Source organism: Indicator indicator, chromosome 1, assembly GCF_027791375.1.
Source record: "Indicator indicator isolate 239-I01 chromosome 1, UM_Iind_1.1, whole genome shotgun sequence".
Taxonomy (NCBI): Eukaryota; Metazoa; Chordata; class Aves; order Piciformes; family Indicatoridae; genus Indicator; species Indicator indicator.
The window spans coordinates 73,584,507-73,728,685 of NC_072010.1; the positions used below are offsets into that span (position 1 = coordinate 73,584,507).

The following is a 144,179-nucleotide window of genomic DNA, read 5'->3' on the forward strand; positions in this document are numbered from 1 at the left end:
TTTTCTGCTGGATGGTCTGTGCCTCCTGGTCAAGTTTTATCTTCCTTTGCTTCTAATCTCAGCAGGTCATGAGTTCAGTATTTTGGAAAGGAAAACTCCCTGCTGATGCATCTGTAAGTTCTCTGGTTTCTCCTTGAAAAGGGTCCTCCCCCTGCATTTTAAAGAAAAGCACATGAAGTTGAGGCTTCTGAATACTCAAATTCCATTCCCACACTTGTGCAGAAGCAGAGACCATGTCTGCCAAGGCTGATGTCTAGCATGTTATTCCTACAGAACCAAAAGGAACACCAAACCTTTCTTTGAAAAACTTGTGAAGCATATTAGTTTCCAGGGGTTTACTGTTAACAAATTAAACTCAAAGAATCTCCTCTGACCAATACTGTCTGAAGAAAGGCTGCACTTCAAGTCCAATTGAGCTTACATGAGAAGGACCATGCTTTCCATGCTGATCTACAAATTGTCTCTGATTATAAGGATTAAAAATCACAACATCTGGCCTCCTAGTTATTGTAAGTTGCTCATACTATCTCTTAATGTTGTGAGAGTTCCTACTATGAGGTCTTTCCCTCCCCCCAGGAGTAAAACACAGCAGCTATCAGATCAGTAGGAGACATCATTTTAACCTTTGCTATGTACTGGCTTCAGATCAGCTCTTCAGAACTTCAGCCAAAAAAGCTTAGGTTTCTTTCCCTTCAGTTACAATTTGTGCAGTCCTTTCCCCAAAGGCAATTCCTTCAGCGTAAGGAAAAAACAAAACCAAAACTAAACAGTTTTTGCTGTTTTATAGGCAAAAAACCCTTGTATCTTGGAATAGGACTAGACTTGGCCAAGTACCAAATATGTGATACTTCACTCTTGTTCAGTCTTTATCAGAAAAGGTAGTTTACACCACACCCTTCCTCCGCATAGCAGACACATAACATACAGCAGAAGCACACTTGCTGTAGTATTCCTCCTTCCTGATAACCGAAGCCAGTGTAAGCAGGGTTTGAACACCTCCCACAAAAAGCACCCTGAACAATCCAGTCTAATGCCCGGGGTTGTAGTGAGGCTGCTACAGTGTTGCTCTTAGCAGCCACAGAATCTGCTCATAGTTACTCATCTTTAACTTATCAGCTGCCTACAGTCCCATGGAAGTTTGGAGAACTTGCTCTTTTACACAAAACGTGCAATGGTGCATAGGTGATTCAAAGCACAGTTAATTTCTCACAGTCACTGAATTAACTCCAGAGCAAAGCAAATGCGAGCATTCTAGATACTTTTTGTATTCTAAAATCCTTATGTGAAAACCTAATTCCCCCCTCCAACATTATAGAAAAACACAGAATAGTGTTAACTTTTTCATGTCTTTAGATAAAATGTTAGTGTAGTGCATGTGGATTCCTGTGGCCTTCCACAGAAGTAAAACAAAGATTCGTTTGCATGGGAATTCAAGCAACTGTAACACTGTCTTGCCCTACTGTCAGTTTCTGTGAAGCACTTAAATAAGATTAGAGACCTCGTTTTGCTCCTCTCCAGGGACTGAAGTTAGCAAATTCCTTGTTACCTTCAGGTGACAATTTTCAGCAGTAAGTTGACAATGCAGCAAGCAAAAAAAACCCAAACCAAAGCAAACCCCCGCCCCCAACCACCAAGAACCAAACAAGAAACCACTCAGTTCCAAACACAAGGGCAGCCACATAAGGTGCAATGTCCTATGCTAGTGTAGCAGCACTTTTTTCAAAGACCACCATCATCCTACAGGTTTTCTTTTTCAGTTTGAAGAGGGTGCAAGTATGTGTCAATTACTGATCAGTACAATCTTAAACTATGCTCTCTTTTCAAAACCTCACACCAAGTTTCTGGTATAGTTTGCTCAAGTTCTTGCCAGCTCAAGATCTTCCTAGAAAGGAACTGAAAGTATTAAACTGTTCTTTCAAAAAGATATTGGCAGTAAAAGAAAGGATCTATCAGAGTTCGTGAAATACGTACTGTAGCAGAACAAGGAGGGTTTCTTTGGTGTTTTTTCCCCCCACTTTTCCAGTAAAGAAGTCCCCTGGGAATTTGCTACAAGGATCAGTGTCAGTAGTAAGGAGAGGCTAGATGTTTTAGTTTACATTTGTTGGCAGCAAAGTCCAGTTTTGAAAGAAGACTTAAAACAAAAAACAGATAAAAATTAAGAAATAGAATTCATTGTTGTAATACAGGAATAAAAGTCAAATTTGTATATACGAGCCTCTTCTCACTACGTTGGATAAACCTTTTGAGTAGCTTTTGAATGTGAAGTCAGACTATTACATTCATCACCTCTTGCCAATGATCCATCTGTTTTAGTTGCTCTTCTTCAGCCACATTTTGGGCTTACTGGTGTATTTGATTAAATTGCCCTTTTTTTTTTTTTTTTTTTTTTTTGGAGGGAGGGGCTATGGGAATTAAACACACAGACAGAGAAGTATCTACACTGAGATGTTTTATTGACGCTTTCCAGGTATTCAGCCTTCGGGAGAAAGCTAACGAAACAGAATTTCTAGTTCCAGAAGCTTTACCTGATCTTTCTTCTAAACAGATCTCTCTCTTTGTAAGGCTCTGTTTTTTGGCCAAAGTGATTTGGTAAGCTTCAAGCTGCATTAAGTTGTATCAAGTGCATTTATTTAGGGTAAGTTTCATTGTTTGAACCCAAATCTGATTCATATGACTCAGCTACAACTCTAATGGTTGTAGCAGTCTCAAGTCCACACTCGGCTTTGTCAGCATATGTCCCAAAGACTTGTTCAAAATGAATGCAGTTGTTTTTGTAATTTAGGAGGAAACTACTTTTCCTACTGCCAGAGCACTTTTAAAAAGAAAAGCCAAGCCCTCTAAACAGCATAAAATTACACAGATCACAGCTATCTGCTTTGTATTCCTCGAAAGCAGATGAGAACTGAAAATGAGTTGTTCTGCTCAGAGATCTCCATCAGGTTATGTTACTCCTCACCATTTAAGAACAGAGCTCAGACTATTGTTCTTCCAGCTTTACCACAAAAAAAGCTTCTGGTTTCCTTGTGTCTCTTCTTAATAATGTCAGACAGTCATTACAGATCAATGCCCTTTAAAAATTTACCTTGGAGGGACAGACAAGGAGGTAGATCACTCATTAGAGATCACATTGAAAAGAAAGCAGACTAGACAAAATAACTTCAATGTTCTCTGCAGCAGTAAGTTGTCGTACCAAAATTAGCCTGTTTAAGTTTAATAGGTAAGGAAAAACAGATTGGGTATTTACTCACACAATTTTATGAGAGAAACAATTGAAATGGCAGCAAGAAAAACACACTTTTTAGACAAACTGATATTACATCACATTAGTGAGCCACAGAACTCTTTAAAAAAATAAACTTTTGAGATATGAGAAAGAAATCACATTTCAGCATGCTCTAAATAGCTGAGCTGCTTTTCAAAGCATAAGCTTCAGCTAGAGGCAGACAATGATACCTCATTTGGAAATGAAAAAGCATTTAGCAATAAGTTAACGCTAGCCTACGTGTAAGTGGGCTAAATACTAGGCAAAGATTTTTTTCCCTTTTCACCTTGAAGATGGTACTACAGTTCATCACTTCTGTAGCTTATATATTGTGCAATGCCCCACTGCAGTTTCACATCTACTCTGTGAAAGAGAACAAGAGTAAAACACCTTTCTTTTAGGATAGTCACAAATGGTAAAGCCAGTAGGATTGGTTTGTCTGTTTAATTAGATGTTTGCTGTTTATCACACACAAGAGCAGTAAGCAGAGTCCATGAATTCTTCTGAGCAATATGAAACCTCATGGTTCCATGCAAGAATATTGCCCCTCACTCTCTCTATTTTTTTACTTTCCCCTCCTCTTATGCGCTGCTTTACCCAGCTTAGGATATGTTCCCAACTATCTTAATGTGATTTTAAGAACCTTAAGGGAGAGAAAGTTTTACCTCAGGATTTCTATCAGAGGGAGCCTGGCTCCAAGCTTATGTTGGGTCAGGTACATCTTTAGACCACAGGAAGCAGACGTTTTTCTTTTGAGGCACTAGAAGTTAGACTAATAGTAATAGTCAATTTGCCCAAAGCTAAAGGAACAAGTAACTCTCACTGTCTTCCTATTTAAATACGTGGTCAGTAAAGAAATCATCTTTTCTCCTTTTTCTCCCCCTGTAATACATTAAGTACAGCTTGCAGTAACAGATTCCTCACGGACTCGTGCATTTCTGCACCTGTAGTCTTAATGTATAATATCCTGTTTTACTGTATGTTTCCCTCAGCCTCACAAAATAAGTTAACAATGGATCTCTCCACATTCAGATACACACACATCCTTTTTCATCTCATAATAATTGTATTTCTTCTTCTACATTCCCAAGCTAGGCCAAGACAAGCTCAGTTCTGTGACAAAGTTTTCATGTACCTCTCTTCAGAGAGAGCTGCTGCAGCTGAACAAGACAATTGCAGCATGCTAGCTATGCTTGGATTCAATATGCAGTTGAGAAGGGGAGAATGACCAGTTTTATCATTTGTCTCTTTTTCAGACAATTAGAAAAACCCACTGTCAGCATTTTGAATAAAAAATAGGTGACATCTCCAGACCCTAGTAAAACCACTTACGCATGTTAACTTGTTCAAATAAACATCCCCACCTCAAGTGTCACAGTGGCCTGAAGTCTTCCTTGATCCATCCACAGGGCAAGAATTTTTGTTACTGAGTCAGTAATCATGCATTGTCTTCCAGAGGAAATACTAATCGGGTACCCCTGCTTGTAACTTCATGATCTGCTGCTCCCAAATCACGTTCCAGTGCTTCCTCTGAACTACTTTTTGTTCTCCTGCCATCAAGGCTAGTGGTAGCTGTATGGGGGCCAGAAGAACCGTTTGCAGTTATTGTTGTATCACCATATGTGACAGTAAGGTCACCATCATTGAGAATAAAATCCGAATCCTCTTCTCTAAGCTGTTCTTGATTCTGGAAATGAAGAAGAAGGAAAAAAAAAAATCTCTGTACAACGTATGTCATCTAGTCTTTGCCAAGACAGTAACTGAAAACAGGAAAGTTTACCCCAGTGTTAATACAGAAGCAGTAAGCAGTAAAATTCCACTTTAAGAAATGTTAAAAATAACCTCGAACACAGTGTTTGCAAATCAGCTTACCGCTCCCTGTATAACTACTGCTACTGTGGAGAGATGAGGGGGAGCTGAATCCAAGAACTAGATTACGAAACTGGTAACTAGAGATTTAATAGCACTGGAAGTTTACCAGAAAGTATAGGAGAGATGAGCACTATACATGGGGCTTTGCATGACAAGTTTGAAGGCAGTTCAGAAAAAAGACCAGAGACCAAGCACAATTAAGTCACTCCAGATACAAAGTCAGAATTGCATCTGTAGATAATTAGTTACTAGTTCATTAGTAAAAGACTCATGACAACTGATAAGAACTCATTGGGCCCTAACTCTTTATATTCAAGGTTTCCTCAAGAAACTTTTGTTACAGTTCAGAAGACTGTGGTTAGTTTTCAATCTCCTTGTTTATTCTTACCTGGTATTAAATAGAAAATTAGTTGACCTAATTCTTAGCAATGCTCCTGAGCCATAAAAGTATGAAAGTCTGATACAAAGAAGTGCTTGCTTCGTAGTTTTGTAACTAGCTGTGACATGTTCTCTTTTCAAAATCATTTAAGAAAGTGGTTCCTGAAGCCCTGTAAATTTATTTTGGCAAAGATGAGGATGAAATACGTGGTCAGAGACTAGAAATTGCTGAAATGTAACATAACAATTTCTCTACACGGCATAATGCAACAGTAAGCAGCTGTACCATCTTTCACTTCTGCTTAACAAAGTCGTGGTAAATGGCAAAACATCTAAATTAGACAGGAAATGGAGCTTCCTCGTATTTGAGGAAAATTCATCAGTACTATAAGCTCCATTCTGTGCAACTGAAAGAAATTATTTCCTCATAGTGTGTAGCAAGAACTGAAATTTCAAGTGTGCATATTGCTGTTCTCCTCAGTAGGCTGGACACCAATCAGGCTGCATTCTCAAAAGACATCATTTTCTTGTACTTTGGCAAAGGAAGGAGAGCACAGGCTATGTGAGATAGGATGCCTGTCAGCAGCCTGACCAGAGAGCCCTACCTGTATTCCAGAACAGAAGTTCAGAGCACTGGAGATTTAAAATGCTGATTAACCTGTCCACAAAGAAAAATGCATTGCCTAGTTAAATAAAACTTCTTAAGAAAGCCTTTTGTCATGATTTCAAAATGATAAATCAGCTAAACCAAAGCAGAGGTCTCTAGATGAGACAGAATATTTAAATAGTGAAGACTGGAGAAGGCATCAGGAGACCACCAAAACCAATGAAAGAAATGATGCAGTTCAGCATCAGGAGCAAGACAAGCCCTACTTAGAATGAATGCTAATTTCTCTGAACCTTTGTGGCATCCAAATTTATCATTGCTTATTAGAGACTGGGTTACTGTGATAGAGAACACAGTTCTCAATGAGGAAATGCAGTTTAGGACACTTGTTTTCTTTAACTGCAAAGAGAACACTGAACTACTGTCACTATCTTAAAAAGAAAAAGAAGCAGAAATCAGAGTTCAGCTCCAGTTGGCAGAAACAGCCTTTACAAGCTTTCCATTGCAAAAAAACCCACAGAAGTCTAAGGGACAAAACCAAAATGATTTAAAAAGGAACACAAAATAATTTGCTATTTAAGAAAACCCGATAACCCTATATATTCTGTTTTTGAGGAAGAGACATTCAAATAAGGATGAAAAGCAGAAAAAACAGTAAGAAGCACGCAGTCTGTGACCATTGGCTGGTTATACTTTAAAGAAGTCTGAGAAGCTGTATCACAAGTTGCCTTTAATGGTGTTTGCCCTGAGAAAACTGCCAAAGAAGGTGAGGCAGGGACAGTGTACCTGGAGATACTGTGATACCAGGGCCATATGTGAAGCAGCTGCGGCAAGCTCCCAAAGCATCTCCTGTCTCCACAATGCTATTTAACAGGGAAACCTTACAGCCAGCTATTAGCTGCAGAAAGCAGCTCTGCAGAGGATGTGCAGGTACTGGTGAATGAAAGGCTGAAAACAAGCTGGCAATGTTCACTGGCAGCCTGACAGGCCAGCCATATTCTGGGCTGCATCAAAAGAAGTGTGGCCAGCAGGTCAAAGGAGGCAATTCTGCTGGTCTGCTCTGGTGAGACCTCACCTGGAGGACTGTGCTCAGTTCTGGAACCCTCAGCACAAGTCATGGATCTGTTGGAGCAAGTCCAGAAGAAGGCCACAAAAATTAGAGGGCTGGAACACCCTTCCCATGAAGAAAGGCTGAGAAAGTTAGAGTTCTTCAGTCCGGAGAAGAGAAAGCTCCAGGGAAATCTTATTGCTGCCTTTCAATACTTAAAGGGAGCCTAAAAGAAAGATAGGGACAGCCTTTCTTGCAGGACCTGTTGCTACAAGACATGAGGGACTGGTTTTAAACTACAGACAGTAAATTTAGGCTAGATGTAAGAAAGACATTTCTTACAATGAGGGTGATAACACTGGAACGAGTTGCCCAGATTGCTGGTAGAAGTCCCATCCCTAGAAACATTCAAGGTCAGGTTGGATGAGACTGAGGTACTTGATCTAGTTAAAGATGTCCAACACCCATGCAGTAAGCAAGGACTAGATGACCTTTGAAGATCACTTCCAACCCACAACATTCTATGAGTGTATGATAAGAAACTGGTAAGAACACATACGTTTGAGCTTCCCTGAAAAGCTAAAAAGTTCTTGGAAACACAACACTGAAAGGCCACAGGTTTTATACTATATGGCAAGTCCTAACTCAGTTTTTGCTGGTTTTTCTCCAGCTATACTTACATGTATGTAAACATCACAGGTTCCAGAGAAAACACTGAGCTTTCTCTCAACATAGTGAACAACTATTGCCCTGGACATGCCAAGTTCCACTTACTTGTTTCACTCCTGAAAACACTGAAAACAGCAGGCAATTTATTTCATATATTTCCTCAGAGTAACATCCATGAACAATCACATATAGCATACAGATTTGCTATGTTTGCAAGCAAAGAGGATGAGTGAATAAACCTATTGTGTTCCATGCAGTATGAACAATCCTTTCAAGAGAGACAGGAAATGTATCCAAGTAGATCCCTAGAGACTTGAAATTCTTCCAAGAATAACCCTAAACTGGCCTCTGCAATCCACTACGGTTCTGTAGGAAGAGTTTCAAGTCACTCAAAACGCATAGGTCTGAACTACTTAAAGGGACAAACCAGTATGGCTGAGTACCCAAAACCCTGCAAAAGGTTGAATTTTGCTTTGATGTATTGACCATTACCCTGAGGGACTTCACAGCATTCTGTCCCATTTGTGGTAAAAATCACTCATTTTCCTAAGAATGCATCCTGGAGATGTGAAAATGGCTAAAGCTTATTTAGTTACTGCTTACAAAGCCAGTCTTTATTCTCTCCTAAGGAAATGCAAAGAGAAGCACATGCGAAGTACACTGCACATACTAAGCACCAGTAGGCACCATGTACACTGCTGGTGCTGAGTACAGCAGAGGCATCATGGATGACAAAGCTTGCATCTTGTAACTTCAAAAAAAAAAAAACCATTAAGTGGCTTGCTTGCATGCAAAATATATTACAGCTTAAATCTGATGCTCTGCTTCGCGGTTTATCACCTCTCTCTCAGTTATGTTCAAATTCATCACGGAAACTAAACAATTTTTGCTATGAAACACTAAGAAAGGGGATGAGGGAGACATAGCTAAACAGATTTCTTACCAATTTTGAAAGTTACCTCCTCCAAGCCCTGCAGAGACTGCAAATTAAGTTTCTTCACTGGGCTTGCATGTTTAGAAAAAAATTCAATTCTGTCTACTTTCCTAGCAAGCTGTCATGCTGTGTAAGGAGCAAGAACTAAGCACTTTCCAAAAAGATGGGTAGGAGAGTGTGCAGGACAAAACACACCCGAACAAAGAACCAAGCCAAAAAAAAAATAATTCCCAGGAGTGCTTCATCACAAAGAGCAAGTGGTAACACAGATGCTTCTTCCAAATGGGATAAATAGTTGATGAAAGAATTACCAGAATTTTCAAAGGATATGTCAAACAGGAAGAAAAAAGAAAAATACATCAGTTTGAGATAAATTGGAAAGCCCTGCAAATTGTGTGTGCTGAAGGTAACACCAGGAGAGAAAAATAGGAGTGCATTTTTGAAAATGATAACTTCAAACACTAACTGCAGCAACTCTTCATGCTTTTAAAGTTCCAACTTGGATTCTGTTTGGGTGGGAAATGCTTAATGGCAAGCCTAATGGCAGTCTTAAAGCAGTGAGAGAACATCAGCAAGGAACAGCAATGACAGCTCTGGAAAAAATATCCACTGTACCTCACCCCTCTGGGCTGACTCAGAACCTAACATTTATGCCATGCAAATTCAAGCTTACAGGACATGACCTCATACTTAAGAATAAATTGTAGGTGGACTACGTAATAAGATTATCTGACATTCAGACTTTAAAACCCTTTTGTGGCATCTAAATTGGAAGATGTACTGCCACTCACACAAGTGAAAATTAATTCTAAATAAGGTTGTAATAAAGCCAATATAGAATTAATAAAGAAGTAATAAAAACAAATACACAAAAAGCAAAGTACCCAAACAACAGCTGAAAATAAAACACAGAGATTGACTGTAGTCACATACTTATATGCTTTCTTCTCTCTGTAGATGTCATAACTGCTCAGACAGGCACCTGAAATCTAGGATTTACTACTTTTTGAAACACATTTTCCATCTGTGCCACATACTGTTTATTAATTATAGACTTTCTGCTTGTTTAATTCAAAGTCTTGAGTCTTCAATTCTCTCAGATACACCATTCAGCCTTTCCTGGAAACACCTCACAAAAGCACAACTACTTCAAGCAGTTCCTATCTCCCCAAAGACATAGCTCTTTCAGTTGCTTCACCTGCACTTTACAGGAAGGCAAAAAGATTCCACAGCTTTTTAGCCAGTAATAAAATGGTATAGTCAAGTGCTGTAGCAAAATCAGGCATGCAAAAAAGCCGCTATATAGCAACTGCAGAGTTCAGACATCTTGAAAAGAAGCCAGAAATAAAATCTCCAGATTTTATTCTTTCCTAAGACTAATGCAGCAATGCACTGAAATAGGAACAAAAAGAGAGAACACAAATGTGAAAGTTCTACATTACACACTGTAACAAAGTATGCAGCCTTATAAACATCTTTAATCATAGAATGCTAGGGGTTTTAAGGGACCTCCACAGATCATTGGATCCAACACCCCTGCAAAGCAGGACCACTTAGGGTGAGTTTGAAGATCTCTAGAGAAGGAGACTTGACACTCTCTCTGGGCAGTCTGTTCCAGTGTTCTGTCACCCTCACAGGGGGGGAAAAGAAAAAAAGTTTTTCTCATGTTGAAATGGAATTTTCTGTGATTGAGTTTACATCCACTGCCATGGTGAAGTTAACATCCCAAATGTATGTGTGTGACAGAACCAGTCCAATTAAAGAATACGTTTCCACACACAGGAATGAGGAAAAGAAAGAGCCTAGCTGTTAGAGATAAAAAATGCCAAAGCTTGCATGTTCATTCTGGCCTCAGTTACTGGGTAATCAGTCTTGTAAGATCATACAGAGACACACAGGCAAAACACAAGTAGGTTAATTGGTACAATGGATGCCTTCCGGCCTCAATCTGTTTTAAGATCTCTAGTGGCATTGCACAAATATGAACAGAGCTGATTTCTTGCATCACTAATAGCTCCAAGTAGGCAGCAGACATTTCAGATTCCTTTGAAATTTTACTATCAGGTAAAGTAAGGTGCTAATGGTATGAGAAAGAAATGCAGGGAAGTATTTCAAAGTTGCAAGTGAAATTTTTAAGTCTAGGAAAAAATTAAAACAAACCTGGTCCAAGACTACTTAAAAACATAGCAGAGCTGTTCCCATTCCACAGAACTTGATCATTTGAGTATGTTATAGCTCTTGAGTATAAGGGCCATAGTACTATGGTTTGGTTTACAAGAGGCTTATAGAAACTGGTAAATTTCAGAAGCACTGCAAGGATAGGAATTGCACTTACCAGAACCCTGCAAGAGTAATAGGAGAATGAAACATTAATTATTGCAAGACATGGCTGTAAAGACAGTATAGTGACCTGCTAGACTAAGATAAGTTAACTGATTAACAGTTTCTGAAGTGAGTTCTCAAATTTCACAGTGGAAACAATGAAGGGAAGCTCTACAGGATTTCTTTCCGGCATGGGTAAATGTGTCAGCATCTTCTCTGAAGGAGACCTCAACATAACCTTAGAAGTAACGGGAAAATAATCTTGTTCAAAAGAGTTGAGAAAGGACTGAATATATTGGAGTGATTCCCTCAGCTGGTTTATTGACTAGGCCTAGTTTTTCAATATCCTTAGATGTTATTATTCAAATACTACATTAAAAAAAAAAAATAAGACCACCTCTGATTTCTACCAACAGAAGCTGTTGCCTCAGGGGAAAGTATCTTAAATCTTTTCTGCCTAGGACAGCCCAGCAGTTTTGTGCAGTATGTATATCATACCAACCTTTTGCCTGCTTTGTTGAAGTTAAATAAATAAAAAAAAACAAAACAGAGAAGTATTGAGTCATTCTACTTACATCATAAACCTGGGGACTTGTCAGGCAGCGGGCTATCAGGCCACACCAGCTGGGCAGAGTTGTGGTTAACGGAGGGCCACTGTGAGTGAGAATTGGCTTTAAATAACTTGAAGTAGTTAAGGAAAACACATCAGTGCTTTAAAACCACTATGGAAAATAAAAAGACAATTGCATGTCAAATTGCATGCAAAAAGATAATTGCATGACAAATGTGGTTCTGCTCAATAATTGTATGTAAAACAACTGCTCACTGGAAAAAAAAAACACCTGCATTTGTAAATAAAAAAAATTAAAATATTTAAAAATACATAAAATAAATAAAATAGAAAATAAAAAAAATTGAAAAATATTTTTAAAAAAATTTTACATTTGTAAATTTAAAAACATCTTCCCCCAGTATTTTTCATTTCATCCTTTTAAGCATAGTTTCTTTACCCACGCATTTACTGCAAGGGGAACTTCTTAAAGTTTCAAGCAGTTGCAAACTTTCCAGCTCTCTGGAGCCAAAAGGAGGAAGAAGAGGTCAAAGTGCTTTAATAGTAATAGGTCCAAGAGCATTTCTCCTTTGCAAATGGGAACAAGGTGTCAGCTTGTAAGCCAGAGGTAACAAGGTGACATACCTATATGGCTCAACACAGTGCAATAAAGAAATACTGCCCATCCAAGGCCCTCAAAGCAATGCAGCCACTTTAACTGCTAGACGGTGGCTGAGCTACAGAGGTGCAACCAGAGATCTTTCCCAGGCTCACAGACATCTCAGCACTGTACATATACGTGCCACACAAAGTGTCTGAAAGGAAAACTGTATGGCAAAGAACCATGTAAGACAGCACAGAAGGAAAGTAATGCTACCTACATCAAGGAGGCATGGGGGTTGGAAAGAAAGGTGCCTTTACATCTCTTTTCATAGGTCTGCCCCCACATAAATCCATATTTGTTCACACTGGTGCTTCGGACTGATAATATGCCTGAGGAACTGCTCAGGAGTCAAAAAAAGGTGTCCTGGCTACAGAGCAACATGCTGATCTTAACTGGCAAAAAAACAGAGCTCAGGAGAGGAGTGCTAAGAACTCCAAACATTCTCTGAAATCAGAAATACAGGATTTTGGGTTGTTGATGGTTTGTTTGGTTGGGGTTTTTTCTTTTTTCTTTTTTTTCAGTCAGTTTATGTTGAGTGTAAACTTACATTGCAAATATTCTAATTACTTTCTTAATCCTCTAAGCACATACAGAATCAAGTCCATTTGTGAATATAACAGTTTCCCTGACCCTTTTGACGGATCAAGGTGGTTAGGTGAAAGAGTAGGTTAAAAAAAAAAAAAAAAGGGGCTGTTTTAGCAGAATTATATCCTCTGCTTTAGCAGAGTCTGGCACTAGCATGTTTACTTGAGCATATAACAGCATGATTATGCCACTGCAGAGTTATGTTTCCTTCTTCCCTCCGCCAGTGTAGTTACACCCAGTCCTAGAAAGAAAGAAACTCTTTGCCCTTACACTAACCTACCAGCCTCCACACTGATCTGTATAGAGGCATGCAGTGACTCAGTCATAGTAAAAGAAAACCAGTAAAAGACATCTGGTACTTCAATGTTGCAGTTTTCCTCGTGTTTAACAATTGTGGGTGAATCCAGGGAACAGCCCATGACATTAAATGAACTCTGTGTTCCACAGCAATGCAGTTCTTGGCTGTCCATCCACAGAGAGCTCTGCAGCCAGTAGCCAGCACTAGATGAACTTGGCTGTGTGCTCCATTTGCATCTTTTCCAAGTAGGGTTCCCTTACAAAGAGTGAATTTTGAGATAATCTGCCTTTCTACCTATAAACCAAGTGAATGCAACAGCAAAATATATTTTGACATTCAGCCATGGGTATAGAGATGGCAATTCTAAAGATCGTTCCTTCTGTGAAGTTTAAGCCCATCCAGCCAAGGCTTATCTAAATACCTCCTGTGAGAGGAAGAGCACAATGTTACCTCTAAGGTACAGTAAAACAGTTCTGCCTCTGGATGTCATTTTCCTTGGCACAAACTTCACATGAACCTTCCCTAAAAATTGCTAGTCACCACTCAAAAAGCAAAGCTATGATCAGCACCCTTAAATTTCCATGAAACAGCCAGTGAAGCTGTAATTTTCACCTAGAACACTCTCCACCCCACTCCTCCTGCCCTTACTACAGCTGCTGGGGACTGCACTTGTGCTAGCTCAGCTGAGGGGAAGGCAGCACTGCCAGCCCCTCCTTTTTTCATCAGTCACATCCCTTTTGTAAAAGCAGGGGAAGAGGGTAAGTCTGCTTCCTTCTTAACAAGACAAAAAGCAGCAGTTAGCCACAGACAGAACTTTGTGCTCTTACCACAGAAGTTTTTGATGTTTGGTTTTGGTGGGGTTTTTTTGTTTGGTTGGTTGGTTTTGGGGTGTATTTTTTGCTTTGTTGGGGTTTTTGTTTTATTAACAAAAATTTACCCCAATATACTTTGACACCAGCCACTACAACTCAAAAGGTTAACTTGAAACCACTAAAATACATGAACATTTAACATACACTTCCTTCTGGGCTTTTGCCCAATACTACTGTATCTGAAAGCATCAGTCACAGATTTTGTTCTGAAGAGGCAAGTGCTACTAAGATCTGAATGCTTTCAACACTACACCGAGGTTTTGCTGGGTGGGAGACAGTGGTGCACAAGGCACAAAAGGAGACTACTCCAATCAGACCAGCAATCTCTCATCAGCCAGTGGCTAAGACCCCAGTGGAAAGACTTCTCAGATGCAAGCTGCAACAAGACTAAAACACTGTCACAGGTATTTACATATGTTCACATACTACTAGGAATCAAGAACTGGAATTTCTTTGAATATCTGGAAACAGGCAACTTGCCATGGCCACAGGATTATCTCTGTCATTTGCCCCTAAAAGAATGTACATTATTAATGCAGGACACTCATATGACCATTTATATGATTAAGAATATATTAAATCTATTTTTAAAAAGTGAAGATTGGATAGCTACACAAAAATTGCTCAGAAGTTTAAACAAAGCTATCTAAATAGTATGATAGCTTCATAAAGGTTGCATACTTCTATATATGTATGCAAGGATACTCTCTGCTTCAACACTCAAAGGAAATTCTGGATATACTGAGGAGAATAAGCTGGATCACATGTAGATTTTTACTTCCAGAGCTTCCTATATCAGCAATAGTTTTCCAAAGAGAGCTTCATCTCAGAAGCAGAAGGCTCTTCAACAGCAGTAAGTTGGGGCTTAGACATACACAATGAACTGGAAAACTCGTTTGTGCTATGAACATTAGTGAGGCTTAATGGAACAAATCAGAGGATTTGAATCGGTTAATTGGCTGTCGTACTGTTTAGGAAGGAACTCTGGCTCCCAGAATTGACTAGCTTCCGTCCTCCAGCAAGTGTGACATAGAATGCATCAGAGAAAGGGAAAGGTCCATCTTCTGAATCAGTAAGTTTACACTTCCACTTCTGTGCTTTGAACCTGTCAAATATTTGATCTTTCTCCCGTTTGACTCTCTCAAGTGCTCAAGGCTACACACAGGTACATAGAAAAGAAAACCGTGAATATGTCCTGCCTTAAAGCCAAGCTTTGTTTTCAAAAGGATACTTATGGTCAAAGCTATACCATAGCCTGAACAGCCAAGCACTTTCCTGCTTTGTCCTGTTCCTTCTTTCAGAATCTAGGCCATCCTAAAAATAAGACAAAACATATTCAGTTATATCATACAGAAAAAAAAAAAAACCCGAAATCATACATTCCAATCATTCAAGTTGTAACATCCTGTCCAAAAAAAGCCAAATTACTTGAATACTGTACTTGAACTGCAGATGAAAGCTATTTAAAGACATGCTTATAATGAGAAGGTTACTTTCCCAAGAAATTACTGCAGAGAAGTAGGCCCTCTTCATTGCCCTCAAGTTACCTTAACAAGAGATCTAATACCAATTTCCCCTGAGTCTAAAACCCTATCACACAGTTAATGCAATAATGGATATAGAAATAAGTCCGAAACTGACAACAAGCCTCAAAGATGTCTCATCCCCATCTCCCTTCCCAAATAAATGAAGTGGAATAATCTAGACTGATCACTATTCATTGCTTAGTTGGCTGCCTTCATTCTAGCTCTGTTTGATGTTCTTTCCTTAAGCCTTTACATTTTGCTTCCCTGGAAGAACAAAGGAAGTTAGTACACCTGACAGACCCTCAGGAACTTTATGAAATGTATCACACTTAAAAGAAACATGCTTAACAGGGAATCCATATGAAAATCACATTTGTGGAATGTCATGCAGATTTTGTAAGTACTAGATCAACCTCAGAAGTGCTAACAGTGTTAAATATAATCCCTTCACTAGCTGTGCTGCAAGTCATTGCACCAGCTGGTCTGCAGCTGCATTTGTTTTTACTTTTGTTCCTGTTTTGATTTATTTTTTATTTGTTTTGGCCAGAGGCCAAAGTTAAAAACAGTTCAACAGATGAAGCAAAAATCGTCTTCCAAATTACTGGAAAACATTGAAACAGGACTGCCCCATGTACTTCTGATCTGCAAAAGATCCATGATCCACCAAGAGTTAAAAATTTAATACATTTTCACACCCTCCCCATCCCAAATGATGTATTTTCTTTAATTGTGACATGCTGCTAATTTCAGCTTTGTGAAAGAAAGAGGAACCCAAAGGGAACCAACTAACGGACTAAATTAGGAATGCTGTGCACAGCTAAAGAGGGTAACAAAGGAGTAAGTGCTTTATGTTTACAAGGGAAAACAGCAAACAAGATATTTCCACCCATACACTGAATAAGAACAGAATACCCATGCTCTGCGTCCTGTTAAAGCAGCTCCCCCAATACTGACAAGTTCAGACTGAACTGGCCAAAGCCATCTTACCACAATACCACTTCCTAGCCTTAATTTTATGCAATAACTGTATAGCAATATGTGCTTTGAGGCTTGGCTTTCTGATTGCTTCCAGGCACATACAAAACCAAGTTCACCCTTTGGTACCCAAACCTACAGCTTAAGAATCTATTTTGTGGCTTCTACAAAAAAAACATGGAGATGCCCAATGCCATTTCAGCAACGAAAGAGATGCTTCCTGAGCAAGTAACTTATCTGTACAACTTGTGACCAAAGAAAACAAAAGAAGTAAAAAAAAAAAAAAAGGAAAAAAAAAAGCAGTAGAAACTGTTAATAAGAAAGCTGCTCTCAAATACAGTAAGTATCCCATGCATGTATCCGTTACCAGTCTGAACATCAGCATCATACAAGCTGAAGTTTACAAAGCAGAGTTCACAGAGTTGCACCCTAAGCAGCCTCTGGATCCCAAGTCCTCTGTCTTTCCTGTCATTCAACTTCCTCTGGCAGGTTCCTCCATAAGCAACCAGTTATGCTGCTCAACAATTATTGTCAAGCAGTACTCTGGGAGAGTGGAAACTAAGGTCTAGACAGAGGAAGTGCCCAGGAAATATTGGGTTGTTGATTTTTTTCCCCAAAACTTTTCACTTCCGTAAATTCACTCAGTTTTAAAATGGAGAAAGCTAAAATTACTGCTTTGAACAGCATTCTTTCAATAGTCCTGTTTGCCAATAACATATTGTAGGGGAAAAAGTCAGTTGTTATGTTGTTACTGATGCACAGAAAGAATTGTGCTGAATATAAATAACAATTTTCTATTGCCCCTTTTGCTTCATACAGCAAAGACCCAGCTGGCTTGTGGTACAGTGTACAGGAGCTGAGATCAAACTTAGTTTTGGTTTTAGGTTTATGCTGTAGCATGTTAAAAGCAAGCATGGAGGGGGCAGTCAGAGAGGAAAGCAGATTGTTAACAGTGTATTAGCAGATCTGGGGACAGTTTTGATGCCTTATACGTACTTATACACAATCATTTTAATACTGCAGCATTACACTCAATGCCACAGAATGTTTTCTAGTGGGCATTACTTGAATACTATACAGTAAAAAGCATTACTGACTTGCCAGCTGAGAGAGAAAGGTTTTATCCATGCACACAGCTTCTACAGTTCTTTATTGTCTTAGTTTTAAAATAAGATTATTTTAAAATAATAGACAAGTTATGTAATTACTTACTCCTTGTAAGACTTGAAAGCTGTCATTAGTAGGTGGAGGATCCTGATCTGGGTCAACCCCAACCCTACAGAAACATTAGGAAAACAAAGCAAATGGTATTACTGAGGGCTACAAATGCTGTTAAGTTTGGCAGAATGCATTTTTAAAGCACTTTAAGCACCCAGCAAAGCTGCATTCAGAGAAGTTATAAGAATAGTTTGAGGAAGAGCTGTCTGTTATTGCCCTGCAGTTAAACAGCCATGAACAGAATACTTTTACACTCAAGCAGGAGCTGCCTGTAGATAACAGCTTTAATTCCATCTCAACATAAACATCAACTGCTTACCTTTGTTGTCAGTTTCTAGGACACTAGCAAATACTATTTTGGGCTTAAAAGATGAACTGTGGGTGACATCCTCTTCAGTGGAGAATATCCCTCATGTCCAGCAGCAAGAAACCAGAGACTGAGCATAAGCCCAATCTAAATATTTGACATGGCAAATAACTTTTGCTACTAGAGAGGCCTGAGAATGGCTCAAATACATGACTTCAAAAAGTCACACATTCTGCAAGTTCTAATGCATTGTGTGAAGAAACAATATTTTTTTAACAAGAACCCAGTCTTAATTGCTGCAAGTTTTATTCACCAAACACAACATGGCCACAGTGAATTTACAACAGGCCTGTCTAGTCCAGCCACCCACCTGAGAGAGGGTCTGTATAATGAGATGGTAGATGATAATAGAATGTTAATAAGAGACTGACTGCTCACTTTTGCATAGTTAGTGAGTATCTGATTACTGAACCATCCTTTCAGTGCTCCTGTCCAAGAGGAGTATATAACCCTTGCAATTATATTCTGTTTTTTCTGATCTGTTTCAGGGGTAACTATGTGTTAAGATCAGACTTTTCTAGTTTTAAACCCTGTTCGTGCCTGAATCTCTGTACTTTGTAATAGTGCTTCAAATATTAGGTAAGATTGTCAGTCTCAAATGCGTTATGTTTCAGTTCTGCCACACTGCATAACGAGTATGGGAAAACGCATACATCAGCAAAAAACCATTGTCTGAAATGGCTAACTTCTTCATTTTCCCTCTCTTGGAAGAGGCTGAGATAGTTTAGTGCAATTTCTTTGTTACTTAGACTGTGTCAGCTATTTCTAAACATGTGTTTATGCAACATCCCTGAGGGTCACCAGAAACAAACAGAACCTTGCTGGTAAGACCATACCATTTGTGTGTCCCAGGGACACATGCTTGCATAAGGCAAGCAGTGATCCAGACACAGAGGATGGCATGGACTAAACTAAAAGGGAACACCTTCAAACAACTTCCAGCACAGTGCTTTCTAATAGAACACAGAGAGTCATCTTAACCCCTAGGCACATTTCACCTGGCAATTCATTGGCACTGAGCAGGCTTAAGCCTAAGAACCTTCACCAGAGCACTGGACTGACAGACTGGGTACTGGATTGTAACATATGTTAAAATAGACCACCACACACAAAAGCTCTGAAAGGTTACAAGGTACTGCTTAGGTTGTCACAAGCAGTGAAGATACGGCAAGAAGGGTTTCCTGCAATCAAACTAGCTACCTGCTGAAGCCTCATGCAGAAAGCTGGGAAGCAACATCAGGAAACTCACTAGGTATGGCAATATATATATATATAAGATTGCACATTCCTTTATAAGTACACATAAAAGAAAAAAAAAATATTTGTGGCTTTCCAAACTTCAGCTGGGGAGGTTCATTACACCACATGGCAATGATTGCTCATGTTAACCCTGCAGTTGGCAATGTGAACAGGGAGTTCAAGAAGGTTGTTTCAGAAGATGAACATAGCTTGCATTCCTGAAATAGTTTTAGCTCACTGGACTAGCCGTTCACTTCACAGTACATTAGAAAATCAAACAGTTCAAAATACCTCCACTTTTACTTGACTTACAAGATTGTGTATTTGCTTTGGGGAGTTTAACTGCCCTTAGGCATGGGAAGGGGGCTTAGTGGAATACCAAAGCTGGATGACTCTACTGTTCAGTGAAAAGTCATGGTACACCACAGGTCTGGTGTTTGGGGTTCACTGTTGTGCTGAAGAGGAAAAGCGAGTTTTTCTATATTAACATGGTTCAGCTTTTAGAAAAAGAAAGTTTTCTTACTACAGACATTTCTTTCAATATTGAAATGGTACACTGACAAAGGCTTGTCCTTTTAAATTTTTTTTTTCCAAAGTTATTCTTCAGGTAAATTTATATTTTGGGTATTTCTAATTGATTGTTTTCTATAATTATTTTTTTTAAGTTCATGTTTCAAAGTATGTTCCTCAGTTCATAGATTAATACAAAATATTTTGAATTCTCACAACTACTTTTGGTATCTTTCAGCTGGCACACTGTCTCTCTTACCTTTTACTCTAGCATGAAATGCATTGGAAGAGTTGTTTTTTTTGTATCAAGTCTGACTGTTTAAATTTCAAAGTACATAAACCCTTGTATCATGACAAGCATTGCAATTTTGCAGGCCCTGCCCCCAAATTTCTAAGTCTCATCTTCATCACCTGAAACAAAATACCACCAAAAATCATTCAAGGCTCTCCTAATCTCCTTTACTGTAAAAAGAACCACAGAAAACATTTAATAACTTCATCCTTAGTTAACTACTTACATAATTAAAAGTATAAGTAAAGCTGGTATGTGTATGTGTATCTTCAATATAGATTTCTTTTGTTTTCTGGTGGTGTAAAAAAAGTCCATCTCACATCCTTAAGTACACTTTAAAAGCTCCCTGTCATTTAAATGTTCTGTAAAGACTGCTATCAGTTCTCATTTATATAACCAGATTTTTAAATTAGAATAAATTGTTACAGAATTGATTTATAGAGATCCTCTCTCAGAGATCAGTGGCACAAAGCTGGTAGCCTTGATAATGACTGTGTTTTGTTCAAATCCCCTAGCAGAAAGGCAGGTGAGCAAGCTCTGGTTGGAAACAATGTTCTGCTGGAGGCACAGCCTGTGACCGGGAGGTGAGGGGCATGTCAGCTGCAGGACAGCCAACACCAGGGGAGTGCTGGTGCCAGCAAGTATCTTCGTTTTTCCCAGCACCTTTTCTGAAAGCCCACTACAGCAGCGGTGTGTGAGAGTATTGCCTGAGCGTGTACAGCAGCAATTCAAATAGGCAGATAATCAGATCACAGAATCCAGTCAGGGTTGGAAGGGACCACAAGGATCATCTAGTTCCAACCCCCCTGCCATGGGCAGGGACACCTCACACTACATCAGGCTGGCCAGAACCTCATCCAGCCTGGCCTTAAACACCTCCAGGGATGGGGCCTCAACCACCACCCTGGGCAACCCATTCCAGGCTCTCACCACTCTCATGGTGAAGAGCTTCCTTACGTGAACATGAGCAGTCTTTCAGCTGTAACAATGCATACGTATCCCAAAACTGGTAAAAAATTGCATCTATCCCCCCCCATTGGCCTAAGTTTGGTATTTGATAGATACCTTAATAGTACACAGAATTACTACACAGTTCAATCACATTTATTTCTGCCTTGGAAAGTTTACTACAGTCTGTAGGCATATGCATTACTACAGTAAAAATCAACCCAATTTAAGTATATTTCTTCACCCCTCCATTTTTTTCTTTCACTTTAAGGCATAAAAGGCTTGTCACACTTCAAGAGCCCTGTAATAGCAAAAGGGCTCCTAATGCCACTACTGCATTTCTGCTTTTAACTGACTCCTGAATTTCTTGGTCCTTCTACAGCTAGAACTCCAGCAGAAGAGCAGTCACTCAGATTTGATCCCTCAAATGCTAAACCTATGTACAATTAAGTAATTTAAAAAGTGTGGTAGAAAATGGTTGACACAAAATGTGGAATGCGAAGTAGAAACAAAATGCATGGAAAGGAATAGTGAAGGGGGGGAGGGGGGGAGAATTACTTCAAGTTCTCCACTACGTAATTTTAAAGTGGGTAGAACCGTTTCCTTCTGATACTTCAAAAGCATTTCCAAGGCCCTGCAACACAGATGACAAGTTACCAAAATACCAGGCTTTATTACATTTTAGCATGTGTAATTACCCTGGCAACAGCCAAGAATGCCTGTAATAGATAACAGTTCTCAGACTCTCTGTACAAGCTAATGCACTGCATCTCTGGCAAATGTACAACCTCACTGGGAACTTTCAAGTGTGACAGAATACTTGGAAAACGTAACATTGACCCATGCCAAAGAATTTTATTTACATAAATATGCTGTGTATACACACACACACATATATACACATACATACAACAACCTATTTCCCTATACATTCTATTCAGTGATTTGTTTTGTTATTTTGGTTTTTTGGTGAGCTTTTTTTTTTTTCTTCTCTCTGTATCCATGTGTCAGTTCTAGAAACCATTAACCAGAGAATACTACAAGACTGTTTTTTCTCCACTTGTCTTAACATCTTCCTGTAAAGCAATGTGGTAGCCCTATTTTTTTAAAACCACATCCCCAAGGAGGCTGAACTAAATCATCTATGCAGTCCATTCCAACCTTAACAGTTGTACAAAATAACCCTAAGAAATGCTTAGGAATACCTGTGTGATTAAGGATCATAGGATCACATCCATGATTTTTCAGCTGTGAAGTCTTTCCAGGCCAGTGGTGCTAGTTTGCTTCATTCATTACCCATACACAAAGTTAAAGGTTGTAGGGTTTTGGGGGAGTTTTTTTTCAAGCTAAAGATGTGAAGTGTGATCCACACTCTCCCAGCTCAGAACAAACACCGAATATTCCCATTACATGCATCTAAGTAGCCTATTCTCTCATTCCTCTTAAAGCAATAAATCCACACTATTTTAACACCTAATCTCCTCATACTTTACCAAATTACACCTACTCCTATACCATCCCACCTCTCTTAAAATACAAAACATCATTCCCATTACCCCAATTACCTACTCCTTCCAATATCACACCCTAAATCTCATTATAAACCTTCACAATCCCCCCATCTCCCCCCCCCCCCCCTCCCCCCTCCCCCCCTCCCCCCCCCCCTCCCATCTCCTCCACCTCCATTCCCCCCCATACCCCTATCCCCAATATCAACCCCCACACCTTCACTCCCCTAAAACCCCAACTCAACTTATTACACTTTACAAATCCCTTACAATCAACCAACCACCCCCAACAATCCCAATAACCTTCTCATACTCTCATCTTATCCCCCCCCCCCCCTTTTTTTTTTTGTTTTTTTCTTTGTTTTGCCCCCCCCCTTGCCCGGGTGTGTATGCCTATAAATTTCCCACCCCCCTCAACCCCCGGGGGCCCCCCTAAGACAATTCCTACCACTTTGGACCTGCACATGGTGTAAAAGAGAAAAAGTCATTAGAGGAAATAACCCCAGGAAGCTACACATACATGAAAGAAGCCACCAATCTTGCCCAGTTTCAGAGCAGTCCAAAACAACTGGCAACACATACTAAATCATCCCATGAGTTTAACAAATGATTGACTACCTATCTTTAACATCATTAAGCTCTAGTCACAGAAGTGTTTGTACTCCTCGCTTTGCTTTTTCAGTCGTAGTTAAAAAAGAAAAAACACAAGGGAAAGCATGTTTTGTTTCTAGTACTTTCTGTGGATCGGAAATCCACAGAGGCCTCACTTTTCAAAGAGCAGGTGTATGTGCCTTGACCGCAGGCTGACATCTTAACAAACCAAATACTTCAGGCCATAGCTTGTGATACAAAGAACAGGCACTCATATAATCCTTGAAGGCTGAGACAAATACCAGACTTCGGATAGATCTGGTTTGGATTCCTGATTCAACAGCTCTTCTCCCATACTGACACTCCAGGTCAGAGCACTCTGCTCTGAAAGGGCAACACTGGGATGGCTCTGCATATGCAGCAAAAACTAAAATTAAGAACTGCCCAATAGCTTCCCTTCTATGACTTCTTTCTCTTTGCTGTATCATTGCCAAGTTAATATATTGAAGTTTTCCCAGATGTCTATAATGAGTACAGCATTTTTGGAAAATTTTAGCTATTTTGGAAGAGTTCAACTGTTTCTCAGAAGATGGCTGAGAAAGAAGAGATTTCCCACCACCACGTTTTTTAATAAAATAATAGCTAATTGCTAAAAAAAGTTGAAAAGTTGTTTCAGGTTGGTTTTAGGGTGCCTTTGAGTATTTCTTTACTTAACCAAGATAATGATTCCTGAAACTGCCTGCCAAGGCTTGTGAGAGCTTGGCAGTTAAACCCATAGCATCCATGTGGTCTAGATATATCTCCACCCAGGGTCAGGGCCTTCCCAACGTTTTTTCTCTCTAGTGTGAATCACTATGTTTCAGAGCACAACAATAGAGATAATGAAGCATCTCCCATGCTTACTTCCAGACATCCAAAAGAGGAGGAGGCAATCTTTCCTACCATGGGAAAGACCCAGAAGGGTGAGGCTGGAGGTTCAGAGTCTGCATTAAGAGATATTTACAGCTGATGATGAGAAACTACAGACTGGAAAAGGAGAAGTAAGAAGACAGATGAAACTAGACAGGGAAAGATGACTGGAAATGCAGAAAAAGATGGTGAAAGGAAAAAGCCCACAACTGAGGGAAAAGGACAGCACTCGTGTCTATGCATCTGTCCTTCAAGGGCAGCAGCTAGAAGGCAGTGAAGTGAAGGATTGTAGAATAATGGAAAGAGACTGAAAACCAGAAGGATGTTACCTCCTATCAGATCTCCCTCACTCCAGACCAGAATGTTACACAAGACTGGATTACCAGTATCGACACTTGCCTCTGCCCTTCACAGCACACTGATGCATGGCATTCAAGAAATGCACATTTTATAGTTGGACCACCCTGGATAAGATAGAGTATAACCTGAGGCTGCCACTAAGCTGTCAGTTTTGTGACCACCCCAGATAGTTAGGTAGCACACATAGCAGCTGTGTGAGAATGAGTGTTTCCCAGTATCTTGTTCAGTTTGCTCACTTAAAGAAAAAAAAAACAAACAAAAACCAACCAACCAAAACAAACAAAACCCCCACAAACAAGAGCCCCACAAACCCAACTAACACAAACAACACCCACTTAAAAAGATTGCATTTGCAAAGTCAGACAAAAGGCAGTAAGTATCTAAACTGACATTAGCTGTGCAACCTTTTGTTTTTATGGTAGAAAGATACTGAAATATTTTAAATTGAATGATGAAATGCTTTAACATTTACAAAAACGTTGCTAAGTGTAACTGAAATTACTTAGTGAAAATAACCATGAACTTCCTTAGTTGAAGCAGATTATGAAGGAGAGGAAGGCATTAATCTCTGTGTTGCTTAATTGAACATGAAACAAACCAGGTCAATAACCTCTAATGAAAAAAATGGAAAAAACATTTTGAAATATGAATGTTAGGAGTTCCCTTTTTTCCTGTGACAGATAATTGAAGTCAGTCAGCTACTTTTCTGAAAAGAGGAACTTTGCCAGTAGTTTTGTTTTATAGGGCTCTCAGCTGAAACTTAAAGCAAAAAATTGTTTCTTTGGTTTAGTCTCAAAGAATGACTCTCTATTTTTAATATCTGAGTCTAAGAAAAGAGGGGGGGAAAAAAGCCAACAACAAAAAATAAGTCAATCTACTTTTAGAAAAGTATAACTGTTTACCACTTACATGCTTGGATAACGTGTCACTGATAGATAGCCAAGAAATTCAAACACATGACATCATGGCTTTAACTCCATTTCCTGATGTTATTTTTAACTTGCTCAGCATCAAGTGGCAGAAACCAAAAGCATCTAAAGATTGCATTATTTTTTACTCAGACTTTGCTGTCACACCCTCACTTTCCCAACCAATCAAGCAGTAAACTAAATTAAGTCTGCCACAAACCATAGGTCCTCTGCTTGGATGTACATTTAAGCCTGATCAGTAGACCTGGGTACACTGGTACCATATCCTATCTGGAAAGATACCTGCTCTTCTGAATACTTGAGACATTCAGAACAAAGCAAGGGGAAAGAGAGCGAACATTTTTGCTTATTTTCCTCCTTGCACTGCTTTTCATTTTACTAAAAATGACCTTTCATGTTAGCCTATGTTAAGTACGTTCCACATCATGGGAGAGAAGGGACTACTAGAAGGAACAAAAACAAAGCACACACCACAATTGCCATGCAATTAATGGTGCAACCAGAAGTATGTGCCTCTGCCTCTGAGACACAGCAAAACAACTCTGAATCCTTATGTAGGCACTGCATGAGGAGGCATGCAACTGTATTGGTGTGTATTGGTATGAAGCCAGGCTGGAAGTCTAGACTGGAATTAGCTCTCTGATACTGTTCTATGGAAATTGTGCAGGTACAACCTTAAGTAAGACCTTCTGGTGTTGACATCTGTCTTAGCTCCTCTCACTTGAGAAGTTCAGTTCCTACGGAAGAAGTTCAGCCCATCACAGATCATGGGAATTACTGAAGGGGGAATCCTGTGGGGATGAGGAAACCCTACTGATGGGCAGACCAGTACCCACAGGACTACAGTAACACCACCCAAGGACCAGGCAAGCTAAATCAGCCTGAAGGGTCAGTCAGCTTGGTTCACTCTTTGTTAAAGCAGGTTCTTCTCTTGTTCTCACCTGCACACTGCAGAAAGGCCAACTACTTCATGAGGACTTGGTAATGGCTAAATAGATTTCCATCCTTTCTTCAACAAAAGCCAACATCCACTAGGATACAACTACTGTGAGCCATGAGAGCTGGACAAAGTCCACACAAATCCTGGCATTTAAATCCAATACATAAACAGCATTAGTTTCCTATGTGCCTCCACTTAATCTAGGAAGTAAATAAAAGAGGTTAAAAGATAAAAAGTTATGTTAAATAATCCTGTAGAAGAGCACTATGTATTTCCAGCCTTTTGCAAACTAACCTAATGGGCAAGTGCCAAGGTTCAGCAAGCCTCCCAGGTGACCCCAAAGACAAGTTGCCTACTGCACAGCCTCAAGACTGAATCAGCACTACACACTGCTGCTGAGCAAAGGCATTGAAACACTACATCATCTTCATGTCCTCCTGCCTACCCCTTCCACTGGGGAGAAAAGGATGGAAAAGAGAAAAGCAGCATATTTCTAAAATTCGGCTGGAAATTAATTTGTTTCATTCTTAAATCTGTAAGGTCTGACAGGATTTCTTGCTTTTCAGCAGCAAGGGCTGTGTCACAGAGGATACCTTACCACCACCAAGTTTCTCATTCTCCATCAGCTGAACACGGCTGCCACCTCCTGGCACTAATCTTATTTCATGTGGTCACTAAAAGCACAGTCTCCATCATTACTAGATCAGCACCTATCCAGGCAGCTGTAGGCAGGCCCATGGAGTTCTCTAGATCCTTCCTATGTAGAGTTCCTTTGTTTACATGATATTTTCCCCTTAATACGGAAGTTAACTGTGTATTCACTATGACAATTAAAATTACTACTTAATAGCAAGAGTGGGTAAATCTCACCAAAAACCTGCAGCTAAACACCAAAACTGTGGTTCAGCCAACTGCCTTTTGGCAGCTACTGCTCTAGGAATAGTATCAGAGCCTTTCCAGCTGTTCTGCCTTGCTGGCCACATAAATGATTTTTAGCAATATAGCCTACTTGAAGGACAAGCCTGTTATGGACACAGTATTAGCCCTTTCTCCCTTCAGAAACAATTCAACAGCCAAATTCATAGAGTCTCTTTACTATACCAGATTACTCCTTTAGCAGGACTAAGTGCTTATTTTTGAATGCTTCCACAAACTGCTTCCTGAGCAGGGGAAAATTAAAAACAACAAAACAACCAAACAAACCAAAAGCCACACCCCCAAAAAAACCTCACCACAAAAACCAAGACACCCCCCTTGCAAAAAAAAAAAAAAAACCAAACAAGCAAACAACAAAAAAGCCAAACAAAACAAAAAAAAGCCAGAGTGCTACCTCACAGCTATTTTCCAGTTGGCCAGGAGCTAGGTCATGTGTTACAGTCCAGTCCTGATACAGGTAGACTGAACACACAGAGCTCCCTTTCACTTAGCTGATCTTCAGCACATGCTAGGTGACAAGGTTTGAAGGAAACACCCAGCTATGCTCTCTGAACAAGAAGAGGTGAAGGCAGCAAGGCAGAAGACTCTGGATGCCAGCACCTACAATGAGAGCTCTTAAGAGACAGTTTTGTTGACCTGGTTGCATCCACACTTCAGAGGATTCTTTGAAATCCACTCAAGTGGAGGTCAGACAAGGGATACCCTCACATCAACCATCACAGAGGCTGCAGGCAAATCTCAGCAGACTTCCCTTGGCCATTGCAAGTAGATTGCAAGCAGCCTTCTTACCTGTGTACAGCTGGCTAGAACTCATCTCCTGCTCCCTTAGCCCCTGCACCTCAGACAGTCTGCTTGCACTGCTGGTTATACAACCCACTGTGCCTGCTCTACTTGCAGAGGTGTATCAGTGGAGTTGTTCCTTATACACCACATTTGCACAGAAATCTTCTGTTGTCAGAAGTGCCAAATGGAAAGCTGCACACGACGTCTATTCCAGATATCTTTATAGAGTCATTATGTAGCTTTCACATGAGAACAGACACCAGTCAGGCTGAGATTAGAAATGTATGTGGTATCTCATTGTCATGAACAGCACAACTGCACTGGAATTGGCTTTGTTGATGACTTCACACCAGATGTTGCATGGCCTGTTAGTGACATGACAGTCAAAGAGCCTGACCACATGGTGGTGACACTTGTTTCTAGCCAAACATCTGGAACTTGCATTTAAAGATAGTTTTAAAGGACAGAAATGGATTCATTTGGCACCAAACTCAGGAAATCACCATTTCCCAATGTTTGCTGTAAGTCAGAGCTGAGATACTGTAAATCACTGCTGAAACGTCTGTCTTTCGCTACCTTCAGTAAGAAGAGTTCACAAGCATTTCTAGGTGTCCTTTTTTCTTTTTCTTTTCTGTTGTCTACCCAGAAAGCATCTGCTGCCAATTGCCACAAGCACTCCACTCACGCCTTCCAAAAGCAACATCAGCCCCTAAGAATCATCAGTTCTTCCAAAGACTGAAACTGGTTTTACATTTGTTTTTCCTATCACACCACAAGTTATTGGGACAGAAATTCTGGTTAGTACAATTAGAAAGACAAAGCTTTCAAGTGTCAGAGAGCACAAATTATTCATATAGCAAAAATACACTGAAGTGTTTGTACAACATGTACTCTTTCAATTCCACTCTCTCTACCTTTGCCCCTCCCAACTGCCAAACCCTTCACAGGATGATAAGATGTGGTCTTTAACAATGATTGATTCACGATTCTCTAGCTTTTCTGTGGATAAGTATCCTCGAACATGACTGTACTTGCAGCCCACAAGTACTAAGTTTTGGCCAGGATTTGCAAACACCTATAAACATGGTACTTACCATTTTCACAGGTCTCCTCAAAATAGGAGGAAACACACCCAGATGACTAGCAAGATCTCAGTTATCCCAGTTGTTTAGGTAACATCAGGTTTGCTTGGAGAGATGTGTGAAGTGCATGCAGTTGAGTGTAACCCACTAGAGACACCGTTTAACTTAAAAACCATAACAGGACCATTATCAAGAGCCAAAGAACAGAAAAATGTTTTTGTATAATAGGAAGAGAGGTTTATGTGGCATTAGACAGTTTAAGTCTTTCTTTTCAATATGCAGGCACTATTTAATATCCTAACTGGGCTGACAAGGACCATTAGAAAGCTGTAGGCTGATTCCTAGCAGCATCAGTATACTTTCTTCCCCAGCCTGCACTAGCACCTTCCTCCATAAAACATCTTTAGCAAGCAACAAGAAGTTCTGTAGGACTGTGCTTGATCAGCAGAACTGCCACTTGAAAAGTGACATTTCTGCAGCATACAGCTGCACACTGACCTGATGTTCAGCCATGACAGCATGGGAGTTGTACCTCCACCGACAATCCACACAGTGAAAAAGACAATGAGGAGAGTTGTTGAGAACATCATTTGATGTGAGTAGGTAGCAGTATCTCGTATAGCCAGAGCAAACGCCATGGCCCCCCTGAGACCTATGCAAAAAAAATGAAATAGCAGAGCTTCAGAAGTGAAACTGCACTTAATTTTACAACACAGCATGTTTCCTTGCTCCCTCCCTGCCACACAGGCACGAACTGACAGACAAAGTACTGGGCTTCAGCAAATTCTTATTTCCTCAGTTTTCCTGCTCTCGAATATAAAGCTCCACTACCAAGGACAAGCCAAGGTGTCTGGCCATCTGCAGGTGGAGGAATCACAAAAATCACAGAAAGACCAAGGTTGGAAGGGAGCTCTTGAGAACATCTCATCCAAGCCTCCTACTAACACAGGTACACTTAGATCAGGTTGCCAAGAACACAGTTGGAACTCAGGAACCTACTCAAGCAGGGTAACCTCAATAAATTGCCCAAGATAGCATCAGATGGATTTTGAATAACCCTAAGGAATGCGATGACACAACCTCTCTAGGCACCCTCTGCCAGTGCTTGAACACAGTAAAAAAGTGTTCCTGAAGTTTGGAGGAAATCTCCTGTGTTTCAATTTGTGCCCACTGTCTCTGGTCTTGTCACTGGACTCTTCTGGAAACAGTCTGTCTTCCTCTTATTTACATCCCCTTGTGTATAGAGGTATCCTTGGCACTTCTTGAGGATGCACACATTTAGACACAGATAGATTCCATGATTTGCTTTAAACGACAAACACTTATCTGTGTGACAAAAATTATAAGGGAGTTTAAGTCAAACACTTTCTCCATCTAAGTGGGAGAGGGTACCCATGAATACACCTCAATGTTCCCAACAGGTATCTGTGTCTGAACAGCACATACACCAACTCAGCTAGAAATAACCTTCTGGGAGGGATACATCCCAACTTCCCCATCCCCTTCAGACACACTTCAAATAAAAATGCTCTATTCCCAGCATGAGGTGACTGAATGCTGCCAGAAGCTGGCATTCCAAGACATGACTCTTCCCACATGTGACACTTTCTGTAAAGGTTGAAAGACACACAATGACATGTTGCAACAATCACTAAATCTTCTGTTCAGGAAGCGTGGATGTGGGTTATAAAAACAGAAAGCAGTACAATAGTTTGCTTATGGGTTTAAAAAAAAAAAATTTTTTTTGCTTTATGAAACATCTTTGATTTTACCTGAAAACATCATCATGTGTTGAAAGTTCCAGCTGATCTTATGCCTTCTGCCCAGATTCAATAAGAAGGACAGAGGGTAGATGTGTGCAGCTCTACCCAAAAAGATAGCAATCTGTTCATAGCTGAGGGTTAAGGATTTTGCTTTCCTGAGGTAAGGAAGGTAACTGCCTCTAATACGAAGTTTTGATTCAAGTGAGATCAAGTGTTCTAGTGATCTCTGTCTATAAAGAACACTTTCACCAATTACGTGCATGCAGGACTCACTGCAACAATGCAAATATTAACTGATATAACTATTTTTAATGCACAGTGAAATTATACCTAGTATTAAAATTGCCAGTTGTACAAATGATAAAAATTCAGACTTTAAATAACTATCACCACCATCACCCAATTATATGTTTCAGATCAACAGAAATGCAGATGTATGTACAGAAGGAAAACCAACGAAAGACCAGCAAGTGCCCACTCCATTAAAGCTCCTTCAGAGGCAAAATCACCTACTAGCTGGCAAGCACTTAAGAGTACAGAGTTACTAAGATGAAAATAAGAAAAAAAATTCTCAGTAATAGAATGAAATTAAAAAATATTAGTAAGAGATGCTCATGACAGTAGGTGGCAAGCTTCTTCTTGCCATTACTGTGGTGCAAAACATCCAGGGTTCCAGTGAAGAAGCAGAAAGCTAAATACACCTTCCACCGTCTAATGAACACTTTGGGACAAGCGAGAGTCATGTGTTGAAATCCTATAAATCACCAACACAACCAGAAGTCCACCAAACATGGATCATTTACTGCTGAGATGACAACATTAGAGGTATGAAACTGTTCTCTTATGGAAAAGAGATTAAACTATATAATACCCCTAAACACCACTGGGTTATTGCCATAGCTAACGTAAAGCAATACTGTCTGCAGGAAATGACGTTTCTAGGAAAATAAGATTTTAAGAGATTTAACAAGGTCAAGTGCCAGGTCCTGCACTTTGGTCACAACTCCATGAAATGCTACAGGCTTGGGGCAGAGCTGCTGGAAAACTGCCCAGCACAAAAGGACCTGAGGGTGCTGTTTGACATCTGGCTGAACAAGCCAGCAGGGTGCCCAAGTGGCCAAGGCCAACAGCATCCTGGGCTGTATCAGGAACAGCGTGGTCAGCAGGAATAGGAAAGTGATCATGCCCTTGTATTCAGCACTGGTGAGGTTGTACCTTGAGTCCTGTGTCAAATTTTGGGCCCCTCACTACAAGTAGGGCATAGAGTTGCCAGATCATATCTAGAGAAGGTCAACAAAGCTGGTGAAAGGTCTGGAGAACAAGTGTTATGCAGACAGGCTGACGGAACTGAGATTGTTTACTCTGGAGAAAAGGCTGAGGGGAGACCTCATTGCTCCCTAGAATTACCTGAAAGAAGGTTGAAGCAAGGTGGGTGTTGGCCTCTTCTCCCTTCTATCAAGTGACAGAACAAGAGGAAATGGCCCCAGGCTGCACATAGGGAGGTTTAGATTGGATACTGGAAAAAAATTTCTTTCTTGAAAGAGTAGTCAGGCATTGAAATGGGCTGCCCAGGGAAGTGGTGGAGTCACCATTCCTAGAGGTCTTCAAACAATGTGTAGAGATGGCACTTGGAGACACAGTTTAATGGCCATGGTTAGGTCAATGGTTGGCCTCGAAGATCTTAGAGGTCTTATCCAACAAAAGAAAAACTATGATTCTATGATAAAAGAAGTATGTTCTGCATTAGGACATATTTTATATGTTTTATCTCCATTGCCAAAAGCACTACCCCTGCAGCAGGCAGAGAGAAACCCAGATTGGAATTCTAGTTCCCACTTATTTTCAAGCAGCTGGGAGCAAGGTGAAGAAACGGTTATATAAGCCAGTTCAGTAAGGATGGGCTGCAGAGAGGAATCTAGGCATTCCAAGCTTACATGAGTATGACTACAATGAAACTGCTCAGTTCTGGGTAATTCAAGAGCCAGGCACCTGGTCAGCCAGGGCACTGGAAACCCACCTCCAACACCTTTCGGCAGTGTGTACCCTTCATGTCATGGCCTTCCTCCCATCACCTGTGATCCTGACCTCTACCTTTAGGGCATTGCTCAGACAATCTGTTCACTCAATCTTTTTCATCTGTTTGAAGTTAGCTTTCTTTCTTAAAGGGACCATTGGAAGTGAAGAGAACAATGAATCTTTTTTCTAGGCCTCCAAAGTTCAAATACAAGAGCAACACAAGCACTGCTAGTTGTCAATAGCCAAGTCACGCAGTAAGGTATATTAATTTATAATTTATATGGCTTCTTACACAGGTATAGAGCCAACAACAGTGGGCCACAGAGGCTTTAGTGCTATGATGTAAGGGCTGACCTAAGGTTGTTCTCAACGTTATTGTGCCTGCAAGGCATCAGGGAAACTTAGGTCAGCCATCATCCTCTATTTGGTAAAGCCAACAGACACTACAGATTTTCAGGCATTTAAGACAACACAGAAACTTCACACAAAGCAAAAAAGGATACAAAAGCTCCAATGATGAAGACTGGGCTGAAAATGTGTTTCTGGAAAGTAAACAGTGCTAAGCCCATATAAGAAAATATGAAGTTCTCAGCCAAGAAGTGCAATACCTCAAAGAGCTAGGGAGAAAACAGTCACATGTTAAAGGCCAAGCAAAACAGATGCTTTTAAAAAAATCAAGATTACATGGACTGCTACTATCAGTAGCAATCTACTCTATAAAAGGTGAAAGACACTCTTGCCTGCTTAGTGCGACTTCTTGATTCGACGGACAAGTTATTGTACGTATAATGCGCCTGGGTAATGCCGCAGAAGAGGACGGCCACCACGCCTGTGAACAGAATCACACACAGAAAAATCAGCCTTCTTACTATCAGAGCTCAACACATTTTCCCTTCCCAAGTTCTATTGAATTTATACATCACCCTTAACCTTGAGATTTTATGAACTTTATTTTCAAGCAAGTTAGACTCCAGGTTATAGGGAAATCTTATTTGAACCAAACCAACTGCTCTTAAATGCAGTGGAGTTGCAGTGAGCTGCACTGTCAACAGTACTATATATTAACAACACAAACCAAAACACAAACCAAAACACAAACCAAAACACAAACCAAAACACAAACCAAAACACAAACCAACCCCCTTTTAAGTACCAACTTCACATTTCTCACAGGAAAGTTTCAATAAGAGGTAGAAAAATGCCTGATAAGATGGACAACAATTCTGCTGCTGTGTGGTTCAATCCCAACAACTCACCAGTAAATCCACAAGCTTCTGCAAGCAAGAAAGTGCTCCAGGACATCAAGAAGAATAGTGCAGTTTCCAGCAGGGGGAAGCAGTGCAACTTGGTAAACTTTGTCACGTTAAGTCATTTGTTAAGGAATCAAAAACTAAATCCTTTGGCTTCTCTATACATGGTATTTATGGAAAACATAGTTATGCACTAACAATCAACACTAACTGAAAGAAACCAACCCAAAACACTTTTAATGCTCCAGAATCAAGGTCTCCCCTTGCAACAGTCTTGGATATTTTTGCTGCATACCCATGGCATTAACTGCAGCTCCACCTCTGAGGCAGTATCTTAGTCTATGCCACATTTCCCTGCAAAGCACCAGCAAGGAAGGGGTATATACCTGGCATTCCATTTCGATTGTGTTTTTCAGGGTAAGCAGGGGTTGTTTTGGGTTTGGGCAACAAAGCCAGTGAAGGGTTTAGAGAACAAGTATTATGAGGAGTAGCTAAGGGAACTGGGGTTGTTTGTTCTGGAGGAGGCTGAGGAGTGAGGAGGAGGAGGTTGGTCTCTTCTCCCCTGTATCAGGTGACAGGTTGAGAGGAAATGGCCTGAAATTGTGCCAGGGGAGGTTGAGATTCGATATTAGGAAAAAAATTCTTTCCTGAAAGAGCAGTCAGGCATGGGAATAGGTTGCTCAGGGAGGTGGTGGAATCACCATCCCTGGAGGTGTTCAAGAAACCTGGGGATTTCTGGAATCTGGGCACTCTGGGACACAGTTTAATGGCTATGGTGGTAGTAGGTTGACGGTTGGACCCGATGGTCTTAAGAGGTCTTTTGTAACCAAAACAATTCCATGATTGGTTCCCCTACAAATAAAGATCTTCCATCACTTTAAATGAACCACAAAATACATTCAGGAGCATTTAATTCACAGGGCTGTTCTGGACTACAGCACCCTAAGATGAAGCAGATATATCAGAACTTTTCTGCTCAGATTTGTTAACATGTCTTTTTTAGCAAGTGTGGCTAGTGATGTACTTTTGAGGCAAAACAGAAATCCTGTCTACAAGAAATTGTATTTCATGTATTTGTATTGATGTGTTCTAGAGTAAAAGCCAACTCAATCTGAGCAACTTAATCCTTTAACGGGGAAAAAAGTTCATTTTCCAGAGGAGCACAAAACTCGGGCAACATCAAACCATGGTAAACGAACAGTACGTGCAGTTACTGAAAACATATTTCAGTAGTGTTGAATACAGCTCTTTACATACTACAAAGCAGTTCTTCACAAATTTATAGAGTTTTTGAGTTTTGTCCTCATCACTCCTCTGGCAGCACTGAACAGCTCACTGTACCTAAGGTACAAACAGCTATGTGCTACGAGAAGACACAGGAGAAAACCCATGTTCTAAGAGTGGGTGATAAGAAAGATCCCAAGTCTTTCTGAAAGCCCAGTCTTCTCTGAAACTCCGATGAGAGGACAGCAGGAGCACAACAAGAACACTCAAAACAGTAAGGTCATATAAGCAGTCTCCCCTGCTTATATGAAGGCAATCAACACTTCAATGGATACATTAAGGCTGCACCATAATGCACCACTGCTCTCCACACATAATACAGCTATGTCCTGGGCTCTCTGCAGCACTACACAATCTAATGCATTGTAAAGGCAGCATGACTGCTTGGGGACTCATGGCTCCATGTGAAACAGAAATGCTAAAAGCAATGAACAACACTGCTTTTCACAGGGCATTCACAGGTCCTGGGAGGTCTGAGGCTCACAGCACTCTTGACTGACTCCTGCAAGCCCAGCTAACAAAAGTCAGGTAGCCCAGCACATTCAGGGGAAACAGTTTCCTGTGGGCTTTAGCACAGAAGACAGCATTCACAACAAGCCACAAGTGATTAACACCAGAGGCAAACAACTGACAGCATTTCAATGGAAGCCCAGTTGGAATGAAGCAATACTGAGGCCAACCACCAGCTCCCCACCCACACCTATTTCTGCTAACCTGGGGGAGGGCAAAGGCTCCAAAACACATACTTCAGAAAATCGCCCTCAAAAAAAAAAAAAAAATCAAACTATCATTAAAAAATAATATTATTATTCTCAATGACAGTTGGCATCACACTAAATACAAAACTCAGCACTTTTGTTTCAACACCTGTTAATTCTCCACACAGTCACTTCTCCACACAAACTATCTTTCTAAAACATGAGAATGCTCTATTACACTCAGCTGAATTCTATCCTCACTGCCCCCTGTCCCAAACAGACCTATCTGCTATGGTTATGCTTCCAAAGCAGCAACCCCCACCACAGCAATAATTAGAACCCATCTTCCCATAGAGTGCTCAGATAACCCCATCACAAGTTCATCCCAGTGCATTAATGGGCGTTCAGGAAACTGAATAGCTGCAGTCACTTCATGGAAGCGGAAAGGTTGAACCTCGTTCCCCTTAAGTTTGGCAAGGGCCCTTGTCAGAACCAATTCCTAATTTCCCATCTTTTCTGGCAGCTTTGCGAATCTTATAAGAAATCATACCAAATCTGTTCGTGAAATCTGAACTGAAAACCTGTGCTCATCATTTGGAGGAAGATAGAGGCAAGAAATATAAAGTGAAAAAAAAATTATGTCAAACTAAGGCATTAATTCAAACTATTTCTGTTTTCTTAACTAACTTTCTTTATTCCTTAGGTATGCCCTTCTGTTCCACTTCATTTCTACCAGGGAGATTTTGAAATTTAGAAAGAAAACATGAAGTAAGGCAACACCTTAAATGTTATAAAATAACCAGGCAGTGAGGTTGAGTCAGCTTGCTGAAAGCCAGAACAAGTCCTTGTATATCATCCGTGTCCTGTTTGCAAACTAAATAGTCTGCCTGTTTTCAAAGGACAATGCATGAATGCATGAACTCCCTCACTTAGAGAGGTAGGGTTAGAGGCAGCTACGAGAATAAGTCTGTTAACTTCCTTCATTACTTGAGTTCAACTAAGAAGAGTAAACCCCAAAATTACAGTTATTTTCTATGGTATTGCATGACATTAGAAATTTTTCCAAGAGAAAATAGTTAAGAGTTCTGAAAGTAAGCAACCCAACCAAAAACCAACATTACAAAAAACACACACACAAAAACCCACCAGAGGCTGTCCTCTGAGCAGCCTCCCCACTCCCAGTCTCTCATATTACCCTCCTGAGCACAAACATTAGAAACAGCAAGAACTAATTGCTGCTTCAGAAGCATGATTTTACAAAACAGATGTGAATGCACTTCAGCTGTAATTAGTAGCCAACCAGCAAGCCAAAAACCACAGCACCAGCATTTGAGCAGCTAGAGCTATGGATGACCAGTAGCCTAAAAACCAGACAAATGGTTATGGTTCTGGGTCAGTTTGACTGCGGATCAGTAGAACTGGAAGCCTGACCATGGAAGTATTAACAGCACATCTTCCCTCTTACACCTGAAAGGTTTCCATTGTGCAAACGCATCAGACATCTGCACAGTGCACATACCACAAGATATGGTTCAGATCTTATTGCTTAAGATGACGAGCCACAGGTTCATGATTACTGTATAAAACATCACATTTTACCCCATTTACATCAGTTTTCAGAAGTTTGGGCAGATAAAAAGAAAAAAAATCTGTGGTATGTACCAATATGGTTATACTAACCAGTTGGAAAGCTAAGGTGTTTAATTTTTTTCTGAAGAAGCACCATGATTTCTGGTGCAGGCCTGTCTTAAGATCTGCTGCCTGAGCCTAAACCAAAACCCACACAGATTGCTTGCTGAGCACTTTAGAGCTCTATTCAAACAGCAGCAGCAAACCTCAAGAGAATAGGACAGATCATACCAAGCACATGACATTATAATGTTCACTCTGGTAATTACGAACTTTTCCAAGACAGATGACATGAAATTTCCAGCTCAAGTTTAAACACAGGACTCAAAGAGCCCTGTAAGGGCCTTTTTTAATTTCATATATAGAAACTGAACATGAGAACATGCCTACTTAGAGCCTCCCCTTGGTTTCCAGCATGCAGCAACATCACTAAAACTTCTAGTGTTACTGCAGTCATACCAGGGAAAGTTGATTTCTGTGGGTACCTATAATGCCTGTCTCCAGACAAAAGTCACATGAATACTGATCATGTCTTCACACACAGATTCAAACAAACTATAGTCAATTTTGGTATAGCTGGAAACAGGAGAACCCTGTTAATACCTGAATGTGGCATCTAATCTGAAAGGGCTAAGCATGAGAAAGGATATCAGAGCTGTCACAACCCCTGTCACAGCTCCCATCATGAAAGAACCACTGAATATTCCCAGGAACACACCAACAGACTTGAAAAATGCTGCAGCATCAAAAGCGTGGGTATTTTCACCTGTTGGCTGGTAGGCAACTATAGATCTAGAAAAACAGAGTAACACAATGAGAAGTTAGAAGTTTCATCAGAGAAGTTTTCTTCTATAAAAGCAACACCTGAGCAACAGAAGAGACAGTCCCGTACTGAAGACAAATCTGCCATTCTGGTGTACACATGTATGAGGGATCTTGGCAAATGTTTGCAGTGTTTATTAATGCAGTTCAAGGCAATCCATTTAAATTTGAAATAACATTTCTCAACAAAAGCATTTCTTTTAGACAAATACCAAAAGCAATTGAGTAATTTCAGAGTAGAAATTCAGGTAGTTACTTACGAAGATAACACAATGGCAACAGCATCGTTCAACACGCTCTCCCCGAACAGAAGGGCATAGAGATCGACATCAGCATGCAGCTCATTAAATATTGCTAGCACAGTAACTACAGAAAGAGAAAAGAAGACCATACTGGATGACTTCAGGCATAACTGTGTGAGCTGACAAAGCAGACTTCCCACTTGGCCTAAAGCAAAAAAACCCAGGAATCAAACTATAGAATTAAAACTAAACCTGGAAGCAGACTTGTCCATTTTACCTATAGGCAAGCAATTCCACCATCAGTTTTAAGGAGGTCTGTTAGGAGATGGGTCTGTAGTCCTTCTGTCCTCCATGATCATAGGGTACTTCTACCCCAGACCTGGTATTTGTACACGGTATCTGGAATATTGTGTACAGTTCTGGGCTCCTCAGTTCAAGAGGAATGGGGAGCTACTGGAGAGAGTTCAATTGAGAGCTACAAGAATGATTAAGGGACTGGAGCATCTCTCTTAAAAGATAAAACTGAGAAACCTAAGGCTGTTTAGTCTGGAGAAGAGAAGGCTGAGACAGGGACCTTATCAATGTCTACAAATATCTGAAGGGTGGCTGTCAGGAGAATGGGTCCAGTTTCTTTTCAGTGATAGGACAAGGAGCAATGGATGTAAACTCAATAGCAGGAAACTCCATCTCAATGAGAAAAAAAACCTTTTTACCATAATGGTGACAAAGCACTGGAACAGGCTACCCAGACAGGTCGTGGAGTCTCCTCTAGAGATCTTCAAAACCTGTCTGGAGGCATTCCTGCGTGACCTGCTCTAAGTGGTCTTGCTCCGCAGAGGGGTTGGGCTCAATGGTCTATGGAGGTCCTTTCCAACTCCTAATACTCCATGATTTTTTTTGTGGAACACATTCCATATAAGGTAATCAACAAAAAGCTGTACATCTCTTGCTGCTTTTAAAAGCTGTATGGATTGTTGACATAGCTTTATTATTTTGGACACTGTAAAATAGTGCTAATAATCCAAAGTGATCCCCAAAGTACATTGTACCACAGGGGCAGGCATTCATGCAGAATTTGAAAAGACCAAGACTGCTTTATATTTACAGCCATTATTTCAAGTAACTTCAGTCTAAGATAAAAAGACTACTGTCTTGAAGATGTTCCCATATATAAGCTCCAAAAAAATCACACAGTGATTATATGGCATAAATTGTGTCCAACCATCAGCTGTTGAGAGCTCAACTCAGTCACAAGGAGCTACTTCCCATATTTGCACAAATCATTACTGAGCATCTCAAATAAGCTGTTTTGAATGTCAGGCTTCATACTTCACCACTCCCTACCCCAGATCAAAACATACTATCTCTCAAGACTGATCTGTCAAACAGAGACACCTAAGTGAGTCTTCTGTGCTTCAAGGGATGATCATATTTTGACAAAAGCTCAAATTACTTTGCCAGAAAAGCATTCTTCTGCTTAAACTTGTAGAACATGTAGAACAAGGACAAGTGCAGAGTCCTCCACCTGGGAAAGAATAATAAATTGGACCAGTACAGGTTAGGAGGTGATCTGCTAGAGAGCAGCCACATGGAGAAGGACCTGGGAGTCTTGGTGAACAAGAAATATCCATGGAACAGAAATGTGCCCTTGCAGCCAAGAGGGATCCTGGGTGCATTAAGAAGAGTGTGTCCAGGAGATCAAGAGAGGTTCTCCTCCCCTCTACTCTTCCCTAGTGAGGCCCCACCTAGAATATTCCGTTCGGTTCTGGGCTTTCCCAGTTCAAGAGGGACAGGGACCTACTTGGGAGAGTCTAATAGAGGGCTACAAGGATGATTAAGGGACTGGAGCACGAGCCCTGTGAGGAAAGGCTGAGAGACCTGGGGCTATTTAGTCTGGAGAGGATAAGACTGAGAGGGGATCTAATAAACGTATATCAATAGATTAGGGCTGGGTGTCAGGAAGCCTCTTCTCACTCACGCCCTGTGATAGGACAAGGGGCAATGAAGCAAACTACAGAACAGGAAGTGCCACCTCAGCATAAGGAAGAGCTTCTTTACTATAAGGGACACAGAGCACTGGAACATTCTTCCCCACAGAGGTTGTGGAGTCTCCTTCTCTGGAGACTTTCAAGACCCACCTTGAAAGTCTCCCCGTCTTGAAAGATGCATTCCTGTGTGACCTGCACTAGATTATATGGTCCTGCTGTGGCAGGGGGGTTGGACCCAAAGATCTCCAGAGGTCCCTTCCAACCCCTAACATTCTGTGATCCTGTGAACATGAAGTTCATCTAAAAGAAAAACAAATATTGCCTGCACTTAAAGAGCCTAAAAGCCTCAAATACTGCTTTTAAATTACAATCATAGAAGTGTTTCTGTTGGACTTGATCTTAGAGGTCTTTTCCAACTGTTGACCTAACACCACCATGGGCATTAAACCATGTCCCAAAGTGCCATGTCTATGACATCGTTTGAAGACCTCTAGGAATGGTGACTCCACTACCTCCCTGGGCAGCCTATTCCAATGCCTGACCACTCTTTCATGGAAGAATTTTTTCCTAATATCTAATTTAAACCTCCCTTGGCACAATTTCAGGCCATTTCCTCTTGTTCTATTACCTGATACAAGGGAGAAGAGACCAACGCCTACCTCACTACAACCTTCTTTCAGTTGTAGACGGCAACGAGTGTCCCCCCTTTGGCCTCCTCTTCCTCCAGACAAAACTATCCCAGTTCCCTCAGCCACTCCACATAAGGCTTGTTCTCTAGACCTTTCACCAGCTTTGCTGCCCTTCTCTGGACATGCTCCAACAACTCTGCGTCCTTCTTGTGAGGGGTCCAAATCACAGCCCAGTATTCAGAGTGTGGTCTCACCAGTGCTGAGTACAGGGACACTGTCACTTTGCTACTCCTGCTGGCTGCACTGTTCCTGATACAGGCCAGGATGCTGTTGGTCTTCTGGGCCAGCTGAGAACATCATTGATTCGAATTATACAACATCCTAAACAATATAGCTAAAGAAGGAAGTCCTGCTATCCAGGTAATATAACAACTTCATCAACTTGCAGCCTTAAACTAAATCAAAAAACTACTGGGGGGAAAAATAAATAAAATAATCAATCTATTTTAAAGCATTTGATCAGGAAAATTAGATTTATCCCCAAACATACCATCACCTCATACCAATCCAACATTAAGCCAACAGAGAACAGCTTTCAAGACACTCAGAGTATGTATTTATTTTGAAGAGAAGGATCGGAGATACTAGCACAACATAACTGAAAATAAAGCACTGTTAATATCTTTGTGCTATGCAACTAAAAAAATCTTAGCAATAAGATTATTTTGGAAGGTCATTAAAAAACGTTCAGCAAGCTACCTGGATCAGTGGCAGAAATTATTGCTCCAAAGAGGAGACAGTCTGTATAGTAGAATTTACCAGAGAGCTGACCCACCAACTTCATTAGTTTCACAACCCCATACATCAGATTCCTGAAGAGAAAGAGGATAAAAAACAGTCCAAGTCAAACAAGTTGGTGCATTTCAGACCGGCAAAGAAAAAGCAGAAGCAACAACATTTGGACAGGCTTAGTCATGATACAGCTCTGTGGGACACTGCCACAGTTTAACGCTAAGCTCTCGAAAGTAATTTTCCTCCTTCCCCTATTATCTGAGTCAAACGATACATGATCCAGAAGACAGCATTTAAAACCAGTAAGTGAAGGATGAAATCTCTTTGCACTAGTATACAAAACCTACAGGTTACTTCCTTTTTCCACTGAAGGCAACGTTTCTGTGCTCAAAATTCCCCTCAGTATCACTTCTCCCAACACAGTACATAGGACAAAAGCTTTGAGCCAATAATAGCCTTCAAAGTATTTCTCTAGTGAAATAGAGATAAACTAAGGTCACCTATGCAGTTCAGGATTTCTGTATTTCAGAATGTCAATACATCATACTGAGTAACATTAAGAGTGTAAGAGATTGTGTACAAGTACACTCACATGACTAGCTGTCTTGAAGCGTGTGCACAGAGACGCATAAAACTATACATATACACATATGCAGACAGAGTACTGAAAGGGATTAGTCTAAAAGTTTGATAGCTAAAATTCAGATTATAAGTAACATCCAGAATTCAAGCTAAAGTCAATTCCAGTAAGAATCTAACAAGGTTTTGCCTTGGACTGAACCATTACATCAAAAACTTAAGTTCACTGTACTAAAAAGTGATGTTATGTAGTGATTCAAACTTGACAATATAATTTCAAGGACTGTTTCTTGAAATTATATTGTTCAGAAATGACATAATGCTCAGCAAAAGTTAATTTACATTACCCTCCAGACAAAAAGTCCTCAAACCAACAAACTACAAAACTGAGGCAATTTGGAAGGCTCAGCATGCACTTTATTAACTTGAACTTTAGTATAGAAAGGAACTGATATCATGGAGTTCACTTACCCAATAATAAAGCAGGAGACTGCTGTTCCTAAAAAGGCATAAGCCAAAATAGACCCCAAATTCCTAAAAAAGTGTCTCTGCATAGGAAAAAAATGTATATGCTTATTTAAAACTATATATACCACCTGTTCAAAAACACATAGAACGTTAAACTTCTATTAATACACAGAAACACTCCTCCCATTTCAGAAAAATGCTTACATTGCTGCAAAGTAGAGTCTGTCAGACTTCAATAAATTGAATAAGCCAAATCTGAATTATGTATTAAATCCTACATGTAAGCTTATTCATAGGAGGTTTCCACACAGGTATTTTCATAAGAGATGTAAGGGTTAGCTGCAAAACTGAAAACCATTGCCAATTCATAGTATCTTCAAACAAAAGCAGAATCCAGGCCTTTCTGACATTCAGGGTCTGGCACATCCCCACTAGGATTCAGGTTTGAGTCCATTTCTCAGCATAGTTTACTACATTTTGGATATTTGAGAAGGACCAAAACAATTCATAGCTGGACATCTTTTATTTTAAATGAAACAGACTTTAACTTCTGGCAAAGTTCAAAGGAAAACAAACTAGCAAGACTGAATAGGGTTTAATATGTTTATAGAAAAAAAACTATATGTATTTTGTTTTAAAACAAAGACTTAACCATCTATGAAGGAAATGAGATTTTTCTTATTGCCATTAAAGAAGAAAAGAAAAAACACCAAAAAACCAAACCACAACCAATCCAAAAAACACTCAGAAGCAGCTTAAAATGGAAAGTGCAATTCTGAAACACTTCTGCAGTCTCATGGTGGGGGAAAGGGAAGGAAAGAGGCTATTCTCATAAAAAATTATTATACTTACTTTCTTCAAGCTATAACCAGCATGAAAAATAATGGGAGGCAACAGAATGTTGAAAAAAACTTCTGGGTCAAATGTTACCTAAAATATAAAACATGAAATTTCAATTAGAAACAGACATACACAAATTGTCAGGCCTTTTTCCTTTTTCATTTTCTGACAACTACTATTTTTGGCTATTCAAAGAGCTAAGCTGGTCCTGAAAATACTGGCCAGCTCTATAGACACAGCAGTAAAAAGCTGCAGCTCTTCTTGGTAAACATCACCTAGTAAAAAAAACAGGCATTACCCATCCAGCACTAACGATAATGTTGCAGTGATTCCAAACATAGTTCTCTTTCTGAACTAAAAAATTGTAACAAAAATCACCCTGGACAAAAATCTTTTATCATGGTACATGATAGTCATATATCTGCAGATGAAATGCTACTTTAGTTTGGTTTTGGGTTTGTTTTTTGCAAGTTTATTCGCAGTTAGCATAAGTCAGTTAAGCCACATACAAGACTGGTACTCCGGAATTGCAATTGTACATCACTTCCATATACTGCAGCAGGAGCTCCAGACTTCCATGAAAAACTACACTACAGTAAAGGACAAACCCTGGTGTTGGCCTTAAATCCAAACAGAAGACCTGCACATATGTGAGACTACGTTCTCTTCACCCCCTAAGCACAGGTTAGAAGACAAACAGAAGCATGGACTCCCAGAATAGGATTAATTTCAGATCACTTTAGACATCTATAGTAGACTGATACACCTAAACAGACACTTCTACTGTCTCCGTAGTCAGCAGAAAGAACTATTTTTAGGTTACAAACTCAAACATCTCAATCCTTGACTGTAAAGTCTACCTTTGATACACACAAAAGGTGGCTAATTCCTGACACTGAATAGAATAAGAATCCAAATACCAGGTCTGAGTAATAGTCAGTAGCTGAATTTCACTTCAAATACCAGACTGTCTCATTTGGTGGATTATAAGGAGGTAAGCAATAACTATTTCCTGGCAATAAACAGATTTAAAAAGCCTAGGGGAAAAAAACAACAACAACAACAACCACCAAAACCAACAAAATCAAGCAAACAGCCACACACACCAAAAAAACCCCAAGCCCAAACACACATGCCCTAAAAAAAAAAAACAAACCCCGCACACTAAAAAAAAACCCACACTAAAAAAACAACAAAAAACCCACACCACACAACCAGAAAAAAAACCAACAAAGAAAAAAAACATTTTTTAAAACCCACCATAAACAAAGACAATTTTTCAGTGGAAATTTTAATTTCCCTTATATTATACAAGGCAGCATCAAACTTTTTTTGTTCAGCTAGTCTTTGTAAATTCTACAGATGTTGGAAAATGTACATCAAGTCCTCAAGCAGCACTTTGGGAAAGCACTACATGCATGCAACAGAGTTCTGCTGGCAGCAATGTGATACAGAAGGTGCTTTTGCATTGCGCATTGAAGTGCTGTTACCTCTGGGAAAACAGACACTTGATACTACCTAACATTCAAATAGGACAGGGTGGGAAGGGAAGCATAGATAAAGGAGAAATACTCAGACAAGTACAAGGAAAGGCACCTCTCACCTTTCGCAACATGTCATTTTGCTCCACGTTATGGATCTTCCCAGGGCTTATTTCCCCTTTGAGTGTATACTCAAAGAACTTCCCACTGACGTTAACCAGCAAGGTTGTAAATGGCCTGTTCTCCTGTGAGCAGCTGAATGGCTTGTCATGGCCACTGGTGGAGGGAGTCCCGTATCTCAAGATCACCCCAACTATGAGTCCTGGAAGAGAGTTAAAAAATCATGAGGCTGATTTGCTACTCCTGAACCTAATCTTCTAGTTTCAAATAACATCCAGGGTATAATGCATGAGCCTTACAACATATATGTATCATAAACATCTTGGAGTGAATTATTACTATCAGTTTCCTGCAAAGGAAGAGAGGTCCTGAGTGACATATAAAATACCCCATATCCTGTTTCATCTTCCTCACCCTCATTTACACCTCCAATGAGTAAACTGTGAGTTGCACAAAAGGCTGAACACTGAGCACATCAAATACATGTCACCTGCCTGAGAACAGAACTGAGTAGATGCAGCATCACTGGCAACTAACACTGACCATATCTGAGCTGAAACAGTGATGTTTACCATATACTTTTATGGCTGCAGTAAGGACACAGCTCCCCCCCCCCTTCCCTGGAAATTCTAACATATGCAAAGAAGCAGCTACACATCTTTTGCAAGTGTTTTCCACCCTTCATGAAACAAACAAAAAACACAGTAAGGTAAAAAATGAACAATCATAAGAGACCTGAGATTAAAGAATGTAAGGAAAAATACTCAGCCAGCCAACACTAAGGGATGCATCAAGCAGTGACAAAAATAATTGGTAACCTATTGGAAAGGCCATGTCAGGAGGCAGGAGAAGCACAAGATTTTAACTGAGTGTTGTTCCTTTTACAATGTAGTAAGAAAAGAGCAAGACTCCAGTTGTGCAGAGAGAATATAAAAGAACAATCAAAGTGGTTTTGGTCTGGTAAGCAAACAAATTGATACCCACTTACTAAAAGTTTCCCTGTTGCCTTAGGTTGATCTGTGATCTAACCTTCATTCCAGACAATTGCAAGGTGAAGATGGACGTTTGATACTTTTGTTGACAAATTAGTAGTCAGTGTTGGCTTTGCTCCCTGTGACCCTCACTCTGCATCCATAGAACTGTTTCCCCAGATGGTATATAAATTTGCCAGGTAATAACCAGAGAATAAATGAGGTAGAAGACATTTTTAAAATCCTCACACACACACAGACTTACGTTTATGGCACAGTGTAAAGAATATCCAAACTGTATCCCAAAAGACAACAACTGAAAGAACATGCTTAATTCTCTTCAGGTTTAGAGTGAAGAAATAGTTTTATTGCAAGAGAAGAAGGCATGGCAGGTAATAGCTGTGACACTATCAGGCAGCTTGACTCTGGCCCCCTCTCTCTATGATTAAGATAACGTAGCAGCCACAGGATTGTTAAAAAGTAACTGGAAAATTAAGAGGTACTTTATTTAGAAAAGAGAAGTATGTACTGAAAGAGAACCCAGGAGAAGAAACCCTCTCAGCAAGAAAAATCTACTTACTGAGATTTCAAATTGCTGACAACTTAAATTTGGAGGTTAATACAAGCATGTTCCTAACAACTCCAGAGCATTTTACAGCTATGCGTAACAGATACATTGGAAATGCAGGTCTGCACAACGCGACAGTTTACAACCAAGTCACTTCAAAGCCAGCTGTGCTACCAGTTATTGCTGCAGATATCTTCATCAAGCCAGCCAGGCAAGCAGCCAAAGATTTCTGCTGCTCTCATCCCCCTCTCACCTAGGAAGAGCTAGGCTCACATAATAGATCAGGCAGACTGTCAGCGTTAAAAAGTGATCTAACCCACATCAGCCTGAAATCCTGCAGTAAATAGAAGCCAGAATGAAAACTCCGCAGATGAGCTTATACATAGTACTGGCACAAAGATAGGTCCACACTGCTATTAAGCTGAGAGTACTGAGGGAGACACCAATAGAGGTAATAGCTTTTTGGACTCGAGAGACTGTCCCTTAGTGCAAAAGCAGATAGAAAACCTCCTTGCTACTGCATTAGCAAGAGCAACTGGAGAGCTGGGTGTGATTGCATTATACTACTGGATAGAATCCACTCACACATTTCCCCCCCGTAGTAAGATACACCAGTTATTTTAAAACCAGTTCTGAAGATATGCCAATTATATCTATAATTGATACATAGTGTTCAAAGTGAAACATCCTTCAACCTTCAGTGTCCTATGGCCCAGCTAACACAGCTACAGGGAAATACTCTGTTTTCATACATTTTCTACTGATAATAAAGTAAACTGAATGACCTGAACACTGAGTTCCATACGTGATCCCTGTAGCCAGGATGCTGTCTTGCAGCAGGGTGCAGGTGAGACCAATGTCAAGGTAAGCAGCTAGCAGAAGCAGTCAAGTGGCTAAAGCTACTGATGGCCCAATCATTAGAGGAAACAGGTCGGAAAGCAGAAGATATTCAATGAGACAAGACAAACTGCATGACCAGCTTCATTAGCAAAAAATTCTAGGCATGTGGCAGTTCAAGAGATGAGTTAGAAGAAGGAAAAGTTTCCTGACCTTACAAAGGTATAGGTAGTATATTTATCATATAGTCCCAAAAAAACAGGTTTTGAACATTAAACAGAAATGCATCAACTGGGCACATTTGACAGACATAAGCTGCAGAAATCCTTAACTCATTAATGCCTTTTTTTTTAAATTGTCTTTATGGAAGTATTTTTCATTTCCCAATTAACATGAAGCCTTTTATACACTAAAAAGTTACTGGACTTGTTAGATGATTCTACATCACATCTCACCTGACAAAACATCAACAAAGCTTATATGGTCAGGTCCTAAGGTCTCAGAAAACCTAAACACTCAAGTGCTTTTCAGGCAGACTGAACAGCCTGATATACAGGATGCCCTTTGAAGATGCCTTCCATTAGGTGTTATACAGAAGACAAGGGCATCCTCTACAAATTCTCCCTGGAGACTTGATTTCAGTCACTTCTGGAACATCAGAGTTGCAGCTGCAGAACAAAACAGCAACAAAGGAGACAGCTGGTACTGCTCAATGTACAAACCTATTTGGATACTTTAGACTTAATTCTAGGCTATTAAGCACAAACTCAGTACAGCTCTGCTACTCATTTGGAAGCAAGGGGAAGGATGGATGCTAGATGCTACAAATAGATACAGAAGATTCAGTAAACTGTGTTACTTCTGCACCACGGGGTCTCACTGCTGAAGAGTTTAAGGGGAACCTGGATCAACAGAGCAAGTATTATTCCCACTATTCAACAACATTTTGTCTCTTCAAAAAAATGCTTCAAGGGCCACTAATCCAGGGCCACTGTCTTTTACTGCAAGATTGTCACAAGAGAAAAGCCTAGAAACAGGCTACAAACACTTCCAAATTTAAGACAAACCTTATTTTCAAAGGTTTGGTTTACAACGACTGTTGCAACATCAAGTTATACAACTTGCATTCCCACTTTTAACAGAGAAAGCCTGTATCTTGCCTGTACAATGCTGATCACACAGCTGATACACACAGAGAACATTTTACTGGAAATGAAGCATTAAAAAGCTAGGAATTTTTTATTCTGATGTAAAACAAATCAATACTGATAATAAAAAACATTAGACTTCAGGGACAGTCAACAACACTCTAACAATACGCCACTTTAAATGGCATATTTACTTTTAGTTTTGTTTGCATACAGAGTCACTGAAGTGAACACATGAATTCAGATAGGCACACACAACCACAAGCCACGCTCTGTTCTCTGCTGAAGAGGTATCTCTGAGGTTTCCAGGAGCTTCAGCAGTCAGCAGCCTGCAGGAACCAAAGGTATTTGCACTCCACAAAGTCCATTCAGTTAACCTGAGCTGTGCATCAGTGAACAAAATCAATTTGTGAACTCAGCCTTGTACAGGTACAGCTCCTTCCGTACGCTCCTGGTGAAGGGCCAAGCACCATACAGTGATGATCTTTCACTATGCAGTGCAGTTTGTATTAGCCATGTTTTAACTCGAAGAAAACTTGTCAGAGACCTTAATGCTGTTTGCAGCTATCTCCTAGGAAGACAGGGAAGGATAAGAACAGACTCCTCTGAGAAGCACACAGTAGTTATAAGTAAAGACAACAAAATTGTTGAAATGCAGGGAGGCGAGAGGAAAAAAAAAAAAAGTCAGGTTAAGTTTTGTTTGGTTTCTTGGTTTTCAAACAGTGCAATGGCTAAGCACCAGAATAGGGTGCCCACAAAGGTTGTGCTCTCTCTACTCTTGCATGTAGCAAATACTCTTGTGAGTATGGCTCCCAAGCTGTGGGGGCCTGCTGTGAGCAGAGGGCTGGACAAGACTGCCTTCAGAGGTCCTTTCCAGTTTAGCTAATGCTTTAATTTGTACGCTTTCCTGTGAATATTTGGGACCCCTCAGACAAGCACTTCATGCTGCAAAGGTTTCTTCAAAAGCAACTTTTAGTGATTCCTGTGTCATTCTTGGGGATTTCTCTTACTTTGGAGTTGTTTTGGCTTTAACTAATAGAATGCACTGCTGATTCTAAAACTAAGTCAGAGAAAAAGAAATAGCAATCTAAGACTCTGATCATAATAGCCAAAGTCATCCAGCAGACCAAGAAGGGGTCACTTTTACTTTTTGTGTTCACCCTGACTTGCCCACTGCCCCAGGCCACAACTTGCCCTCTGGAAAGCACGCAGAGGGTGATCAGGAAATGTTCTACTGCTGCTAATGCCACAAATACGCAGAAGTGGATACTGTGATACAACAGATAAAGCACTTGATAATAGTTCTTCCTTGTTTTCTTTAATGTAAACCCAGAAAATTTTGGAAATGATACAGTAACAGATCTTGACTAGTTTGTCAAGCTGGGGAGCACTGTCAGCAGTAAGACTCAGTCTCACCCTTACACAAAACCTGTCTCCCTTTAGCATAGCCCACACAGAGAGGCAGAGCAGCACATTCTGGGTACTTAGACACCAGCTTCCTTGTAGTGCAAGGCGACGGTGAGTAAAGTGCCTGTTTTGCTTTTGAAAAAATACAAAGAATACATTAAAATGATTTCTTTTTACCAGCTTGAAGTCAAAGAAACAAAGATGAAGACAAATTTTGCTAGAAGGATGAAAGGAAGCCCTGTAAGTATTTTCAAGGCAAAAGACTAATAATAATATTAAATTATAATAATTATTATAAACTATATTATAGTATTTACCACACATCTTGTTTTACTATAGAGCGTTTGTGTGCATCCAGATATCACAGTTGTACAGTTTTACCTAAAACAGCGTGAAACACCAAGGGAGAAAGTGTTGCTCCTAACACAGAGTCAACCTTTGAACCTCACAGTCCACTCCTACAAATTTGACACCAATTTATAAGGAAGTTTCAACCCTTCTTACAAAGTAAGCACTGTGTCTGATCCAGAACTGACCTGGCAGTGTTGCACATTTAAAAAAAAAAAAAAAAAAATCAGATCAAACATTATGTAGCACTTCTGAAAGTGCTAGCAACCCATGCTCTATACCATTTGTTTGCCATTCACTACTATGCTGTACAGTGAAGAGGAACATCACTACACAGCCCCTTGAAGAAGGGTCAGGGAAGTGACTGCAAAGCTCCAGACCTCCATTAGTGCCTCTTAGCACTGCTGATCTATTTAGCTATTTTCCTAATGGTGCAATGCTGCCAAGCACGGCACTCATCAGCCTGTCACAGAGCTGCAGAAGATGCGAGACTTGAAAAATGGGAAGCCTGTTTTGAAATTAACCCTTCTCTTTGGCAGTTTATGCTCAGCAGCGTAAACACAAAACAAATCTTCACTGCATCTCAGTAACACACACACAAAAATGGTGTCATTTTTCAACAGGGAATGGAGGCAGGTGATGCCAATTCTTGAAGTCCGAAGGAAATTTTGGGGATATCCAAGGCCTGACACACTGAATAGCAGATTCAAAGTCATGCTTTGCCATCGCCTCAGGGGTATTTTAGATAAGGAAGTTAAAAGACAGTGAACAAGCTGGTGATTCTTCCTTGTAGGCAAAAACAACAGTGTGTAAAACAGCAGTTTTAGTAACTTTTAAAATAAGCCAAACTGAGCATAGTTTTGAATTTAAATAAACAGATTATTCAAAAACACTGTGCAAAACCAAATGTCAAATTAACTTGTTGGGTCTGCACTGCTGGACAGGTGTACTGCGTGCACCCTCACCTTCTCACAAGCCTTGGGTTTCAAAAAACCCACAGGATGTCTGTGATGGTGGAAAATGCCTTCTGACTAACTGTTGCTCTTGTTTATTCTAGGGGAACTAATTTTCTTTCAGGTGGTGTCATGTTAGTGTGATCTAAATAGTCGTATGTAAAATAAAAGGTCAAATAAAGACATGTTCTTACTGATGAGGAAGCTAAAGAATAGGTTTAAGGTAGAAAAAAAGTAATTTAAAAATATAACTGTGAAGAGATTTAAACAGAAGACTGCTTTAGAATTTCAATAGTTAATTTCTGAAGAACTTACATTTCACATACAGATTCAGATTTGTACAGGAGAGTTATAACTCAAAGAAAATTAGTTTGTCCAAATAAATTGGAGGGATGAATAGACACTATTAGCAAGATGACAACCTCATGACCATACATGATCATACAGACATGGCAAAATGATAACCAGTAAGAAAAATTACTCCCTGTATTATCCCCTAGAATCTAAAATCCAGGAAAAATAGTTAAACAACCAACAAAAACCCAACTCAAAACAACAATAAAACCCTCAGGCTATAAAAACAAACAAACAAGCAACAAAACCCCAAACAAACAAAACCCAACAACCCCTCACACCACACTATATATTGAAGAGCCTAAACTGAAGGTTCAGCCCTGGAAGAAACTGCTGTTCTGTGGCAGGAATATGTGACCTCTGGTCCAAGCACAGGACTGTAAGTCAAGGCTCCTGAGCCAATTCCAGGCTTCAGTAGTGACTCAGAGAAAGAACTGAGAGAAGGCATAGAAGACAGTTTAAAGAGACACTCCCAACTTAGAAATAACCAGTTATAAAAGGCACACGTATTTGTCAGAGATTACAGAAAAGTTGGGTGTCTGCATCTAATCTCAAGTTACATGTTTTCAAATTCATTTACTGCATCACCACTTTTTCATGCAACACAGATTCAAAGCATTTTAAAAAAATATATAAATAATATTTTTAAAAGATTCTTTATACTTTCAAAAATGTAAGTATTCCTCCTTAGCTACATAAGCCAAAGCAGTGAAAGCCATACACATACCAACACCACACACACTCTGAGAGGTGAGAGCAGCAATGGGCAGCCACCGAGACATTAACCTCCACCCCACTGTGGCTCACTTTCCTTGCCCCACAGAGCCTCCCCAACAGGGTACCCACTGCAGCTGGTCCCAGTCCTCTTGCAGCAGGAGCAGACCTGAAACTTCTTTCCACACAGACTTCTAAGCCAGATGAGGAAAAACCCCAAACACTGAGACTCTTTTCCCCAGGAAGAACCCCAAACACTGAGACTCTTTTCCCCAGGAAGAACCCCAAACACTGAGACTCTTTTCCCCAGGAACATTGCTGACCACAGTGGCAGGCACTGAGAAGAACAGCAGGAGCAGCAGCAGCTCTGCAATAGACAACAGAAAACTTCCCATTTAATTGTTGTGTTTTGTAACTGCTTTTCTCCCTATTTTCACATGCATGCTAGAGATGCTCAACATATCTCCAACAAGGAGCCACAAGCTCCTCAGAGTCCAAAGAAGTGTTACATTATGCTGCTTGTTACAAAAACACTTAGATTAATATCACCTAGCTCCGGCATTAGCAAGAAATGAAGCTCTCCAATTTAAAAGAAAAAAGCCCAGACAACAATTATCCCTCCACTAAAACGTGCTGTAAAGCTTCAGCAGCAGGAGTTATTAATCTGTCATTGCAAAGATCAGCCTTCAATCTGCAACCCAATTGAAATTCATTAAGCAGCAGCAAGCTCCTCACTGACACTGTCATTTAATTTTGAAGGTTTGACATCAGGAGAGGATAAAGGGGGAAGGGGCAGGAAATACATCATGGCTTTGTGTTCAGAGACCCCACAATACCTACAAGGAGAGCTGCCAGCTATAGATAAGCCTGTTTCCTTGCTTTGAGGAGTTCTCATTTGCTCATTTGAAGGAAATTTTAAGTCATGAATGTGTGTGGGGGCCTTCATAGAATCATAGAATTGTTAGGGTTGGAAAAAACATCTCTGTGAGCTTCTGATTAGAACATGGTTTCAGGCAAAGTCTTAGGAAGCGAAGAACAGGAAGAACTTTGAACAAAGTGAAGGAACTAAAATTTGTACCAGAACAGTTTTTAGCTGTCTCAAGAAGAATGTCCCAGTACTTCTCTCTTACTAGAGGTCTTTTTGTGCCAAGCCTCATCTACTTACTAACAACACAGCCTCCTACCTGTAGAACACACAGGGATTTTCAAGGAAATCTTTCACTGAGGCAAGCCCCACACTCTGTAGCTATGGGCAGAAGACTTAGGCACTTGTAAGCAGGATGGTTTGTAGCTGTCAGGGAAATAAGCCAATACAAAAGACAGAAATAGCAGCAAGATGACAACCCTGGCTTTCTACGAGCAACACGTTTGACCGTTTTTGCAAAATCCAAAACACATACAATCTCAACAGAAGAGCTATCTTGTCTTGTAGGGACAACCAGCCACTTCCAGATGCCTCCCAAAGCAGAGCTGAGAAGCCATGTGCTCCCTGTGTTTTGCCTTTCTGGGTTACTGCTCTGAGCAGATGCACTTCAGTGGCCATGGCCTTTCCACAATCACACCACAATTCTCAATCCCCATCTAAAGCTGTTTAACCTGCTGACCCAGTCACTCGCACATCCATCCCACTTTACATGCAACAACAACAAAAAGCAGCCAGAAATAGATTATTACGTGCCCAAGACTGCCTTTTCTGTTCCCGTATATAAGATTTAAGCAGCTGTTTTAGCACTAAGTGCAGAACCCACGCAAATTGCTGCTGCAGCAGCCTGCAGTAGCTGTGCAGTTTTGTGACACTTGTCTTCCTGACTGACTCCCCTGGATTAGAGAGGAAGAAGAAAGATTGCACTTCAAGCTGCCAAAAACTCAGCCTGCTCACAACCAGCATATTGTCCAGAGTCCCATGGCTGCAATTCTCACCCTCCTTCCTTCCTCCTAAACTGGTACAAACTTTAGTCCAGACAAAGCCATCCTGTGGTTCCCAGTCACAACCTTCTTGCTCTGCCTCCACTACAGACTGACACCTTCTTGCTGACAGATCTCGGGTGCTGCTCTGGCCTGACATTTTTGCCATCCCTTGCAGCCTCTTCAGCATTAGTGGTATCAAGCATGATGCCCTCGCAATCATATCCCCTTTGCATCCCACCTCAACTCTAACCCCAGCATGTCTCACTGTGGGCACAGACATGGTTGGGAACCTATGATTCCATGTGTCCCCCCACGAGTCCAAAGGTTTCAGGGGAGTACTAGTATTAAGATCAGATTTGCTATAAAGAGCAGACAGTTCCTTTTAACATGGAATAATCTGACTCACTAACATCCAGGACAGCTACTGACACCACAGGGGCTTGCTTGCAAGATACCATGGCAGGGCAGAAAAAGGAGTAAAATGTCCTTGGCAAAGGCTGATCTCACTGACATGAGCAGAACCACTGCATGTCCCATGAGCATGTTCTTGTCCTAGGCATTTTAAGTGCACACTGTCATTTATTTACACTGTCTTCTGGCCACTTACTCTTCTCCCCTGCATTTTCTCCTAAACAAATATAACCTCAAGAATAAGTAGGAGATCCTCAGATTGAACCAGCAGGTTTTACCACACGAACTATTTCAACACATCACCCAGTCCCATACTAAAATTTTGGGTTTTGACATATGTAAAACAATCACTGTAAAGCAATTCTTGCATTCCAAAGCGGATGAGTACCCCTTCCAAGAAGATACCAAGCCAAAAAAAGGATCTATTTCACTTGCTTCACGTCACTGCACTTTCAGGGCTGTTTCAGATAAGCGTCACCAAAATAACCTCTAAACTTCCGTAAGTTGTTTCTCATTACATTATTTTTATCAATACAAAAAGTAAACTATGTGCAACTAGTTCAGTTCAAAATTGCTTGCTTTTAAAAGGATTAACTGCATATAATATGTATGAAAACCTGGGAACCTGCACATTTTCCAGCAGAAGCATGAACAACTCCCACTTGGCATAAAACTAGAGGACAGGGGACAGACTCAAACCCACAAGATAGCACAAAGAATAAGCAGGCCATGAAACCAAGCACTGCTGCTCACCATGCAAAGCCTTTACCACTTTTACATATATGAGTTAATCAGCCATACTACTGCTCAGATGTAACCTTCATTACCTTTTCTTTCACTTAAAATCTAAATGGAAAAACTTAAATACAGCATCAGTTCATTCTGACTTCACTTTAACTTCTCCAAATACACTCTTTTCTTAAACTAAGAAAATGTTTGACAGAGTAATACAAATTCCAGTGACAACAACATGCAATACACACATTGTGTGGCTTACAACTGCCATCCTGAACCACAGAAAGTACCTCATTTAATAGCAATGTGGTTGTTAGGGACTCTGGTATCAGATAAATAATTTAAACCAACACAAAAACTCTCAAAACATCGATTTATGTAGATAACAAATTACAACACCACATATGTAAGTGCCAAGACAACCTATGTCTGTCAACAGAGCGAGCTACCCTTGGAGAATACACAACTCTTTACAACAAGTTTTGTATTTTTAAAATTGCACACTAGTACTGTTGGTTTTGGACAACGTAGCTAAGAGATGGATGATTATCTAGACACTTGGAAAAACACCCCTCAAAACTTTAGGAAGTACTTATTCCATGATTTGTCACTATTTCAATTTGCAGGTTAAATGGCAGTGCATGTACACTTATTAATACCCTCACAGCACAAAAGCTGGGTCAGTAGGTAATAACACAAAGACTGCAGATTTACTCCAGTGGAGTTAAAGTATCTAGAGTAACTCATTGAAACCTTCAAATTTGCTTCCACTAAGCTTACTTTTGGTACTATCATCCTGTATACCTTGACATTTAGGAATGCCATTAGGATAACGGAATGGCTCTTGCCCAGAGCCAGAAGGAAACACAGCTGTCATCTCACCTACTTCCAAGCAGCCAAGCTTACAAAATAGAAAGAGAAACCAGTTAGAGCCTATGCTTGCCTGCTCTTCCCATGACTGCCTTCAAGCTGCAATTCAGAAGATAACTTTTCATCATACTGCTTGAGGCTTCCACCCAATCAGAGCATTGTTGCCCAAATGTGATACTTCCTACATGCCAGAAACTACATTTGAACACGTCTCAGAGTATTAGAGTTGAGTTAATTTACATCCCACAGGCAGACACTGAATCTCTTTTCTGCAATTCATGTTGAACAAGTCACAGAAGTGCTATAAATGAAGTTCATTTTCTGCAAGCACTTAAAGTCCCTGGTGTACTTGAAGAAGAGAGTTCTGATTTAATGATTTGCCTTTTAAAAGCCATCCATTAGCAGTTTGCAAGAGCTCCAACACATTCATCTTTCAGGTTGCTCATCAAGATAGGTGGGGAGGGGGAAAAGCAAGAATCAACTTCAAACAAAATAAATTATGGTGCTGAAGTATAAGCACTGACTTCAGACTGACAACCAACTAATACTCAAGTTGAAGCTCAAGTTCAAAATCCAAAGACATTTTAGGACAAAAATAAGATGTTCTTAAAAAGCATTTGCAGCTTGCATATGTAACTAAGAAGAAACAGAAAATATCAAAATTTGATTCAAGCCTCAGGGGGAAAAATAATTTTAAATTTATTATTTTTTTCCCCCTTTAGATGTCAGGTGAAAGTTACTGGCTAAAACCACTGACTAAAAAAACCCACTTCTTTCAGTTTAAAATTGAAAAGTTTCTTGGGAGAGTTCTGGAAAAATCCCAAACCACAACACTTAGAGCAGTGGTTTTAAACTTCAGTTACATAGCTTCTTACACAAGAACAATTCAAAGTGTTAGCATGTTTGGCAGGAATTTCCTTAATAAGACAACACCAATGTCATGGCAAACACTTTAAATAAATCGTGCATGGCTTTTCTGCTGTTTAAGGGTTTGCAGAAAGAAGTTAGATTCTTGACCAAGGCTGACTGAAAACCAAAATACGTAGCTGTGAAGCAGCAGCTTCCAATTCAAGATAGCAAATTTGGTACATAAAGGTGCAGAGGGTGAATACTTTCTGCTATCACAAATGAGTCCAATGGGTGGGAACCTGCAGACAGTCAGCAATCCTGGAAGTTGACTCCTCTGTATCCAAAGATAAAACCAGAACTCAAATCAGAAGTTTGAAAATTAAAGAGAGATTCACAGATGCTGCCTAAACAATCTTACTCAGTCTGTATCTCCCTGTGATTCCCCACGGCTCCTGTCAGGAGACCAAAAAACAAGAACAGTTTGTCTTCATGGAGCAGCCCCAACTGCTCTTTTCTAGCACATTGGCAGATCTTTACCTGCAACTTCAACTGCTGCCATTTCACTGGAAGCAAGTTGCACCTCTTGTGCATCTCCTGCTCATGCAATGATCAGCTCCCTCTGGAAAAGCCTAGGTCCCACTGAGCCACTCAGCATCAAATGGACAACGAAAATACGCAAGCTGCAGCACTGCCTGCACAAACAGCTTCTGCCAAGTTACTTACCTCTTAATACTCACCCTGCTGAAAAGGCAACCTGAGACTTGCAGTAACTCCCACTGATTAAGACCAAAACCAAGGTCCTGCTGTGCTATATAAGGTATTCTTTCCATAAACTGCTTAAACATTTAATACAACAAGAGCATGGAGCCATAAAATTGATGATTATTGCTTTACCCTCCAGATACGGTGTTGCAAGCACACCCCTGAATTTAAAGAGCCTGCACAAAGGTACAAAGCAGATTTTAAAACAACTCCTCTCACTCTGGAGATTGTGAAGTATCAAGCCAATTAAATACTAAGGCCAGACAACTTGCAGAGATGTTAACAAGACTCCAGACTCTGCAATCCAACACTGACAGACCGAGTGGTCTCTGGTACCCTCACCTAATGCTGCAGATTTTGCAAAAGGCATACTTTGGATGCCTTGTTTTTCTGCAGACAAGAAGCAGACAGTATTTCTATGAGTTCTGTCCTAACTCAGACCAGGACACAATCTTAAGTAAATCCAAGTGATATGGTGGAATGAGGCTGCACCACGTTTGAACTGTCTAATGTGGTGCAATGGTCTCATGGCCTACCTGCTGATTTCTGGGAACTGAGAGCAATTAGGGTCAGACTTTGTTAATAGATTTTCTGTGCCAGAAGTAGCATGGAAGCTGCTTTGTACTAATGTACTACACAGACCAGTTGCTTCAGTGCAACCTATCAAAATTATCCAATATGAATACGGAAAAAGTAAATAAATCTATGACATGACTGTAGCACTGCAAATACTTCCTGACAGATAACAGCTGGGCAACTGATACATACGGAAGTGCAAATTTTAGAATAACAACTTCTATCAGCAATAATCATAGGCATCCTGGTGTCAGGAGACACACTCAGATCAATTCCCATCAAACCAAGAAACATTAGCAGAGATCTGCAAAAAAAAGCACATTATTGGATCCTAAAGATAGAAAGTTCATGCAAAATAACTCACTGAAAACCTGAAGAAAGCAATATGCACAAAAATATGCACCTAGTAGCTTATATGGTAATATGTCTTCAAAGGAAATCTCACTTTCTTCCCTCAATATATATATGCAAAATAACTACTATTTTCAAACTCTTAGTTTGCTATTCAAAGGCTCTATGGACCACTTCTGTGAAATGTCTGCAAAATTTCCCTAAGTGTCCACAACTGTTGACAAAACATTTAGTCTATGACTTCAGGTTCCATCAGTTATGGTGGACACTCAGGACAGGAAAAGTGGTGGGTTACATGAAGTTATTGGGCACAAAAGCCAGCTCAGGTTGGGTCACTGTTCTCCAGTGGTTCAGGTGGTTCCTGCTACAGTAACTCCCATAACATGCAACTTGAATCCCTGGCTACAACATTACAGATCTCCACACCTGGTCCCTTTGGATCAGGTCATCCGGTTTAACATTGAAATGAAGTCCTCCTCTTGTCCATGCTCTGTCTTGAACATATCCACAGACTGCAGTTCCATAGCAGTACACCTGCTCCAAGTGGAGCTTTAACTATGAAGCATAGTCTCTTCAGGGTATATCTGCTGCAGTGTAGACTTTTCCACAGCCACACTCACTTTGAGGTGCATCAGCTCCCTTGTGGCCTTATCCACAGCCACAGTCACTTCAGAAGTAAACCCCCTCCAATACAGCCTTATCCGTGGTTGCAGTCTCACCATTATGGGCTTATCCACGGCCACACACTTTTGAGGTGCTCCAGCACGACCTCATGCACAGCCACAGATGCTTCAAGGTGTATCTTCTCCAGTGTGGACTCATCCACGGACACAGACACTTTAGGGTGTTCTGCTCCTGTGTGGACTCATCCACAGGTTACAGTGCCTTCAACACGAGTTCACGCTGGAGTTCCAGCCTGTACTACTGTACAGAAACAGCTGCACTGAAACAGCAGCGATGTCCCAGACATCTGCCAGCCCAGGCACATCTCCACTGCTATCAGTATTTTGTTAGCAAAACGTTCCAGGCATAGCAGAGGATAAGCAGTACAGCCATAGAGCAGTGGCATCAAGAAGTGGCCACTAATGAGCACAGGACTCTAACATTAGATCTAGTCTAACATAAGGCAAGCAAGCCCCATGGCACAGCAGTCTGTCCATTAAAAGCTAAACAGCAGTACAGCTATAAATTAAATCTGGCACATTCCAGTCAAATCTGCTGTTATCTCAAACCCTTCATGTCAGGCACCAAAAAGGACTGTCATGGCTTAAGCCAGCCAACAGCTAAGCCTCACCCAGCCGCTCACTCACTTCCCCCTATGGGATGGGGGAGAGAATTGGAATGGTAGAAGTGTGAAAACTTGCAGCTTGAGATAAAGGCTATTTCATAGGCAAAGCAAACCAAGGAATTCATTCACTGCTTCCCAACAGCTAGCAGGTGTTTGGCCATCTCCAGGAAAGTCTGAAGGTCCCCTCCTTCCTTCTCCCAGCTATATATGCTGGGACATCTCATTGGTCAGTTGGGGTCAGCCATCATAGCTGTGTCCCTCCAGCTTTTTGTGCACTCCCAGCCTTCTTGCTGATGGGGTGGTGTAAGAAGCAGTAAAAGCCTTAAGCTGTGGAGCATTATGCAGTAGCAACTAAAACATCCCTGTGCTATCAGCACTGTTTCCAGCACAAATTTAAGCCACAGCCCCATACCAGCTACTGTGAAGAAAATTAACACTATCCCAGTCAAAACCAGCACAGTAATAACTGTCACTAACAAAACATTGTTCAGAAAGCTTCTCTCTTTAACTATAAATGTCTTCAGAAAGTGCATTTGACACTTCAGTAGCTGTATGAAAGTCCCTGAGTTTGGTTGTTGACTCAACCAAAACAGATTCCATAATTAAAACTGTAAGGCAAGAAAGTCTTCTTCAAACTAGAATATTAATAGTATGCAATACAAATAAGTGTTATATTTCTTATACAGTATTAACAGGTGTTATATTTGGTTTGTGCAGCTGCTAAACCAGATGGTACCAATGGCACCAGAAGCCCCAGTCAGTCACAAGAGACACATCCATTCTGATCTGATCTGTGTGGTCAGTGCCAGGCACGTTAGGTACCCATACCTTGAAAAGCGCTTTAACAATTTCATTCCAAGTAATTATTTTAAATGACATTTTATTAACTTTCTAATGTTTTATCTGTTCAAAGGGCTGGCCATAGCTGAACCAGACTGTTCTATCAAGAGCAAACTAGGAACCTGAGATGCTATTTACTTGCTGTGCTACTGGCACACTGCCAAGTGCTGCATGCTACAGGAGTACAGCAACTATCCAGTGACCATTCACACCTGATTAACAATGTATTTAGAAGCAACTAGTCTCACCAAGGGCAGAACTAGTTAAGTGCTTTATCAGAACATCATGGATAAAACTTACTTTAATATCACCCACCACAACACCCACAAGGTAGAATCTGAAGGCATGCAACTCCTTGTCACAGTACTATTTATATTTACAAACCTAGGGAACATTTCACACTCCAGAATCAACTCTGATGTTCAGCCAGCACAGCAAGGTGTTCCTTCTTCAGTACTCCTGGCATAACGCAATACAGCATCCCACTTGGGATTGCAAGTACTTTTTTTAATAAGGCTTGTCTTACCAGACAAGTGCAACTACCAATGGTAAATAGAATTAAAACGTAAAGTTATAAGCTTTTAATGAAAACAAAATAAACCAACCAAAAAGTCAACCACATATAAGGACAGATAGACTGGTACATCACATGCTGTACTGGAATACAGGCTGAGTACTGTGCTTTTAATAAAACAAGTACATTACTCAAAGCTAACATTTTATGCCAGCCCAAATACTTCACAATATACTGACAACTGAAAAAACACCCAGGACAATCTGTCCATTCATGATCACTGGAGTTCATCATTTCTACTTATTCTTCATCCTTCGTAGATGCAGTAATCCTCATGAATGCAGGCTTTCTTTAGATTGTAAGAGACAGCAATAAGGCCATAATGAAAACCACCCAAAGAAAATCCAAGCTTTCAGAGAATACACTGAAGATTTGCTGATCTGTACAAAGGTCAGACAGAAAATGTACACACTCTTCAAAACAAAATGGCGCAAACACTGGCAAAAAGGGTTTATGAAGCACTACATAATTCAGATACTGTATTTCAAAAGCCAAAAATGTACAAATAAAGTTGTTTCACAACACCATCCCTCCCAAATTCACAGGAAGACTACCTTGCCCTGCCCCTTTGGGTCTAGAGATCAGGAAGTCATAAAAAAAAAAAAAGAATGATAAAAGTAAAACGCAGCTATGGCTATGTTGAAACACTGGTTTAGGCACTGTGGAATACTCTGCTGCTTCTGTACTGAAAGTATGTTCACATCATCTCCTGACAATTATACGTTCTGAAGCTGTAGCAATTAAAGTAGTTCTTGAGAAAAATTACTGCTGTGATGCCTATTCATGCCAAGGATTGCAAGACAATTACTGCTTCAGTGAGCCTTTCCTCAGTAGCAGGCAAACCAGCTACACAGTGCTTTTGCTATAACCCAATGTGAATAATAATAAAAAAAATAAATAAAAAATCCCCAACACTCCTCCCAGATTCTAAAAATAGATTACACAATAGGTAATGCAACCCAGTAAATACACATTCATTGCCTTTTTTATTCTTGTTCTTTTTTTGTTGTTGTTGGGTTTTTTGGTTTTGTTTGTTTGTGTGGTTTGGGGGTTTTGTGTTTTTTTGCAAAGCTTTTACAAGCTATATCAATTTAAGCAAGAATACTTGTTATGAACAGGTTAAGCAACAATAAATGGAAGCTCAAACTGGGTAATTCTCCTTACAGTAACGTGTTGCCTAGCTATTAGGTCCACAGGTATGCAGAATCTGTTTTAGGATCAGAGCTAATTATCATAATGGAGCAAGTAGACTATTTAGCCTATCATTTTCTTCTGGCATAAATACTTGTATATTCAGAAGGAACAACAGAACCTGGAGGATGAGTAGAGTATTATCATTGTTACCATAAAGTTTCAGGTTACGAGATCCAGGAGAAAGTCACCACCTAAATTGTTATAATAGCAGAGCACAGACAAAAGATGTGCCTGGTTACTCATGCTAACTAGTGCCAGACTGAACTGACAGATTATTGGGAAATACTCAGACTAACAGTAAATTGCAAAAAACCCCAACCAAACCAACCAAACAAACAAAAAACCCACCCCCTACATAAACATCATTAAATTTATAAAACCACTAAGTTCATCTTTGGTTACAGTCCAAGCAAAAGATCCTCTTTTCAGCAGTCAAAGTGAAAGATTTATTGTTAAACTCACATGAAAGTTGACAATTTTATGCTGCAATTCTCCTTTCACAACCATTAAGTAAAAATCTTGCATCAAATCAAACAGGAATAAAGGACTGAGGAGATCTTTTGTGATGAGCAATGCATACAGTGCCCGTACCAAGACACTCATGGCAAATACCAAAAAACTCACCCCCAAAAAAAAAAAAAAAAATCACAAACCCCTCCTGTTTTACCTGTACTTGGACACCCATAAACGAAAAGTAAAAATCACCTCCCAAAAAAAGGCACAAGTCCCTCACACACTTCCATGCCAGGCTGCCTGCCTGCTTTGCACAGCTGCTGTAAAGCAAAAAAAAAAAAATCAGACATGTTACAGGCACAGCTACGGTAGGCAAAGTCAGATTGTGATAACTGGGGCCCTGTATGGTCCTTACAGGAGCAAAGAGCATGCTCAGCACTGACTGAATCAGACTGGCTGGTTCTGCTTTTCATTGAGCAGAAGTGACAGTGCTGGTGGAAATCACTGAGTAAGGACAGAATCACAACTCATGATCCAAATTCAGCAGCAAGCCTTGAGCAAGTCTTTCCTGTTGCATAATTCAGACCTAGTACCATTTTCCATCTTTAAGTGGCAAAAATCATGAAGGGCTTTACAATGTTTGGATGCCAATACAGTATTTCATGGATCTGTAAATACATACACAGTTTTTTGTCTGTTTGTTTTTCATTCCATATAAACAGGTACAAAGCATGGTAACTGAATCCTCCTTTCAGGCTAATAAGTGGCTGTGACCCAATCAGTCACTGGCTCCCTGCTATCACACCATTCCTTCAGGTGTGTTAGGTGTGCAAAGCAGGTAGGAGTACAAAGGCAAATGTAACAGCGTAAACACACGACAAACTTTGTTATGTTTTGTTTTTAACAGGATGAGCAATATAGTTGTGAGGTTAACAGACAGTGTAACTCTCCTTGATTTCTGAGAACATTTATCACACAGTTCAACAGCCTAACTCCAGCTGCAGCCAGAAGCTATCTTCCCAAAAGCTCCTGAGGGAAAGTGTTGTTTTGTAGGATTTCCTATTTATCAGCTCAAAGACTCGAAGTTATTGGACTGCAAGTCACAAACTATGTAGAAAGGTCTGCCAAACAGCACAGGAATATAGCAATGAAAAGCCTAGATCAGTAATCAGAATATTTTTCTTCTCTGAAAAAAAAACTTCCACTTTCTCCAGACATGTTTTTGTCATCTCTTAGAAAAAAAAGATTAAACAATCATACCCCCTCAGAATACTTGTCTTCCCATAATCAGTTTTTCAGTCTGTATCAATAAGCCTACCTGAATCTGATGCCTTGGTTAAATCTCCTTCTGCAGATGAAGTTCAGCCAAGCATTTCTCCTTGAGGTACCTATTTCCACAGCAATTCGCTCTGCACCTTCTTCCAGACAGGGTAGGTGACTTTTTTCAGTACTGGATGATCTGCTCACTGAAGCTTACAATGAAACTGCTTGATCCTCAAGCACAACAAACTCAAGTCATAGATAAATTTTCCTTGTCAATACAGCCACTTGCCTAGCAGAACTGAAAACACAATATCCCAGTAGTAATCCCAAGTGCATGGAACTAATTAGTTTATGCTACGGTATAAAAGTGAGCTTTTTCCATACATTTTAAAATGTATGGAAGTGTAACATTCCGTAGATTTGACTCCCAGCATTACAGAACAGACCTCTGGCAAACAGGTGCTAATGGGAATTAGTGAGATCTTTCACTAGCCCCACCACTTCTGAACCTCTGAACCACGTAAAACCTCTATCTGCCTAGGAGTTCCCCATAAATTTATATTTGTCAACAAGCTGCTATTTCAAGTTTTTCAACCACTAAGGTAAATACAATGTAACAGGAAAATCACCTACAGTAAGAATTATTACATTTAGGAGTATACACAACAGATGCTTAAGGTGCATCAGATTGCCACTGATCATATATTTATTTCAATATACGACTTGTAGACTTTTTACATTCTGTATACTATATACACTCAGTTCATGTTTCAGGACAATAAACCTAAATACCCATAGTTGACAAGTTTTTCTGGTGTTATTAGGAAAACAACAAAATGGGGGTTAGACTCAATGATCTCTGGAGGTCCCTTCCAACCTCTACCATTCTGTGATACCAAACAAAACAAAGTGGTGTATTTTATATATCAAATCAAATGCAAAAAAATACTGTTGCCAATCAAATGAAGCATCAGGAAACTGTCTCCATGCTCAGATAGTGAGTATTACACAAGAACAGGCTATTCTGGATAGTGAGTAATTTAACTCTGAGGCATGCATGTTGTATGTGGGCACACACACGTGGGTCAGAAATGTGACCAGCTCAAGGATTAAATTGTCCAAAAAATGTCATGCAGATACTGCATCACTCAGATTCTGGCACTTTGCCTTCACTGCAAAAGCCGCCAACTTTTATTCTTAAGCATTGCCCTTTTCTGCAATTAAGGGTTCCAAAGATCTCAGATTAGATTTGTTAAAATACCATTTTTCACAAATTCATTATAATCAAGTCTTACAAACCAAATAAAGTTCTCACCACTTGCCATTCCAAGAACATTCTGTAACACAACCCTGGTCATAAAGAGTCATCAGTGGTCCAAATTCTTTCTTCTTATAGCTGAGTAATCTCTACATAGCCCACAAATCAAACATTAAGCTGTGTTTTGAAGTCCAAGAACTGAAATGTAGGTCTTGTTTTTGACACATCCGATTTACAAGTTAGATGTTAGTTTAATTCTTGTTATGATTAAATAATTCTAGAAACAGTGGCATCTTTACTTTTCACTTCACCAAAACATTGGTTCATATAACATTAATTGAAAAACCTAAAACATTACCAAGAGCCAGGAGATACAGCTGAGAACACAGCAAGAGAGGGATGAAGGAAAAAAACCCAAAAACCTACTTATAGCACAAACAGCAAAACTGTAGTCTGAATTATTCTCCCGTGCCTTGAGAAGCAGAACACTGAAGGAGACAATGTTGTAACGAAAGCCTCAACTGCAGCTGTGTAGAGAGACATAAAAATTAGTTACATACATGTTACCTAGAAAAACCCTATACAGCTTAAACAGCCTACAGCTGAAGACAAGGTATGGATAATCTCAGCAGTGCTTGGGAATCAGCCTGACAGGTGGATAAGACTGTGGTAGCAAGAGTGAGAAGAAAAAAAAAACAAAAACACCAACCCAAACCAACAAACCAACCAAAAAAAAAAAAAAGAACACCACCAAAACATAAGAAGTCTATTCAGCCATTCTGAGCTTGAGCCAATTCCTACAAACTCCAAAGATGCAGGAAAGTAAGCAAAGCTATCTAGTTTAGATTGGAATAAAAGAAAAAGTAGTTCTGATAAATAGAAAGGAATCCAGGTTGTCAGCATTCAAGTAAGGTATTGGATGTGTGTGGGGGAGAAGTGGAGACAACAAGGAAAGTTCTAGTCAATTCCCACTAAAATGTGGGCAGTCAGAATAAGCATAACAAGACCAGGACTTCAGGAATTGGTTTAAATGGCCATGGTGATGTTAGGTGGACAGTTGGACTCAATGATCTTGGAGGTCTTTGCCAACCAAAACAATTCTATGATTCCTTCAGGAGGGCTAGAAGACAAGACCAGAAAAGAATAGTCCAAGCTACAGGAACCACTAGAGGACAAGATTTATCTGTATGTTTTGGCACATCATATATGAAGAAAGAAGAAAAAGGCTACTAAAATTTCTGGGAGCCCCTAGTTTTTCTTGGAGCTGTGGTAGAGGTAGCACCCAATGCAGAAAAACAGCTTGTGATCTGGTAACAGAGTAGGACTTCTGCCAGTGAGTGTGTAGTCCCAGAAAAGAGGTACTTTACACCGTATACAAAGCCAATCAAGACAAAGTCAAGGTACTTCTTCATTTCAGTTCTGTAGAATCAGATACTGGGCAATAACTGCAAACCCAGTGCAGTTTTACAGTATGATTGGTTATATGATTTTTCACCACAAATTTTTATGCATACTCCATCAATTACCTAACTAATTATACTAAGGTGGTCCTACATTTACATATAAATTTTTGTTCTAGAGATGTGGGGTTTAGCATTAAAATCACCACAAGATATATAGGGGATACTGTTGTTTTGATCTTTGTCCAAATCTGTTTCTGGTTTATGGAAAGAAGCCACAATGAAGCATTATCTACAAAATTTAACAGAATTTTACTGTCTTTAGATACTACTGTTAGGTACTGTGCCTTGTTTCTGATTCTTTTACCTTGAAGGTCATCCCAACCTTTAGTCTTAAGGGCCTTCCATTTTTGGTATCCTGGTTTCAAAGCAGTTCATTATGAGGTTATTCAGCCTAAAGTTTTTTAACTCTATCCTTCTGACATCAAGTGTAGCAAACCAAACGTTTCAGATAGCTGTTTTTCTTTTGTTTGCCAGTTTTTTTGTTTTTAAGAACACAATTGTAAATTTTAGCAGTACTTAAAAAATTAAGACCCTGAGCACAAGCTGGTGTGTGCACTCAGCTTCAACAGAGTATGAAAAAAGTGTTCATAAACATGATTAAATTGGAAGATGGGCAGGAGCTGTAAGCACAACCTTTATGAGAAGGGCTTTGCCATACACACATAACACAAAATCTCCTCTATCCCTAATTACAGTTGACAAAACACTTATGTATTTCACATCAAAAGCAATGAGAAAAATAGGTATTTGTGTCTTAAGTATAGAGAAAAAGAAACATAACTGTTCTGTGTTTTATATTTTGAAAGAGATGCCAAAACCATTAGAGTCAAAACCTGAAAGTGTTTAAATACATACTCAAGCATTTGCCAGCAAGAGCAATAAACTCCTTTAATAGTTCCCGGAGGCTAATATATGGAGAAGGGGACATAATCAAGTACTAGATATTACCAAGGTATCTATGTTGACATTTCTCTGTTTCATGTAGGCACACATAAAACCTGAGTATGCTGCAATTATATTTAGTTACTGCAGTTCAACAAGCAGGTCACCAGTAGGAAATCACTCATTAGCTCTTCAGTCATGCAGTGCTGAAGAGAAAATTAATCTTATGTTCATGAATCTCTGCAAAAGACCATCAGAATTTTTGGGGAGCTCAAGAAATCTCTACGTGGTCTAAGGAGACTCCACCTTTCAGAATGGGAGATTGGGAACAGCAAACTCCCCAAGAACTTGGTACATCAGAACTTCAGAGACAAATTAAACTGGATACAGAAGCATAATCTCTCCATTCAGGTTCCTGAAATCTGAAGAATGTGCCTTGGGCTGAGCAGATAGACCCACTGCTCTAACATGTGAATGTGGTTGAAAAAAATGTTAAAAGTTTCTAGAGGTAAAAATCAACATCACAAAATATCTGCCAACTTGGATATACTGCTGTGCAGAGATGAAAATAAGAATAGTTAGGCTGAAATGTTGTACTGACACTCAGCTGCCCGTATAAAATCATATTCCAGAGTTAAGGCTAGTTCACTCACACCATCATGCCTTCAGAATATCTCCTTATGAGAACAATTCACTTGTAAATGGTGTCTGGTGAGAATATGCTCCCTGCAAGACACTAGTATTGCAAATAGGTATGACAAAACTGTACCCTTTTTGCTGTGCAGCAGTCATAACTGTCAAAGCATAAAGTTTCAAGACAAGCTGAATGAGCCAAGTGCCTAATTCAATACTGTGAGCCAGGAAAAGATGCTACAGCCAACCTTGCCAGACACGTCTGTGGAAGGTCACATACAGCCAGCCTCCTCTGTGCTTAACATACAATATTACATAATACTCAGCTAAAATATCAAAAATAACCCAGCAGGAATAAGCTTTTACATTGAGTTTTCCTCCTCTCTGCCTATACCTGTGCTGTCCAGCTGTGGCAGAACTGCAGCAGCACCAGTGATGCCAACTCCACACACTGCTTTGCCTCTTGGGTGAATGGCCCCTTCACACCTCAGATGGCATATCCCTCCCAACTAGCCAAGGAGTTCTCTGTTTGCCCATTCAAACTTCTCTAGTAAGTTCAATTTCTAAAGGATATTCGGAAAAAGTCTATTACATAGCAAAGCTGAAAGTCAGCTGGAACAAGTTGGTATTTCAGGCCAAGAATAACGAGTCTGAATATGGCATTCTACTAGCAAACACAAATAAAGCATGAATTGTATTCTCTCTCACCCATTTTAGGTTATCAACCTCATTACTCATATGCAGACAAACACATACAGTAGAACCTAGCTAAATCTTTGATAATTGCTGTTACATGAAAAAGTCAACTCAAAGCACTTTCCAACATGCCCAGATGAGGCCTCTACTTCCCCAAATTTTACTTTTCAAAAATACTTGGCAGTGTATAAAAGTAGAGTTGCAATTCACCTACAAAACCAGCTAAATTCTAAGCTAGCAAACACCAGTGCTGGGTGTACAGGGAATGTAAACACATGATCTCCAGCCTCAGTGGAATTATACATGCTTGAAGACTGGACAGTAAAGGCTGTAAAGCAAGTTCTTTAGCTACAGGAGACAGTGGATTCTGAGGCTAAATATTAGCAATTCACTCACTCACTAAGAAGGCAGTTTAAGGGAGAACAGTCAAACTGTGTAACAGATAAGGCAACTATTCCCAGGTGAAAGGCCATTACACAGTCAGTAAGCACAATGAAGACTGACGTGAAGGAAAGAGCAAATAGGAAGGATCATGCAGCAACAAAACAATAGCAGAGAGATGTATGACACTGCAAATGCAGGTCTCCTTTCAATAGCGAAGGACTTGTTACCAAGTGCTAAGAAGTGTGAGAGGGAAAAAATAACAATGTCTTGGAATTAGCATGGAAATAGATGGCATTCCTTCTAATGGATTCAATGAGTACAAATCAAAAGCTAGTCATATCCTTGTGGGACACTTGATATTTTAAAACTATCAGCAGCTATAACATCTTTCTATTAGTATCTCATATTCAAAGCAATGGCAAAGATTAACAACAGTTTTCATATTTAATCCGATTCTTGAATTCATGCGACAGCATCTGAACCTCAGAAGCAATGACCACACTTCCAGTGGGTGGGCACTGATCATGCGTGCCCTGCTACAGAGCTGACGCTGGGAAGAACCTCACATGCAAGGGATACCAAGCCACATCAGCAGCTTCAGCTAGCTACCGATGGTAAGACTTGCAGGTGCATCCACCACACATCCGCACAGTCAGCACACAGAAGACTTGTCATCTTAAGCACAGACAAGTTAATTGCATTTTAAGAATGCATTTGTACTGTGTTTCTTTGTTTCCACTCTTTTCTGTTAAAGACAGTCCCCCATCTTCATAACAAGAGAACAGGAGAACAAGTCAAAGAGCACCCACTGAAAAAAAAAAGAAAATCTAGTCAGTACTAATTATTTTAAGCATAAGTTGGAGATAGCTATGGAGAGGCATGGCATTCAGAATAAGCATATCACCTTATTTAAACATTTCCACAAAGGTGGTAGACTAAGGTGTGCATCAGATACACAGCTCTGTTGTTCAGACTGCCCTCTCCAGTGGGCTTACAAAACAACAAAGGAGGAACCAGTAATACACTCATTGCATGCACTTACAAGTTTGCATCAGGTATTTCAGTGGTCCCACACTGCCTTTAAAAACTCTTTCAGTAGAGTGGGGGTAGTCTGAAAACCCTTCAAGCAGAGAGAAGAGCGGATAAGGAGAAGTATCCAGACTACAGCAGACCCGCAAGTCCCACCAGCACAGCTTCACAGGCAGGACCCTCCTGAGGTGACAGAGCTATCCCACCGCTAGGTCATCTGGGAGAGCAGCTACAACTAAACTCACAAATGCCTTCTGGTCATAGGGCTGCACCTGCAAGTGACTTGCCAGGACAGATCTACCAGGTAAGGGAAGGTTTTTCCATGCATCATTGAAACATACAGCTTCACCAAGAGAAATACAGAGCTTAAAGCCTTTGAAACTGAACATGAAATATGGGAGCCAGGAAGAAAGCATAGACACTAACGACATGCACCAGTACAGGTTCGGGGCTGCCCTGCAGAAAGCAGCTCCACAGAGAAAGACCTTGGAGTGCTGGTGGACAGCAAGTTCTCCATGGAACAACAATGTGCTCTTGTGATCAAGATAGCCAATGGGATCCTGAGATGCATCAAGAAGGATGTGTCCAGCAGGTCTAGGGAACTTCTGCTACCTCTCTACTCTGACCTGGTGACACCACACCTGGAATACTGTGTCCAGTTTTGGGCTCCCCAGTTCAAGAGAGACAGAGACCTGCTGGAGAGAGTCCAACGGAGAGCCATGAGGATAATTAGGGGACTTGAGCATCTCCCCTATGACGGGAGATTGAGAGCCCTGGGGCTGTTTAGTCTTGAGAAGACTGAGAGGGGATCTGATCGATGTCTATAAATATCTGAGGGGTGGGTGTCAAGTGGAGGGGGCCAGGCTCTTTTTGGTGGTTCACAGTGATAAGACAAGGAACAATGGGTTCAAACTAGAACACAGAAGATTTCACCTCAACAGGAGGAGAAACTGCTTCACAGTGAGGGTGACAGAGCACTGGAACAGGCTGCCCAGGGGGATTGTAGAGTCCCCTTCTCTGGAGACTTTCAAAACCCCCCTGGATGCATTCCTGTGCAGACTACCCTAAGTGATTCTGCTTTGACAGGAGGGCTGGACCCGATGATCTCTTGAGGTCCCTTCCAACTTCTAATATACTGTGATACTACATTTCTCTTCTGGCTAGGAGCACTGTTCACCTCCTCTGCTCCGAGGAAGAGCCTTCAAATATTTATCCCTGATAAAAAAAAGCCAAAAAAACCCCACACACCAAAACCAGCTTCTTCTACTATAGCTTTCAAGAGCCTTTAAGTGTTTCTGAAGTAAAGTGAATTGTCTGACTTAAAGGCATGGGTTTAAAAAAAATAGAATAAAAAGCAGTTTTATATCATTTTCTTTTCTGTTTTTTAATGGAGAGGGAATAAAAAAAGCAGTGCATTTGAGCTAAATTACCCATTTCTGTTAGACACAGAAAAGATCTGATCTGCTGAAAACAACTGTGTATTTTTTATAACACTAGTAAAAATCCCTTGAAGATAAATGCCTTTCTTTAAAAATAATTGCTTGTATTACATCCTTTCAGTATAGGCACCACTTAGTCTACAGCAGGAGGAGAAAGGCTACATTCAGTATTACATGGTGATAAAGCATTAAGTCTGAATCACAAATAAGGACTCTGCTGGGAAGAAAGACAGGGGGAAAGCGAGGGAAATCAAGTCTACAAACTGGTATTTCTGGCTGTCAGAGTGGAATCAACAGCCTTGAGTTAAAATACTGAGGCTATCTCCTGGATGCACAGGGACAGCTCAGCAGTCAGCATGAGAGCAAGAAATAGCATCCATGATACACAGCATCTGTTAAAGGGGCTAATAGGAATGACAAACCAGGCCCGAAGAGGCCAATATCTATAGTGGGGACCGCAGGAGATGTCCTATAACGTACTGCACCATAGTTCTGAGGATTACCTTTTCTCTCTCTTTTTTTTTTTTTTTTTTAATGACAGCTGACCTGTGGTTCCTGATTCAGATTTCTGGTGTCTAGAAAACGAAATGCTAATGTGAGTGATACTATTGGATCTGCTGGGACACATCTACATATTCAGACAGCTGCTCCTTAAAATTCAGAGTGCTGGGGAGCCACCATTACTTTTCATCCTTAAACTCTGCCCTGGGCTCTCAATATGCCCGGTCCATATCCTGTGGCTCCCTACCACATGGGAATGTTCCTCAGCAGAGAGTGAAGTAGCCTGCCAAACACAGAGCTGAACTTCTTCAGGAAAAACACAGCTCAAATTTCTTTATCCTTTGGACTCAGATCAGCACAAAGAAGAGCAAGCATTATGATCACTATCACAAGTTGGCATGCATGTGTCAGCAAAGTTTCAATTTCTTAACCGCTCTGTTGTGAGTTGGTTGGTTTTGTATTGGGGTTTGGGTTTGGGTTTTTTTTGCTGTTTGTTTTTTTGTTGTTTGTTTTGTTGTTGTTGTTGGTTGGTTGGTTTTTTTTAAATTGCTCCATGATGATTTGCATTAGTAATACTGTTGCTGGGGCAACTGCAGAACATTTGCCCCATGCAAGTATTTAACTTTCACAGAGCAACACCCTTGTTACAATTTCAAGACCAGAATTCAGTTGTATTTAGCACTTTCTAAGCCAAATTAATCTTGTGGAATAATATCTTGCAGATAATCCCAGTGCGATGGCATGGTGCATAATTAATTCAAGTCAGCATTGTGCATGAACCTGCAGCTTTAGCAAAGCATTTCAGGAAATTAAAAACCAAAACAAACAAAATAAACAGAAAGCCCAAACAACAACAACTTTCATGTACACAATTATCAGATCTAGCATGTGTAGCTGAGGTCTGTGACTTCCATGTAGCTTCATCAAAACCCAAGATTTTAAGGTGGACATCGCAAGAAAAAGCATCAGTACAACTAATTAAACACTCATGTAAACTTCACATTATTTCTCTTAACAGGTACTTCCAGAGAAAGATATTTAGCATGTCAGAACAACACAGACAGACATGGAAAGACTACATAATGATTTTAATGACTTTTTAATCTTCCATCAAAGCAGCTAGCACGATGAAGTTATATAAAACGCAGCAAATCTGGATGTGACAGTAGTCTTTGTTCTATTGAGGACAGGGTAATTAGACCACTTAAAACTGTCAGGCATGACAGATGCCTCTCATTCAATGGGCAGGAGAAAACATACTCAAAGTCTGGAAGACATGCAGACTTTGGCAGAACCAGCAGTACCTGGGCCACAGGTCTTTTTAGCTGGGTAAACCACATACTGCTCTCAACACAAACATCACCAAACCAACAGCAGAAACAGTGAAAGGAGAACAGGATGTGCTCATATCTAGATTCTCAGAAAAGGTGATATGTGTTAGTTAAAGCTCTGGCTGGAGGCAGCTTCTCTGCTCACCATTACAAGACAGTGTCATGCCACCTGTTTCCTCCTGTGCTCAAGAAAAGAGGTTTCATTGCATATTACTGCAAATGATCATGGCTAGATAAGAAAAATCCAGATCCATCACATCTTCTTAGACAGCAAAAGAAGCAAGCAAACAAGACCTACAGTTTTAACTAGCTCAGGTCAAATGTGTATTTGATCCAATAGAATCATTCCATGATTCACTTAGAAACCAAGAGTTTTGGAGTGGTTTCAGGTACAAGAAGACAGATTTTCCTAGGTCATTGTCTCCATGGTAAAAGTTAATTGACACTGAAGTGCTAGCTTACTTCTCCTGTCAATGGAGGTTACTTCCTCAGGTAGCATTGAAAACTGCTGTAAAAAATACTTTTATTTTTCTGTTAGAAAAAGCATTTTCTGTTAGAAAAAATCAAATGTGAATGGTACAAATGCTGTAGACTTCACCATAAAACCATGTCAAAATTACCTAATGTGCCCAGGTTGGAGCCTGCACCAACAATATATGAAATACACCCTTACAAGAGCACCTAGACACCAAGAACTGACACATTTTAGATACTTCTGGGTTTAGGACTACAGACTTTTCGGTTGCAATATTGCCATGTAATTTCGTGCGTAAGTCAGACTGATCAAATGTATGCATTTTAAGTATACACAGTTTGAAAAATATGCATTTCTCAGATATCAAGTTACCAGCAAACCACCCCTCAGTTTAACCACTCTCCTTTAAGTGATGAAGAAGGCAGAAACTCATATTTGAACAATAAAGTCTGGTTATCAGAAGTATCACAGACAGTTAATCTGACACTTGCTGGTTTTTCCTTTGCTCTAAAGCAAGTCTGCAAAATGCTCAGGTGAAGCAGGGCCTCAGCAGAGATTTACTGGCATAAAGGCTAATAGCGTTAGAAAGGAACTGAACTTGCTAAACACGTTTCATCAGATGTTTGCCATTACATGGCAAGTCGTTTTGCTTGGGAGGGAAAAGCACCTGTATTTTGGTATACTAGAAGGGCTCATCTAGAAAGTGGTGCATTGAGGAAAGATCTATGAAAACCAATGATTTAAACAAGGGCATACCAAGAACATGCAATGGTTTGAGCCAACCCTTCTTTCAGCAATGCTGCCCGTGGTGCAGAAAGAGCGCAGTGCCTTTCCTAATACACAATTTCAGCACTCACACGTCAAATTGGGAATGTAGTATCCATTTCATGGATCAGGAACTGGATGTTAGAGTAAACTACTTTGAACTTAATGAGAGGCAGAAGTTCTCCAGTTGAACAATTTCTTATTCCCTACGCGGCTCATCAAAATGCATAACCAAATGCCCTTAATGCCTTGGTACTTGTACAGCATACATTAGCACTCCCACATAGACAAGATTTTCACCATAAAGTAAACCACCTAAATCACTGACACACTCTTAAAACATAAGTGAACTTTCTGAAGGTGACAAGATTTGGGTAATATTTTCCATACAGCCTTACTCTGTCTCTTCCAATCAGCACATATACAGTTAATCTACCATCTTCTGGGCACTGTTCAGCTGCTAAGCATTATCATGCTAGCACGAAACTTACTTATATACTCAGTCATTAATTTGTCAGTTTTCAGCAACAAGCACATGTGAAACACACAGCAATGCAGCAAAGAGATCAGTGACTAAGAGTAAATTGGGGTAGTTTAAGAGAAGCATCAGCAGAGGAAAATTCCATTGCTTTGCAAGCAACCACGTAGCTCTTATGAGCAGTAGTATTTATCAAGGAGAAAACATCTTCCCTTTCCCTTCCCTTGGGGTGCCAAATTTCTCACAGGGGTTACCCTCAATATGCTTATCCCAACACTGGATAGGTGTGTCACATGGTTCAGCTCACGAAGAAGTGCTGCCAACACTATGGCAGTAGCCTATCACCAGCAGACAAATCACTTTTTTAAACGGACGATTGCTCCTCATCGCAACTGTTTGTGTTCTTCGTTAGCAAACTGTGCACAAAATACAGTTATGAGACTTCACAGCAAAGACAGCACCCTGTGCTGTGGGTTCAGGGCACACCTGAGGTCCTCTGTGCCAGCCAGTAACAGCACCAGCACAGAGCCTGACTCCTCCAGATCATCTGCCCCACCGACACAGGGGAGAACTCAGCTTCTCTTTATGGATTTATTTTCCCTTTGCTCCCATTCACTAGGGGAGAGAGGGGCTGGAGAGGACAAGCTCATCACAGTCCTTATTCCACCAGGTGGTCTTAGGATGTTGGTGCTGTCTAGGGTATCTGGTGTTCCTGCAGTCACCCGGTAACCAACAACCTCGGGTCGCCTGTGACAGCAGCAGCCAGCGAGTGAACTACAGAGCACCCAAGTTTAAACACATTGCTTTTCACACAGTGAACACCACAGCATGGTGAGGGTATTTGGATAACGCTTTCCAAAAAGCTTTACCACGATGATCTGAAAGGCCCACTACTCCGAACTGCTAGAAGCACCTGCAGCAAGCTAGCCTTCTGCGGCGGCGGAGGGGGTTACCAAAACGCTGTACTCTTGACAGCACGACCACCTCGGTGCCTGGGGTCGGCGGCGGGACACACCTCTGCGGAGGACACCGCTCTGCTACCACACGGAATGCAGCGGGCCTTATATACCGCTTCTCCTTCTGCCTCCAGCCCAGAAAATGGTGCCGCCGAGGGAAAGGATGCAAGAGCATCAGCGGGCTTTCCCCTCGGGGCGCGGCCTACCCCTGCGCTGCCGCCCGCAGTGAGGGGGGCTGAGGCCGCAGCGCCGCCGCCCGCACCTCGCCTCCCCTCAGGCAGCCGGGGGCGCGGAGACACGGCGGGGCGCGCCCGAGCACCGGGACTCCCTACCGCCGCCTCCGGGCAGCCGTCCTTCGTCCCTGTCGGCACCTGCTGGGGGTGACACCGGCTCTCTGCGAGCCGCCCGCCCGGGGAGGGGGCGGGGAGCGGGACTGAAGCGCGAGCGAGCGGCGCTGGCCGAGGCGCGGTGCCGCGTTGCTGGGGCCCCGGCAGGACTCACCGTAGATCATGGCCAGGCCAGTCTCGTGAAGGAAGCGGACGCGGCGGTGCTTGAAAAGCCAGATGGTTAGGATGGTGAGGGTGAGGAGCAGGATGAAGGTGAGGAGGCTCACGCTGTCCTGCCTGTGGCTCTCCTCCGCCTCCTTCTCGGTGGCGAGCTCCTCCATGGCGCTGCTGCTACCGCTGCTCCGCTCTGATGCCCGCAGCCCGCCAGCTGCCAGCAGGACAAGCGGCAGCACCGGCAGCCGGCGGCGCAGGGGCACAGCCATGGCTGCGGACTTGCTACCGCGGCTCGTAGTCCCACACCCGCGGCGGCGGCCCGCGGGCACTGCCCACCGCCCGGCCGCCGGGGGAGAGAGGGAGGGAAGGCGAACGGCAAGAGGGAACGGCCCCAACGTGCAAGAGCCCGCCTGCCGCCACCTCCCCCGGTCCCTTAAAGGCGCAGCCCCGCCACCCGGCCCGGCCACCTTCCACCTCCACGGAGGTGAAGCCCTAGCAGTCGCTCGGACGAATAAGAACCTCCTCGCCGCGGGGTTGATTTGGCTTCGACACCCGCAGGTGCTGCCTCGGCGGAGCGAGCAGCGCTGCGGGCTCGATCCCGCTGCTAGCAGTTCCTGCCCCGCGTCACACAGCAAGCCGGTGAGCGGCTGTGTCATGGGTGCGCTGCTGAAAATCGTCACCCTGGAGCCGGCTCTGCCCGTATTCGAGACCTGACAGGGGCAAGAGGTTAATGGGCTCAGCTACAGCGCTAAGGGAATAACCGCAGACGCTGGTCGCTCCGGGTCTCTAGGAATTTGCAAAAGTTTTCCCAGATGAGTGAGAACATACTCGCTCGAGTCAGTCGAGTATTTTCCCACTTGGGGTTCTTATGTTTGATTTTGGAGGGGTTTGTTTGTTTGCTGGGTTTTTTTGGTTGGTTGGTTCATTGGTTGGAGTTCTTCCTATTCTTTTCTTTTTCCCTTCCAGAAAACCTACATTGCTAACTTGGGTTTTTCCGTTCAAATATAACCTACTGGAGATTTGCTTCTAGGGAGCAAGGCAATTATAGGAAATCGATAAAGCTAGTCATTATTTTTCATTTGAAATTTCTTTACTGGGGAAAAAATGAAGAAGAGCATATGCCTACTCTTTTAAAATCATCTCATGTTGTGGGAAAGAAAGTCACTTTTTGCTGTTCACAAACAAGCCAAACCCAGAACTTTCTCAAAAAAAGCCCTAAAAACCCAAAGAAACAAACAATCCAACAAAAGCCAAAGCCCCAGGGAATTCAGAGTAATAAAAATGTTTGATTTTAAAGAAATGTGGAACACTGTAAAACTTGGGTTTCTGGATTTTTCTTGTTTCTATCAGCTTTGAGAAGAATGTGCTTTGCCTTTGATTACCAGAGGACTTCCTTCTCAGTTTCAAGTGGTGGTATGAGCAGTATTGACATTTCTGTTTCTATGATGTTTCTGTGACAGAATTTTTATTTTCAATCACAGCTTCCAACATATATTTTAGCAATTATTTGGTATTTTAAAAAGCAGAATACTTTCAGCCACATGTTTAGTTGTTACATGGCACATTCTATCTCATTTAGGACTGTTCTGTTTCTTAACATTGCTGCCTCGATATTTCACAGGGTATTTATTGGGGTGCTCTAGTTACATGAGTCTCTCTTCAAAACTTTCTCTCCTCCTGCTAGTGGGTCTGGAATTATCTCTTGTCACATATACTTTTGTTTAGGAGACTCCTTTTTAGAAACATTTTAAGATGACAGCTATGTAAATCCACATTTTTATTTATATGTAGTCTTTTTAAATATGGTATTTATGCAAAGTCCTCAATAACCTGAAAAATCCAGTAAAATTATGTGCAATTAGCTGTAAATATTGTGTTGTGCAGGGGTGAAAGTTTGTATAGGTAGTGCCATCATTTTGTAAACCTCTTGGAGATGAAAAGCATTCATTTGCCCTGAAGACCTAGCTCTTAGACTTACGTGAACCATTAAAAATTACTGCCTCAAGACTGCCGTACATTAAGTCTCACATTAAAAATTAACATTTCTGGTATAATGAGAGCATTATACTGCTAAATCTTCATTGTGTGTCTTTAGGATATACAACCTACATACAATATAATGTATATCTTCAGGTTACAACTACCTACAGGCCTCACAGCAAACTACTGGTGTGCAATAACATGCTAAATATGTATAATGCTGATTAAGTTGTAAAATAAAAAGCTGAATGACAATAGAAAGCTTTCTTCTGTTTTGTTCTGTTGTTTCCTTTTTGTGTGTGTGTTTTAATTGTGTGATGTGTAGTGCTGAGTAACATCTGTCACTAAGGGTATGGTGGCTCTTTTTAAGAAGACAATTTCCATGTACGTTGTAATTTCATCTGACTCTCAGCTCAGCTGCAGTCAGGGTCTTAAGTTACTTTCTGCAAAGTCTTCCACTGATAACCTGTGTTTTATCCTTCAACGTCTGCATAGTTCAATATGCACCCCTCTGCTTCCTGCTCTCCATGGAACAATGAGAAATGTCTAGGCAATTTTTTTAATAGTTAAGTGTAATAGTCCAGCTTTACTTTCTTTTTCTTATTCTTTTTTTTTTTAACAGCTGCACAATGTTGTTTGTGGAGGAAAGCATTCATCCATAGTTCAGTGTGTTACTGACACCATCAGCACAAGCTCTAAACCTCCACATTCATGTTCACATTTATGGGTGTTACCCTTGTAGCCTGTGCACAAATATCACCTTATCCTAGGAACACCTCTACTAAAATCAATATATCAGTAGGTACTGTCCCAAAATATTTTCATTGAATTAAAAAAAATTATGTTCACCACTGTTCTGCACAAAGTTGAGCACAACTCATCCTTACTCTGGACAGTGTAACTAAATGCCACACTAAAACTAGTGTTGGGAGTATGATTGTTTCTGTCCATGTAGGGCATCAAAGTTTAATAATTATATAATTAAGTTCTCCTCAACTCAGTGTTCTGTCTAATATGTTGTTGCCCTGCAATTTGATAAGCACAGTATATTTGGTTCATGCAGGCAAAAGTTTGCTGTCTCTTTATATTCGTGGATCGGTATCATGGTGCATGAATGGTTTAACTGATTTGAACAGGATCGTCTGGAGTGTATGATATCAAATAAGAAGAAAGATAGCAAGTCAGTCTTGTCTATGCATCACAGTAAACCAGGCTGCGTCCTTGTAAGAGAGCTGTGCTCACAAAGCTTAGTTCCTCACAGAGAGGAAGCTAGCAGATTGCTGTGTTTTCAGTCTACTAGGAACATCAGTGATTTTTCCTCAAGGGGTTGCTCCATCACTGTAAGAAACCTCTGGCTACAGTTCACGCTCCAGACTTTTTCTGGCAGGCCTCCACCTGCCTTCCCAAGCTGTTCTGCATTAAACATCATTCATGTTCTCTATAGGTGGGACTTGAATGTTGTCTCTGTCTGATAGCCACCACTTACGTTGCAGAAGTCAACCTGCTTGCTTAGCAAAACTTTCATTTTGTTCTATTTCTGCTTTCTTCCCATTTGTTGTTTTGTAATCTGGTCCCAGGCCTTTGATCTGCTTGCTGTTTGAGGTGTCACGCTTGAGGCAGGAACAATGAAGTGTGCTTAGGGAGATGTAAGGTGGTGGCCAGGTGGGATCACAGCAGAGGTATCAAAAGCCTTAAAAGTAAGGCTATGAGAGGCACCGAAACAGAGCAAAGGACAAAATCTGGCCATTCAACAGAGTTCAGCCATACCTGAGAGGATACAGGAGGATTCAGGTATTAAATGCTAATAAATATATGTATTTACACATAGCTGATGGTTGACCCATCGAGTTGATTCACATGAGTCTGACCAAAACACCACAGATAGGGATCAGCCCAACTGTACTGGGTTTGGCTGAGCTAGAGTTAATTCTCCTCAAAGCATCCTTCTAGTGCTGTGCTTTGCAGCAGTAGTTGATAACACATCAGTGGTTTGGCTGCTGTTGAATAAGTATCCAGGCTGTGTCTTTCCAACATTTCCCCACCCCAAGAGCACACTGAGGGGTGGGCAAGATCTTGGGAGGGGACATGGCTGACCCGGCTGACCCAGACCGACCAAAGGGGTATTCCATGCCATATGATATCAACTCAGATACAAGAATGAAGTCAAAGAAGGAAGTGGGGGGATTTGTCTATGGCTTCTATCCTCCTAAGGAACCACCAAGCTTACAAAGCCCTGCTTCCTGAGACCAACCATCATCCTACTGATGGAAAGTAGAGACTAACATCTCTCTCTGGTTTCACATCTGCATGGTCTATTGCTTTTGCTTATTATTGTTATTAATTTTTTTCTATCTTATTACTGGCTTTTGTTGTATTTTCCCCTCTCCCCTGTCCATTTGAGAAGGAGAGTGATAGAGCAGCTTTGATGGGCATTTGGCCCCTAGGCTAGGACCCAACCACCACATTCTATTTTGGTGCCGAAACCCAGGAAAATATAACGTTGATGCAGTTTTGCAGTTTTTCTGTAAGCCTGCTTAAGATACGAGCTTCTGTGCTGATTGCATGGCTTGTTGATAGCATTTGCTTTGCTTTGGAAATATTTAGTTTGTTTAGGAATATGCCAAGGCAGATAATGGCTATGTGTTTGTTTCTTGTGGTTGTAGGGCTGCTGTTCTGTGGGAGCTATGCTGGAGAGGTTGTAATTTCTTTCTCCCTACCCGAAATGAATATAGAGAATTTTATTATGCAGGCCCTCATCCTTATGTGAGCTCTCTAATACTGCTAATCAAAATCACTGGCATGTTATGGGCTTTGTGGAGTTTAGTGCCATCATGGCATGATAGGAGACAGCCCTTGGATGGGGTTACACTGAAATGTGCCCTGAGATGGTAAGTCCCAGGGTGGCAGAGGTTGTGGAAGGATTTGATCAGATTCCTAGGACAGTTATCACTTCTCATAGCCTAGGACATTACCCTAGAAGTGGCAAGCAAACCTGCTAAACTGACTCGCCATCTGATAGAAGGCTGCCTTGCTTATCCCAATGAAAAACAACAACTTCTTGGGGCCTGGCCTGTGCTTACCGAGCCACAGTTCAGTACTCTAAGAGGACTGTGGCTGAGGCAGGCACCCAAACATCACCTGAGGGTACTGTGGTTGAGATGGGAACCCAAACAGCTAGCAGAGTGATTGCCCCAGTAGTGAAAAAGAAGCTCTAAGCGAAAATGTGTTGGCTCCAACAATTGAGTCCTCTCACAACTGCACCTACTGGAAAATTATGAGGGTAAGGCTGGACCAAGTTGTGATGGAATGTGAAGTCTGACAGCTCCCTAAAAGCATGCCTATTTAAGCCAGAGCTGGATACGGATGATACAGATATGGAATGTTTGTCATTTGGTCGACTGCTAGGCTGCTGGCCAAAGGCAAGGAGAAGAAAAACACCAAAAGGCTTGAAATCAAAAGACAGAGGGCAGTTGTCAGGTGATTCAAGACAATACCGATATTTTTTGTAGCTGTACCCCCAAGATAGGAAAAGTCCAGGGCAGATCTGTTAGTGGAATCAGTATCATAGTAGTCAGGTCAGACACAAGCCACCACTTGTGCTATACCACTCTTTTCCTGATTATTGCTTACTTTAGGGGATAGGATATTTCACCCTATAAAGAAGGCTTTTCCTGCTAATATTATTTGTGTATTCACAGTTCCTCATCCTTCCCCAGTGGTGTGCTATTTGAAACACATTCCAAGTTTGGGCAATAGGATAGATGGGATGATTTATTGTGTGTGGTTATTACATGCATACGAAGCAGGGACATCCAGAAGCCAAAGGTGTCAGCAAATAGAGTCAATACAAACATCTATTAGATGTTTGCATTTTTCACAAGCAGCTTAGATACTAAGTACATTGCATGACCTCTAGTGGTATGAAGCCCGAGGCACTATCAAAGTCAATCTTAGCAGCCTGATATGGTTGGGGAAAATCTAGGGTTACAGCGGAACTATTGCATATGTGCTGCTGTACCTCATCTTAATGCCAGCTTTACGCCATCCCAAATGTTGTCGCACTGCCAGGATACAACTGAGAAAAAATTTCAGTTCAGTTGAAATTCCAAACACCCAGCAGAGTAAATGTCTTGCAGCGATGCTTTCATTGTCAACTAATCACAAATGGTCATTAATCTTTCCTGCTTTGTCTTGTAGAGAAATAAGGAACCCAGCAACACCAGTGCAAGAAGGAATGTCAATGAGAACAGGGAGGTAAAATTGGCAGTCCTCTATGCAGTTACTCAGAAAGTCAACGAGAAGTAAAAAATCAGTGGCAGAATAATGTTCTGTTTCCTTAGTTTTGTGAGTCCTAATCCCTTGAAGAGGTGGAAACATCATTGCTGACATCTCCTTAGAGGGTCCAGAGTCCCAACAGCCACAGAATAAGAATAGGAATGATCTGGGCTACTGACTTTGGCATCAGGACAAGGTAGGATCAGGTCTACCAGAAAGAAGCTACTGGCACAGAGATGAAGTGAGAATGGCAACAAATGTGGAAACAGGAAACACTGAACATGACTGGGCGATTAGGAAACCAGGCTTTCCCACAGGACTGGAAAGAGGAAATTAGTGTTCTCACAGGGAGCTGCTGGTGCAGCCTCCCAGCAGGATAGCTGACAGGTTTCAGGACACACCAGGACAAACAAGTTATATTCTTCATAGTTATGGAGCCTGTTCCCATGGTTTCACTTCTCGTCCATCATATTCTGTGGCCTCTGAGCCACAATGAGTGGGAAGTATTTTAAGTGCTCTGCCACAACTGAGAGATGCACAGACATTTTGACAAAGTGCAATTGCAAAACATGTTCTGTTTTATTTGCACTTAAGTTAATTTTCACTCACATTTGGGTGTTTGGGGCTTTTGTCTAGCACACCTCTTTTACATTCATGGCATCTGGCTGTATGTTTTGATGTTTTCTAATTATTTGCTTGTTCTTTTCTATTATTCACTCTTCAGTTCTTTGGTGTGTAAATAACTGTGAAACACAGAGAAGAACTTCAAAGCACTTTATTTTAAAAGGAAATAATTTAAAATAAGCAATATTAAGAAAAACTGACCACCAGGCAGTTGAATACAGAAAAATAACATTGCATTTACCTTATCTTACAAAAGTAATTAAATTACAGCCTCTTTTCATATGTCTAAATAAGATTTTTAGTGGATTTGTTTCAGGATATGATCCACGGTTATTTACTCAGTATATCTTCCAAAAGAGAAATAGCACCTTCTTAATTAGTGAGTACAGTTTATCCAGCTGTATGATGCTAAGTTGTTATAGCACACACCTCTGTCATGTGTGAGCTGATTTAGCTTAGCTGCTTTCCAGGTGTAAGCCCTTTCTGGCATGGACTGTGGTTAAAGAAAACTGATGGAAATAATCAATGATAAACAGTTCCACATAAAAAGTGTGATTTACCTAAAACAGCTTTGGAAGGTCAGCTTTAGAGAGATGAAGTTTTGGTGTCTGTGTTCACCACCCTTTGTTGTCTTTATAGTTTACACAGAAAAACAGACAGTTATCTAGCATCCAAAAGTGCTTATCTGAGATTAATCACTATCCTAAAGTTTTTTTCTGCTGACTAGAAAGAGATTGCTTAGGGTAACAAACTCATATTTACATATCTAACTACAGCTGCTATGGTAGGGCTAAGGAATCCTACTTGTGAATCTAGTTTGATAGCAGTGGATCCCAGCAAGCACTGCAAACTGAATCAAACAAACAAACAAGGCATGTTTTGATAATTTGCCTGAACTGAACATGTGCAGTCACTTACAGCAGTAGAGGAGATTTTTCCGTATCTGCTTATTGTATAGAATCATTAAGGTTGGAAAAGACTTCTAAGATCTTTAACTCCAAATGTCAACTAAACACCACCAGGCCCACTAAACCCTGTCCTGAAGTGCCATGTCTATATGTTTTTTTAACACCTCCAGGGATGGTGACTCCACTACTTCCCTGGGCAGCCTGTTCCAGTGCTTGACCACTCTTTCAGCAAACAAATTTTTCACAATATCTAATTTAAACCTCCCCTGGCACAATTAGATTCCATTTCCTCTTGATCTATTGCTTGATATGAGGGAGAAGAGACCAAAAGCCATCTCACTACAACTTCCTTTCAGATAGAGATCGATGAGGTCTCCCCTCAGCCTCCTCTTCTCCAGACTAAACAACTGAAGTTCCCTCTGCCATTCCTCATAAGACTTGTTTTCCAGATCCTTCACCAGCTTCGCTGCCCTTCTCTGGACACACTCCAGCACCTCAATGTCTTTCTTGTAGTGAAGGGCCCAAAACCGAACACAGTATTTAAGGTGCTGAGTACATGGGTGCAATCGCTTCTCTGGCTCCTGCTGGCCACACTATTCCTGACACAGGCCAGGATGCTGTTTGGCACTTTGGCCACCTGGGCACGCTGCGGATTTGTGTTCAGATAGCAGTCAATCAGCACCCCCAGATCCTTTTCTGATGGGCAGATTTCCAGCCACTCTGCTCCAACACTGTAGTGCTGCATGGGGTGGTTGTGACCAAAGCACAAGACCAGCACTTGGCCTTGTCAAACCTCATAAAACTGACCGTGGCCTGTCAATCCAGCTTTTCCAGATTCCTCTGCAGAGCCTTCCTAACTTCGAGCAGATCAATACGCCCACCCAACTTGGTGTCATCTACAAATTTACTAAGGGTGCATTCAATCCCCTCTTCCAGCTCATTGATAAAGGTATCAAAGAAAACTCACCCCAAAGCTGAGCCCGGGGGAACACCACTTGTGACCAGCTGCCAACTGGATTTACTTCTGTTTACCACCACTCTCGGGGCTTGGCCAGTTTTATATCCAGCAAAGAGAACACCTGTCTAAGCCATGAGCTGCCAGCTTCTCTTGGAGAAGGCTATGGAAGGCAATGTTAAAGGATTTCATAGAATCACAGAAGGGTCCAGGCCAGAAGGGACCTCCAATGATCATCCAGTCTGACCTCCCTGCAGTCAGCAGGGACATCCCCAACTAGACCAGGCTGCCCAGGGCCTCATCAAGCCTTACCTTGAACATCTCCAGGGAAGGGGCCTCAACCACCTCCCTGGGCAACCTTTTCAGTGTTCCACCGCCCTCATAGTGAAGAACTTCCTCCTGACAATCTAAATCTGCCCTTCTCTAGTTAGTTTGAAGCCATTGTCCCTCATCCTATCACCATAGGCCTTTGTAAACAGTCTCTCTCCATCCTTCCTGTAGGCCCCCTTCAGGTACTGGAAGGCTGCTATCAGGTCTCCCCAGAGCCTCCTCTTCTCCAGGCTGAACAACCCCAGCTCCCTCAGCCTGTCTTCGTAGCAGAGGTGCTCCAACCCCCTTTACTAAACTCCAGACAAACAATATCCAGAGCCTTTCCTTTACTCATTAGGTGGGTCACCAGGTCACAGAAGGAGATCAGGTTGGTCACGCAGCACCTGCCTTTCATGAAACCATAATTATAAACAGAGACAATTAAAAGTCTCTTTTTCTAGGGACATAGATCCTGCTGTTTAGGTCTGAAGCAAAGCATGAGTCCCCAACTAAGCCATCATTATTGGTCTTTGGTTCTTTTTTTTTTTTTGTCTTTGTCCTGATGCCTCTCCTGCTGAAAAATTTTAGGAGCGGTTACTGCAGTTTTAATGATTTCCGAGCTCCTGGAAAAAGAGGGACTGAAATTCATCAAACCAGCACAGGGTTGAATAAGAAGAGTCTTAATTTGCCTTAACTTGAAGACATTTTCCCATTGCTCATTGGCCAGCCCAGCAGCAGGTTCTCATGACATGGTTGTGCTTCCCTTCTTTTGACTTTAAGCCAAGATAAATTTGCCTAAACTTAGACAGGTTACAAGAGTGTACTTAGCTCTGTAGATGATCACAGAATTCCTTTGGCATTCCACATTACAGTATTAAAATCTATATTTCTGTTTGGACCGAGAGGAAGGTCTTTCTATATATCAGATTTGTGTAATTTGTACCTCTCTCCAGTGAATGGTTCTGTTTTGCAAGACAACATATCTTTCATTTCATCACAGATCCTCTACATCTGACCATTTTGATATCTTGATTTCTGTACTGAATATTTTTGCTCCTTCAGTGCAAATTACACTATTTGAAAACCTGTCTTAGTGCAAGTCTTCCTAACATGCAAGCAAGGTTTAGAGTTTAATTTTTTCCAATTAATAATTACTTCAGTATTTTCTTTCCATCTGCTGTCTCTGCAGAGTCTTTTGCCATTTCATGTTATCAACAGTTCAACTAATTTATTCCTCAGACTCTTACAGTGACCTAGCAGTATTTCCGAAACTACTGTCTAGAATGTTTATTGTACATGCTGTTACAAGACAGAAAGGGAAGAAAAGGCAAAACAAATGGAATCCTGTGTTTGTTTACATTAACAGCAGGGTTTTTTTTACAGTTAATGATGAATATTTAACTGTATAGTTATGATCTGACTCACTGGCTCATTATGATGCTGATAAAGTTTGATAAAAATCTTGACTTATGTGGAGACTTTTCAGGGTTACAGATTCCTGTGCAATTCCCTAAAGTTAATGTAGGCAGAGTCCAGCCTTGGAGTATGTTTGCCAGGATTCCACCAAGGTCCAGATAAGTGGTGCCTTCTACATTCTTCTTGGAGATCCTACTTTTCTCACTTTTTGCCAGTCTGCTTGACAGCATCAGGAAGCCACTTTTCTCGCCCACAAGGACAATGCTTATGGCAGGTTGGCACCATAGATAAAGCCATCCCACAAAATTAATGTTAAGAGCTTGAAATTGGAAGAGCATCAATAGACTGTGCAACAATGTAAAATAAGACTTCAAATAGACAAGTTCTGATGAATTGTGCAATTACAAATTAACATGTTGTTACTTCCAGCTACTCATCTGTGGTGGTCTGCTGCACTGGAATTAGGAGGACAGCACTCTACCCTCAGCCCCAGCAATCCCTCTCCCATGCCACAGCAGCAGCTTAAACAAACAGTGAAGGATGGATGAGACTATGTCAGACACCAAGTAAGAAAACCAAACCAAACCAAACCAAACCAAACCATAAAAAAAGGAGACTTCAACAGTCAGAAAGTTATCTAGGTTCTAAAAAAGTCAAGCCATTAAGTGATAAGAGCAAGTAACCTTTACTTAGTGTGTTCTTAGCTCTCCGTTTCCCATTAGAACTCTGACAGAGCAAAATTTTCTTAGAGCCCATCTTTGGAACAGTGCTCCACTGAGCACCCCAGTATTAGGTTCTAGATATCTGGATAAAGGACAAGGAGACATAACTGGAGGCTTGACAGTTTTAACTAAGATACAAAGGGAAATAACTGGAGTGCCTCTTTAGAATGACAATAACAACAACAAAAAGTCCTTTAAGCTTAGGGAAGAAAGTAAGGGCTGCTGGGCTATCATGCAGCAAGCCATTAAAACTCATTTTAACTAGGAGCCCATCTTTTTGCTCTTGCATAAATCCCACTGAAATGAGTAGGTTTTAGCATCTGCATACATGCCTTGCTGAATCAGCACTGTAGCTTGTTATCTAAATCGCTGCTCTGTTAAACATAAACCACAAAAGATACACTGCATAAACTTAATTGTCATTACACTGCATTTTCATCTGACATTAAACTGAAGAGTCTGTCTGAGATGGAGGCTCAGGTGGAACACAAGCTTTTCTGGCAAACTGAATCATGGGCAACACCCTAGCTATGGCAGATGTCTTCGTACCATGAAAAAGGATCTGGGATTCAGGCTCTTGTGTGATATCTAGGAACCTGTAATTGCTAAACAAGAATATGTTTTATAGCTGAAAACTTAATTGTGCTCTGTTTGAGTAAGTGCATTCACTACATTAGCAGCCTTAAGGACATCATGACTCTCTCAGTTCCACAATTTCTGCCACAGAGATGGCTTGAGGCAAAGTTCAGAACTGTGGGGTTTGAATCAGACATTATGCTGTCCATTATGCTAGTATTAGCATATATACTTCAATTACACAGAATAAAATATATTATGGTCTATCTTTAAATGATTGTCTCATTCATTTGGCCAACAATAATTAATTTATGGCTTTTAAAAATTAGGGACTTCAGTAAAAATCTTCTGAAATTACTTTTAAGTGCCTTTTAAGAGTGATTTTAAACAACATGCTCTCTGTGTCTCATGTACTGCACAGAACTCTGCTCATCTTTGTCCCAAACACCACTGCCAGAAAAAGATGTGGACATAATGCAATTTCTTACAAGGAATGTAATTTACACTGGGAATAGGTGGAAGGTAATGTCTGAACAAACAAGTTAGCAAATGTGAACTATGCAGATTTCCTGCTTGTGCTGTTCCTTGTAACAGCATGCAAGTTCACAGTAACCTGGGACACAGGCACTCTTCTCCATTGTTCTCACTTAAATAACCCCAGCATTAAATTTGTGTATCACAGTTAGCAGACTCTGTGTGCAGGAGAGCTACAAAAAACCCCACATCCCCTTGATGACTAGCAGTAGCATCATCCAGCACACCATGGTGGTGACCAGGGCTATGTTCTATACACAAGGAGATGCTGGAAAGCCATAGATTGCTTAAGAAAACAGCAAGTTCTTAGGCCAAAATCATCCATAGCAATGCAAGATAGACTCTAGTACATTTTAGCACCAAATTAGCCGTATTATTTGTTCCATCTGGTCTCAAGTTCCAGACTAGTGTTTGTTGGTGTTCAGCTGGCTAGAGTTTCCAGTAGCAGAGAATCTGTTAGAGAAAACGGCAATGAGATCTGAGAGTGTGCAAATGTTATTTGGAATATTTGTCATCTGCTCCTGAAAAAATCAACAACAACAACAAAGCAACAAACCCAAAACCAAACAAAACCCCATGTTTTCATGAGACTCAAATGCACAGATGTCTAATTGAAATGATTTGTTTTCACATTCATCGGTTCCCCAACACAATATACCACATGTCTGTACAAACATTTGTGCTGTTCCACTACATAGGTGGTTGGGGATTTAAAAAAACAGATGGAGGCGACTATAACAGTTGTGTCTTAAAGGTGTACCAGAATATAGTCTCAGAGCCTGAACCCAGCAGTAAAGTATCCTTCCTTTCCTTTGTGTTGAATACCATGTAAGGAATAGACACTATCAGGTCTAATTTGTCTCATCTGTAATTCACAATTTCATATGAGTGTGGGTAAATCTAATCTTTACTAGGAATCCCTTTTCAAAAATTTATACCCATTCTGGATTAGTTGCCAGGATCTCAAGTACAGGATTTATAACTTTTCCTGATAGAAAACATTAAACACCTTTTAGAAAGTAGTAGTATTTAAGTTCTTTTGTTTTGTCTTCTTCATTTTCATGTCTTAAAGGTGATATTTTAAAAATATTCTTTACAAGCAACAGGATTTTCCTGTTTTAAACAAGATGTCCTTCAGATTTTGCCACAGATGTGATTTCAAGTGCTTTAAGAGACACACACAGAGAATACAGAGAATCTCACTAAGAAAATGATTAAGCAAGTTTGGCTTTGTGCATACTGGCAAGCTTCCAACAGCACAAAATGAACCTGATTCAGCCTGGTGTTAGGAAAAGGGCAGATATGTCTACAGTGAGCTCTCACTTCCCTGTGTTACCTGTTCAGGACCCAGGCAGGTTTCCAAGTCCCAATGTTTACTGAAAACGGCTCCTTCCCTTCGCCTTTGGAGTGACACACAAGAGTGTCAAACAAGAAAAGGAGGGAAAGGATTTAGGATCTTCTTACCTGTGGGTAAGCAGCTACTACAAAGTGATGTGGGGATAGAAGCCAGACCATGCAGAGACATATCCCATGCTCACACTTTGCTCATCTGCCCAAAAGGCACTTCTCTCTTACAGAAACAGAATCACAGCCCTCCTGGGAAGGACAGCAGAGATCTGAAAGGCTCCTAGCAAGTTCATGTGCCCAGAGGTACAGATATGGGAAGTCTCTTTCACCAAATCCTCAAGAATAACAATCCTTTACAATAAAAAAATTATTTTTCAGTTACTTAGAAACTACTGTCTGGGGATCACAAAGCTTTGTATTAGACTGTTAATTAGATGTATTTTACAACATCCACCTGAGGGAAATCACTAATTACAGCAGTTTGTTGAAATTAAAATAAATATAATAATGGTTGGTAGTGACTATGATAATATTACAGCCTTGTAGTACTGCACTTCAGGCTATGATTGTATCAAATCTCAAAAATCAGGAGGATTGGTTCTGGCAGATATATGAATAGAGAATGAAGAATTGAATTGAAATCTGCAATTTCTTAAGAAGTCACATGCTCATAAATCACAAGTCATATGAATTTGGTCTGGAATAAATATTGTGGTGCTTTGGTGTCCGAAAACACCTTGGAGCCTGAGAGGCTGTGTTGTGACAGAGAGATAAAACCTATGGCCTGCTCTGATCTGCCATAGCCATATAAAAATAATGTATTTTTACAGGACTGAGAATTTTGCCAGACAAATATATTGGTCATGGCAGCATGGAAAAATCCCAACTTGGAAACTTGCATTTGCTTTGCATATACTTGTTAGAAATGTAAAAGGTACTTTCTTCTCTTGCATTCAAAAACTTTTCTGAAGCATTACTGACATTGGCAATGAAGTATTTCCATTGTAGGACCAGTTACAGTAGGGTAAGAAGTCTCTTTACACATGCAGACTGTGAAATCCTCTGTTACAACAGATAATCCATTAATATGAGGTAACAATGTTCTGGTAATGAATGTTTAAGTTTTGCATAGATAAATTATATTTTAGGTTTTAAGAAAAAATGCACAAAATGTTATTCCTTCTATTAAAATTATTATATGTATTTTGTTAATGGATGCACAGAAAGAGGAGGCTGGCTAGTTGCCAAAAGGTTGCAGAACTTTTCTAATCTGTATGAATTAGCAGTGGTCTGGGAGGACTGTTAGACATCAAGAAAGTGGTCTAGAGGAGGTGAACGTGCATCAGTCCCTGCAGTTGCAAACTGATTCCAAGAGGTCTCACTGGGCACACCATGAATATTCCTGGTGAACAGAGGGTTTGGTGAAAGTTCAGTAACCAGTCAGCCAGTGCCCAAGAAACCCAGACAAATGGCTCATAGAATGAATCTGCGTTGTAGCTGTGATGTAAAATTGTGTTGCTGGTTGCACTGGCTGAGTTTTTGACTTGAACTGTATCACCAAAAGCTCAGGGCAGGCTTCACATCTGCCCAGGCGTAAAGTTTCTCAGTACAGCTGGTGCCAAAAAGGCTGTTAGTCATTCCCTTCTGTAGCGACTATTCTGGCCAACTGGTTTTGCTTCCTTCTTTGTGCTATCCTTCAAGCTCTGAGCTGGGCAGGACTTTAAGCTTGTTCAGCTGGTGAAGCAAGACTTCTCTTCTTCCTCTTCTGCTTCTACAGCAGAAATACCATCCTCTACAGAAAATGGCTCTAAAGTTTTCTAACTAGGCATAGACTGGGTGTAGGAGGCCAGGTGCTGGCAGCAGGGAGCTGCAGGGTGGCCTCTGTAAGGAGAGGTAAGGGGCTGCCATATGCCAGATACAGCCACTTTCAGACAGCTCCAATAGACTCACCACAGGGCTAAGCCCCTCAGTGACACTGGTGACATCTGCAGGAAAACATACTTAAGGAAGGGCAAAACCACTATGTAGCAGTGTGAGAGAGAGGAGTAAGGGGTAAAAGTGAGAAACAGCATTGTGAACACCAAGGTCAGAGAAGAATGAGAGGGTGGAGCAAGAGTTTCCTCCGCACCATAGAGAGGACCACAGTGGAACAGATATCCACACTGCAGCCTGTGGAGAACACCGCCAATAGAGCGGGTGGATATTTTCTGAAGGAACTGTGGCCCATGGAGAGCCCATGCCAGAGTAGTTCTTGAAGGTCTGAAGCCCATGGAAAGATCCACAATGGAGCAAAATGTGAGGAGGGAGTAGGAAAGATGCGCTGTTATGAGCTGATTGCAATCCCCACTCCTCAACTCCTTTGCTTGGGGAGTGATGGTGAGGAGGTAGAGAAGTTGGAAATAGAGAGGTGAAGTTGATCCATGAAAAATAGGGGGAAGGTATGGTTTTCATTTAGACTTTGTTTCTTACCATCCAACCCTATTTTTAATTGGAAAAAAAAATCTCCAAGACAAGTCTGTTTTGCTTGTGACAGTAAATAGTAAGTGATCTCCCTGTCCTTATTTCAAGCCAGACCTTTTCCATCTTTTCTCCTCATATCCTGTGTAGGAGAGGCAGTGAGTGAGTAGCTGGGTGGGGAGCTAGCTAAGGTCAACCAACCACTGGATAACAAAATGTCAGAGACAGTTCTGAGGTCTTTTCCCTCTACTCCCCAGAAATAAGTCTGTAAAATCTTGGGGAAAATGTCTTTGAATGGTTGGATAAGACTGTCCAAGCAACTGATAAAAATTGTGATTATTTTTTTTCCTCTGGGGAAAAAAACCCAAATAACAAACCATAACCCACACAGAAAGCTTGATTATTTGCAACAGAAGGCACACAGCAGCAGGACACACAAACTTCTCATGCTGCCACTTAGTGCTGATACTCTGAAACATTTGTAAGAAGCCAAGGAAGTTGAGTCTTCTGGTGCAGTCCTTTCATAAGTTGTGCTGATTTTGGCTGGGATAGAGTTAATTTTCTGGATTTGTAATGAAAATAGGATTTTTTTTCATTATCACTGAACAGTGCTTACATAGAGTCAATGCCTTTTCTGCTTCTCACACCACCCCACCAGTGAGCAGGTTGGGGATGCACAAAAAGTTCAGAGGGGACACAGCCTAGACAACTGACCCCAACTGATCAAAGGTACATCCCATACCATATGATGTGAATATGTACCAGCATACAAAGCTGGGGGAATAAGAAGGAAGAGGAAGGACACACATTCAGAATGATGGCATTTGTCTTATGAAGTAAGCATTATGCATGATGGAGCCTGGCTTTCCTGGAGATGGCTGAACACCTACTAGATTAATTCCTTGTTTTGCTTCGCTTGCGTGTGTGGGTTTTGCTTTACCTATCCAAGCGTCTTTATCCCAACCCAGGAGTTTTCTTTTACTCTTCTGATTCTTTCCCCCATTCCAGCACTGAGGAGTGAGGGAGCAGTTGTGTAGGGCTTGGTTACCGGATGGAGTTAAACGACGACAGAAAATACCTGCGGTGTCATGCGGGCAAGGCGCTTTCCTGCGATACAGGCTGCATCGGTAGCAGGTGACTCGATGGGGGGTTCGTCGGTTTGAATCCGCGTGATGCTCCTCAGATTTTGCCTCCGACTGCCACAGCTGAACCCATCGCAGGGCTTCGGGCGGAACAGCCATTCCCACAGGCGGCGGTTTCACCCCCGGAGGGCTGTCAATTTACGAGAAGTGTCCTTCCCCCCTGCTGCGGAAGGATCGCACTCGGTGCCGGACGGGTGTGGAGGGTAACATACGGACGATGGCAGTCACTGAGAAACGGATTTTTTCCCGCTTATCCCCTGGTCCCTTCCGACCCCACGGTGCGCTGCCTCCCCGTCCCGCCTCCGCCTGGGCCTCTCCCCTTGTCAGACACGGCCCCGTCCGGCCCGCCGGCGGCAGGCGCTTTCCTTCGCCGCCCGGTGAAGGCTTGGAGCGGGACGGGGTGGGGAGAGTGTCGCGGTCGCCAGGGGAGACGGAGGGAAACCGGAAGCGAGAGGGGCGGGGCGGGGCAGCCAGGCGCTGCGCTGGCGCGCGCGCTCACAGCCTTTCCCCGCGGGCCGGCGGGCGGCGGCGCCATGGGCTGCTGCTTCTCCCGCCGCAGCAAGCCGGCCCAGGGTGGCCAGCAGCCCGCGGCGGAAGCCGGCCAAGATGCAGCGGCCGGAGAGGAGAAGGCGCCAAAGTACAGCTGGGACCAGCGAGCCAAGGTACTGCTTCAGCAGTTCCCCTCCCCTGGTCGCAGGCAGCCGGTTGCCGGGGCTAGGCGGGAGTACCGGTTGTCCTGGCGGGCAGCGCCTTACCGTCTTCTGCCGCCTGGGGTGTGCGGGGCTGTGGCCGTGGCAGGCTCCCTGTGTCGGGCGGCTGCTGCTTGGCACGGGGTGGGCGGGGTGTGCACCCCGTTAAGGAGCTAAGTTACCCCGGCACCAACGTTACGGTCGGTCCATGCAGTTATTTAAAGTGCGTTTATTTTAAAATTAAGTATTCCGCTTCAGGATTTTGCCAGGCGGTCTCACGCTGTGCAAGTGCAGAGGACTGCACGGCTGCCGCTTGTGCGAGCGTCAGTCCCCGATCAGGCTGCGCCCAGCCCATGTCCGCTGCTTCGGGGCGGGCGGGCAGGCTGTGGGCACCTCGCACTGCGCTTCCAGGCAGATGGTGCCCATGAGCTTGGCCGTGACAGCAGCCACCCGGGTGGCAGTGGGGTTTCTGATCCAGCCTAGAGTCCCTCGGGTGCGTGCTTCACCCGAGCAAAGCACCGTCACGGCGGTTAGCGGGTAGCTGGATAACTATGTCCGTCTGAGCTGAAGTCCTCGCAACTGCTGTTTCAGTGGGGTCGTGAAGCTTGTTGCTTGTGTCCTGACCGTTAGTGATAGTTTTTATTCCTGCTCGGCTATTTCGGTTGTTGGATTTTTAAAAAATGTTGGTGGTGGTTGGTTGGTTTGTATAGGTTGTGATTTAAAAAAAAAATAAAAAACCCCAACCACCCTAGACTATCCTATCAGTCTCTGAAGTGACAGATAAATCCTCAGTGCTGTTTCCCGATCTCCTGAAGGAAATCTCAAAGCAGCAAAACACTTAAGTGCTGGATCAGAAAAATTTCTTCTCACCCTCGTTTCAATTTTCACTTCCTAAATATGTTGTGACATAATAGCTCTGCTAGGTCACTCCTTCTCTCCAGCTGCTTTTGGGCGGGGGAAGGAGAAAAAGTGGCAAGCCATCAACTTTACTGATGTGGTTTTAACAAACAAAACTCTCAAACCTTTAGGCCATATTTTACAAGTATAGAAAAGGTGATGTGTGAACTTATTTGAATGCTTAGCTTACTTGTTTTTAAACTTGGCCAAGTGCTCTAGGGTGTCCTTTAAGTCTTCCAAGTAGATTAAGACAAGCTCAGATGGAGATGAGCTAGAGAGCATGCACATGTCCTGGAGGAATCAGTTCCTTGAGGATAAAGATGGTTGATCTGTGTCGAGCTTGTTGCTTTGACTTGCTAGTGAGGTATTTGCAGTGCAGCGCTGAAGAGAGAAGGGGAGGATACGTACAAATAACAGCAGCCTGTTACTTGTGTGGAGGCTATTCTCACAGGGAGAGGGCTGTACTGAAACCACAGGGTAGCAGAACAAATCTTATCTCTGTGCAACAGCACAAAATGAGCATTTGAGATAATATTATTTAACTTTAAAAAACAAATTTATCAGCTGAAGCTGACCTGATACAAGACTTTTTACTCAATCTGCTTATAAGGTGCTAAATAACTTCTAAGACTTGAAGGAGGAAAGGACATAGAAACACTTGATTGAGAGAACAGCTAGCCTTGTTGCTAAGGAAATGACTGTTGTTAAAGTGCTGGAATTAGGCTCAAGATAACAGATGAAGCTATGACAGGGCCAGCAATCTATCTTTGTGAAGAAAAAAAAGGCATGTATTGCACATGCAACTTCCTCCTTTTCTATAAAACACTTAAAAACCTGAAGAATTGCTGAGTTTGTCCTGTGCTACTGAACTGTGGAAACTGTCAAATTAGCTGCTTGATTTTGTACTGTACAGTTTAAAAATGGCTATTTAATGTTTAAGCCTCTTTCTCTTGTACTTTGTAGCCTTACCTTTTGTTGGGCTTTTGTGTGTATGCATGAGAAAAGCAGTACTGAGCACTTGGTGTGTTAAACTTGTTGATCCCAGTTAGTACTAAGTGATACTAAGTCCAGTGTTAATGTAGCAATTGTAAATATTATCTCTGAAACGTTATCCCACTGTCTCTTGCTTTCTCATTTCTGATGCATCACATATGCTTACTCATTTCACAGTTTGTGTCTGTACACGAAATTAGGCTGAACTCACAGAATCACAGAATGGAGGGGTTGGAAGGGATTTCTGGAGATTATCTAGTCCAACCCTCCTGCTGACGCGGGTACACCAAGATCAGGTTGCACAGGAACACAGTTGGAACTCGGGAACTTAGTTGGAATATTTGTGGCATTGAGACTCCTTTTTGTTCATCAAGTGTGTTGAATTTTACTCTGAACTTAGAAAGTCTCAGCTGGTCAACAGATGCGCTAGTGGTCTTTTGTTGTTCATTTTCGGTTACTTTTAATAACGTGTCAACTGACCATTTAAATTGGGGATGTGTTTCTACTTTTAGGCTCTCCTGCTTGGTAATGCAGTTCTGATTATATAGTGCAGTTCTGCAGGCAGGTTTGGCAATTGTCTGCAGTTCTTGTAATTTGCCCTTCTGTATGTTCTTACAGATAGGTAAGTCTTGCTGTGTGGGTACTCCACCTGTCTTCCTGTAGACTAATGCCATGCTGACACTCATGTAGGCAAAGAAAAGTAGGCACACTTGTATGCATACTTGTCTGATTAGGGATATGAAGAGAGGTCACTATAGATGGCTGTGCTGGGAGAGGCTCTGAACCTGAGCAGCTCCTCCAGTCAAACTATTTGTTCTGCTTCTAAAGGACAGCATCAATAGCATAGTTTGTTTTAATTATGATCTGGTGTAAAAAGATGATTAGTATTGGTACTATCTACTAGTGTAGACCCAGTCAAAGTGACCACGTAGCTTTTTTATAGTATTTCTGATAATGTACCCTGTGGTGGAAAACTCTAAATACAAAATATTATAAGGTGCTGATAGTTGAATTGAAATTAAGGGAAGTATACCAATTTGAGGGGACTTTTCTGATTTCTGTATGACCTCATTGAAGTAAGAACAAAAGTGTGTGAGTTTAAGGCATGCAAAAATTAATCAAATTTAGATTGCATTGTAAGTCTGCTAAGATCTCTGTAATGCTTGCTGACCCTTGGGCTTAGAAAACTGTGTGAAGATTATTTATGGTGCAGCAGAAGAATCAGAGGATCATCTTATCTTGTAAACAAGGGAAAAGGATGTGTATTCACTTTCTTGCTGCTCTGGGATTCTTAGTCCAGGAGAATAAATAGAGCACAGTTTATTACAGAGTCTGTTATTACTGCACCACGTCCTGGGGACTTGTTATATGTCAATGTCCTTGGGCTGCCTTGAGAGTCCCCTTCTGACCAAGTATGGGAGAGGAACTTGGTGGTTCTCAGCCCTCCTCAGCCATCTTCAGATAGGTTGCTTCTGGTCTCCCTTTTCCTTTCTGACCTTACTAGCTTTTATGTGACTAACATGGTTTACTTATGTAATCAGAGTGGTAACTACAGCAGTAACAACATGGATACATATAGACAGGAACTGAGGTTTTATGTCCTGTGATGGCAGGTAGAGCCACATGTTGTGACCTCTGCAGGATAAGAAACACAAAAAGCTGTATCGTCTTTTTTTTAGCTCCTGTCTCATGTTTAGAGAAGTAGGATTACATTCATTAGAATTGCAACAGCATTTTAAGCTTAGAGGGACTTTCCTTCCCAGACAATTTTTCCTTTTAAGAAGGAACAAGTAAAGTCTTGGTTTATGTCAGTTGACTTGCCACTGAACTGCTTTAGTTGATAGGAACCATGCAGATATCATCGCATATAACAAGCTATGGCTGTATTCAAACAGTTTTGAAAAGTGTGAAGGTTTAACTTTCTACATAAATCACAGATAGTCTTTTGTTAGTTTACATTTGAGGATTCTGATAGAATGATCTGATCTGATGTGGGCATCTTGAACTATCTAGATCTCACTTAGGTAGCCACCTTACATATTTATTTATTTTATACATTAAAAAAATCACTTTTCCTCCACTCTCTGTATAAACAATGAAATTCTTTGTCCCTAAATGCAACGTATCTCCCTTGTGCTTCCCTGTGCACCAGAAGAACTACTGCTGTAATTCTCAAAACAGACTATTAAACAAGAAACAGTCAGCAGGTTTGTATTAAACAGTATTTCCAGTTAAGTCAGAGCAGTGTAATAGCTTCCTTTCTTACTCTTCTCTGATTTGCAGCATTTGGCAATTTGGTTTTCTGCTCAGAGAATTATGAGAATGACTATTTTGAGTGATCTGAAAGAGAAGGAAGATTACAAAGTCTAGAATAAAATGTGCATTCAGACTGTTGTAGTGGCCACATTTAAAGTTGAAGTGCACAGGAGATGCTCCAAGATGAAAGACTGTGTGCTAGTGACTGGAAACTGCACTTACTGTTCTTCTTTCCACCTTTTTTTGTTGCTTAAGAATCTGCCAGAGGTGAGTAACTTCAACGGTCTCTGGAGGATGTTGTAACTCAGTACTTGAGGGCACCAAACCCATGCAAGTATGAATATGCAGAAGTGTCTAGGCCAGGGAATGCACTTTTCTTACTTCTTTTCTCTTAATTCCCCCACTGACAAAAATAGCACTTAAAGCCTCTTAGGTTTGTGTACCTACCCTATAGCTGCAGCTTTTAATATCAGTGGGTCAGCAGCCAAATCTTGTATGTCATCAACTGTGTATAAGTCCTTAGCTGAATCTGTTGTGATTTAGAGAGATGGGGATTTTTTTTTTTTTTAAAGAGAAAACCTTATTGTGAGTAGTTTAGAAAGACTTTACAACTTGGCAGGCTTGACCCAGGTAACTAGAGGAGAAGCATGATCTCTTACGAACAGGAGTACCTTCTCATATTTGTGGTGGCGTGTCATTGTTGACTGAAACTCCCTTCCTGATGAACCTGATGGAAAAAGTCTTGTTAAGACATGAACGAGAGAGTTCAAGAAGCTTTTGGGATCCTTGGTGATTCTAGGCATAGTTACCACAAAAAACAGTGAGGCACTAGTATGTCCAAGTTGTCTTCCAAATGTGAGTTGCCTAGTCTTGGTGCCAGTAAATTGGATAATGGTGAAGAGATTTGTCATCTGCAGTCTCCACATCTGTCCTCTGACCTTCTTGCAAGACAAGTGTTCGCAGGAAGGAAAGCTGCTTAATACACCTTGCACTTGTTGCACCAGAGCATCCTAGAATTCAAAGCAACTATCACAAACTTCCATTTGCCTTCTCTCCTTTCTTTTTTCTTTAAAATCCCCGCTTCTTACAACTTGTCCTCCAGTTCTTTGTAACAGACTTATCGATGTCATTGCTGATAACAAAAGATGAGACTCGTGTACCCCGCTCCTGAGGGAAAGAATGTCCTGTAAGCAAGGGATTACTGTTTTCTTCATACCTAGTTATTTTAGGCCACTCTGTGGAGTAATGCCTGGACTTGTGCATTGCACTTCTGTTAGAGGGTTTCAGCTCTTGAGTTGTATCCTTATCTAGTCATGTATGACTCTCTCTGCTACAGGGGAAACTATGATATAGCAGCCATCACAGAAAGCTGGTAGGATGACTCCCACAATTGGAGTGCTGCAATTGATAGGTACCAGCTTTTCAGAAGGGATAGGCAAGGAAAAAGGTGGTGAAGTGGCCCTCTATGTTAGGGAAACATACAAAACTATGCAAATTAATGAAGGTGATTATAGGGTCCTTATGGGTAAGAATCAGGAGTAAGACCAGCAAGAGTGATACCGTGGTGGGAATCTGTTATAGACCACCCAACCAGGATGAAGAGGTAGATGAAATTTTTTATAAGCAGTTGAGAGAGGTTTCATAATCACTTCCCCTTGTTCTCGTGGGTGACTTCAACTTCCTGGGTATCTGCTGGGAATACAATACAGCAGGGAGACAACAGTCCTGGAGGTTCTGGGAGTGGAGCATAACTTCCTGACACGACTGTTGAGGGAGCCAACCAGGGAAGGTGCCCTCTGGGACCTGCGTGTTAGGAACAGGGAAGAACTTGTGGGGGAAGTAAAGGTTGGAGAGCGTCTAGGGCTCAGCAATCATGAGATGATTTGAGTTCTCTATCCTTGGGGAAACAAAGAGAGAGGTTAGTAAAACTGCAACCTTGAACTTCCAGGGGGCAAACTTTGGCCTGCTCAGGAGACTGATTGACAAAGTCGCTTGGGAGGCCACCCTGAAGGATATTGGAGTCCAGGAAGGCTGGGCATACTTCAAGAGGGAAACCTTAAAGGCTCAGGAGAGCCAAAGCACAGCTAGAGCTCAATGTAGCTACAGCTGTTAAGGATAATAAAAAATGCTTCTATAAATTCATTAACAACAAAAGGAGGAATAGGGAAAATCTCCATCCTTTGTTGGATGCAGAGGGAAACACAGTGACTAAGGATGAGGAGAAGGCTGAGGTGCTCAATACCTACTTTGCCTTGGTCTTTAGCAGTGGATCCAGCAGTTCCTGGACATGCAGTCTCATGTACCAGGAGTCAGGGAGGGGAATCAGAATGAGGTCATCACAATAAATGAGGAAGTGGTCAGTGACCTGCTACACCACTTAGACATGCACAAGTCTATGGGGCCAGATGGGCTACACCCAAGGGTGCTGAAGGAGTTGGCAGATGTGCTTGCCAAGCCACTATCCATTATTTACTTGGAGTCCTGGTTAACTGGGGAGGTCCCAATGGACTGGAGACTAGCAAATGTAACACTCATCTACAAGAAAGGAAGAAAGGAGGATCTGGGAAACTATAGACCTGTCAGTCTGACTTCAGTACCAGGGAAGGGCATGGAGCAGGTCATCTCAAGCACTATTCCATGCCACATGGAGGACAACCAGGGGATCAGGCCCAGTCAGCCTGGGTTTATGAAGGGCAAATCCTGCCTGACCAACCTGATCTCCTTCTATGACAGGATGACCTGACTGTTGGATGAGGGAAAGGCTGTGGATATTGTCTGCCTAGACTTTTGAAAAGCCTTTGACACTGTTCCCCACAGAATTCTCATGGACAAACTGGCTGCTTGTGGCTAGGATGAGCACAGGCTCTGCTGGATAAAGCTCTGGCTGGGTGAAAGGCCCCAAGAGTGGTGGTCAATGGAGTTAAATCCAGCTGGTGGCCAGTCACAAGTGGGTGCCTCAGGGCTCAGTCTTGGGACCGCTTCTGTTTAACATCTTTATTGATGACCTTGATGAAGACATAGAGTGTGTCAGCAGTAAGTGTGCAGATGACACCAAGTTAGGTGGGAGTCTGCACGAGGGTAGGGAGGCTCTACAGAGGGACTTGGATAGATTGGATCAATGGGCAATGTTAATGGGATGAGCTTCAACAAGGCCAAATGCCAGGTCCTGCACTTGGGTCACAACAACTCCAAGCAATGCTACAGGCTTGGGGAAGTGTGGCTGGAAAGCCCTCTGGCAGAAACGAACCTGGGGGTTCTAATTGACAGGCAACTGAATATGAGCAAGCAGTGTGCCCAGGTGGCCAAGAAAGCCAATGGCATCCTGGCTTTATCAGAAATGCTGTGTCCAACAGAAGTAGGGAGGTGATTGTCCCCTTGTAGTCAGCTCTGGTGAGGCCACACCTTGCATATTGTGTCCAGTTTTGGGCACCTCAGTACAGGAGAGATGTGGAGGTGCTGGAGTGAGTGCAGAGGAGGGCAACAAAGCTGGTGAAGGGCCTGGAAAATAAGTCCTGTGAGGAGCAACTGGAGGAGGTGGAGATGTTTAGTTTAGAGAAGAGAAGGCTGAGGGGAGACCTCATTGCTTTCTACAAATACCTGAAAGGACGTTGTAGAACGGCTGGTGCTGGTCTCTTCTCACAGGTAATTAGTGATAGAACAGGAGGGAATGGCCTCAAGCTATGACTGGGTAGGTTTAGACTGAACATTAGGAAAAAAATTTTCACAGAAAGAGTGGTCAGGCATTGGAATGGTCTGCCCAGTGAGGTGGTTGAGTCACCAACCCTGGATGTGTTTAAAGGTCATTTAGATGTGGTGCTTAGGGATGGGGGCGAACTTTGCAGAGTAGGGTTATTGGTTGGACTTGGTGATCCTGAGGGTCGTTTCCAACCTGAATGATTCTGTGATCTACTCCAAAAAGTCTTAAAATTTAGCTGAAACCATTAGAAGTTGCCTCTATAAATACTGCCATCATTTGGACTTACACCAACCTGTGGAAAAAAGATGTTTAAAAATATATTAAGGGATGGAGAATAAAGCATTTGTCTGGGTGGGATGAGTTGAAGCTTTATCTAAATGCAAAGAATAAATAAGTTATCAAACAGCTGATTTTTGCTGACCTGCCATATGCTTAAGATTTTGCAGCAAAACTTGCACCAGATGACTGAGCAGAGAAATCTACATAGCACTGGTTATGCTTATAGGAGGCTGCAGATGTTACCTTTTCCTACCACTTTTGGTTTTCCTAGCCTGCTGTTTTTTGCTGCTTTGCCAAGCCAGAGCTTAAGAAACTGACTGTCATGGGAAGGAAGGTGGACACAGTGATTTAGTGTTAACCTGTTGATAGCTGCAACTTCAGAGATGGTGAGCATGAAACTCCGTGATGAGCATATGAACAGCTGTTGCATATGTTCTCGAAATCATATTTCTGGCTTCATGGCTTCTTTCTCTGGCGTATTTCTTTTATCCAGGGAAGTGAAACATTCAGATCTGTTATAGTCTCTTAGCTTCCCCAGTCCTCACAGGGTCAATAACCTACTAGTAGGAGAGAGTGTTAAATCTGTTTTGTTCAGTCCCTCCAGCCTGTATGGCAGTGTTAGTTAGGTCTTTAAAAGGAAGACTGCAAAGCAAAATTAAAGGAAATTGGCAAACTTCCTAGTGTATTGAACAAACTGAGAAATAATAGTTGTCAGCATGGAACACTCTTAATTTGCATTAGGGAAATAAAACTGAGCTCCTGAATCTGGTAGTAAGCTGACTCTTTTATCATTAAACTACTACTTTCTCAAGTGCTTTCATTTGAAATGGTAGGTTGTGGGTTAGCTGACTAACCAGTGATTTTCACCTAGGCCTACATAAAATTGCAAGGTGAAGTTAAGCTTCACACATCTCTGTGAAGGCCACTGTGTAGAATGAGCTAGTGCTGCTTCAGAGGCTTTTTACAACGGAGCAGTTTAGAAGGACATGCTTAGGTGCCAACTTTAAAAAAAGCTGTAAGTTTTGGGAACTATGAACTACTTCTTAAGAGAAGTAATTGTTCCTCTGTACCCTCTTTTGAGGGCAGTAAGCCTGTCTCCCAATGTTATTGAAAGAAACCCAAAACAAAACACAACTTCATATAAAAATGTTCTAGGAGATGGCTGGGAAGAATGTATCCCAAACCATTTTTGATACTTGTATTCTCTCATACTTCAGAATACAAGTCTAAATACCCTATATGTGTATCAAATATGTAACATTACATGAGAATTAAGACTTCAGATGGTTTGAATCCTAATCACACTGTATGACTGAGTCTCCGTGCTGTGTCCCTTACAATTTGAGCCTCCCAGTTTTATTTGTCACTCTTCCAGCTGACTTTCTTGGAGAAGTACTAGTGGTATTAAATATGATTGAGGGGAGATTTCTAGGAAGCCATCTTCATTGTCTCAACTTGCATTTTATTTGGAAGACTTGTCACTTGCAAAACTCTATTCCTGTTGGGATGGTGGACAGATAGATATTCTGTACGTAAAGGAGTACATTTTATCAGTTGGTAGAGGCTTTTAGTTTCCGTTAGGTGTTCTGGACAAAAGCTACCTAGGCTAAGCTGTTTTAGTGGATGTATAGCACTAGCCCATCCTGGTTTATGCCTTTTTCTGGTCTCTAAATCTCACGTGAAATGTTGGGGAGGAGTTTCTCACAAAGTGGGCTATACAGAAAGAGTTGTAATTCAGTTTCTGATTATGGTGCATCAAACTTTATGGCCATCAAGCTGATAATCAAATATCAGGTTTGTGAAGTGATCTCATGTTAGACTAGTTTAGATACTTGAATACTTCTAACTGTTATTTTAATAAGCTTTCACAAGAGGGCAGAGTAGAATTTGCTCTGCGAATTGTAGCTGTCTTGAGACTTATCTAGAAATGAGCCAGCTCAGATTCCTTCAGTGTTACGATAGCATAGGCTATATTAGTCATACTGCCCACCTGCACCAAGATAGTATCTTGGGTGCTGTGTGGCTCTTCAGTCACTGCTCCTTCAGTCCAGGAGAAGCCACAGGTTTCTTTCAAGTGTCCCTCCCTGGTGAAGTGTGGATGGGGAGAGGTCTGTAAACGCGCACCCTGCCCCACCACTGCCAATGCTTGCTTCTTGGTTGTAGCTGAAACGATCACATAGCTACTGTTAGCACAAAAATGTTGTAGCTGATAGCGTAAGATAACAGTGGGATGCAGACAAGCAAGCTGTTTGGAGGTTGCAGGCATCATAAAGGAGATTATGCTCGAAAGCCTCAAGATTTCCTTGCAGTGTGTTGGGGTGTGGTAAATATGACCAAGAAAAGTACTTGAAAAAGAAACACTGTGTATCTCAAGCTTTATGGATTTTTTTTAAGTATGTTGGTTAATTTATTACAGTTATTACAACAACATCCGGGACCATCACCCTTACTGAAACAGTTTAAAGTTCATAGAGAACTTCCCACTGCCCCCTTTCTTTATTAGAGGACAAAATTTATTTTTTTCCTGGAGCATGTCAGGAGTGTAGTTTTAGTTATTTGTTGTACCTCAATACTGTGCATTCTGGTAGTTTATCAAAACAAGCAACAACAAAAAGCTGCTTTGGATCTTAATTCACTCTTTCAAGAGTTTTCTGGCAGGGTATCCTGTACAATTCCTTGCTACGTCAATGCAAGTCTGTTGACATTTAGCATTATAATATTCTCTGTATGTGAAGACTCTCATGTTTCTTTTTGTTTCTTTTTCCCCTTCCTCTTCCAGATTGACCCCAAAGATTACACTTTTTCCGGACTTAAAGATCAAACTGTGGGTCGACTGCCTGGAAAAGTAGCAGGGCAACAATTTGTCATTCAGGACTGTGAGAACTGTAGTATCTACATATTTGACCATTCTGCTACGATTACTATTGATGATTGCATAAACTGCCGAATCTTTTTAGGACCAATAAAAGGCAGTGTGTTTTTCCGTGACTGCAAAGATTGTAAATGCATAGTGGCCTGCCAACAGTTTCGTACGCGGGACTGCAGAAAGCTGGAAGTATTCTTGTGCTGTGCCACCCAGCCCATTATAGAGTCCTCCACAGGTATGAAATTTGGATGTTTCCAGTACTATTACCCTGAGCTTGCTTTACAGTTCAAAGATGCTGGACTGAGTATCTTCAATAACACATGGAGCAACATCCATGACTTTACCCCTGTGTCGGGAAATAATAATTGGGACCTTTTGCCTGAGAATGCTGTAGTCCAAGATTATGTTCCTCTTCCCAGCTCTGAGGAGCTGAAAGCTGTCAGAATTTCTACTGATGCTGCAAAGAGCATAATACCAGTAACTCGAGGGCGGAGAGAGAAGAGCAGCGATGAATCGTGTTTGGCTGTGTTCTTTGCTGGTGATTATACAATTGCAAATGCCAGGAAGTTAATTGATGAGGTAAGCAACCTTTGTCTGCCTTCAGCTTTTCGAATTTCTAATTGAACTTTCTTCTGGACAGCCTCTGGTGCTCTCTGAAGAGAAAATGCAGAGTCTCTGCTTGTCTACTAACCATAGTTATCAACTGCACTGTTTAAAACTTTGAAGCAAGGTAAGAGACTGGAGCTCACCTGACCAGACAGTTGTTTTACAGCTGACATCCTGTGACTGGCACATCTATCCTCAAATAGTTCCAGCGTATTTCTCTACTGTGGCACACCAAAGCCACATGATGAAAAAACTGGGTAGTTCAATTGACGAACTTGGCCCACTGTAGAGTGATTGACAATGCTTGGAAAAGGATATAGCCAATTAATTTCTTAGCTGTGACTTTTGTGGCAATAAGATAACAGAACAGTCTGTCTTGAATGTTTTTCAATACTGACAGGGACTGAAAGTATACGTGTTGGATGGCATCCCCCCTGACACTCAGTACTGGAATTTTTTTCTGGAAGAGGCAGTGAGTGTCAAGGCTGGTTAGCTGTCTTTGACTATTTAAATAGCTGATAATGGTGCTGGGAGTGGCTGACTGCTTTTAGCACCCTGAAGTGCTAGAGATGACAGAACAGAGACAGTAACCGTGAGCTACAGCTTCTGAGAGAGAGATCTGTAAAAGCTTGTGATCCCAGTGTTATGGTCAACACCACAACCTATGGATCTCTTTCCCTTGGGCTTTTAACTGCAAGGAAAGAAGGCTCTAGCATGTTTCCATTGCCCCCTCCCAGCCCAGCTGGATTTTTATGGAACTATGTTACTACCATCTACTTGAGTGAAGGGAGGTGATACTTACGGGTTGTTTTTCTCTGAAGAAGGAGTAGCTACAGTAGAAATGATAATAGATGTGGTCTCCAGTGTTAATAGTTCTTTAGCAATTAGAGCTAAGAAGATGATAAAGACCAGTTAGTGAGATTCTGTGGAAATCTTTGTGCTCTATAGATTAATGGATGCTTAGGAAGTGCAAATACTTAGGAAGTTGCTGTTTCTCCACATGCTTTCAGTTTTGGGTTAGATTTGAAGTCAAAACTTGTGCGTGTTCAAAAGCTTGTAACTATTTTTCCAAAGCGGAAAACTGAGAGTGAATAGATGAGTTGGAATTAAAGCTTGACTGAACTATTGCAGACTAATGAGAACTAACTGCTTGACTCCAGATGCTGAATGTTTTTGTAACTCCCATTAGTTTCAGCTTGTGAGGGATTGTGGTGAAAAAACCCACAACCCTGGGCCATAATATAAAACAAAAAACATTCACATTTTACTCCTTTAGGTACATGAGGGCAGAGGATAAAATCTGGATGAATGGAATGAAAACAAACAAATGTAGAAAAAGCAAATGGTCATTGAAAAGAATAAGAGAGTCCTTTTACACTGTGTCTTCACGTGCATGGGGAAAAATGGGTCTATTCCCTGGATACTTGAGCTGAAGTCTTCTGCCTTAGAAACATTTTTGAGATTAATTCTCTCTCTTAACAGATGACTGGTAAAGGGTTTCAGCTGGTACAGACTAAAGAAGTCTTAATGAAGGCAGAGGATGCTCATAGAGTTTTCAAGCACTGTGCATTAGAATTGATTCCATTGCTTGAAAAAGGTGAGTTCGTGGTGTTTTCTTTCTCTTTTTGGTATAGAAATGAAGCTGTCACTAGAGAGTTCTGGAGAAGAAAGAGGAATGAAGGAGCATAGCGTGAAGCCAGTTGAGATGAGTTTGAAGTCTCACAGAGGCTTTCAAAACCAGCCAAAACTGAAGGCATCAGAAATAAGCTACTCCACGGGTGCTTTGTGGCTCTGCCTCCCCTCTAGTGGTCCAGCCGTATAGCTCAGGAACAGCAGCGTATACAGCTCTGTCTGAAGTGATCAAAAGAAGCTCATGTTTTGAGACTGTTTTTATCTTACCACCCTTCCTGCTCAACCACCTAGAGATGTCCAGTGTTTCTGCATACATATTTAAACAAGTCAGTATAGATGAGTATAAAGCAGGCGAGTATTAAATTCCTATTTAAAACTGGTGTACTATCAGAGTATTTCAAAAGCCTTTTTATTGATCAGTGCTTGGTTGTTGCCTCTTCCTGCAGCGCTACTGACATCTTGCCATCTGTTATATGCTAAAGCTCAATACGCACTCCCAAACCTAGTACCAACATTAAGTTGTTTTTGCAATAATGTTAAGAGGTCTGTGATGCTCCTTGCAAGAACAGGACAAAAGTTACTGTACTTATCAGATGACAGGCTACCTTAAGGCCTGTTTTTGCACCTGTGTGGGAAGAAATAATGCGTTCAGAATGAAACTAGAGAAAGGGGATCTGCAAGTAGTGGGCGAGAACAAGTCTAAAAATCGGGCAGTTTGCTATCTTGGGACTGAAGCAAAAATGCCTGAATGACTCAGTCCTACTCCAGATGTCTGCAAAACGGCTCACTATCTGAGCAGTATAGTCTGACTCACTTCCACGATGCCCTGCGCTCCATAGTGGTTTTTTGCCATTGCTGCCTTTCAAGAAGTAAAAATGGACACCTGCCAGATTCTCTACAAAAATGAGCATGGACTTACAGATATTTTCTTCTTTGATAACACTGTATTTTGAAGCTATAGTGGAGTGTTTTTAATTTGTTATCCTCTATTATGTTTGCTCGAGCAAAAAAACATAAAATGCTTCTTGCAAGCTTCTCAATTCCCTGTGGGTTGAGAATTCTGCTGTTTCGAGGCTCAAAAGTAGTATTGATTCTAGATGAAATTATCTTGTAGGTCCAGTGGTTGCTTTGGAGTTCAATGGAGACGGTGCTGTGGAAGGATGTCGAAGCACTGTAAATGATATTTTTAGTGGGACCAAGGTAAGCTGGTATATAGCTTTAGTGGCAGCAAATGTTACCGAATATCTGGGATACTTCCTGGTCAAGCTGTAGCATTGACATAATGCACAATCTTTATAGGTTTGTGCATAGTAAAATCTGAATATCCTGGTGGTGGGGGTTGTTTGTTTTTGTGTGTGTGGTGTGGTGTTGTGTTTTTTTTTTTTTGTTGGTTGTTTTTTTTACTCAAAACTCAAGTTTCTTGTTGGAGACTAGAAAAATTGCCCTGGGAAAAAAGTGCACTGAAGCACTGAGTCCCCATATGAACTGAAGAACAGAAGATTTCCACTTAAAACTGTTATTTCACATAATAGATGAACAACCTCTATAAATATGGTAAGGAGAAGTTATGCTCCAAGTCTTATACTGACATCTGCTTTGTGATGTCCTGTCTGTCTCCTGACAAAGATAATATGATGAGGTTGTAACCTTTTTCAAGGTTTACTTTTGCTGTGTAGGGTATTGCAGAATGCCTTCCTTCAAAGGTGTGGTGTTTTGTTTTTTTTTTTTTATTCTGTCAACTTGCTTTACTCTAGTTTCTTTATACCACACCCCTTTGCTTTCTGTCCCCATTTTTGGGAACTGCGAAAGTTTTAAGAAAGTCTGTTATCAGGAGGGCTCTAATTGTTTCCATAGAAAGTGACAAACCCTTTCAGAGTCACAGAATGGTAGGGGTTGAAAGGGACCTCCAGCGATCATCTAGTCCAACCAATTCCCCTGCTAAAGTAGGTTTGCCTAGATCAGGTTGCCCAGATCCAGGCTGGTTTTGAAAGCCTCCAGAGAAGGAGACTCCATAGCCTCTCTGGGCAGCCTGGTCCAGTGCTCAAAAGTGAAGAAGTTTTTCCTTAAGTTTAAGTGAAACCTACTGTCCTTTGCTCTCAAGCAGCTATTCAAAGAAGACTAGAATGTCTTTCAGACGTAGTGTTGATACAGCCTCTTGCTGTCTTTCAGTTCCTGTTGAAAGAGTTACTTAGAACTAGACTGCCCAGTTTCTGGAAAACAGTTGTCTTGTAATAAGTTACCTCAAATGCAGCTAATTTGCATATGCAGCTTTTTTCTTGTGGCTGCTATTGCATTGACAAAAACCTGATGTGTGTCTGGCCTTAATTTGGCTGAGTCTAGAGAATACTAGAACTACAGTCTGGGTAGTGCTGTGATATTACGGATCCTTCTTTTGACCTAGAAGTCATCACTTAAAATTTTACTCTAAAAATGGCCCCTTCAAGCAAGAGCTTCCAGTGTTGTTTTTCTCTGTGCAGTTCAGACTACTTTTATTTTTTTTGTATTGAACAAAGGTGATACTAGACATGTAATTCACTGTTTCTTCTAGATATTTTTCCCTAATCAAAGTCTGAAGTGGTATTAGAACAAATAAAATTTTCCATGTTCTTCACTAAAATGACTGGTACCTATTGTTATAACACTATGAATATCCTGATCTGAGATGCATCCTGAAACTTCACTATGTACTTTGCTGTGAAATAAGGATTGTTCTTAGAGGTGGTCTGTAGCATTTGAGTTTAGTTCCAAGTGTGGAGTTACTTACTGCATCTGGATTTGAAACTTCTGTGTACAGATCATAGGATTGATAGTGAAATGGCCCTCACTTTTTAATTCAGTGAAACAAATAATCAATAAGCAGAACTTTGGGTTTCCTGAGAAGTATATGGTTTTATTTAGATAAGATGTAATTCCAAAGTTTCTGCTAAATGGTGAATTTGTGCATGGATCCCTAGAAAACTGAGTATTGTAACTATGCCATTTTTAGAAATTTCTTTCCTGGGATATGATTTAGAAGCAATTCAGGACTAAAACTTCTTCAGACTTAATACTACCAGAAGATTCAGGAATGCTCTGTAAAGTGGTTTCACCTCATTATCAGCTGCCCTTATCGTGTTTGAGAGTTGTTACAGCGCTCAGAAAGAATTGCAAGTGTCCTTGATCAAGAAACAATGACAAAAGATGTGTATCCTGGAAGAGTGTGCAGGAGATGAATCTGCATTTAAACAGATGGCTACATTTGTCTTTGAAAACCACAGTTAAAAATTATCAAGTACTGTGTTCAGCTCTGGGGCCCCTGACATAAGAACCTGGACCTATTGGAGCAAGTTTAGAGGGCCACAAAGATAAAGGGCTAGAGCACCTCTCTTATGAGGACAGGCTGAGAGTGTTTGGCTTCTTAAGCCTGGAGAAGAGAAATCCCAGGGGAGACCTTATAGCAGCCTTCTGGTACATAAAGGGGGCCTATAGTAAAGATGGGGAGGAACTCTATCAGGGAGTGTAGTGATAGGATAAGGGATAACATTTTTAAACTGAAAGAGGGTAAATTTATATTAGATAAGAGGAAGAAAATCTTTACTGTGAGGGTGTTGAGGCACTGGAACAGGTTGCCCAGAGAGGTGGTAGAAGTCCCACACATGGAAACATTCAAGGTCAAGTTGGATGGATCTGTGAGTAACCTCGTCTAGTGGAAGGTGCCCCTACCCTTGGCTCTGGGTAAACTAGATGAGGTCCTTTCCAACACAAACCATTCTATGATTAAATTAATCTGCTAATAATGTTAATTTCACCAGATTCTTGTTTCTGAAATAAATCTGATAAACAACTCTAGGTACTCTAATAAGGGTAGAAAAGTTCTTCAGCAATAGCATCACCAGAGGGTTTTGAGCTGTTCAGTAGAAACAATATGTTGCCAGGAGAGCTCTACCCTATGCTTTTAAGCAGACATTCTTTTTGTGTGGACTAGGTAAGTCTGCACTCTTTACCTCTAACGTTTTTTCTGGTGTGACCTTCTGTACTTTTTGGGTGTGTTTTCAAATATTGTTCCTCTGTTTCATCACTTATGCATGAAATACTCTGCAAAATATAAATTGTAATATCCTAGTAGGGAAGGGCACTGAAAGAAAGTATTCAATTGTTGTGACCATAATACCAACTGCTGCCTCGTTGGACAACTGCCAAATAATGAAAAGGTATTCTCAAGTCCCTTCATACAGAAGTCTACCATGTGTCCAAGCAATAGTCTAGAAAACTACTTTATTTGTGATAACATTTTAAATGAGAAATTTACTGAGCAACAGAATATTTCTCTGAAAACATAATTTTAGCAAACCCATTCAAGGAGCTGTCATAGTTTACATTCATGCAACTAAAGTGATGCAGAATAGTGGTGATTGTAGGAGCATAGTCATCTGGAATAGTCTATTCCTATGTTCCTATTGCACTTCAGAATAGTTCTGTTGGCTGTGACAACAACTGTGCTTAGTGATTTCCTCTTGAGGTATAGAAAATATAAGATAGCAAGAGTGCAGTTTAAGTTCTTGTTGGAGGCTGTCACTTGCATGTTGAGACTGATGAACAGCCACAATGCTGTCTGTTACGCTGAGTTATCTGGGCCTTGCCTAAGGCATTTTAGGTTGATTTGATGAAAGCTTTCAAAGATGACTGTCCTGCAGCTTGACTTTCACATATGTTGATCAGTTTTGCAAAATGCAAATGTAACTGAAGTTACATAAAAAAGAACAAAATGTTTGGAGGACACTGTAGTGCAAGGGAGTCTTTCTTTACAAACTCTGCATTTCTGTTACTGATGGCAATCTAAGGTTTGTGTATGTTTGTTTTGCCCCCCTTTCCTGGAAAGGGATTGCCTCTATTAAGAAAAATACTTCTAAGTAGACACTAGCTGAAGGTGTGATTCCTGAATAATTTTATTCCCAGCACATTGATTCCCATCAGTGGAAGGCCAGGGTTACTGCAGCTAGCATGCCTGCTAGGAACAGATGATGGTAACAAAGGGTGAATCAGAACTGAGATAATTCTAAGACTTCACTGCCTAGAGTGGAAACCAAGAGGGTTGTGCCTCATGAAAAGCAAAAATAAAAGTAACCATTACTGTCTCTGAATGAACAAAGACTACTTTAACTTCTTCATTAGTAATGCATAACTGTTTCCTTGTTTAATAAAACAGGTTTTTGTATCAGAGAGCAAGGCATCAGCGTCTCAAGATGTAGACAATTTCTACAACTTTGCTGACATGCAGATGGGGATGTGAAGTTTAACATCATGTATGGTTTGTCTTGGCACCTGGATGTCACTTGGCTTGAATTTGGCAGTAGTATCTGAGAATTTTTTTTCATTTGGTTTTCTATTTCTTTATATTTCTTTTATACAGCTATTGGTGGTTTTAATACCGTATTACCTGAACTGGAGTAAACGGCATAGTTCCCCCTGTGCACTGTTTGAAATATATTTCAATTCCAGTAACAATGGAGGTTTTCTACTAACTTTTAACCATGGTTTCTAAATGTCTATTGACACTTGAATATTTCTTGTCAACATCTAATGATAATCATATTTGAAAAGTGAGATGCTGATTTAAATTTGATGCAATAGTAAATGTTCTCTTGAACTCAGATGCATTTATGTGAAACTCACTATTCAAAACTTTCCTATATGCATATTTGTCTTCATTGGGGGCCAGGGAGAAAGCTGTAGTTGACTTTTTACAAAAGTTTAGCCTGAAATGAGTTCTTCAGAGTATGCTTTTCAGAAGTGGTGTGTGACTTAACAAATGTACATCTGGCTTATTCTGCTTCAGCATCTTTTTTGAATAAAATAGTTGGCAACAGTACTTATGCTGAGACTTCTCATAACAGCATTCTGGTAAGTGAGCACTCACCAGGCTCTTCTGCTTTAAGGTGAATTCTAGTTAGGAGTGCTCTGCTGAAGATGCTTTAAGGTCAGCTCAGGGTCTCTGGTGATATAGCTGCCTCTGGTATTCCCAAATCATGTATGGGATATACAGGAGGTTCCCTTGGACTTGCATCAATAAGCTTCTGGCACCATTGTTTACTAGAAGGGTCATACAGCAAACAGGAGTCAGAGAAGGGCATTAAAGTTTTTACTAGACCCTAGGAGAAGGCTTTCAGACTCAGTTGCATGACTGAAAGTTTGTTTGTGAAGTACTACACACTGCTCTAGGGTTTATTTTGGATTAATTCTGAAAACAAAATGAAGTGCAACTAGCATTTTGGGACATGCTTTTGAATAGTGGTAAATAAAAGATGCTTATTGCTATATAGTGCATATTAGAACGCAAATCTATATGGATATTAAGTACTTGATTGATGGAATGATTTTTGCATATTGCATCCTTACTGGGTTTTTTTTATGTGATCTTTATGTGGTCCAGGTTACAAGCCTTCTGTAATGATCCAACAGATCATGCATGCAGATGCACAAAACCAAAGTGCTTAATTAAAATTGTGGGTTGCGAGTTTATGTATCCTTTACAATCCATTGAATGGACTGGGGCTGTATTGAGGTGCTAGAACAATTTCCTCACTGTGGTCATTTGTCAGAAGGGAGGATCTTGTGCATCTTAACTGAAAATGAGTTTCGACTCATCAGTTTCGTAGCTCTGGATCTCCAAAAGTGGGTGGCTAAAAACACATCTCTCTCATATTTTAGAATTAGTACATGAAAGAATCTGTCCTCCCGAAATTCCTAATTCTGTCATGTCCAAGAGATGTTCTGAGCTGTCATTTTGTTGCTACCAGACAAATGCTTGCCTTTATTCACAATAGATAGCTTAAACTATCTCCTGAAGTCACTAAGCCATTGGTGTGCTTAAAGGTAAGAAAAATGTTACTTCCCTGAAATGTTTTTATTTGACAAAGTGAAATAAAATCAAACTGCCACCAGAATCTGACTGGTAGTGGAAATTATCACTTATTCGCACTGAAGCAGCCAGGACTTTTTATATGTGTGAGGAAAGGCTGTGAAAACAGCTAAAAATCTGAGATCAGTCTCTAAAGTACAAGTGTAGCTCATGAACATTTGCAAGAATTATTCTAGACACATAGAGTAAAAGTAAATTTTTGATATGGGCAATACTTTAAATTGTGTAATGCACTTAAGAGCAGCCATTGTGTAGTTTATCTAAGCAGTGCGTATATTGGACCATCTTGGTCACTAAACTTTTACATATATTTCCAAACTTACATGCTGACATGATTATATGTATGTTTATAGTTTTTTTGTATCATCAACTCATTTTGGAAACAAAGTGCTATTTTTGTGACTGATCTTGCTGGAGGACAAGATGATTAACTGAAAATTAATCTAGGCTTGAAACAGTGGAAAACTTTCTACATGCTAGGGAAGAGCACCATGTTGCTTTTCCTTTCTGCTTACCAAGATGAAGAGTTTTTAATTTAAAAAATCCTAAACAATGAAGGAGTTTTTCAATCCAATTATTTATCTTTTGACTTCAATTTCTTGCTAGTAGGTGTTAAGACTACTTCTAGCCTAATCATCAGGTATTGTATGTGTTACAGAATGGTACGTGCTTCATGTAGTCTTTGTATGTTTATTGTATAGCTTTTTATGTAATTTGTATTGCACTGTGAATGTGATTCATAATAAACACTGAAAATCTAAACTCTGGATTCTGGGAGACTTCTTAAGATTATAAAATAGTGGAAAACATGATTGCATTTTATATTGAGTATAAAACCTAAAGTTTGTGTTTAAATAGGGATCTTAAATACTTACAGCTAATTGAAAGTAAGTTTTAACTCTTCAGTCACCCATCCTCAAAAACAGAGGAGACTTTTCGGCAGCAGGATTTTTTTCCCCCGGAGTCTCTGAGGATATGATTAATCTTACTCTGCACTTTTCCCAAGAAAATATGGAAGGTTTTTGTATATCTAAGCTATCTATTTGTATCTCTATACAAATACAGACATTTTTGGAGGGGTATTGTTAAAGTACTTCTCCCTGACCTTTGTGTGCATGTGGTTGTTTTTGTTTGTTGGTTTGGCTTTTTGTTTTGCTGTGGTTTTTGTGGTGGATTTTTTGTTTGGTTTGGGTGGGCTTTTTTTTTTTTTGTTGAGGGGGTGCTGTTGGGATATTTTTCTAATTTGTAGATGTAATTTGTGCTTTTTAACTAGGCTTACTGCTTTGGGTATTAGACGCACCCTAGTGATGTGCTCACAGCAAAACCAGATTGAATGGTTATACTGGTAGAACTTTTTATTTAGGAAGTAAGTCCTTTGCATATCCCATTTAACATCTGAAAGCAGGTAAGCATTTAATAAATTTCCAAACTTGGCTTTAAACTGGTCAGAAACGAGAATCTTCCATACTTTCATGAAACATAAATGTTTGCTGAGAACATGAAGTACTGTAGCAATATAATTTCATTTTGAATATATTGAGTTAAATTTCAGCTTTAAAGAAGGAAAGTTTTTGGTTTACACTTAGCTACTACTGTACAGTTTTTACAAGTTTGGTTGGTTTTTTTGAACTGTACCTTTTTATCTGTGACCCAGTTGCAAGGAAGTCACCTACTTTATTTTGTCACGTCTAACAGTTGTGCATGAAATAAATGGATTTAAAACTAATCCATGTACAAGGCTGCACTTACATAACTGGGACAATTTTTTTTTTCAATTCTAAAAGGTGGCCTGACATTTTTTATTGCAAAATACATGCTTCAGTAATTCTGACTAGTAAGGGCAAAAATGAGTTCTACTGACTTACATGTGAGCAAGAACTCTGCAGCTGAGTATCTTAATCTCTTAAATACTGGCTTTTAAGTGTTTAGGCTTTTTTGAATATGCACAGAAAGTTGAATGCTGTATTAAACTGGTGTTGCTGCTGATTCCTTCTAGAAGGTGTTGATTTCCCAGAATTTTTTTTCAGAAAGATTTAATAAAAAACATCATGAAATGAACCTTTTAAGATCTCCCATCAGTCTAGCTGAAGTATAAATTGAAAGGCAGCTCTGTAGTGGTCCACTTTGTCCCCTGGACTTTGCAGAGCTTGCAGTATGAGCTATAGATGTTTGGTGAAGATAACAATTCCTGAAAAATAGTGACTTTGTATTGCCAGCCTGGAAGTTTTTCTCAAAGCTATCTAGTCTGAGGTCTCTCAACACACCCATCTGCGTATTGGGAAAATACAAGCAGGTAAAAGCAGGATGTATAGGAGGCTTCACTGAATAGTTGGGAGTCGCAGTGTGTGAACAGGCCAAACATTAATATCTTGGTGACCAGTTTGATAGAAGTATGCTTTTTAGTGCTTTCATCTCTTCAGAATGCCTGGTTGCCCATAAGACTCTTGATGGTAATGTTTGTGGTCATGCAGTCTTCCTGGTGCATATGTAGTCATCGCTGGTTCTGAGTAAGACAAAAGAAAAGGAGGGGGAAGTGGGAGAAGCTTTAAAAAAAAAAAAGCTCTGAAGTTTTCTGAGTACACACAGACAAAACATGTAGCTTCTCATTCCTATATATTTTTTTTATGCATCTAGTGCTAATCCCCAGCTATGTACAACTTCGTGGCTAGAGCAGCTGAGTACCTTCCCAGAATGTGTTAAGCAGTGTGGCTAGTATCTGTCAAATAGGAGCCATCTTCTTTCCAGTTGCATGAGACTTTAAAATTGCCAGTGTTGTCAAGGGTCTAAGAGATTACCCAAATACATGTGGTTTTCCCTTGCATCCTCCATTAAAACTGCTACAGAAAATTTGTCCTTAAAAGCATCAGGTAAAGTTGATAGGAAATTACAGTGGGGTTAAGAAGCTCTTGAACACTCGATGATTGTTTGTTTGATGTTCCAAAACTGCAAAGGCTAAAAGTAATGTACTATTACAGATTCTGCCTTGAACAATGATGCTAAATTTAATCCTAGGCACTCTGCTGTGCTGGAAACTCAAAGAACTCTGAGATAGACAGCAGTATGTCTATCTCAGCTTTTCCAAATGAATTTTATCACAAGTAGCACAGTCATGAAGACCCTGTTCAGAGTAACATGAGAATCTCCACTTTCAGTTTAGGTACTTTTTGCCCGTGTCCTAGTGAAGAAAACTTAAAGCTTTGTTAGCTGTTTGAACCATTAAACTTGTGTGTCTCAAAAATAAATAAAGATTGAAACAAGTGTTTTGGGGGGTGGGGAAGGATGGAGTGACTTGACTTGCGATTTCTGAGCACTGAAGGGAGCAGCAGCCTTACTTCCCTCCACTTGCATGTATGCTGGCTGCTGTAGGGGAGATTTCACCTTCAAGTGCACATATGGTGCCATGGAGACAGCTAAATTTCCAACTCTTTTAGGCAAGATACATAGTTTGTTTCCCACTAATACAGTACTACTTGTTTCCTCACTAATATGATAAGATGTAGCCTTTGATTCTTTTTTGTTAGGTACTTGCATGCATTTAAGATACAGAGCCATAATACTAGTGGATTTTGGAAGCTGCCAGCAATTCTCTCCATTCTGTGTTACTGTCTTAGAAGGAGAAAGATAAAGATCTCCCTAAGCATAAAACTTTGAACTTGTCAGGTACTGGGAACTGAAGCTGGTACATTTTGCTCTAAAGAGAGCAAATGCTTCATGATTTTGGAAGTACTTTCCCCCCCCTCCCCCCTTCTCTTTTGAGTGTGCTGATCTTTTTATAAGGGGAGACCTTCCCCTCATTTCTGAAGTACCTCCATAAAAACCACTTCAGGGGCTGCTTTTTTTAAAAGGTTCTGGAGATTAAATGGAAGGGCTGTACTATGACCCGAGGGCATCTTTTGATAGCTGCCAACAGGTGCTAAAGGATTGGATTCAGTGTTGAAGACAATCTTTTGAAGCTCCGAGGGCTCTTCCCTTCTGTTTGTATCAGAAGCGGAGAGCTTAAAGACAGCTAGCTACCCTCAGATGAGTTTCTGCTTTGCATCTTTTTTTCCCCGCAGATGAATGAAAGTTACTCCACAGTGATAACTCTCTCGTTTGCAAGGGGGTGTCTGTGCTTCTGGTAACACCTCGATAATTTTGTGTATTGTGAAAGGAAAATAAGGGAGGTGAGCTTTTTCTGTCTCTCCCCTGTAGCTGCCAATGCTTGCTCTGGTTTCAAGGATGTTGTATAAAGGCTTCTTCAGTGGTATCTGTTTTACTGCTGAAGCAAGTTTTGTGCAGCATCTATACCTTTCAAAGAAAGGTGGTGTACCAGGCTTTGGTATCTGTGTATTTATTTTATCAGAGTCAACTGGAATTGTTGCCTATGTACATGCATATTTGGAAATGCTGCAAAGACTTTGGAGGTAAGGGGTCTGAATTAACCTCCCAGGCCTTTCTGGTTCTTATTTCTCCCTCGCAGCTCCTCCATAATAATATGGCATGTTTGTTGTCCTTTACTTCTCCGGCATTTGACCAGAAACAGCAGATTTGTAGGGGCGGGGAAAAAAAAAAACAACAAACAAACCCCAAAACTTTTCTGTTGAAATTCTCTGAAATCCTGCTGGGCATTTAATTTAGAGATGCTTCTTTTGTGGCTCCAGTCCATGTTAAACTCTGTGTGACCTTGTTTCTCAGATGTTAAACACTACTTCAGTGCAACTTTCTTAATACCCTAATATACTACAAATAGCATTTGTGCAGCATAATGTCTTGGTTCAATTTGAGCATGCTATAGATATATACATTGTATTATCTTGACCATATCTCTTATACTTGGAGTTTCCAGAGCATTCCTCCCTCGGCAAGACTTCATATTTGTGCTGTATTTTATCAACAAGTTTTGGAAATTCCTTATAATCTTTAGGTGCGTGAGAGCATCTGTAGTTCATCCTTTCTTGATAAAATATGGAAACTGTGTTGCATATGTCTTTAAAAAGAACAACAGTGTACAATCTGCTTCATATTTATTCATCTTGCTAGGGTGTTCCTAAAGAAATGCATAGCAAATGTAAATGGTAGTTCTTCGTAAATTCTTACCAAATGGTAAACAGTTTGCTCAGTTACACAGGATAGCAAAAGATTTATTTGCGCATAAAAGCATTTATTGAAATTAGCCCCACGGGTTTTCCATATCACCTATCTTTTGGCCCTGAGCCCACCCTGTACAGCTATGGATTTTCTGTAGAACTAGAGATTTTTATATTGTCTTCTTCTGACGTGCTAGCCAGCGCAGGGGGGTGTGTGATTTTTCTGGCATGAGAAAGGAAGATGGCTGCACAACACCTTCCTCAGGTTGGGCTGTGTCTGCTCCTGATGAGGTCATTCATGTGTAAAGTAATCTGGCAGGAAACCTCACAGGCATGTTTCCTTCACTAATGTTGTTCTTTGCCCTTCAGGATGATGGATACTTTAAACAGTATGTATATGCACTCTATTAAACAGGTTTCATGAACAGATAATAGAAATTGTTTTAAAATTCAGATTAAGATATTGGTACTCAAAAATGGATTTTAACTCAATTTGACTTTAAATTCCTTTTATGATTGGTCTTTTTCTACAGTGCATGAACTTAGTTTTAACACTTTGAATTCTCTTCATTTTGGACTTCAAATCTCTTTCTTGTCTTAACAATTAATATTGCCTGCCGTGCTGCTTTGACCACCCAGCTTTGTACAGACTGCACAGGTTATGGTGGTGGGAACGTTCTAGGTATTTTCCTTGATGGTTTTCTGAAGCTGCCCAGTGTTTTCCTGGCAACTATATATTAATGAATAGAAGGCAAATGAAGTGATCACTGGTGTGTGACGGAAGTCATATGTGTTTGGTTGCGGTCTAACTGAATTTGTAGAAAGCTACACTTCATATTGCATGCAGGAATATTAACCATCTATTCTAAAGAAAAGAATTGGGTTTTTTTTGGGGTGGTGTGGGGTTTTTTTGGTGTGTGTGTGTGTGTTTGTTTTTTTTGCAACAGGTGGAAGACCCGTGGAATTCTTTCCAGTGGTGATTTACAGTCAGAAACCTACACGGATTCAGTGAAAGTTAACTTGGACTAGTACTTGGAGAAGTGATCTGCCAAGGGTTAGCAAATAGATTTGCCACATCCTGCTTGGGAAATCTGAGCAAGAAATAATTGGAGGCTTGCAGGGTAATTGAAGGAACTATAGTACTGTGGGCCAGAAGGAAGTTGATGCAGGGGTAGCCATGACTTGGTAGTGCAGGTGGGAGGCTGTTGAGTTAGATGGAACACGTGGCCTGAAACACTACTTCATTTCTTATGATCTGTTTCACCCTAATCTTTTGGCTGCTGTCTGGAAAAACTGTAGAAGTGCAGCTCAGGCATGCCAAACTATCCCTGTCACGCATGCTGCTCATTCCTTAGTTTCTTTCCCTACGTACTCCTTGTTATTTTATATTTGCTGTTCCTTCTTTGTGCCTGACCTGGAGAGAAGGACTGTATCCCAGACTTGGGACCCCAGGTTCCATTTCATTCGCTGACAAGTTTCCATAGCATTTCCATGCCTCGGTTACTGTGTGCATAGAGAACGAGGCTGCAGCAGGATTTATCTCCAGATAAATCTCTTTGCTTCAGTCCTTCTGGTAAGGAAGGCAAAAGGTGTCTGCAGAGCATTTGATGCAAGTGGTACTTGGTAATAGCAGCACAGGAAATGTGTGTGAGTGTGGGGCCTAATAATCACAGTATCACAGTATATCAGAGGCTGGAAGAGACCTCAAGAAATCATTGGTTCCAACCCCCTGCCAAAGCAGGATCACTAGGGTAGCCCACACAGGAATGTATCCAGGTGGGTTTTGAAAGTCTCCAGACAAGTAATAACCTTCCACCAAAAAGCAGAAATGGGCTGCCTGGAAAAGCAGAGAGCCCTGAGCCAGGCAGGAGTCAGGCAGTGGGGACAAGACTGCGCAGCTGTGGTCAGTCATTCCAGCAGCACTGCCTGTAGAGTATTAAGTGATACTGAATATTTGGAGACCCTCTGTTTAGTATTAATGGGATTTCTGAAAATGTGTCTTCTCAGGAGGGCACACAAAGGCAATCAGCTTGTCCCACAATGGCTGGAAAACCCAAGGAACAAAATCTTCCCAGCTGAAAGCCTATTCCCTACCCACACAAAAGCATGCAAGAGATTTATCCATCCTAGTATCACAGTATATCAGAAGTTGGAAGAGACCTCATGAGATCATCAGGTCTAACCTCCCTGCCAGAGCAGGATCATTTAGGATAGTCTGCACAGGAATGCATCCAGGTGGGTTTTGAAAGTCTCAAGAGGAGACTCCACAACCCCCCTGGGCAGTCTGTTCCAGTGCTCTGTCACCCTCACTGTAAAAATGTTTCTCCTCATGTTGAGGTGAAATCTTCTGTGTTCTAGTTTGAACCCATTGTTCCTTCACAGTCTTATCACTGTGAACCACCCGAAAAAGCTTGGCCCCCTCCACTTGATACCCACCCCTCAGATATTTATAGACATTGATCAGATCCCCTCTCAGTCTTCTCAAGACTAAACAGCCCCAGGGCTCTCAGTCTCCCATCATAGGGGAGATGCTCAAGTCCCCTAATCGTCCTTGTGGCTCTGTGTTGGATTCTCTCCAGCAGGTCTCTGTCTCTCTTGAACTGGGGAGCCCAAAAGTGGACACAGTATTCCAGGTGTGGTGTCACCAGGGCGGAGTAGGGAGGTAGAAGAACTTCCTTAGACCTGCTGGACACGCCTTTCTTGATACATCTCAGGATCCTGTTGGCTCTCTTGGCCACAAGAGCACATTGTTGTTCCATGGAGAACTTGCTGTCCACCAGCACTCCAAGGTCTTTCTCTGTGGAGCTGCTTTCCACTAGTGCCTGTTGTTATTTCTCCCCAGATGTAGAACCTTGCACTTGTCCTTATTAAACTTCATGAGGTTTGCCTGCACCCAGCTCTCCAGCCTGTCCAGGTCACGTTGGATGGCTGCACAGCCTGCTCGGGTGTCAGCCAACCCCCCCAGTTTTGTATCATCAGCGAACTTGCTGAGGGTACTCTCAATCCCTTCATCCAGGTCATTGATAAAGACATTGAACAAAACTGGACCCCGTACTGATCCCTGGGGGACACCACTTGCCACAGGCTCCAAGTTGACTGTGTGCCACTGATGATGACCCTCTGAACTCTGTTGTGGAGCCAGTTTTCAATCCACCTCACTGACCAACCATCTATGCCACATGTCCTGAGCTTTTCTATGAGGATGTTATGGGAGACAGTATCAAAAGCTTTACTGAAGTCAAGATATATGACATCCACTTCTCTTCCCTCATCTACCCACTTGGTCATAGCTTCATAGAAGGCTATCAGATCTCCCCTTGGTAAATCCATGTTGGCTGCTCCTGATAACCTTCTTGTCTTCCATGTGGTTAGAGATGGCATCCAGGACGAACTGCTCCATCATCTTTCCAGGGATGGAGATGAGGCTGACTGGATCCTCCTTCTTGCCTTTTTTGAAGACTGGAGTGACATTTGCTTTCTTCCAGTCGTCAGGCACCTCTCCTGTTCTCCATGACTTTTCAAAGATGATGGAGAGAGGTTCAGCAACAGTATCAGCCAGCTCTCTCAGCACTCGTGGATGCATCCCCTTGGGGCCAATGGATTTGTGTCTTGAGATGGTGTAAGGGATCTCTAACCCAGTCCTGACTGACCAGCAGAATGTCCACATCTCTCTGTTTCTGCCCCCTTGCTTCTAGAGACTGAGGTTCCTGAGGGCTGGTATTAAGAGTAAAGACTGAAGCAAAGACAGCATTCAGCAACTCTGCTATCTCTGCATCATGCGTTACCATATCTCCCATATCATTCAGCAGGGCCTACCTTTTGCCTACTCTTCCTTGTATCATTGATGTATTTGAAAAAACTCTTCTTGTGCTCTTTCACCCTTCTGACAAGATTCAGTTCCAGGAGGGCCTTGGCTTTTCTTGTTGCATCTCTACATTCTCTAGCTATATCTCTATAATTCTTCCAATTAACTAGTCCTTTTTTCCACATATTGTAATCCTCCTTTTTGAGTTTTATTAAGAGTTCCTTGCTTATCCATGCAGGTCTTCTGCTTGCCTTACTTGATTTTTTTTTCCCCCGTGGGAATACATTTCTCTTGATCTTGGAGGAGGTAACGTTTGAATATTAACCAGCTCTCTTGGGCCCCCCTTCCTTCCAGAGCCCTAGTCCACTGGATAATAGTGGAGACTTGCAGAATGTTTGCCGTTTTTTCCTTTAATTTACGCTGCCTGCTGCCCTTTCTATCACAAATTGTTTTGATGGGGAACTCAGTTACTGGCCAAACAATGCACACTGCCAGATGGTCAAAAGCTGCCTTAAGGTAAGGCTTTATGCTCATCGTTTTACAAGTTGTGCCACTTCTGTAAAATGATCTCAATTTAGACCAGTACAAAGCAGGGATGGTGCCCTGGGAAGCTGTAGGATGGCTGCTGGAATGCAGCCACCTCTGTAGGGGCACCTCTGTCCTAGTACCGGAGTAGGGTCGTGGTAGCCGATAGCCGCGAGGATCCAAGCCCTGCGTTACCGTTTGCCTGTCCTCTGCGCTCGGTACCTTGTCACCTCAGCCCTGACGCCTGCCTGAAGGGCTAGGACCGACGCCTTCCCCTCAGGCCCCTTCCCACTGGTTCGGCGGGGTGGGGGCCGGCTCTGTGGGCGCAGCTGGCAGGAAGGCCCGGCGCGGGCAGGGAGGGAGAGGGGAAGAGGCGGGGCCTTGTAGCCCAGCAGTGTCAATAATACAATAGGGCTCTTGTGCGGCCGCCGCCGGAGGAGGAGGAGGAGTGGGGTGGGAGCGGGGTTTAGGGCCTGGCGGCGGGCGCGCCGAGCAGCCGACACACAGGGCGGGAGTCGTCGCCGGCCACGGGCCCCGGCGGGCGGGCTGAGGCGATGCGCGCCGGCGCGGGACGGGAGCAGGAGCAGCCGCTGCCGCGGCGGGAGCATCAGCGCCAGCCCTGACGGCCGCGGCCGCCCACGCCGGCGAGCAGGAGGCGGCGGCGCGCCGTGCCGGCGGCGGGAGGTGAGCGCTGCCCGGGCTGCCCGCATGGAGGCGGGGCGGGGGGCGGGCACCGGGCCGCCGGGGCCGCCGCGCCGGGCCTGTGCGCGGGGGAGGCGCCGGGCCTGCGGCGGGCGGGAGGCGGCGGCGTTTGGCGCCAAGGCCGGGCAGGAGGAGGAGGAAGCAGCGGTGAACGAGGGGGAGACGGCAGGTCCTGCGGGTACGTGAGGCGTCGTGGGGGCGCGCAGCCAGGTCCAGGGGGGCAACCGTGCCGGGCGGACAGTGTCTTCTAGGGCGCTGCGGCGGGCCGCCTGTCCGGCGTGGGCGCTGCGGCCCCGACCGCGTCCGGAGGGAAAAGTTGCGGCGGTTTTACCGCCCCAGTGGAGTCGAGCTGCCGCTCCGCCCCCGCACTCGCCAGGCTGTGCCCGCGAGGGGCAGCAGGGGCAGGGCGGCGGCGGCGGCCCCCGGCGAAGCGCCCTTTTGTTCGCCGCAGCCCGAGAAGGCGGCGACCCGCCGGTGCCCGAGCCGGCAGGGCCCTGCGGAGCGTGGCTGGGCGTGGCGGGCGGGCGAACAGACAGCCGGGCAGACAGACAGCCAGGCGCTTGTCCGCTGCCGAGCACCGCTCCGCCAGCATGTCGAGGAACTTGCTAGAACTGAGTTTGACAATGAAGCGGTAGCAAAGCCCAGCCGCGGCCCCCCGCGCCGCCGAGGTAAGTTTGATCCCGGGCAGCGGGCGCACGTAGCGCCCCAGTGCCCCCTGTGCTTATAGCGACAGGGACGAGAAGGTCCTGACTTTGATTCACCATATCAAATCTTGCTCCCTCGCACGGCGTCTGCCTTAGCGTTGTCTGTCTCTCTGCAAAGGCATGGTTTCTTTTTACGGACTTAGTGGCCACCAGTATGGTCAGCGGCCAGGGATGCAGCAAAAGGAGCACTTGCAAGTAGTTCTGTTATGGTTAGTGGGAGAATTGGGTAGAGGACACTTTAAAATGCATCTTAATGGAAAGAATAGTTGTTGCTTTTTCTGGTTTTAAACTACAGTTCTTTTATGAAGAGCACTTACAGTAATTTGAAGAGTTCAGCTATTGTTCACAAATTGCTATAGTAAGTGCCTATGTACTTTAATTAAAATATCACTAAATTAGTGCTGTACTTGAAAGCCCTATGGTTTTTTTTTTCATGTTCAGAAGAGGATACTGGAGACAGCATCTAGTTGTGAATAGAGATCCTGTGATTAAAATACAGTGCAAACTTGAAAGCTGTTGTGTTTCTCTGTTAACGTAAAAGAGCATTTGCACTAAAACTGAAAGACCGAAGAGAACTATATTTTGTCGTGGTGCTTGCCAAATATGCATGTGTTTTATATGCAGCCAACTTTTTACGTCATATTGGTGCACGTTGTGGGCTGTTCTGCAGAGCATCTCAAGCACACCTGCTAATCTCTACAAATCGAGACTGTATCTTAGTGATGGTTACAACTAACTTGAAAATGTGAGAGCCGGATGAGTTTAGAGAAGAAAGGCTGGCTTGGATGAAGGCATGTTAGCATAACTTCTAAGCCTGCTACAGAGTTCCTTAGCAGGATGTCACAAAAGCCTTCACCTGCATTTATTGAAGGGAGAAGATGCAATCTGGTGTGCCTTTAGTTAAGAAAGTGCCTTTTCAAATTAAAATAAAAAAGTATTTTTACGACCCAAAGTTTTAGTTTTGTAAGTTTTGTTGGTTTTGTAAGTGTTTTTTGTGGGTTGTTTTTTTTTTTTTTTTTTTTTTTTTTACATTCAGCTGAACTTCTGACCTCTTTCCAGTCTGGTCTTGGCATGTCTTGGTTTTAACACAAAAGAGAATAAAAGCTCTCTTATGAAAAAGTTGAGCTTTATATGCAGTACAAGTCATCAAAATAACGAGAGCTGTTTCTGTTACCTGTCTTTTGTTTGATGTTTCCTCTTTCTAGGTTCCTTTTATGGAGCAGGCCTCCCTTCCTCCCCCAGCAGGAAAAATTCCCCTGAGTTGGGTCAGTCAGCACAACTGTGGTGTTTGGTTGTTTTTTCTTTCTTCCTTTTTTTTTTTTTTTTTTTTGGTGTGTGTGATTTGCATTAAGTACATGCAGCAGGTACCTGCAAGAGATTGCTGGAGAGCTGATGAAGGTACATACGCTGTGGCATTTATTGTCAAAGATGCATGTTCGTTTAGTAACTCGTTAAAATTGTGGAAATCCGCTGTGAATGTAGATGCCTAAGCTACAGGATCTCAGTGTAGTGTTATAATAAACTCAGATTTTTTCCTTTCTGTGGGCTATCTGTCTGTGGCAGAAAACAAAGAAGTTCACATCTGTGATATATTGGGATATCTGAGATTGTTGGGGAGTTTTCCTTTTGATTTTTAAAAGACACATTGTTTTTCATAGAGCTGAGTGGTGTGCTTACAAAGGAGGATTTAAAAAGTCTGCTTGGCTTCAACTAAGTAGTATTTTTACCTATATGTGTGTATACATATGTGTGTATATATACGTACACACATATAGATGTACATGTAGACAGGCACCTGCATGGTCACTGTCGCAGCTACCATGTGCTGAGTGTTGTAGAAGGTTTATCCCAAAGAGCTTGCTGCTGCTGGCTTGTGGAGTGTCTTGACTTTTGACCTGAACTCTTGGCTGGTGTGACTGCAGGTGTCCAAGGTTGTGGTGAAAATGGTTAGACCTACTGGTGAGAAGTGAAGTTAAACCCTGTACAAGCTGCTTTGAGTTTGATTTTTGAAATTGATGCCCCTACAATGATCTCTCTGGTCTATTTAGGTAGCTTAATTCAATCTTTGAAATTAATTTCTGACCGTTGTGCTCCAGAGAGTAAAGAGCACAGCATGGTGTCTGTGTATCTGGTTAGCTCAGTGAGAACTGGAATGTATCCAGAGCAGAAGCATGTACCCAGTTTTGTAGTGTATCTTTTATGATCTATGGGTGAAAATGTTATATAAACCTCGGGTTTTATTGTGTCTTTCTCCTCTAGTACCTAGAAGTCTCCTTTAGAAGTTGGTATGTGATTTAGTGGGCTCTTACCTGAATAGGTTTGATAGTATAGGGTTATGCCCACTGTATGGGGCAGTTTAGTAACAAAGAACGTTGCGTTTGACTTAAATGTAAAGGTCAATATTCTGTTAAATTGGGTATCATTATCTGAATGTATTTTATAACCAAAATTTTTGTCTGTTTTTTTAATTGGTGACAGTTTGTGTTACTGACAGAAATGGACTTAGCCAAAACCTGCCATTTGATCGTGCCATCTTAATCTATTCTCACTCCTGCCATTTTTGCAGGACCTACAGCTAAGGGAACTTGAGGACTTCTGAATTTGTGGAGAGGAGAACACATTCTCTGAAGTCATGTGGTATTTCTCTTTTCAGAAGATTTGCGGTGCTTGTAACACTTAAGGCTTCATGTAATTGGAGATGTAAATGCAATTTTGACATAACTTGTTAGTTTCCATTTTAAGTCAAGTAATAGTAGCTCTTACCAGGGATATTTATGTACTGTCAGGGCCTTGGCTGGTTTTGTGCTGGCAGAGACTGGGTCAGGTGGGGGTGGGAGATGCCAGAGATCTGTAGGGCTTGATGGCATCTCTGAAAAGCAAGATAATTATATGAAACTGCATTTTATCACAGAGGTGATTTTAACTTAATGCTGCTATTTAAAATAGAGTGGTAGAGGTGACTTCTTTTATATTTACTTACCTTTTATATATTTAGCTGATTTTAACTTAATGCTGCTATTTAAAATAAAAAGAGCTGGAGAAGTGACTTCTTTTATATTTATTCATGTTAAATGATCAATTACATAACCACTTCAAAATTACTTTTTTTTATATACTGTCTTATAGCTACAATTGCACGTTTGGTGTTCAGAGCCCCTAAAAAGTGTTTTTATAGATACTGGTTTTATTGATGCTTCAACTTATTTCAGCTGTAATATGGTATCTGGCAGAAATGTTTTTGGAGTGTAATGTGACAGCCTGGGTGTTGACTTCTGCAGAGAGATTTCTGTGTAATTACTAACCACCTCCCTGTTTCCCTGGGCTGTTCACTCTTGTATTTATTTACTTCCAAGTCATGCTTCTCCAGGTGGCATCTGAACTTTTCCAGTATATAAGATCTTAGTTTCTGTAGGTGACCGAGAATTTGGGGATTAGAGTAGTCTGGGATGTGTGATTCTGGGGCTAATGAAAGCTTCTGCATTTGTAGAGCTATAATACAAGCTTTACTTAGATTTAAAGAAATGCACGAGACCTTGAGCTGCAGCATGGCCAGCAGCCTCTGCTGGCAATTGTTAAGTCATCCCGTTCAGAGGAGCAGGAGAAGGTGGGAGGATAAGCTTGTGACTGCTGGTGCTATTTGTTACAACTTTCTCCTAGATTAAATCCTGGAATGCCTGCCTTAGCTTGTTAAACTTTGAAAACTTTGCAGTGCTTTGCTTCTTTAAAGTACACCTGTTACAGAGCTGTGTTTCTTGTTTATTGAATTGAATGCTGAACATAACATATTGTGTCCTTAATACCTCCTTGTGTTTTAATTAGAGCTGTAGGGAGATGTTAAAAAACAGGTTTATACACATGCCTGACTGGTTGCTAAAATGAATATGCTTGTCACACGGTCTTGAGGGAATTATGTATTATTTTGCTAATCTACTGTCCAGGGCTTCTCACCCTGCCACCTTTCTTTTCTTTTTCCTTTTTAGCCTCTTGTTATATCTACTAAAAGCTCCTAACTGTGTGGTAGCCTTTGGTGGTGAAAAGCTCAAGCTGTTGTTTGTGTCCTAGAGAGCAGTTTCACACCCGCACAAGTGGTTTGACACGCAGCAAGTCCATCAGCTTCCAAGGGTTAGTGATGTGCAGTGGGGGAGTAGATGCTGGGATGTCTGGGGTCCTCCAAAGGAAGGGCTGGTTCCCTACCTACCAGCTATGCAAAGTGGAACAACAGACCCAGGAGCATTTATTGCAAATAGTTAATTCTGTGCCCCTGTCTTACAAAGGGTTTTCCAAGATGTGTTTTAAATTCACGGGTAGTTCTGGTTTTGGAATATGCTGTTGGGTAAATGATTGTGGGAGGAAAACTTCTGCATAGGACATGCCTGTGTGCTAAATTGCTTTTAATTGTGATAGATAGTTTCTCATATAGTACTGGATTACTGAAATTCTTTAAATAGGCAAATAATTGATATATCTGCTACAAACATTAGAAGTTTTTAACTGAAGGTATTTTGCTTGTTAGATTGGTGCAGTTTAGTTGTTAGGTTTGATAGAGTAACATGAGTGATCACAAGCAGTTGCGAAATGTAACTAAATTCTGAGGATTCATTCACACCAATTAAAAATGTGAGTGTTGGTTTAACAGAATGGACAATTTTTAAATAACGCTTACTTTAAAGAGCCATGAAGATACTGAGAATTATTTTTATTGTTAAAATATTTAAATCTTGCCTATGTATCAACTATAGCAGAGTAAAATGGCAGTATTATCTTTCTGCTGTTGCGTAGAAAAATCTTACATCTTGAACCACTGGATACAAAAATGTGTAGAAGAAGTGTATATCACAGAATCGACCAGGTTGGAAAAGACCTCGGAGATCATCAAGTCCAACCTATTACCTACTACCTAACACCTCCTGACAACTAAACCATGGTGCCACATGGTTTAGTGCCACATCTAATCTTCTTTTTAACACCTCCAGGGATGGTGACCACCTCCCTGGGCAGCCCATTCCACTGGCCAATTACTCTTTCTGTGAAGAACTTTCTCCTTACCTCGAGCCTAAATTTCCCCTGGTGCAGCTTGAGACTGTGTCCTCTCATTCTGGTGCTGGTTGCCTGGGAGAAGAGACCAACCCCCACCTGTCTACAACCTCCTTTCAGATAGTTGTAGACAGCAATGAGGTCTCCCCTGAGCCTCCTCTTCTCCAGGCTAAACAGTCCCAGCTCCCTCAGCCTCTCCTCATAGGGATTGCGCTGAAGACCTCTCACCAGCCTCGTTGCCCTTCTCTGGACACGTTCAAGTATCTCAATGTGCTTCTTAAATTGAGGAGCCCAGAACTGGACACAGTACTCAAGGTGTGGTCTAACCAGTGCTGAGTACAGGGGCAGAATGACTTCCCTGCTCCTGCTGGCCACACTATTTCTGATGCCAGGATGCCATTGGCCTTCTTGGCCACCTGGGCACACTGCTGGCTCATGTTCAGCCTACTGTCAATCAGTACCCCCAGGTCCCTCTCTGCCTGGCTGCTCTCCAGCCACTCTGACCCCAGCCTGTAGCTCTGCATGGGGTTGTTGTGGCCAAAGTGCAGCACCCAGCACTTGGACTTGTTGAATGCCATCCTGTTGGACTCTGTCCATCTGTCCAGCCTGTCAAGGTTCCTCTGTAGACCCTCCTACCCTCTAACAGATCAACACCTGCTGCCAACTTGGTGTTCTCTGCATACTTACTAATGGTGGACTCTATCTCCTCATCCAGATCATCAATAAAGTTATTGAACAGGATTGGGCCCAACACTGATCCCTGGGGGACACCACTCTTGACAGGCTGCCAGCTGGCAGTGGCACCATTCACCACCACTCTCTGGGCTTGGCCCTCCAGCCAGTTCCTAACCCAGTGCAGAGTGCTGCTGTCCAAGCCACAGGCTGACAGCTTGGCCAGGAGTTTGCTGTGGGGGACAGTGTCAAAGGCCTTGCTGAAGTCCAGGTAGACTACATCAACAGCCTGCCCCATATCTACCAGGTGGTCACCTGGTCATAAAAGGAGATCAGGTTGGTCAGGCAGGACCTGCCCCTCCTGAATTCGTGTTGGCTGGGCCTGATCCCTTGGCCATCCTGCAGGTGTGTTGTGATTGCCCACAAGATGATCTGCTCCATAAACTTGCCTGTCACTGAGGTCAGGCTGACAACCTGTAGTTTCCTACATCTGGCCTCCATCCGGCCCTTCTTGTGGGCGGGCATCGCATTGGCCAGCTTCCAGTCATCTGGGACCTCTCCAGTGAGCCAGCACTGGTTGTAAATGATGGCCAGTGGCTTGGCCAGCTCATCTGCCAGCTCTCTCAGTACCCTAGGATGGATCCCATCTGGTCCCATGGACTTGTGAGTATCCAAGTGGCTCAGCAGCAAGTCTCTAACTGCTTCCTCAGGGATTTCAGGGGGCCTGTACTGTTCCCTGACCCCATCAACTGGTTCAGGAGGCTAGTTATCCTGAAGCTCTCCTGTCTTACTGTCCCTAGTAGAACGACTTGCAGTTTTTAATTCTCTTTCTTGTTCTGTTTTTAGTCTTTAATATTCTTCCAGCATTAATTTGCAGGCTCTGATACCAAAATAGCTGTTACAGGACTCATCGCTTCAAGTAATGCTATGTCCCATCCAGGTTTCAGCTTCAGTGATGGAAAAACCTAAAAACAACAAAAGAAAAAACCTTGTGGATCTGGAACACGCAGTGTGAGAGTGAGTTATGGAGATGCACAGAAAAGGGGTAGTTATCTGGTAAGGAGGAGCCTCAGCAGAAGGAAAGGTAGGAGTAATACCTCTCCCAATTTTATTGGTAGTTGCAAGGGAGGAGGTGTAACGGACTCGTACTACTGTTCCTGCTCTGGTGTAAATAGGCTCTTTTCCCAGCAGGTGACTGACTGAAATAGTTGTAACAGGTGATTACTCTGCAATGTAAACCTTGTTAAATGTTACTTGACAGGAAGGAGAAGAAATGCTCCTTTCAAGCACAGAAGATAGTTTTTGTGTTTCCGCTAACCGGTGGGGTGACAAGGGAAAGGTTGCCAGTGGTCAGTGTTGCTATGCTTTGATAGTGTTAACCTTGCTTGGAGGAATGCTCCAAGCACTCAACCTAATTCTTCAACTTCAGCCTAATTGGAAAGCAGTTGCAGTCTTTTACAAAAATCAAATTAACTGTCATTTACGCAACTGAAAGGCAGATACTTAAACCCGATAATGAAGTTGCAGTCTTCCTTGTGTTAACAGCATAATCATTTCCACTGTAGCATGAAATGAGCAATCTTCAGAAGTGAAGCATTTTTGCTTGACAAATTTGAACCTGCAGATCTGCAACAGAATGTGCTGAGAGTGAGAGAGGAACTGAAAGGTTGGCCTTAATAAAAAGGTGCTTGTTTATAAGCAACAGTGTTGTAATGGCTATTAGCATACATAGGAAGTAAAAGTGACTCCTGCTTAATGGTGTCAATTCCTCTATGGAAATTATTTTTTACAACAATTTTGTCTCTCTTACAGAAAATAATTTTCGACACTTTGATTAATGCTTCTTTGTTTTTTGTTGTTTTTTTTTTAACAAAAAAAAAAGGTGAAAAAAATGGGATAAATTCCAAATTTTTATATAAATAGGAATTACACAGGATCAAAGCTTTTCTTTAGTCAGGTATTTTTCAAGTGGGATGGGTACTGGGTCCAGTTTTGTTCAATATCTTTATCAGTGACCTGGATGAAGGGATTGAGAGTACCCTCAGCAAGTTCACTGATGATACAGAACTGGCAATTGAACAAGATTTTACCAGTGACTAGCAGGTTGCATCCATGTATGCTTCTGACTTGGTCTGATCAGATCTCTATGCCTTTGCAGAGGTGAAAAAGCTGTGGTACAATTGCTGTAAAAATATAAAGACTCCATCCTGACCTCAGCGAAAATGGTTTTGTGCCATATCTGATGTGTGATGTTTTTGTTATTCTTTGTCTGCAAATGCCATAAATCTTCAGAAGGTGGAACATACATGATTAGAAAGCTTATGCTCCTGGCAATCGGCTCAGTATCAGTCAGAGCCCCATGACTCCTGTTAGGTGGATTAATCTGGTTTAAGTGCTGTCTTAGATCCTTTGTTAGGCGTCTTCTGTGTACTTGTTCTAGATTTTCAGAAGCCTCTGTATGTAACAGCAAACAGGGATATGCATTAGTTTAGGTTGCTGAAGTCTAATAGCTTTTGCAGGTGCCATTTCATTCACTTCTTAATGTTATTAAAATGAATTTGTTTTCTGCATGTTGGCTTCTGCGTGCTTGACTTCCACATTTCACATACTTCGCTCTTGAGGTGTTGAATGGATTAAAAGTTGAAAAAAACATCTAAAGTAAATTAAAAAAAAAAGTAAAAAAGCCTCAAGTGAACACAAAAACTTGAACATGATTTATAGTTCCTACTTATCTCTCCAAGGCATGTCTTTGATGTCTTTGTAGTCTCCTGTTGGCTGTCCCCTCTTCTTTTTGCCTTGACTTCCCTCCTTTTTCTTTCTTATCAGAGAAAACAGTGTTTCTAGTGAGTGTCTCACAGTCTTCTTGGGACCCTATAAATCAGCTAGGTCGAATTAAATTTATCTCCTGTACCAGACTCTGGACATTATGGACTTCAGATTATTTACAGTTGTCCTGAAAATGTTTTGACAGACCATTGGGAATTCTGTTTTTAATAGGACTTGTGTAGGTGTGCTAGGGGCTTTTCCCTCATCAGAGTTGTTATCTGAGGTGTTGTGGTGGGTTTTTTGGGTTGTTTTGGTTTTGTTTTTTTGTGGCTGGTACATTTATGTGGGTTTACACATGTGTATGTATAAAAGCATCTTCCTCTGAAAAATCAAGTTGTATTTTTAAATATTTATAGAAGATGAGATGTTCATGCTATAATGCTTTCTTCAGTGAATGCTTTTATTGATGTGATTAGTATTTTACTTGTGGATTCAACTAAAACTGTGATCTAATGTCCATGAATGTGTAAATTGTGCTTGGTTAAGCAAATTGAATCTGTGTGTTTGACTTAAATACAATTGCTGATGTGTGTTTTGTACAGATAGTAAGTATTTTTCAAAGTCAAACTTCTGTGTATCAAGATGAACTGCTTGGCTTAGTTAAGTAATTTTCAGAGTACTACTTTGAAAGCAGTCAAGATACATTTGTTCTCAAATATTGTTCTAAACGTTTTCTACCCTAATTTTTTGTCAATTTCTTTTCTTCTTGAAATCATTGTAGGGAATCCACATTAAGCTCATTCTGTCAAAGAAACCAGCTTCTCTAGCCATTTGAAGGTGTTGCACTGCTGTAAGTATGTTCTAATGATAAGATTGGTCATATACATTTCATTTTGAAGAAATGGCAATAGTGTCAGCTGCTGCACAAAGAAGAAGTTGAGCCTGCTTCACTCTTGTTGTCAGACTTCTTTGGCCATAGTAAAGCATCTTTAGATCGATCTTTTAGAGCTTTTAATGCCACATTACGCTGCTCTGTAGCACCTCTGCCTGTTCCTGGTCTCCTAGAGATTTAATCAGTCAGGATTGTGGGTTTAACTGTAAGATGGCAATTCTTAAAGGAGAAGGTCAGCTCCTGTGTTTACTTTCCCTGTTGAGTTTTCCAGGACTTGACAGGATTATAGAAATTTTTGTGCTTCGTGTAAGCAGAAGTTACGTAAAATTCTTGAGCAAACCTATTCAAGTAAGTTTTCTGTTTTCCTCTTGGATTTGGCAAGTGTAGCACAGGGGATCTGGATGTCGTTTCTTGTGCCCAAAGTGCAGAAATGCCAGTGTCTGGTGAGGGACAGCATTACCTGCTGTCCTCCTCAGAAGTGGTGGAAGCCCGTCTGTACCTGTGTGAGTGGCAGTGTCTGTACACCTAGTTTAACCCCATGCTAAATAATGCTTTAAACTTTGCCTTCATAGAAGTGACAGCTTTATATAGTAAAAGTCTTACCTTAATAAACTACAAGAAATTATAAAGGCTTGTATATTTACAGACAATTTAATTAAAGATCACATCTTTCCTTTTGACAATAAACTCTTCTGGCAGCGGGTGCTTTAGAGGAATAATTGCATTACAACTAGATCTTGCAACCCCTCCACCCTTCCCCAACATATTTGCATAGGAAATTTTGAGAATAAATGTGGCTTAGGAGTTCTGCTCACAAGTTCATTAGATAAATGCTTTGCTAATGTCTGGCTTTGTTTTGGCACTGACTCTAATTCCTATTGACTCCACTGAGCCCAACATTTCCCTGCTTGTTTCTCAGAGCTTGTCATGTGGGAATGATGTGGGAATGGCTTTGGAAAAGGATTAGTTAGTTGACATGTTTCTCTTTCATAGCAGTAAAAAAACCCAAACCATTTCTGCCTTTAACCATTTAAGATCATCTTCAAGGAAGAAGTAGTTTTTTGGGTTCTGCTATGGAATTTGCAGCCACACAAGATGAAGCTGATCGAGCCTTGTTTACTGTGTTTTTGTGTCTGCTGCTTCAGTAACTGCCATTGGATTGTGCTCTAGGTCTTGTGTTTTGTGGTCGAAGTGCAAAACTTGGGTACATTATTTACGGAGTTTTCTGTGCTGAGGGAGGTGATGGTTTGCATGATCAGATGCCTGACCAAGACAAAGAACAGAGGGCCTTTCCTTATGAAATCTCACAAGTGTTAATGCCCTGAGTTTGATGAAGGATGTCCAGAGTACTTCAGCTCGCTGTAGTGAGCAAATGAAGTTAATGCTCTGTTACTGTTTTCTTGCCCTTCTTTTTTTTCCCTCTGGGAACTGACTTACTCAATAAAGTACTGACTAAATGTTCTGATATAAAGCGAGCTGTTCGAGGGTATTTTTCTGTGGCCACTGAGACTACTTTCAGGGCCAGGAATATTCAGTATAATCACACTACTTTAAGTAGTCAAATTCCTTGCAGTCAGATCAATTGGAAAAACTGGAAAGTGCATGTTCTGTAGCTTGTTTGAACCCTTGTGTTGTACAGTGGTGAGCATTGAATCAGTGTATCAGAAAAGGAGTCAAGGTCTTTTCTTGACTACTGTCATCCAACTATGAGTTTTCCTTCTGTAATCCAGCTATGAATTATTCTTAATATTTTCTTTAATTGATGCCAATCAGTTGTAGATGTTATGTTTTTGTTGTTGTTTCTGTTTTGTTTGGGTTTTTGTTGGTTTTGGTATTTGGGGTGGAGGGTGTGTTGTTATTTTTGGTGGTTTTTTTTCCTACTTGCATTGACCACAATAGGAACAAAGGCCCAGCAGGCTTACTTATTTTGTAAAATTCAGCAGCGGTTTGAAGCATGAGCTCCTCTTGACACTACCCAGCAATTGGTCACCATGCTATGAGCAAGTAGTTGAAATGAAATGGCACATCATAGATAGGAAAAGCCTGCACAGACTAGTCTACCAGTGGAGCGGTGAGGCTGACCCATAGGTGCTTGTGTGCTCCGGGTAGGCAGCAGCAGAGTCCTATAAGGGAAAGGGGCTGAGAGGGAGGCTGTGTTGAGGCTAAATCTTGATGGATGGAAAGAAGGGCTGAGAAAGTGAGGTGCAGAATGAGGGACAGCCTTTGCAGGTGTGGCAGTAGCTGAGGCCTTACTTGATGCTGAATTGGATGCCTGAAAAGTGTGAGTGAGGGGAAGAGGAAGATGGGTCCAAGCATGGGTCTGATTCCCAAAGGTATCCATTTACAGGGCTGCAAATCAGCATCATTCCCTCTTTGGTGTGTGAGCTGGGTGTCTGAACATACCTGGCACTTTGAGTCCCACTGTAAAGATCTTTTAATTTGCGGCATGACAAGTTGAAGCCTTATGGGGTTTATTGTTGTTCCAGAGCCAGAGATCTAACTTTCAGGCGTTGAACTGCACAGTTTGGTATTATTTCAGTCCAAAGTCTAAATCTGGCCCTTTGTCTTTTCTATTGTCAACATGTGGAGGATCCAGTAAGAAACAGTGATGCTTTTAGTGTTTGTAACTCCTGTGTATGTGATGGGGTCATGGGACATACTGCACAGTGTATGAGAATGGCATGGCTGTGCCATCAGAAACCTAACATCTGTTATCTGTTTAGAAGTTCACACAGTTGGTGAACTTTATTTTTTTAAGCATAGCTGTGCACAGATATAGTTGCATTAAATAATGGAAATTAGCTATGGCAAAAGATTCTTGTAAGTCACATAGGTTATTGCTTCTAAAATATTTCCTTGAGCCTCTCTTCAGAACTTAGCATAAACTAGCACTGCCATCATTCAGCTTTAGGAAATGCACACCAGCACATCTGTTGATCACCGTATATACAAGTTGGACGAGGTGGGTTGACAACTAAAATCTGACTGGCCAACATGTGCCTGTGGCTCCAGCATCAAAACACATTTGTTACTTTACCGCATTTCAGGTTTTGTGGATTCAGGAAGCATCCTGTTAATTTTCATACTTTTTTCCACATTTAGTTCTTCTGCTGCAGGCTTCTGCCATGTGCCTTTGTGGTCTCTCTCTGCTATGCTACTCTGTATTGCAATGTGACCTGCCACAGGGAGTACTCACTCTTTGGAGAGGGATGCATCCTGCCCCAGGCTGAAATAACACATCTCCTGAACACTGCGTCATGAAAAAAAGGAACACGTACCTGAACTGGTGTGCAGTCCCTGTCCTTGTGTGCAGCTGCGCACTGTAGTGTCCCTCGCTGTGCATACATCTCCTTCAGCCTTCAACCTAGGGAGATGTAATAAGAGTGGAATAGCTACTTGGAATCGCTTTGCTCTCGCCAACACTCAGCAATAGGCACGTGTGCTGTCGAGTAGCTAATGCACAGTACTTGTTGCTCCTCCACAGCCACGTGCTTGTGTGGCTAGGTGCAATCCTCAGTGCAGACAAGTTGAACAAACTGCTTTGTGCAGTCCTTCTCTTTATACTTGGGTCCCATTTGTTATTGCCTTGCCCTTGGGCCAGTTTGAGAAAGGCTTAGCTGAAGCATCTTGTCTTGGCAGCGCAGCTACCAGGACTCTTGTCCAATCTTTGTTTAAGTGTCAAGAGCTGCAGCTTCAGATCCTTCCCTTGGGGATGTGGACCAGCAGTTCTTACTGTCAGGACATTTCCTTAACGCTAAGCCTAAACAATTTTTTTTCCTCAGATTTATCACTTCTGATCTCATACAGATTCATGCCTTTGTTTCACTAACATTAGTATCCTACTGGTTCCTGAAGAATATGAACAGCTTTATGTGCACCTTAGGTTATGTCTTAAGTAAAATCCTGTGTGTGTGTTGGTCATAGTAGCCTTTCCCTGCAAGGGCAGTGGTTTTAGCTCCTGGTTTGCTTTTTTTTGCATGTGTATGTAAACTATATTGTGTAACAAGTAAATGCAAGCAATAAAGAAGAAGTTTTGAGTATTTTGTAGAATGGCTGGCTCTGCAGACTAGCCAGCTGCTCTGCTGGGTCACCATCTGAGTGCCTAGGGGCCCAGGACTTCAGAGCGTTTCATAAAATGGCTTGACATTGCTTGTTAGTTGCCTTATGAAACCTAACCTTCTAGACATCGTGCTGCATTGTTTGGCTGAGAAGGGGGTAATCCACTGTGGGAAATTGTTTTCCCAGCAAATTTTAATTGGTTGCTGGGAATTGCTAAGTCACTGTCTATTATTAAGAATAGGCTTGTTGCTGCATAAAGGCATAATGAAATATTTTTGTGAGGGTGGAAGTGAAGGTGTTACAGAGTGGCAGGCCTTGCTAGATGCTTTTCATGTCTCTGACCTACCTTAAGGTGAGATGGGCTATCTAGATTTTTACAGTGAGATTGTGAATTTATATTGAATTACTTTTTTCGCTAAGCCAATGTTGAAGAGAAGTAAAAATAGAGAAGCTGCTGAATACTCACTGTAGTTAGCACTGTTCGAGGCTTGTGAAGAAGAAGCGTCAGATCACCATTTATTACAAGCAAAAACTCCAACCCTGTTGTTATGAATACGCAGCAAGGATTTTAGAAGACTTAAATGTTAGTGACTTTATTTTCTACTTACGGTTCCTGTAGGATAAGTATTACCTGGAAGTATTACCTGTTCCTGTTATGATTTTTCCGGAACTGTAAGGGAAGGAGTACTGTTGCCTTCCTGCTTCACACCATAATTTATAATCTAAAAATCTACAGGTTTTATTTTACTGTGTTGTCTTCACAGTGTTAAAATCTTGATCTGCCTTTTGTAAGAGGTCTATGTAATGTTGCTGGTGGTCCACGGGGAACTGGCTACATGCCTTAGATATCTGAAACAGTCTGCAAAAATAGGAAATAATTAAATTACTTTCTAATACCTTTCTTGTGTAAGCAGTTGTTATATCCATGGGATTATTTGTTGTGAAGGAGACATGAAGCGTCCTAAGACCAGCTTTCTAATTCAGTCTTGAAAGTAATTTGTGAGGTGGGAATTGCATAGTAGATGATGCAAGACAACGCATGTTATTGGAAGCAAGCTAAGGAAATTGCATTAGGTAAGTGCTCACAGGAACGTTTGCAGCTGTTTAGAAAACTGAGAGGATAGTTACTAATCGGTTTCAAACAAGACAGGTGAATTTGAGATTTAAGTGGTCTCTCCTAGGTCCAATATTAATTAAAACTGGCTATTAATTATATGGGTAAAGGAATGAGGACTCATTAAATACCTGGATGACACTGGGTGGAGCTGCTTACCTGTCTGAGAATATACTTTGCAGTGATTTTGATCAGATTTGAGCCTAGGTGGAGCTGAGCAGGGAGCTGAGGGTCAGCTCTATGGTGGGAGGGCTTGGCTGCACACCTGCAGGTTGGGAGCAATGGGCCCAGCAGCAATAACAGCTCATGGCCAGCTCATGAGGCAAGAGTTGTGCCATTGCAAAAGTAAATGGACTTGGAGTTTTTACATAGATCTGTGACTGTCATGACAGTAAAGGATGTTTTTCTGTAACAAGAAAAGAATATTTTCTGTGTAGGGAAGAGTTCAGCTGGAAGACTTTGTCCATATTTGGACATCACAACCTCACAGTGTTTTTGTGTGCCAGCCCTGGAAAAGGTGGTGAGGAGCAGCAGCTAGAGGAATCAGAAATGTTGAATAAGCAACCTGTGAGGAAAGGATGAAAGAACTGTGTTTTATTTTGTCTGGACAGAGTTAAGTGTCATGTTTAAACATGAAGCTAGCTGTATAAAGAAGAAAGGGATGATCTCTTCAGGGTCCAGTGCAGAGAGAAGCCTGGTTAAAGGGCTTGAGCTGAGTCAAGGGAGATGTGTGCTTTAAGTGCTGGGACAAGCTTTCCAACAGTAAGGGTCATGCAGAGCAGAAAGGTCTCACTTGGAAAGGCTACAGAGCCTCTGTTGTGCACAGTCTGAGCTCTTGGTCCTATCGGTGCTCTTTTCCAGGACCACAGCAGATCTTTCTTCCTACAGCCATCTCCATTTTTGAAAATGGCAGTGCAGTGTGTGGGATGATTAAGGAGAGAAGGAAAAAGCACCATTTTCAACCAGAGCAGTTCTTGTTTTGAAGGCTTGGCTGTTAAGTACTACGGTAAATTACAGAGAGAATGATAGTACAACAGTAGTGATAGCTGCAAAAATAGGTCTTTGTTCCAAATGGCTTTCTGTTGTTAAAAGTTGTATTTTAAGTAATAAATCTTCCGGATCCTTTTTCCCTTGGTGATGCTTAGTTTCCAGGCAGTATTTATGAAAAGCTGCTGTGCATTTCTCAGTTTAAGTTTTTGTGTCTACATTTTCTTTTAGTTCTTTTGTTTTGATTTTTATCCCCCTCTTTTGTTTCTCTGTGCCACAATTTCTGTTGCTGTCCCACTGCTTTTTCAAATGCACCCAGGGAGTAAAACTGTGAAGTCTAATAGCACCAGTGTGTGCAGACAGGAGGGTGAGCATGAGCATCTCCTATATGTTTGTTACCCCACCCTTGAACTAGCTGCTGATGGGGCAGTCGAGGGGTTGGGGAGCTGGAGAGCACTCTTCTTGGTTTTTACCTGTTAGTGAAGAGCCTCATGCTCATTGATTTAGAAACATTAAACTAATTCACCTCAAATTAATGTTAGGAGTGCCAAGGGAAGTGGTATTTTGTGAGGTCAGCTCTGTCTGTCACGCTATTTTGTATATTTGTAGCTGGTTGTGAACTAAGTAAAGTTAGGACTGAAGATTATGACTGTATAGTGTAAGGGTTAGAGAAAGAAAAGAATTTATAGTTGAACCTTTGGTATTTCAGAATTCATCTTGGCATTTAACTGAGCAAACGTGTTTTTAATGAAGAGTTCGAAATATATTAGTTTTGTGGTTCAACTGGGAGGCAAAACCTGTGGATTTGTTCACAGTTAAAAGTTGTAGACTGTGTTGTGTTTTAATGATGCCATTTGAGCTGCCACACGAGGACTTTGGTTGTGTTTCTATGGAAAACTCAGATTAAAGGGATTCGGTCAGGGTACTAAATTATCCATGATGATAACCTCTCATAAGAAAAATTTCTTCAAAGTCATGTTCAAAAAATTGATCTAGGTGTTTATTAATTTTTTACTTTGTCTCTTCTCTTGCCTTCTCTCATCCAGTGCATTTTGGGGGTGAGGCTCTTAGCATTTCTTATCTGGAGGGCAGAGGCAGCATTAATATTAGGTTTTGTGCCAGAGCAGCAGTAGGCTTTTAAAGCAAGTCCCTCTGGTTGCCTCTCTTTGCTATGTCTCAGCTGAGCACACTGTTTCTGTTGCACATGTGCTGCATCCCTCTGGATGGAGATTGGAGGCTGTCATCAATGCTCCTACCAAGTGCATTTCATCTCAGGCCGTGTGTGGAGACAATGGTGGTGTATATCTGCTTATCTCCAGTGAAAAACTCAACCCACGTATCAAGATTCATGTTTTAGCAACCTTGGCTCAGCTCTGCTTTGATCCACAGACCTCTCCTTGCTCAAAATGGATTGCTTAATGTAGGCTATAGCCAGAGACTATCAAGGAGATGGGAAGAGGGAACTGGGAAGATTTAGAAAAACCAACCAAACAAAAAAAACCCCAAAATATGTACAAAAATTCCAAAGACAAAACCTTAAGAAAAATTCAGATAGCCAAAGCTCTGATATTTGGCAAGACCAACATACAGGAGCTATAATACATTGTGTGTTACACTTCCCCACCCCCAACACACCCATTGTAAGGGAACATTTTACTTTGATGCCACAGCCCAAGTTAAGCAACAATAGTTCTTAAGTAATAGGATCTATGCCACTCCTCAGTGTATGGGTGGCGGTATCCTTTTCTTGTACTGCAGATGGGTGGAGAAGCAGAAATGTTACAGCATGGTGCTGACATTTGGGCTAGAAACTGCCTTATTTCATTTAGAAAGCACAGATCTTGGTCTAACTACTG

General features: G+C 41.4%; 2 protein-coding genes across 2 annotated transcripts; one reads left to right on the forward strand and one right to left on the reverse strand.

Annotated features, from left to right (window-relative positions):
* Positions 1-4,700: 4,700 nt before the first annotated feature.
* Positions 4,701-78,208, reverse strand: SLC9A7 (solute carrier family 9 member A7). Its single transcript, XM_054382414.1, is given in 17 exon segments — positions 4,701-4,949; positions 11,668-11,773; positions 15,293-15,375; positions 17,775-17,882; positions 22,222-22,233; positions 29,669-29,826; positions 30,947-31,058; positions 33,457-33,570; positions 33,694-33,782; positions 34,210-34,315; positions 38,465-38,606; positions 38,897-39,002; positions 42,255-42,367; positions 43,338-43,414; positions 44,187-44,264; positions 45,778-45,977; positions 77,941-78,208. Coding segments are annotated over 17 exon segments (2,121 nt in total).
* A 17,509-nt stretch (positions 78,209-95,717) lies between these two features.
* On the forward strand, positions 95,718-114,368 carry RP2 (RP2 activator of ARL3 GTPase). The gene is made up of 5 exons (XM_054389858.1): positions 95,718-95,846; positions 106,775-107,440; positions 108,950-109,064; positions 110,214-110,299; positions 114,285-114,368. Exons 1-5 carry the CDS (start codon positions 95,718-95,720, stop codon positions 114,366-114,368), a joined length of 1,080 nt encoding a protein of 359 aa, XP_054245833.1.
* Positions 114,369-144,179: the final 29,811 nt, after the last annotated feature.

Coding starts and splice junctions, on each gene's coding strand:
- RP2 (XM_054389858.1), top strand. CDS start 95,718: ATGGGCTGCTGCTTCTCCCGCCGCAGCAAGCCGGCCCAGGGTGGCCAG. Junction 107,441..108,949: donor CCAGGAAGTTAATTGATGAG/GTAAGCAACCTT, acceptor CTCTCTTAACAG/ATGACTGGTAAAGGGTTTCA. Junction 109,065..110,213: donor GATTCCATTGCTTGAAAAAG/GTGAGTTCGTGG, acceptor ATTATCTTGTAG/GTCCAGTGGTTGCTTTGGAG.